This window comes from Anguilla rostrata, chromosome 5 (genome assembly GCF_018555375.3).
Source record: "Anguilla rostrata isolate EN2019 chromosome 5, ASM1855537v3, whole genome shotgun sequence".
Taxonomy (NCBI): domain Eukaryota; kingdom Metazoa; phylum Chordata; class Actinopteri; order Anguilliformes; family Anguillidae; genus Anguilla; species Anguilla rostrata.
In genome coordinates this window covers 57,713,381-57,857,559 of record NC_057937.1, presented here as the reverse complement: position 1 = coordinate 57,857,559, position 144,179 = coordinate 57,713,381, and the positions used below count along the sequence as shown (strand labels likewise).

General features: G+C 45.5%; 1 protein-coding gene and 1 long non-coding RNA gene across 4 annotated transcripts; one reads left to right on the top strand and one right to left on the bottom strand.

The window, feature by feature from the left end:
- Positions 1–38,210: 38,210 nt before the first annotated feature.
- Positions 38,211–97,284, bottom strand: LOC135255760 (teashirt homolog 3-like). Of its 3 annotated transcripts, XM_064337330.1 has the most exons (3): positions 96,939–97,284; positions 95,858–95,939; positions 38,211–42,947 (listed from the first exon to the last, which is right to left on the bottom strand). In XM_064337330.1, the coding sequence occupies exon 3, from the start codon at positions 42,877–42,879 to the stop codon at positions 39,643–39,645; it is 3,237 nt and encodes a 1,078-aa protein (XP_064193400.1). In that variant the 5' UTR covers positions 42,880–42,947; positions 95,858–95,939; positions 96,939–97,284; the 3' UTR covers positions 38,211–39,642. The 3 variants fall into 3 exon arrangements, with proteins under 3 accessions (XP_064193400.1, XP_064193401.1, XP_064193399.1); XM_064337331.1 differs by lacking the exon at positions 95,858–95,939; XM_064337329.1 differs by lacking the exons at positions 95,858–95,939; positions 96,939–97,284 and adding an exon at positions 84,829–86,844.
- Positions 97,285–110,966: 13,682 nt separating this feature from the next.
- Positions 110,967–113,117, top strand: LOC135256137 (uncharacterized). The gene is made up of 2 exons (XR_010330402.1): positions 110,967–112,210; positions 112,426–113,117. It is a non-coding gene; the product is annotated as an uncharacterized LOC135256137 (long non-coding RNA).
- The last annotated feature ends 31,062 nt before the right edge of the window (positions 113,118–144,179 follow it).

Genomic DNA, 144,179 nt, shown 5'->3' with positions numbered 1-144,179 from the left:
TTAGCCCGTTTCCAGGTAACTCTGGGGTCGTAATGGTGGCTACCGTTCCGTTAACCTTCGGACTAAGTGTGGCTATGAGCAACCCAGTCAGGTTACCGGTAACAGTTAGCGGCTAAGTCAGGGGTTTTCTACCATTATCTGATACAGCTGTGGTTCCCTACGCTTGTTTCTGGAGATTTACGCCGTTGTAGGTTTTCAGTCCAACCCCCAAAAAATTAAGCACAACTCATTCAACAACTAGAGATCTCTTTGAGTTGCTAAAAGGTGGAGTCAGGTGTGTTACACTGGGATTGGAATGAAAACCTTCAGGAGCGTAGATCTCCAGGAGCAGGGTTGGAAACCACTGCAATTCAGAGACCCCCCTGAGCCCCAGGCTCAAAGCATCCAGGGGACCCCATCATCAAGTTAAAAAAGGTCCTGTATTTTGGTAAATGGACTGCATTTATATAGCGCTTTTATCCAAAGCGCTTTACAATTGATGCCTCTCATTCGCCAGAGCAGTTAGGGGTTAGGTGTCTTGCTCAAGGACACTTCGACACGCCCAGGGCGGGGTTTGAACCGGCAACTCTCTGACTGCCAGACAATCGGTCTTACCTTCTGAGCTATGTCGCCCCATCGCCCCGTATTTTAAAATATTTCCCAAAATATACTGTATCTATATATACTCATTGACTATAAAGTCTGGCCACGGACCCCCCACAGTAACTTCAGGACATATGCAGACCTCCTGTTGAAAATCCAGGCCTTAATGAACCGAGTTTAACTGTTGAGTTTGCCTTCGTTTCAACATAATGACAGGCACGCCCTGTGGTTCTACAGGAAGTCAGGATGACTGCGGGCAAAAAAAAAATGTGATGTTACTCCATTTTTTTGTTTACCACATGTTTTACCACCTTATCCTCAGCTATAAAGTGATGTGCTTCGGGTGCTGCTAGCGATGTCATTTGGAGCTGAGCCAGTGGACCTAAATACTTTTACCCTACGCAAGCATATGCAGAATGGTATTTCCAGCAGTGGCTCAACCAGGGAAGGGAATAGATAATAAATGTTATATGAAATGTACAGCAAGTCTTTTCACTTTCCAAGGGGAAAAAAAGCATACAGCAGCCGTTAATCATAATAATTTCCTCGTGTTGTCCAGGTGAAATGATGTAAATCTTCAACTGAAGACATCACGGGCTGTGTCCAGTGACCTTCTTAACTATTTAAAAAAATTTGGTGTCACAAGTATGAACTAAATGAAAATTAAAACGATTGTTCGATTTGCACCCACTATATTTCCACCTGTCCTGTCAAACTGACTCTTGTTAGACTCATGGGTAATAAAGCAGGTATAAGATGGAAGTGATGTCACCTTACTCGGAGAGGAGCTCCACCAATCACGGAGCATGTTGTTGAGGATGTGGTAGAACAACACAGTGATTGGTGGATACCTTTTGTCTATGCTTCCAGGGTTCCTGCGGTAATTACCAGATAGTCACCAGAAAGTATCCACCAATCACCACGGGCGTTGTTCAGTTAGTCGTCACTAATGCCCTCCCCAATGATTGGTGGATCCCGCCTTTGTCTAATCCTTATTATATTACTGCGGACGAGCTGTCAGGTACCGTGCATGACACTGATACGGGCATTTAATGTTCGAACGCAAGGGTTACGGGAGGAAAAAATGTAGAATGGGCCAAGAACACTAACACATGCTCGGCGTGACACATACTTGGACGCCGTTCAACCCGCGAATCCGTAGCCTTGTCGGGGTTTTGAGGTTATATAACGACTGCATATGCTTTTCATATAATACACGTGTTAAGCAGTGTAACAGCTCTGGACAGCATTATACAACAATAAAAAATGTAGTTCGGTTTAGTTTAGAAAAATCCCCAGAGGGGAAAGGGAGTTTGAGACGTTATAGTTTCTGTGGAAAGGGGTAATTATTTAAAAATTAACCTTTCTACTCTCAGATGGTTTTACATGCCGTTGTATAAAGCATGGCTCAGTCAACTCTCAGTCCCCACTACGGCAAAACCCTATTCAGACAGCACTCAGAATTCCCCTGAAGATTCCTCTCCGCCCACCTAGCACTCTGCAACGGATTGGCAGTTTCAGAACTTTTGGGGTGAACGAACTGCGGAAAGACCCCGGGGTGGGTGATATCCGGTTGCTATGGAACCAAAAGTCTTCCCCCCCCCCCCCCCTTTGCTCTGAAATGAACTTGTGTTCCCTTAGCCCTAAATGCTGAAATGAGATTAGACGCAGGTTTGCCCTTTGACCTACGCAACAGACAGACGCACAGACGACCGTTTTTTTTTTTGCTCAGTCGTTTTCTTGTTGTCGTCGCCGGTACGAACGGGGGCCCGCTCCTCGCCCGGCGAGCTCGCGCGTCCGCGAAAGGGCCGACGCCCTCGCAGTCTGACGTCGTCCCCTCGCGTCCGAGGAAGCGGTCGCGCTCTTCTCCTCTTCCTCTACGCGCTCCGGGGCCGAGGCGCTCACGTTAGCGCGCCGTAGCCCCGTCGCTACACGCCGCTTCGTTTCAAAGCCTCTCTTTCAACCGGCCAATCAGCAGCAGCCGCAGCCTTGGGGAGCCTGTCTCCATCCGCGCCATAATTAAAAATCTCGCTGATTTATTGACGGGCATCAAACAATAGCCGAGTGTCTGGAGTTATGTGAATCTCATCCTTTCCAAGGCTAATTTTATTTGGAGGCTATAAAGGGGGAGGGGGGGGGGGCTCTCATTTGCCCTAACCCACCCCCCCCTTCCTCTCCCAACATAAAAGAGCCCTCTCAATCAGCTGCCGTGACAACCGGAGAGACGTCAAGCAGAAGCCTCAGCTGACCGTGCCTCCATTTGTTTTACTTGCTTGTGCAACGTGACGAGAAGCTGACAGGCATCCGTAGCTGTCTAACCCCCGACTCCCCCACCCCCCAAACCCCCCCGACCCTCCACCCTCAACCCCCCGATCCCGTCGCTTATCTGGACAGCAGCGAGTTGTGTGTGCGTGAGCCCCGTCGCCCGGCCGGATGGCTGCCCCCCCCCCCCGCCCCCCCGACCCCCCTCGTTGGGGTCCAGATGCTGGCTGCCTGGGGGTTTCTGTCCTCTGCGCAGATCACTCCAGCTCTCTCTCTCTCTCTCTCTCTCTCGTTTATTTACTCCTCCGTAGCCTGGGGAAGTGGCTGATTTATATTGGGGCTCATCTAAAGGCACAGTGATATAAACACACACACACACACACACACACACACACACTCACACATCACACACACCACTCACATCAACACACACACACATCACACCACTCACTCACCACACACACACACACACATGCACACACACACTCACATCACTCACTCACTCACACACACTCCACCACACACATCACACACCACTCACTCACACACCACACACACTCACACACACTCCTACTCACCACACACACATCACACACACACACCACTACACATCCACCACACTCACCATCCCCACACATCACACGCACACACACTCACTCACTCACACACACTCACACACACACTCCTACACAAACACACACACACACACACACCTACACAAACACACACACACATGCACACACACTCACTCACTCACTCACTCACACACACTCACACGCACACACACACTCACACACACACACACGCCTACACAAACACACACACACACACACACACACACACACATATAACACAGGGCTCCATTCCTCACATCAGTAGGGGGATTGCATTCCTTCATGTTTAATGCTGCCTTGATTTATATCTCTCACAAAGGGCCCAACTACTTCAGCTACTCAGATCCACTTTCCAATTCATAATGCAATAGCATGGGCTCACCACCATCCCCACATACCCCCATCCCCCTCCCCAAATTCACTGGGAAAAAGTTTTGAGATTCTGAGAGGACTATATTTACATTTCTGCATTTAACAGATGCTCTTATTTCGCTTATATTCTTTTTTTTTGTTTTTTTTTAATTTTTTTTTTTACATATGATCCATTTATACAGATGGATATTCTGAAGCAATTAATGTTAAGTGCTTTGCTCAGTGGTACAACTTCATTGCTCCATCTGGGGATCAAACCTCACTGCAGGCCCGGTTCCCTACCCACTACGGGACACTCGTCGTTCCACAGAATTGAAAATCTAAAATGCACTTTATCATTACAATTCCTCTGAATGACAGACATTGCAAGATGTTTCTTCTTTTTTTCTGGTGAACAACACACACACACATACAAAAAGAATGCCTCTGCAATCTAACCACTGCATGGGAAATTTTGTGGTCCGAGTTCTGAGGAAAACCCGTCACTGCCTTGGTCCTGTGAACATTCCTGAGGGCCTTTCTGAGCGCGTGCGTCCCTTGCCTTTTTCTTAAAGCCGCCATTATGGCACGCCGCCTTCTCCTTCCCTGGGAAAATCAAATCAGCCCCTGACAGTAATTCATAATGTTCTGAATTCATTTTTGCTTCATTGTCTCCTGGAGTATCCCCCTTCTTCCCTCCGCGCACGGCCTCGGGTTCACTCCGAGGTCAGCTGTGATGATAGCCGCCGTGATTCATGGGTAAAATCTGAGGAGGTAGGAGGAGTGGAGGGGAGTGAAGGAAGGGGGGTGATGGTATTGCACGGTATTACACAGACACTCCATTACTTGGAGCCCCTAAGGGGCCAGGGGATAGTGTCAGAGAGCCTGAACAGGAAGTGGTAATCAAGAAAGCCACAGTGCCTTTAAGCACTTCCTCCGTAATGGCCCGCCCGTGCTGGTGTAGAGGCTGCTCTTGGGCCCGCTCTCCAAGCCAATTACAGCGGCAGGTCTTTTTGGAAATGTCAGTGCATTGATTTTCATATCTATTCATGAGGCATTGATTGTTATGTCTATTTACGAAATTACTGAGAATGCTGGGGCATTGATTTTTTTTTAATGTCTATTCATATGCCGCATTGATTGTTATATCTATTTGCGAGATTATTGAGAACGCTAGCGCATTGATTTTAATGTCTATCTGTATTGCTTTGATTGTTATATCTATTTGAAACACAGCTGTGGCAGTTACAGTGGGAAGCTTTCACAAATGGCAGTGCATTGATTGTTATATCCTTTCATATTGCATCGATCGTTATATCTATTTGTCATTTCTATTTCCAAAATAACCAGTCCAATTGCAGTGGTGGTCTTCTGAAAATGCCAGTGCATTGATTTTTATATCTGTTTGTTACATCTGTCATAGATGGTCATATTGCAAACAGATTACTGTTCAGCTTCTGGTTCTGAAATTTTTTTTATTTTTTAATGTAGCCTTTAAATAACATTTAAATTATATGAAATGGACCTATCATTGTAAATATGGAAGGACAGAGAGGAGAAAATTCAGAGATGTTGACAAAAGTGTACACACACACTCTCTCCCTTGGAACACATTGAACCTTTAGTCTCTTAGCGCATGTAACATTAATAACATAACCAGTGATTGATGCAAAACAAATACCATGACCAATCATTGGTCGTGTTATTGGTTTTACGTGTGTTAGAAGGATTTCAGGCTAAAGGTCTTAGTAAATGAGGCCCTTACTGTTCTAGACAGTGATTGACTGAGTCTCCGCCCAGTCCGCTTGTTTAACAGGCCCCATGCACGCCTCTCATTGGACTATAATTAACCTATCATAGGCCACGTATCACTGTCACTTCACTGAAGACAAGTAAGAAAAACAGTGGTAGGAGCATGCCATCGATGAGTGAATTGCGGACTATTTAGAGTGGAAGAGACTGTATAAGGAGAGACTGTCTGCACATCCTGGAAAGCCTTCCCGTCAAGGCTGTGTCACCACAGATCTGTTTATTTAACGGCTGGGCGTGCTTATCTTTGAACTTTCTGTCTCAGCAAACAGAGGAAGCTTTAAAAGTGAGCTGATTCGCCAATGAATATTCATGAACTATAACTCGATGCCTTCTCTGATAGTCGAGTGTGGATGTTCATAATTTAACAGTGTGTGTGTGCGTGCGAATGCGCGCGTGCGTGTGTGTGTGTGTGTGTGTGCAAGTGCCCGTCACTGTGCTGGGGCATTGGATTTCTATTTAGTTTAGAGGGAAGAGCGCCCCCTACTGACCCAGGAGGTCGCCCATAAAAGGACTGACCAAGCCTTGGCAGCACAAGTTTAGCATGTGAAGACACAGCTGGTCACAATTTGATATAAACACGTGACAACAAATATTTCAGTTCCACATTGGTCAAATGAGATGAAACCCCCCCGTATCACAGTAAACCACAGAGAGAGAGAGGGGATAACTGACAGTTTTTCACAGGTGTATTTAAAACTCCACTTTCAGTCCCTGTCGTTAGACCAGTACTCATTGAGATGGACGTTACGCTGGTTTGATGCTGCAGGTTTTTAAACTAATTTCTGCACGGCCTTGGCCATTATTCTCATTTTCAGTCTGTTCCCTCCAGGGGCTGAGTTTGTGGAAAAATGCATTGTGCCGACTAGAATAGAAACTTTTTTTTTTTTGAAACTGCATTTCAGCTATAACAGATGCAGCTTCTTGGCAGCGGCAATCTAATTCTCACACCTACTTTAAATAACCTTTTTGGATCAGAAAAGAAGGGCGCTATTTCAATCGATGGCCAGTGCAGACCTCAGGCCAGGAGCCCAGTTATGCCTCTCCCACAACTCCCCCTCAGTTTTTCAGCAGTTTTTGGAAAGACAAAAGCTGAATAATGTGCTCATCAGTTGATCTATTTTGCAAAAGCGTAAATTAACTTGCCTTGTTTGACCTCTGTAAAAATGTGATGGGGATAACTCACACTGTGTGTAAAGGCACTGAGTTAATCTGTTTGTCGGAGCTGCTTGTTCTGACAAAAAAAAGAAGAACTTATGGATTGAACGTTTAAGTTCCATAAAGGGAAATTATATCATCTCTGGAGCACAGGCAAGTGTGCTAGTTTTCATTCTTTATTTACAAATATGATGCGAACACCGTTTTGGAGTGCATACCTTAATTTTTTTATAACGTAGGATATTTCACACACATATAAAATACGTACACACACACACACACACACACACACACACACACAAAGTCATTCATCCCACCCTCCCGCCCGCCCAAGCCCTCTAGACTCCAGACATTCCATCCAAAAACAAAGCCTAATTGTTTGTGGGGATGACCTGAAAAGGGAAGTGATGCATTCGCTTGCATCATCACACTCTGGGCGGAGCCACAGGGGACTGAAAGGTCCTGAAAGCTAATAAAACATAAAAAAAAACATTGTGCAGATACGCAGTAAAATGTTCAGTGTTAATTCAAAAAATGTTCAATCAGATAAAATTTGGTTTCACTCTGGAATGTGGGACCAAATGTTATCAGTTAAGAGTTGAATTAACACCGGTATAGTTGAATTAACATTTGACATTTTACTGTGTAGCCACAGCTTTTACACCTTGAAGAACAGTCTTTGTACCCTGAACCTCCCCTGGATTCAACTAACATGCATCTATAACAGGAAATGTAATTTTTCCCTCCCCACACAAGCACCATTTTAAAATTGCATGTTGATGAAAATTATTGGTTGCTGAAATTCCTGAACTGTGTATCTGAAGGGGAAAGTATCATTTGTATAATATATTAAAAGTACATTTAATGTTGAGGATGGAAGTTAATATCAAGGTAATGGTATACTACCCACATAATATCATATTTCAAAAGCATTTGTCATTGCATATAATTACTCTGCAACTCTCGAGTTTAACTACATATTACAGTAATGTTCAATTTTGCAGATTTCTTCAGCATTGCTATTGCTAATAGCTGCTTTTCAACATAAATTGGCATAATTACCCACAAACGCGCAAATGCAGGAGACCCAATTACCTCAATTGTAAAGACAAAGGCTTATATCAGCCCGAATGTAAGGGGGGACACTAAGGGGGGTTTAGAAATGTAAACTGTTGTGAATTCAATCTTGGCCCATTAGCAGCACAGACAGCAAACCTGGGGAGCCAATGGCAGTTGTAGGTGAAGAGCCTTGCCACTCCCCCGTGAGGGGTCAAGTCAAGGTCAGATGGGACTGATAGGGCAGGCCGACGGGGGCGGAGTCAGGCCGGACCCCACAATCCAATTTTGGATTCCGTTGCGAGAAGTTCAATGACAGCCTCACTCCGGGAATAAGAGTGATAGCAGACAGCACAAAGGGGAAAATGTTGCTTGCGGGTCAGTGATCAGATGAATACGTGTCTATGTGCATCAGCTTTGCTTCTGTGCCAAGCACATACAGTGATAGTTATATGGTAGGGAGTGTACAGTAGCAGTAGTAGCTGTAATGGTAGCAGTAGAAGTTGACGTAGTAGAGGTTGTAATAAAAGTAGTAACATTTTTGTGAAATTCAGGATTATTTTAATTTGACAAATTATGAAAAATGTTCCTTATTTTATCCTTTTCATAAAATGACACATACATAGCTCACCAAAAAAATATTTTCAGTTTGCAGAGTTCAAAATCAAGTTGCTGTGTTTGTGGAGTTTTATTTGATGGCAGAGAGAGCAGCATCCTTATGAGAAACAAGAGATAAGGGGAAAGCAAACTGAGAAAAAGATAAACACTAGAAACCCAGCAAACCGAAGTGAGAAGGTGGAGTGCATTCTGGGATTCCCAGGTCATCCAGGAGGCCCCCTGAGCTTGTTCCTGTTGCAGTTCCAAGGCCAGTCATGATATATGAAGGAGAGGAAGTGACACTGATTGCAGTGTTTCTCGCCGGCTCTGCCCATAAACCAGCTACGAATATTAAAGCATTTCTCATCTGCGCTGTGTTATCGGCAGCAGAAATCATCTCTCTGTCTGACTGATACCCAGATACTGCGAGGCTCTCTCGTGGGACCACCGACGGTTTCAACATCCTCCATGGAGTGTCTGCACGCTGTGTGTTTCTGTGTATGTGGTGGGAGTGTGTGTGCGTGTGTGTGTTTGCATGTGTATGTGTGTGAGTGTGTGCGTGTGTGTGTCTGTGTGTGTGTGTGTGTGTGTGTGTGCACACGCGTGTGTGTGCAGGTTCATGCGAATGTGTATGTGCGCGCATGCACGTGAGTGTGTGTGGTTGTGTGTTTGTGTGTGTGTAGTTTGTATTTTCATACTGAACTCTTTGTGGCCAGGGGATGTCGACTGATCAGAATGGATGCATTTGGTATACCCCCACCACCACCCCCCTCAAGCCTCTGCCTGAGGCCACACCCACCTACTCTAACAAACGTTAACATGCTCATTACCAGCTAACATGTCCAAGCCCAAGCATCCTAACTTATCACCCTCAACTTTCAGCTAAATTCTGTTAAAAAAAAATATATATTTTTTTTTAACCCTGGTGAACTTCTTCCATTCATTTTGGCACTTGCTGCTACACTGTGTTGGCTGCTGATACAATCCACAAGTTTTGCATTATTGGAAGATTGCACCAATATTGCATATAATGTAATATTGGGCATACGGTACCTGGCTTAGATATTGTGTACTAATCCCACTGCTGCACATCTAGCCCCAAAATGAAGTACACCTCTCAGGTACATATTTGTAGCCTTTTAAAATTCTGAAAAAAATGTTTTTTTTTTTTTGTTTCTTTCACTGTCCGGAACAAACAGAAAATTGATCTCCATATGAGAAGAATGGCACTAATTGTCTACATGTCTGTTCTCATACAGACAACCTTTTCTTGTCATTTATTATTTTTATTATAATTAATGTGTCAGTTATGCCGTAATTGGTTCTGTGTGAACCAAATGTGTTTCTGAAGAAAAAAATAATATTTATTTAATTTGTACACAAAACGTCTGAGTAAGGCTATTGTCGATCTTGGTCTAGGTCAAAGACTCCATGACACCTAATTGTAACACTGTTTAATTACTATTTAGAAAGTAGTATCAGATTAGCAACAATGAGAAATCGATACAAGTGGCTCAGCTTTTTTTTTTTTTTCTGGGAAAAAAATTGTCTTGGCCATTGGCCTACTTGGGTTCATGTAGCGGTCACCTTGTACCCTGAAAGACTGAGAAAAGACACGAGACAAGCATATGTGTGTGTGTGTGTGTGTGTGTGTGTTTGTATGTTAATGGAGATTTAAAGAGAGATTGAGATAAAGGGAGAGTGAAAGCTAGAGAGAGAGAGAAAGAGAGATTATGGAAGAGGGAGGAGAAACAACCCATCTGATGTCACCCCTTCTCTTTCACTTCCTGTACTCTCAGGGCAAGAAATATAAACACAATGAATTTATAACCTTTAGTGCTCTCTCTTTCTCTCTCTCCCCCCCTCTCTCTCTCTCTCTCACACACACACACACACAGTCTGTGTTTCACTTTTTCAAACTATGCTCTTTAGAAAATGGAAGGCATTTTAAAAGGCAGGGGAGGGGTGCTCACTCTCCATTTCTCTCCCTCTTTCTCTCTCTCTCTCTCTGCCCCCCCCCCCCTCCTCTCTCTCTTTCTCTGAGCACTGCGGGGAGATATATCAAAATAAGAGCAGACCACACAGGCAGCGAGTTCTCTCAGCCTCTCCCGCCATCTGCCGTGTCACATGACCCTCCGCCAACTTGACAGACAGCCTTCCCGCGGGGTCCGGACAAGTTGGACGCGTCAATCAATCAAAACGGAGAAAAAGAAGAACGGTGTAATGGGGAGATGTGTGATGGGAGGAAGGAGGGGGGGAGAGAGAGGGAAATCTGAGCAAACTTAATCACCAAGGGTCATGTTGGCGAGATGGGAACAGATGAAATTACGATGGTTTTGGTTTCCCGGGAACCGATTTCTGTCAAAGCCATCACTCCCGCAATTATAATATGTTAATTATGTATTTAATTAAGTAAATTACTCAGGAGCGGTCGTGATAAAATGACGGCTGCGGAGGCTCGTCTGTGGAAAGCTTACGGTTTAGGTGGTGGCAGATTTTTTACATTTTTTATTTTATTTTTTTTTGGAGGGATTCAAACTGTTCGGTCCAATTTTCTGATTGACTCTGCTCCATTTCGCATGCCAAACACAACTTTCTCCGGGGAAATGCACATGGTGCAGATTTCAGCGATGCACACGTCCACGGTCCACATTGATTTCTAGTAATAGCAATCAGACGATTCATGATCCTTGTTATAAATCTGCTTTTATCCCCTGCAGTGGAGATTAATCCCACGCCAACAAAATATGCGCGAGTTTTCACGGCGCTCTGTGTCACCCTCGGGACATAGCTCAGGAGGTAAGAGTGGTTGTCTGGCAGTCGGAGGGTTGCCGGTTCGATCCCCCGCCCTGGGGTGTGTCGAAGTGTCCCTGAGCAAGACACCTACGCCCTAATTGCTCCCAACGAGCTGATTGGTACCTTGCATGGCAGCCGTTCACCGTTGGTGTGTGTGTGTGTGAGTGTGTGTGTGTGTGTGTGTGTGAATGGGTGAATGAGAGGCATCAATTGTAAAGCGCTTTGGTTAAAAGCGCTATATAAATGCAGTCCATTTACCGTTTACCCTGGGCATGGATCGGACTTGAAAGATCACAAGCAAGAGTCATTACAGGCCAAATTACTTCACTACAGGGATGCAGTGGAACAGAGTTTCAGTTCCAGTTACCAAAAACGGTCTGTTGTCCGTTGTCTCTACATTTTTATCTGTCCAAATATAGGCACAGGCACACATTTCGCCCCCCCCCACCCCCCCGCTAAATGTGTCAGAATGTTCCAAGATGTGCGCAAGTTCCAAAGTGTTCTGCCACACCCTCAGAGCACGATCCAAAGCACACATTTACAGAACTGTGACATTTTCCTCCAACAGCCAATCACGGGTGAGCGTTCCTTAGAACTGTGTGGTGTATTATAATGACTCAATTGTGACTTTATTATTATTATTTTTGCTCTGTGTTTTCACATCATTAGTTTCATAACTGTTGTTGGAGTGAACTGCCCCCCCCCCCGCCCCCCCAGAGATGCACAGCACGGACGATATGGCCTCATAGCCTGGAACCTGTGGTCCTGAAATCACATTATTTTCTGTTTTGTTCCTTTTTTCTTTGGCTCATTTGTGGGGGTGAATTTGTCAGGGTGTGCCTGTGTTTCTGTGAGGCCGCGTTAATGGCTCCCTGTTCCTGTGTCGTTAAGGGATATTAACGCAGAGCCTGCGCACAGTGAGGGGACTCCGTGGTGCTGTCTGCAGGGAGGGTGGGCTTCTGCCCATCTGTGAGCGTTCACGTGCAGCTGGGAGTGTGCATGTGCGGCTGGGAGTGTGCATGTGCAGCTGGGAGTGTGCATGTGCAGCTGTGAGTGTGCATGCAAAGCTGGGAGTTACCCTGTGCAGCTGCGAGCGTCCCTGTGCAGCTGTGAGCGTTCACGTGTGAACTGAAGCGTTCATGTACAGCTGTGAGTGTGCATGTGTGACTGTGAGTGTGCATGTGCAGCTTTGAGAGTCCCCACGCAGCTGCAAGCGACCCGCGAGCATTCACGTGCGGCTTCGGGCATCTATTTCTCAGCCATCACGCTTCCAATGCTCGGACCCCATCTCTGGCTGAGGCTCTCTCTGCTCTCCTACTGTTTGAAAGAAGGGAGGAGACATGAGAGAGAGAGAGAGAGAGAGAGAAAGAGAGAGAAAGCCCCTTCACCCTGCACTTCCATAAGTATTTAGCAAGGGGGGGGGGGTGTAGCCTCGGCCACATTTTGTTTGGGTGAGGAGCTCTAATGGAAAAAGAGTAAACTGAAATATAAACTCTGACTTATAAGGAAATCAATGATAAATATATTTCAACCATTTTTTTTGTAAAATATATATTTCCATATATATTTATACTGCAATGTCATTTCTGATAATTGATATCTTTGTTTTTTGTTTTTTTTTTGGTTCCTTTCTTTGTTAGGGACGATGTGATAGAGGTGACCAGGGTGAGCAGACAGGTAAAGTATTGAGGGGGGGAGGGGGATATTAGCAGAATAAGATGGAAGAGCATCTACAGTGTTCCACGGGGGGGAGGGTGGTTCGGGGGGTGGGAACGGTGCAGAAAATGACTAGGGAAGGTTGGCTGCTTTCAATCAGGCTGTTGGAGGGAAACATTACCTTCTTCATTAGCACTATGATTGGCCTTATTTCATAGCGCAAGCCGAGCACACTATCCATTAAAGAGGAGGCCGTTACTGCGTCTGCTAACGAAACGAAACAGAGAAACGACTGCAAATGGAGTCCTCGATTCGAAGAACCGCCGCTTTCCTCCTCCTGAGAGCAAAAAAAAGAGGATACATAAAAACAGGAGTGTAAAAAAAAAAAAAGATGGTTTAAAATGTTAATGAACACATTACACTTAATGAGCAAAACATTGCCTGCCCCAGCCCCACCTCCCTACCCGCTCTCAAGGAAAAAAAAGAGAAAAGAAAACAGAAAGAAAGAGAAGATTGTCTGTGAGTCCAAATAACCCCGTTTGCTTCTCAGAGCCTCCTGCCGCGACGCCTCGTCTGTCAAACTCAAATCAAGTCTTCCCTCCGACACCCATCAATTGTCTATGGATTTCTTGCCAGAGAAGGAACAAATGGTTGTCTGGAATGGCTGGAGCCTATTGACGCTGATGCTGGGTAATGTTGCCATTTCCCTCCCTTCGATCGGCCTCAATGCGTCCGTGTTGTTTTATCGGGCACGACCTCTCTCTCTCTTTCTCTCTCTCTCTCTCTCTCTTACTCCCCCTCTCTCTCTCTTACTCTTCTTCCTCTCTCTCTCTCTTCCCCCCCTCTCTCTCTCTCTCTTACTCTCCCTCCTCTCTCTCCCTCTCTCTCTCCACACTCTCCCTCTCTCTCTCTCTCTCTCTCTCACCTCTCCCTCTCTCTCTCTCTCTCTCTCTTCCCCCCTCTCTCTCATTTACTCTCTCTCTCTTTATCTTTCTCTCCCACACACGCACGTACACACACACACACACACAATACACTTGTGCACACCCAAAATGATCTTTCTCACTATCTCATGCTCTCCCTCTCTCACTCACACCCACACCCACGTACACTCACACAAAAATACCCTCATGCACACCCAAAATACTCTCTCAGTATCTCTCTCACACATACACACACACGCACGCACACACACACACACACATGCATAAACACACAAAGATATACAGCACTCTCATGCACACCCGTAATTCTCTCTCTCTCTCCCTCTCTCTCTCTCCCTCTCTCTCTCTCTCTCTCTCTGTGTGGTACCCTCGGGGGTCTCCCTGTGACGGGAAGCATTTTGTACAGACACCGGCGCACACTGACGTGGAGCATGAAGTACAGTTACCCCCCCCCCCCCCTTCCAAGCAGAGACAGCTTCCTTTTCACCACACACAGGAAAACATCAGTCGCTTCTCTCATGCAAACATCTGGGGGGGGGGGCTACCAAGCCACACTTCTCACAGTCATGGTTGAGTTTTTTTTTCCAAACGTATGATAGAGTGTGTGTGTATCATGCACGATGCTGTCTGTGTATTATCTAAGGACGTTTGGGTCTACCTGTCAGCCTGCAGTGTTTTCTTGCTTCAGTTAAGAATGGAAAAACATGAGTAGAGTTATCGCGGTAGTCATATTTACAGTCAATCTGTTTAAATAATATGGATTTGGATACTTTCTTTTTCAAATGTTTTACCTTTGAATATTTTTAAGAAATTTGAATTGAACTCATTCTGTTTACTTGACGAACGGCTTCAGATGCAGGCCCGCTCATCCGCCTCCACGCGTTCAATTCGGGGCGGAGCTTAAGCCGAACGAGTGACATAGCATAACTGTCGGTACCGAACGTAAACGGACAGCAGTTTTTATCCACCGTGGATTCTGTCCGCACTTCACAGAGAGACAGCGAGCGGGACAATAGAATCCTCTGGAACTAAAATGGAGAGGCTCTTAGCGAGGAATCTTAAGTTGAGTGGTGGGTGGGCGGGCGGGCGGGCGAAGATCCAGGCGACAGAAACAACTCGTGGAACCGGGACAGGAAAGCAGAAACAAAGAGAATTCAACATTTTCGTAAATTTCGCAAAAAAAATTCTTTTTGGAACTAGAGCGCTGTTTAAATCTTGCCGGTTAATGGTGTTTTTTTTTTGAAGTTCCAAGCATTTTTTTTATTTCACTGGCTTATGGCCGGCATTAAAAGAGAGTTTACTTGCCCAGCTGGGTTAAACAAGCAAGTTAACCGCTTCGCTGCTCTGAATAAACTAAGATCCGTTCGGTTCCGGCTCTGAAGCTTAAACTGCATGTATCACTGAACTGAACTGCAGATAAATCTTGAAGATGATTTGTCTGCAGTTCAGGTTTTTTGTGTATAATGTAATTTAATCCGTTCCTCTATATCCAGGGTCAAGTTCTGATGGGAGGTCAAACTGGAAACTGGTCTAATGTGGAAACATTAACATAATGGTCTGATTCTGTATGAATTTTCAAACTCAATCAGATATTGCAGTTTAATAAGTCGGTCCTTATAAGTCTGTTTCGTGTTCAGATTGCCATTATGCTCAGTAAAATATATACAAAATATTTAAAAGTTTAAAATGACAACTGATGGCTAGCACTTAATTTGTCTTATTCTTATTCACATTCTTATTATTAATTATGTTTTGCAGAAAGCCTGAGGGGACAATCAGAGATGAGCTATTTTTTATCATGTTGGTGTTATGAGCATTCACTAGCAGTCCAGGTTGATTGATATGCAGTAAACAGGTACTGCTTTATTAAATATGAACAGCTTATTGGCACCACAACCCATCCCCCCCCCTCCCCTCCCCCCACACAGGCACACACACACACACAGAAACACATGCACACACCCACACATGCATACAAACACAAATACACACATTTATCAGTTTATTTTGGCATTACCATAAAAAACATAGAAACACCTGTAAAAAAAGGCCCATGATTCTTTTCTTCTGAAGAAAAGAATCATTTGGCTAATGTGAAGAACACAGAGAAATGACACATTTACAGCTACGCTACTTACCTTCACAAGACTTTCTTCTCATATGCTTTTAAAAAAATTCTTATCTTTACTTTTCCTTATCTCTGTAAATTCATCATACAGAAACACTGTAAAAATGATATGATTTACTGAGCTTTGTCTGAAATGCACTGTAGGTTAAAGTGCCATTATAGTCCTTCACAGGGACAGGTGGTCCCCGAGCGCACCAAAGGCACCAATGTCAGTGATTTATTGTTTTTTTTCCTACAAAAGTTTGGCCAGGAAGAGGCAGCCGGAGACAGGCATTCTCAATCACATTTTGGGGGTGGGGGCAGGAATTGGGGGATGGGCGGGGGGGGGTATCAGCCCTGGGGAGGGTTAGACTCTGACACAACAAAAAGGGGTCGAGATGCACCCCCCCGACCTTGGTTTGGAACTCTGGCTCACACTGCAGAGCTTCTTTTGAGCCCGACCGGGTCCGAGCCCGACCCGAATCAAAAGGAACGGGCGCTTGGCACGATACCCTGTTGATTCAGCCATGGGACGTCCTGCCTAAAAACACGCAGCCTCGTGCCCCGTAACCGCCCAGCGGGGAGTAGCCCCGGGCCAGCAGTGGGTGCGGTGGGGTGGTGGGGGGGTTGGGCAGGGGGGGGGGTACATTTCCTTTAGCCAGCCGCCGATCCATCACGCGCTGCTCACCCTATCAGCTCCATCAGCCTGGCGCAGAGCGGAGCAGAGCCCCGGAGCCCCGCCCCCTCGCTACCGCCGCCGTCCCGCCATCACTCATCCGCCTCGCTGAACTCCGCCTGACCTTTGAACGCGTTGGAGAACACCCCGCTCCGCTGCTGCCCCCCCTCAGCGCCCCCCGCCCCCCGCCCCCCGCCAACCTCCCCCCGCAGCGCCCCGCTGAGCTTAAAGCCGCAGCGCTTCCTTTCTCCGGCGCTCTCTTCTTCTGCTCTTTCATCCCCCTTTTCTCCCCCTTTTCCAATAAGCAAACAGATCGGCTGTAGTTCTGCACCCCGGGATTGAGTCCGCCCGCCTGTGTGCAGAGACGCAGAAGAGGGAACGTACTGTGTGGGGAACATACTGTGTGGGGAACATACTGTGTGGGGAACATACTGCGTGGGGAACATACTGTGTGGGGAACATACTGGGTGGGAAACATACTGCGTGGGGAACATACTGCGTGGGGAACATACTGCGTGGGGAACATACTGTGTGGGGAACATACTGGGTGGGAAACATACTGCGTGGGGAACATACTGTGTGGGGAATGTACTGCGTGGGGAACATACTGTGTGGGGAATGTACTGCGTGGGGAACGTACTGTGTGGGGAACGTACTGCGTGGGGAACATACTGTGTGGGGAATGTACTGCGTGGGGAACGTACTGTGTGGGGAACGTACTGCGTGGGGAATGTACTGTGTGGGGAACGTACTGCGTGGGGAACGTACTGCGTGGGGAATGTACTGCGTGGGGAACGTACTGTGTGGGGAGCGTACTGTGTGGGAAACATACTGCGTGGGGAACATACTGTGTGGGGAATGTACTGTGTGGGGAATGTACCGTGTGGGGAACATACTGTGTGGGGAACGTACTGGGTGGGAAACGTACACTGTGGCTGAATGAAGTGCATTGTAAACATGCCGACAGCGGCCTGAAACCACGGAAACACTGAAATACGCAGCTGTTGTGTTGCATCCCTGATATTTAAACATCTGCGCCTGGATTCAATAAACATGTGCCCTTCGCTTCGACTTAAACACAAATGCAAGTGTGAGGTTTTTTTGTTTCCTCACAATAACTGCTTTTTGAGTTCCTTTTGGTAATTGCTGACCTTGCTAAACGGTGTAGAAAGGACTAATAACTTTACTTGGCAAATTCAAAATTAATGACAAATGTTAATTGCATCCGAGCTATTGAAATTTAGTGTCAGGAAAGGTTTGTTTGGTTGGGACAGCAGTGTAGAGTAGTTGTTTGGGACCTTTGTGAAACATTTTATAGCTGAGATCAAATAGCCCTGCACAGTGTTTCTTGCAAGCTCTAGTTATTTAGTACCACATTGAAAGATGCTAACATTTGCTGAGCAAGCCCTCATCAGAGTTTTTCCTCCTAAATTTACGAAAATATGACATACGCACAATAAAATATTTATAAACAATTTCAGAATTGTTACCAGAAGACGCCGGGTTCCAATCCCGCACGGGACAATGCTGTTGTGCCCCAGGGTAAGTAAGACTCAACCCCAATCGCTTCAGCAAATACGCAGGTGTTTAAATAACATGGATAGCATGTCAAACATGAGCTTGCGCAAGTACTTGACTACAGGCGATGCTGATAAGCAAATATGTATAATCTAACGTGATTCTACAAAACCTTTATAGATTAGCCTTGTGCAAGCATAGCCTCTCACAGGGCCTCATTTCCTCATGCAAATTGAGTTTCACCCCCCCGTAAATCCAAAATTCATTCAGACCCCATTTACATTCCCGTATTGATTGATCATTTTAAGGTGCGTTTTTTATCCCTTACCTATTTTAAGAGAACGGCCCCAGGGGCTCTTTAAAAAAGGGTCATGGGATGCAGAAGCTGTTTCGTGTACAATAAACCAACGCAATTAGGGGCACATCGGCCAGTGTAAATTCGGGAGGTTCCCCAGAGTCGGAAAAAAGCAGCGGTCGAAATCACTGATAGATCACTCGCCACGTCGTTGCCATCGTCTCTGGGTTAAACTGGTCTGGAGTTTTTCCCATAGTGCCGAATCGCTGAATCAGGCTGTTCAACACACCACCCAGTTCCTTGAGATCCTCTGCCTTCTATAACACGGCAGAAATAACCTTTGAAAAAAGGGGGATTTTAAGAGCCAGAAGTCGTTTAAAAAAATGCACGCCATTTTTTTTTGATGTTCTCAGAAATATACTGCAGAAGGTTTTCACTGGAGGAGATCTGGATTATTTGGTTTCTCCCACAGAACTCAAATAATGTCCTGCGAGAACCTATTATTCTCTATATCATTTTGGGCTTCATATCACTAATCGCTGATCTGATTTCACCGAATCACTCACCAGATTTCAGCGAATCGTTCATCTTGTCTCACGGATCCATCGATTCCTCTCTCCCTACATAATCACGGTGTGCTTCGTGTCATTGAGGTAATTGCACCTACGTACAGTCAAGTTGGCCACATCCATTATTTATTATTTTAATAAAACCGTGCGGATATTGTCTGTCTGACGCACGCCTCATAACATCCTCCCTGGACACGGCATCGTGAGCTGCAAAATGAACTGGTCCGCAGGGGACGCGATTTTACACGGACGAGTCAGGTGATCAGCGTTCATGTTCTGTCTGTAGCAGACGTGACCCGCGGTTGACACGGTTGTTCTCATTGGCTCGTTGGGCGCGAAGAAAAGAGAGGAAGATGAGAGGAGGGAGGAGGAGTGAGGAGGCACAAAGAGAGAGGGAGGGAGGGAGGGAGGAAAGAGATTTGGACCGAAAGAGAGAGATTGAGAAAGAGGTTGAAAGTGGGGACAGAGAGAGAGGGAGGGTTATGAGAGGAAATGAGAGAGCAGTTTGTTTTGTTTTTTTTTTTTTTTGGGGGGGGGGATGAGAATATCCCGGAGGGAGAATCTTCCCAACTTTAGATGGATGTGTCAGCCTCCTCTGTGATTAGTGAAACGGATAACTCGCCAGCATCTGCGGCAGCTGCAATAAAGAGGGATTTAGTGTCACCCGGAGGAGAAGACTAAGAGAGGCTGTCTGTCCATTAAACACTTTATTACAGTGCCAGGAGTTCTGATGTAACGCGGTTACTCCTGCGCCGGGGATCGGCCGTGTGACTGCCTGTCAGCCCCGACAGACAGCCCTTCAGGCGCCATTCCTTACAGCCGCTCAGCCCCCCCCCCCCCCCCCCACATCTGTTTCCGTCTCTCAGCATCCCTCTTTCACTGCTCCCCCCTGCTCTCTCACTCGCTCTCCCCGCTCTCTCTCCCTCTTTCCCCCTTCTCTTCCCTCTATTTTGCCCTCTCTCACTCTACCCTCTCTCTCTCTCTTCTCTCTCCACTCTCTCTCCCCATTTCTCTCATTCTCCCTCTCTTTCCCTCTATTTTCCCCCTCTCTCACTCTCCCTCTCCCCTCTCTCTCTATTTTCCCCCTCTCTCTCTCCCTCTCTCTCCCTCTCTCTCCCTCTCTTTCCCCCTCTGTCCTCTCTCTCTCTCCCTCTCCCTCTCCTTCTCTCTCAAATTAAATTCAAATTGGCATGACGTATATATATATATATATACATACTGATGTCCACTTAATTGAGCCAGCAACCGTGATGTCAGGGCTGGGAAATCTCAAAGGCACTCAGAGAATAAATTAAGCAATGAGATGGAATCTGTTTCTTTTAATGCGTGAGCTTCTTTGCTGCGATAAGTCAACACATGCCTTTTACACGAACAATGAAAATATGAACAACATGCCAAAAGAAATAAATCCCCAGCCATTGCTAGCACTGTGGTCCCGATAACTTTGTGTACTCAGTCCACTTAGTGAACATTTTTGTGGTGTAAATTCGGTGAAAAGTCAGTCAGACGCCATCTTGGCGTTCAGGTGGAAACCCGGCTACATTTGGTTGAAAAGTTTCCTAACTGACTAATGTGTAGCCAGGCTATATCCAGGTAAAACCTGAGCTACATTGGGATTAGCCTATTCTGTTTATGTCAAAACTCAAGATAGATTTCCACCCCTCTGGCTGTTCACCGGGAGTTCTCTCCACTGAGATTTGGGACATAGTTATTCCATAAACTTCAAGTTACCCAACCCGCTATGTCAATAAAAAGCCAAACACTCTTTTTAGGAGGCTATGCGACTCCTCCCTCTGACTCAGGTGGACTCATCCTATCCCAGACAAAGACGCTGTTTCCTTAGAAACAAAAAAAAAAAAAAAAACCCACCGAAAAAAAAGTCACCTGCAAAATGGCGGCCTGTCAAAATGACAGATTTTCGGGTAGTTTTTTGTTTTTTGTTGTTAAAAAGGATGGGCTGGTGCCAAATGGACCTCGGCTGAAATCAACGGTAGCGGGATTTTCCGGAGCAGGGAGAAGCTTAATTGACAATCAGCGCATTAGAAAGTGCTGCGGAAATGTCACCTCCAATGCCGGCTTACAAGGCGAGCGTGCGGCTTAATCCACTTTGTGTGATGTATACCTCCGTCTTCACAGCACGGGCTTTATCCATTTATTAGACAGGGGATGCACGTACGCGCACACGTGCAGACGCACACACGCGTGTGCACACGCAAATGCACATGCATTTAAAGAAACCGACACAGACACACACATATGCAAATGGACATGCACACGCATACACGGGTCCATGCACAGACACACAACACACACAGACACATGTACATACATGCACACACACACACACACACACACACTCACACCTGTGTGTTAGAATGCCTTTACCTTGTGTGCATACACCAGTGTGTATGTTATGATGCATTCATTGGTGTGTGTGTATATGTGTGTGTGTAAGCTGCAGTCTAAATGTTTCTGCTTCACTGCAGTTTTTGCCTGTTTGCTCCCTTCATCATCGTTCTGTAATTCTGAACATTCTCAGACCAGCTGCACAGAGCAGGGATTTCTCTCTCTCTCTCTCACACACACACACACACACACACACTCACTTACACACACACACACACACACACCACCATCAACAACACCACACATCATTACACACACACTCATTTACACACACACACACACACACACACACACACACTCACTTACACACACACACACACACTGCCTGGCGGCTCCCATCCATTTAAAGGGGGAAGTGGAAGAGAAGGCGCAGAGCTGGCCGTGGTGATTAAACCTCGGGACAGAGATGTTTAATGGGACAATTTCCCTGCAAGCACGCGCTTTCGCCATGACAACTGCATTCCTAATTAAAGCGGCCCGCAGTATTTATTGTCCTTTGCGTGTTTTGTGCGGTGCCCGCTGTGGCAGGAAAACACGACCCACCTGCTCCACATTCGCACTGCTTTCTCCAGCCATTCAACAGCTGAAGAAACACCGAATCTGTTTCCAGGGACTGACCAGAGGATAAAAAAAACATAGGGACTATAAACGATCATCAAGATCATCATTTTCATATGTATTATGCTTATATTTGTTATATATAAAGGATTTCTGTGTATGTGTGTGTGTGTGCGTGTGTTAAAAACATTTATAGTGATACACACATTCATCTTCATGTATACTGTATATCTCATGTCATATGAAATGATTATCATCATATATAAGCTACACATACAAATACAATATACATTATGTAAGTACTGGTCATTTTGATTTTACAGAAAAAACTTTATTTTGCAAAGACAGTGCACAATGTATTATTGCAATGTAAAAATATATATTTTAGAAGTTACAGAGAACAAAAATAACACGACTACAGTTCTGGACAATGTTCATCCAGCTGCCACCAGCGACCGACTGAGCAGCAGCGCCGTCTTTCCCAAAATGGAGGGACGCCGGGATCCCATTGGACGGCACTGTTCTGCAGCTTGGTGGAGCACGCCACACAAAGCCTGCGCCGTTATCCGAGAGGGAGAACGTCCCCGGAACGAGGAGCACCGGTCCCCACGACGCTGCGCGTAATCACCTCTCAGACAGACCTCGGGCACGGGAGACGCACCGAGCTGCCGGGTAAACAATCGAGCCCATCTAATCAGCGTTCGGAGTTTTGCGGTGAGAGATTACGCACATATTTTTCCCCGTTATCTCTTAGCGCCGTTTGTTCAGGAAAAGAGCCCGGTAAGAGCAGGACAGGAGCGGCGGAAACAGATCCGCTGTGCCGCAGTCATTATAAAAGAGAGTTTAAATGAGAGCACGGAGGATAATGTGTTATTCTGGACTGAGGGAGCATCGAAATTCCCTGAAACCCATCCTTAGACCTGCTGAGTACCTGGTACATTTTGTCTTGATTGAACTCATGCACGGAAATATGGAAATCGTTCAAGTAATTTTCAGATGTTCAACCCCAAGTCACTCGCTGTGGTGGTTAAAAATGGCTACAGCACTTTTTTTAAAAAATGTGTGTCCTCCCTACATCTGATTGGCTGAGCAATCCCTTTCAGGCCTTGCCCACGTTATTTCTCTTGGTTGTTAATCCTTAGTTGTGCTATGTGGATAACCAAAAAGAAAATACACATTATAAAGGTACCTCTGGCTCCTGTTCAGGGGCCAACAGACAGATTTAGCAGGTCCGGACCACTAAAGGGACAGTATCTTACTCACCTGATGTCGTCCAGTTGATATTTTGCCGGCTGCGTTGGACGGAGCAGCTAATTATCTTGGAGGCCGTCCGGCTCTGTGGGCTGTCACAAGACTGACATCCCAGCATGCTTTGCTTCCACAGCCCTACCTGCTGCCGTGTCACATGTCTGGTTAGGGCATTTTTAGAAGGGCCAGGACAAAACGCGAGGAACAGCTCCTCACGGGGCAGTCAACTGTCATTTCGGTTATGAAATGGTGCGGGACGGAAATATCCTGGGCACGGTTCGACAGTCAGATACACCTCCTCCTCGTTTTCTTCCTCTTCGCATGTGCGCTGTGCAGAAGGCTTCACAGATGGGTGCTGGTTCGCATCCAATGCACCGGTCCAAAAATGTCCTCCCGGTCCTGAGTTCTAGGTAAATTTAGAACATTTAAATGCAGGCGTGTTATGTGTTTAAAAAAAGGATGCGTGAAGCTGCAGGCGTTTAGCTATTCTCAACACTCAGATGGACTCACACACACGCACAAACACACACACACACACACACGCACACACACACACACACACTGCCACCCACTGCCGATTTGTGCCAAATGACGTGAATGAGCTAAGGGATCGTGCGATTTTAATCTCACCAGGGGCCGATTTTGGCTTCATCGGAAACCCTGATTACAAACTTTCGTCAGAGATATGTGCGGAACACTGCGGAACACTGCGGAGGACGAGGAGGAGGAGGACCCTGTGAGCATCTGGCCAATGAAGGAGCAGCAGACTTTGAGACATGGCAGCAGGCGAGATGCCAGGCTATCCTGGGCATCGTTGCAATGCCAGCACCCCCGGGGGGCGCTCCCAAATCCCAAGGACGGGTGAGCCATTAAGAACGTCCCACCGCTTCTCGTGGCGGGTTTGGGCGCAAACCCCGGAGTTTTGAGATGCGCGGGGCACGGGCGGAACGACAGATCCCGTTAAAAATCCTCTCTGCAAACCCTTCTCTGCATCCAACAGTTTCACACAATATTGTGTTTACATAAGGAGAGGATCTCAGTAAAAATCCTGCTTCAAAAATGTGTAAAGCAAACGTCCTGTCATTGGGCATTTAAAAACATTCCGTTCCCTGGAAGTTAAAATTTTTTTTTTTTTTTACAAGCGTATTATTGCTAGCAGGCTAATCAGAGGCCGCTGATGCTAGCCTCCCGGCCGGGTCTGTAGTGCATCTGGGCCTGGCCTTGGGTGGTTCCAGGTGGCCTTTTTTTTTTTTTTTTTTAAAAAAGCGCACATCTATAAAGGCTGTGCTACGGAGATCAGAGGCGGATTCTTTCACGAGGTCAGCAGTTTCCCTGTGGGAAGAAATGGCTTTAAGGTGCCTCTCGCTGCGCCGTAGCGGCGGGGGCTAATGGATTGATACACAGGTTTTGACATGCTATTTGAGCGTGTAGCTCTCTATAATTGCTCACGTCAGAATGCATTAAATTAACGATATATAGAAGAAGAAGTGCCCGGAAACAACTGCCTTCAGTGAGTCCCTCGCATGTCAGCAGAAACCGCTCGCGATGGTTATCTGGAGAGGCAGCGGCCAGTCAGCTCAGCTTTTTACAATGTTTTTCTGTTTGTACACTTTGTCTGTCTGTCTGTCTGCCTGCTCAGATTTCCCCTCGTCTTCTGTCTCTCTATCCAGTCTCTTTTCCTCTCACCCCCTGCCCAGGCTGCCCTCTGTCTCATACAATTCTGACCCCCCAGCTTTCTCTCTCTCTCCCCTTCCTCTTGTTCTTCCCCTCTTGTCTCTTCCTTGCTATCTCTTGAATTATTTCTCTACTCTCTCTAGTTCTAACACACTCCATCTCAGCCCTCTCTCTCTCTCTCTTTCTCTCTCTGTCTCTCTCTGCCTATCCCTCTCTCTGTCTCTCCCTGCCTCTCTCTCTCTGTGTCTCTCTCTCTCTCACACACACACACACACACACACATTAAGTGGCAGTGTTAATAGGTGCTCCTGTAAATAAATAGCTCCTCTCCTGCAGCGGGCTGGCCTCTAAAGAGACAATGAAGCCCAGTAATGACCTTTACACTGGCTGCAGTCCTGTCTGACTGGGGCTGCCTTCACACAGCAGGCAGAGGCAGTACAGTACCACCTCAGCGCAACACACACACACACACACACACACACAAACACACACGCACACACAGAAACACACACACACACACACACTCATATACACAGACACACACGCACACGCATACACACACACTCGCACACACACACACTCATATACACAGACACACACACGCATAAACACACACTCAGTCGCACACTCTCGCACGCACGCGCACACACACACACACACACACACAGAAACAAACAAACAAACAAGAATACAGATCACATTTCTGGCACGGACACACTGCAAAAACATTAGCGAGCCGGCAGCATTTATTAGTGGGGGATATTATTAGAGGGGGCAGCCTTTCCTACTCTCCTGTGGAATATGCACATTAGTGTGCCAGTCCATTTCTGTGTTCCAGCTCTACAGAAACAATGGGACAACAGAACAGCACAGAGCCCAAATAACCAACACTGTCCTCGGTTTGAACAAGGCCCATGTCCATAATTTACACAGACCAGAATGACATACGCCCTAAATTCCCCGTGTCCATCGGTGGACGTCCCAGACTGGTATTTACGGGGCATTGGCGATATTAATTATTTTGTGGGAGTCCGTTGGAGCGTAGCACAGACATACTAAAATGTCTGGCCTTCAAATGGTTAAGAGCTAACCTTTACTTATGAATTTTATTATTAGTGCATAAAACCCACACATCACATAAAGGCCTTCCAAACCGTATTAAACTGTGAACTGAAATGTGAATTTTCACGAGGGACTGTATAGTTTTACATTCAGAGGCAGGGTCACAGACTCTGCCTATTTAGTGGGAGGATTTGAACGTTCGGCGAAGGTCCCTGAAATGTCAGGTTTTGAGCTTGATATAAAAAAAGTAGTCTTTGCAGAGTGAGGGCAGGCACCTTGGCGACTTTCTCTTTTGTTAACTCAGATTTTGCTGCGCTTTATGCCGCAAAGTAAGAACAACAATACAATTTTGGCACAAGGAGCATCTGAGTTCTGTCAGCAGAACAAGAGGTCTTAATTTAGAAATGAGTTAAAAAGGAATTTAGTTGTTTTTATTCACACGGAGAGTTGTTAATGCATGAAATGGCCAAACAGCTGTATTACTGGATTCAGATGGCCTTGAACTGTCCGCAAACAGGAGTGGCACAGAGGTAGATGCACTCAAGTCAACTCCTGTTTTTATTACTACACATTCTTGTGTTCCAGATGGCTTCAGCCGGTTCATAATCATTTAGGAACCCAGTCTTATTTTAGATTTTCCTATGGTTGGCGGTAATATCACACAATAAGCCCCTTATCCACCTCTCTCCCTCCCACCCCCTCCCACCGACCCATAGACACACACCCCCTCCCACTCTCTAATTCTACTTCCTCTTCCACCCACAGTGCGCTGCAGGAAGTGCACAGACAGATTCAAAGGTTGCGTGTTTATTTTTCTTAGAGAGGGAAGCATCCATTGAAAACAGAAGCTTTATTTGGAGAAAGAACTTGGCAAGAGAACAGAGATGGCACATTTTATTATAGTACAGGCTCGGTATTTAAGCATTATAATAGGACGGAATATAAACATGGATGTTGCATAAAGGATTGGAGAAAAGTAGGACCAGAGACAGCAAAAGAAGGTGCCTATTAGTTCTAAAAATAAATTCTCAAATTTACCCTTTTTAAAAATGTATTAACTAAAACATATATCTCTAAAAATTAAAAACATTTGCTGAATGACTTGCAGCATCCTGTACAATAATGTACAGAAATATTCAAATTCTGCTAAAATTCTACAAGATGTCAAATTCCAGTGATTTCTTGGTGACGATTTGTGTCACCAAGTAATCAAAGAAGAGTGATTTTTATGTTTTCTTTGTCTACTTTTCATGAGGAGATTTGTTGTGAAATATGATTTCTTTGTCCAAGGTAGAGATGGTACATGGTAAACCATAAAGTACTGACCAGAGTGAGTGGCTGGTTCCATAAATATGACCTTGTCCAGTTGCAACACTGATACGAATGCCATGTGTACAAGAGAGTACTTCTTATTCGTTTTTAATGGTATTCTTTAAAAAAATAAAAAGCTTTTTTTAAAAACTGTTGTCAAGACAAATGAGCCTTTCTTCACAAAGGACCATGGATAATTATCTGACTCATCTTCTATTTTAAATAAACTTTACTTGTGTAAATATTTTGCTGAGTGGAAATACTTTAAATTTAAAAAATGGTTTCCGCTACCTCTCTGCTTGGCTACATTATAGCAATGAACTGTGGGTAACGACTCAGTGATAGATTGGTTTCCTGTCCAGGGTGATACACATTAGTTCATTTTTATGCTAAACCTGGATAAATTAAAACCCTATGAGTGCCTGAGAAGTTCACAGAAACTTTAATAAAACAAGTTCAAGGTGTGAGCAAGTGCATGAACGTCTGCTCTTGAAGATAAAGTCACTCCCTTGATCTTAAATAAGAACTTAATTAGTTCCTTTGGCTTCTGTTAATCATATCTCTTCGTGTTCTGTGTGGATAGGCCGAGCCTGTGGTTCAGAGCCCACACCAGGTCCTTCTCTAATTGTAAATGGTAATATTTCAAGAATTAATGCCAGAGAAGTTAAACAATAGATCCACAAACCACTAATCAAATTTATGATCACCACAGACATTCGGTTAATCTCAGGTGTCACTCAAAACTTCAAATACCCAAATTAAATTTGGAAGTTAAAGAACACACCTTCCTATTAAGAAATATGACCAGCGGAGCTGGTTTAATTGGTTGCCAGGAAACCATGGGAACACAGGTATGTCACCTTGTCCTGATGGCCCGTTTCACTCTGGAAATGGCTGCGTACTGGCGCCGTTGCGTCAATATGTAGATGTCTCTCTGCACAGTCTGTTGCCTTCGTATATCAGACGTGACAGTCAAACTCGGAAACGTATCTATTAAAGCACAGGATGCTTTCCCCGGTCTAAAAAACCCCCACAGGTAGAGAAACGCTTACCAATTACCTCAGAAAAGATTTTGGCACTTTTTGTGCAGTAAAAGGTTTATGTTCTCCTGAGGGAAACACAGGCGGGATAATAAAAACGTCATACTGGCAAGAGCTGCAGGTTTTCAAATGAAGACGTATGCCATGGTGACAGAGTGAGGTTTGGGGACATTTTACGATGCCGAAGCGCCTTCCAAAAAGCCGCATAAATTTTGCTTTTTTTTTTTTTTTTTTTTGGGGCACATTTCACAGTACATTGTTCAGGTAACTAGGCTGGCATTTTGGATGGTTCTCTCTCCCGGATGATGATTATCAATATGGGGCAGATAAAGTTTAATGGCCAATTATGTGCATCTGTTCTCCGGGAGTGTTCGTCGAGATTTCGTCAACTTTGGTGACATTTTCCTCACCCAGGCCGTGACAGGATCTCGCCACAGTTAAATGTGCTGCCGGTGGGTTGCCTATGAGAATCTGTGGAATCCTCAGAGAGAAAAAAAATTGTCCCAGTGGCTAAATGTGATTGGTCATTCCAAACCTGCTATCGGAGTTTAATTGACTTCCTGGGCTCATTTGGGCTATAAAAGTGAACATAAAATTATATTCTCGATATAATAAATACAATGCTAGCAGTTATAAAAAGGAAAATGCTGTGTTACTGTAAATCTAAAATACATTAGGGTATTTCCTGTGTAAGCTTATTTTAGACATAAGTGTTCGAATAACTCATTAATGTATTTTTTTATTATTATTATTATTTAACCCAAGGGAGATTATTTTTTGTTATCCGATTATAGTTTTTTTCATTGATAAATTAACTTTACAGAGGCAACTTTATGTAAATATTGATGAGGTTTTTTTTTTACCTTGTCAAGTTTTCTCTTTAATGATGCAGCCTTAGCTATTTGTTTTTATTGACTCAGCTGGGGTTTTGAACAAGGTGTTCAACAGGGATGAGCAAAAGCTATTACACTTTCAAAGCTGTCTATATAACTGTAAATAATGTTATTAGATGATGTATTTGGCGCTGGGCAGTCTATGGGATCTCAGTGTATTTTCATACGTCCTGAAAATAAAAACAGTGCAGAGTTCAGTTGTCTTAAAAAAAAAAAAGAAACACAGCATTGCAGAGGATTCTGGGAGACAGGCGTTAGCTTTCCCACTCAAGCACGATGGCCCTCCCAGTGTCGATGGCAAACCGATTTTTTTTCGAAAGCGTCACCGAGATCCTTATGGGAAGTGAAGTCCTGCGTTGGTCACCGAGATCCTTATGGGAAGTGAAGTCCTGCGTTGGTCACCGAGATCCTTATAGGAAGTGAAGTCCTGCGTTGGTCACCGAGATCCTTATGGGAAGTGAAGTCCTGCGTTGGGTGTAACGGGACTCGGTGACCTGTGTGGACTTCGCATCACCTCCCGCCGACACCGTTCCGGAAAGTTCCGGAGAGCGACGCCCCTGCGTGGCCCACCCCCTGGCCCGCGTCGCCACGCCGGTAACGGTGACAAATATGTGGCGGTGCATCGCGCACACGTGTAGCAAATTCTTAAATGACAAGCATAAAATATGAGTGCAACTGAGGTGTAATTGATTATACTAATTGCACGGCATAATTAGATAAACCTCAATTAAAATTTCACAGTAATTGAAACTAATTACAAATGACACATTTTGAGTAGAAAATGAGCCAGTTTGCTCCATCTTGAACCCCAGAAATTTTTTTCTATTTCTTTTTTTTCCTCTTTTTTTTTTTTTAATCTCCAAAATTGGATAGACCCACAAAACGCTTAATCGGAACTGTTCCCAGAGATATTGCTGCCCGCGTAAGTGCTTTTGTGCAAATTTTTTTTTTCTTTTTTTTTTTTTTTTTCTTTTCAGTTCTTCAGCGTGGATTTATATCTTTGGCTCGGCGAAAGGGTGCAATAATTTATGTCTCGGTGCTTGGAGGGAGAGCACGGTGCATATGCACGGGCTGATGTGCGTGAAATACTGCATCAGCACATATTGGAAATTTATTTCGATAAGGCCGCGTGTAACCTGGGAAACCCGATGCAGGAACGACCCGTGTTTTTATTGCACATAATGTGAGGCGAAGTGCCCCTCCGAGATTGTTAGAGCACTCCTTGACAGGGGATATCAATAAATTAGAATGAGTGCCGCACTCCCACAATGCACTGGGAAGTGATAAAACAACCCCTCCTTGCAGCCGCTTCCTTAAGCTCGGAGTGGAGAGGGCGTATTTTCTTTTTTTTTAAATTATTAATATTATTATTGTTGTTGTTGTTGTTTCACTACTGTCCTGGCTGGGATTTCTTTTCAAACCCATCCGCTCGGAGTCCGGTCCGGTCTCATCGCACGGAATCACACGGGCTCGCTTTTCATTAGCCATTAGCTCGTTAGCTCGCCGTTCGAGCACCCCCACCCGACACCCCCCCCCCCCCCCCCCCCCACCCCCACCCCCCACCAACCCCCCTCGCCCCTTCTCGGACGCCTCGTACAAATTAATTAAATCGACGTCCGAAAACTCCTCTGATACATAAAGCAATTTAAATGATATGCTGCAGCGTGATGACGAGCCCCAATAAAGCTCGGCTTTCTTTTTTTTTTTTTCCGCTGACGAGCGGTTTTGTGAGCGCTGGGGCTGAAGGACCTCCACCCCCCCCCCCCCCCCAGCGGGCCGTAAAGACATTCCTCTGATTCACGGCGCTATTACCCCACTTCGTATAAAACATTTTATTCCACGTTGCGCGCATCCAAAATATGAGAACAGACGGGACATCTGCTTGGCTTATTTTACTTTTTTACTGTGGCGTACTTGTATGTGTTAGCCAGGACTTTTACTCTGCTTTTTTTACTCTTCACATTAGCTTGACTGACACCTAGTTATTGAAATTCTGGCCGTTCTGAACCAATAATACTGTCATCCTTCTCTGTCCGGCGCAGTCTAACGTTTCCTGTTGTACTTGCCTTGTAAGCAACCTTTGAAAAAAATGAAAAACAAGTCATAAAAAGGCAGTTAATTTCCCCCCACAACGATAGTCATTTTTATTCGGCTAATCTGAGTTTTGTTGTTTTTGTCTTTTCTTCCAGCCTGTAATAAACCTCTTCTGGACTGAAGGAGCTGATGATTCCCGGCGAAAAACCTTACAACTCCGAATCGCAAAACTGCAACCGTGTGAATAAGCTTGACTTCGAGTTGAACGTGCGCACAGATTTAATTCCTTTTCCGTTTGCAACACCATTCTTTTCTCAAATGGCCCTTTTTTCTTCTGTCCAGTGACAGATATGACTAACAGCCTAGCGCACAGATGTTTCTCAAAACACGCAACATGGCAAAAAGATGTCCATAAACTCCCCCTGGATCATGTCTGTGATCACTGCACACAGCCAGACGTGGCCTAGTCGTGTGTGTGTGTGTGTGAGTGTGTGTGTGTGTGTGTGTGTGCATGTGTGTGTCCATTGTGTGCTGGGAGCTGGAGCGCAGTTTAACCCTGATAATGAGATTTAAGGAGACAGGTGGTCATTCGCGTGCGGTCCCAGGGGTACGCCGTGTGCGTGTGCGTGTGTGTGTGGCGATGCGAGCTTGCCGCTTTGACACCTGATATCTCCTCCCGAGATGGCCGAGGTTCATCAGCGAGAGGCGAGGGAAAATGTGGAGACGCCCCTCCCAAACCCAAACGCTCAGACTGACGGTTCGGGGCTTCACAAGAGCGGCCTTATTGCTTTTCGTAGGCTGTGCCCAGCTTTCCGTTTTTTTTTTTTTTAGATATTGTTAGGTGTCTAATTTATAAGCCTCTTGAAATGAATTTCCTCACTTGGATGACTCAAGCAAATTTTTGACAGTAACAATCATAATAATGGCCATAACATTAATGATTATGATAAGTGTTATCATAATAATAATAACAATAATAATAATAATTATTATTATTATTATTATTATTATCGTTGTCATTGTAGCAGTTACAGTACCTTGCTCAAGGGTACATTTAGCAAAAGTACTTCTTTAATAGACTACACTGCACTGCTTTTCCATTCCTTGCCTCAGGGCTTTTGTATCCAGCATTAAGCCTTGCTGTGTAAAAGCAACGATTTGGCCAATCTCTCCACTCAAGAGAAGCACATGACCTGATAAATGTGTCGCAGAGGGGCTGTATAGTGACAACGTGACACCTTTACACGTGATACGGATGCTGTCATCCCGAGCCGATGACAATAAAAGATGGACGTCCAGGGACCGGACTTTCTCATTAAAAGAAAAGCACGACACATTTCATTCAGCAGGAAGTGACCTCATTCCATTCACAGAAGTGACCTCATAATGGCGTGTTCTATTAGCGGAGTGGGGAGGGGCCGCTCAGCGAAAGGGTGCCGAGCGGCTTCCCTCTCTTATCACTCTGCTTTTGCTGTGTGACCTTTGAACCCCCCCCCCCCGTGACACACTGGCTCAGACCAGAGAAAAGAGGCGGGAGATTCCTCACGCTGAAGGAGAGGGGCGTCCCGTCTGAACTCGACCCGACCCTTCGTAATTGTAAATGACGGCTCTGACTGCGACGTCCCCCCCGCCCTTCCGCATTACACCGCACATCACAATTTCGTGCGATATTCAAATGATTAAGTGCCCCGTAAATAACCGCAATATCCCGTCCACCGCGCATCGACATGCAAGAGGCAGGACGTATATTCGCGGACGGCCGGCAACAAAACAAGGTTCTTCAACCTTCGATCGATTTCGCGTGGCATAAATTCAGGCGCATAAATTCACGACAAGGTCAATGTCAAGACGTGAACATCGTGGAGGCAAGTTCAAACAACTGCACGACTTGAATTAGATGCCCTCGTTCACTCGCTGAGGTCTCCAGTACGTGGAGGTCACCTTATGCAGTAAGAGCATGGAATGGCATTAAATGAAAAGGTGGTGCAATCGGATTATGTTAAAACTGGCAAATTCAAGACACACTGAAACATATTGGTGTGTGTGTGGATAAATGCTGAAAATATAATGAGGACAGCCTTCCATTTAAACCAACAATGACAACCAAAAATGACAAATCATGAAGGGCAATATATTTGACCTCTGTGGGCACAAACCAGTTGGATAAAAACATGGCACACATTGACATTCAGCACATGATACCCACACAACATTAAGTTCTCGTGTTTATTCATGGCTGAAATGTTTTATTCCCCAAAAAAAATAAAGCTCCACCAATCGAAAATGTTTTTCAAAGAGCACATGTGCTCCAAAGTAGAAAGATTTAGGAGCACACTGATGCATTCCAAATGGTACATGTGCTCCTAAATCATTTGTCCAGTTAGCGCACACAAATTCTCCTAAATGCTCCTAAAATGGGGAACACTGTAGAGCCCTGGTGTGCAGTTTTGCAGTTGCTCGAATTCAGACGCATTTCGAGCTCAGAAAGACGTCGTGATTCTGGACGGCCCTCCATCCACAGCCTCCAGGAGCCTTGGATCGGGGTCAGAGAGGGGAACTGCTGGGGCTGAGCGGTGATGTCATCCACAGGCGAAGTGCACTTCCCCCATTCCTCAAATGTGCCGGTAAAAACAAAATAAAAAAGCATCGTGTCTCATTCCCAGCTGGGACGGGACGGGGCGGGGGGGGGATGAGTGGTGGCGTCAGTGGGGCACTAACGACATCACCTCCCAGGAGAAAACAGCCAGGGGAGATTATTCTAATTCCGTAATGACACCCCAGGGACAGAGAGGCTGGGATCTTTATAGGCTGCTGTGTGAGTGTCCCCCGTAAAGCAGGGAAAGGATTGGCACTGAAAGGTTTTCATGAAGATAAAGACGTCTTGGGAATACTGCTTCTGAGGGGGGACATATTTTGTAGCTGAAACGAACAGACCTGTATTGAGCGCCGACCTGTATAATCTACGTTGAAACGCGTCTCAGACGTTTTCTCTTTTGAGGTGGTAATCACACGTTACATTTTTAAACTTTCAGAACATTTCTCTGTTTGTGCTCAGTGCTGCAGTGTGTGTAATCAGTTGGGTGTGTGAATTGGATGGCTTAGCGAAGTTCTCTTCCTTTGACTTCTGAATTTTGCTCTTCTAAGTCTACATTAAATCCTGCATTCGTTTCAGTTTCTAATCTGAAATGTTTTTTCTTGATTCTGTTTAACCCTTTTGAAGAGTCGGCTGTTTGGAATGTTATTATTTTCAAAATTGCAAGTCATTGTTCTATAATTCTATTCATTTTCCAGTAGTGATTGTTACATCAGCATTAGAATGTCAGTTGAGAACATTCTAATTACATATTTGTGAGCTCACACCTTAAAGAGTTAACTATCATAGTCACTGGAACTGAGCAGTAGATAATAAAATAGAGATGAGACAGTTGTGTCCTCATTTTCCTTTTGTTTTTAAAATAAAAAGCTGAGAGGACCTCCACCAGCGAGGACCTTAGAGTACAGTATTATTCATTTCTAAACAGTGCTGTAATGCAGCATTTTTCCCATTAGATTTAAGGGGAAAAAAATCTTTGGTTGCTGACTGCAAACATGGAGTTATCTCCTGCTTTTGGGAGTCAAAAGAGACATGACATAAAAAAATGTAAACTGGGCACAGCATAAACCAAACAGCATGACACTAAATCCTCAGACTATGTCCTCGTGAAGACAGACAGACACACACACACACACACACACACGTACACATGCAGGGCCGTACCTAGACTTTTGGGGGCCCTAGGCAAAAAAATAATTTGGGAGCCCCTCCAAAACAGATTCTTCTGCTTGAAAACAACGCTGCTGCAGCAACAAAAAAGGTGGGGCCTGATATGGCATGAAACACAACCGCGACACACACCCCACACACATAGACACCACACCACACCACTGCAACATCACACACGACACACACACACACACACACACCACACACGCACATCACACCACCACACACACACACTACAAAACAGTGCCACACCTACACACATACACACACCGTGAACACACACACTACACACACACACACACACACACACCTGGATCTATAGCTGTATGGATCGTGCTTTGTGCATTTTTTTTTTTCTTCATGCATTACCAGATTTAATAACTGTTTGAAAGATGAGTTCAGTTCGCCGCTCAGAGGAAACCGCGAGAAACACTTACCCAGAGCAGATTGCCCTCTAATCTGAGCACAGTATTGATTTCTGCTTCTGAAATCCCTGTTTAAGATTCCCGTCTTGCATGCGCTCCGGAGCCCATCACGGCGCCATAAAAGTAGGGTAAGGTGTGCATTCATCACACATGATTGTAACATACTTTGAGAGCAAAACGCAGCCGAAAGATTTACTGCACCGTTCAACGGGCCCTGGTCTCCTGTCTAATGGGCTGGCGGGGGGGTCATCTGGACACACCATCTATTTAGGCACAAGGCCGAACTGGTTTTTTCTTACCAAAGAATATACAGGCTAACCGTAATTATCCTGCCTGACAACGCTAACGCTAACAGTGTTGAGAAAATAAAGAGGGAACATTCGTGGGACTTGGTGTGAGAGACTTGTGATGAAAATGGTTGAGAGACTACGCTCGTAACCCAGCAGTGGCTGGTGAAATTCCCAGGTGGGAGGCTGCGGTCGTACCCCCTGAGAAAGGGCTCTTAACGTGGACTGCTTCGGTAAAATTGCTTCCAGCTGCGCGAATGGAAACAAGCTAAACGTAAGCTGTGTGAGTAATTCTGGTTAACATCATCTTCTTAGCTAAAACAATGTTATGAAATGTTTCAGCAATCATGTTAATTGCATGATGGCTGCAATCCTTACTCCAAATATATCTTACATTTGAGTCTGTGCGTCGACATAGAGACTAGTATTTCCCTACTAATATTTTAAAGATCCCATATAACCAGATACAACCATACAAACAAAAAAAAAAACTTTACAGGGAATTAGCAACACAAATGTTATGAAAATATTATCGCAACTACTGGCACACAGTTTTGTGTGTGCCAAAGACCACTTAGCCTACTGCACAGGGGAAACTTTGTAATTCAAACTAGTCTTTAGTGCTTTCATTTTAAATACATTGCAGAAACGTGGTGATAAATATACTGTATATATATATATATATATATATATATATATATATATATATATATATATATATATATATAGTATATATACTGTATATGTACTTAATTATTTTCAGATGTATCCAGCGAATGATTCTCTTAATCAAAATGCAGCATTTCAAGCCTGTCTCTGATTACCATGTATGCAATAAGCAGCTGAACTGTCCCTTTCCTGCAGGCTGGTTTTGAACCCTGAAAGAGCACTGCTCGTACTCTTCCTCCCGCCTGGAACTGAAAGGGGGGGAAAAGAAAAACGTCTTTCTCACGCTTCAATTTCACGCGCGTTTTCTTTGCAATTAACGTTTCAGAGGGCCCTGGACGCGGCCGGTGGCAGCTGCGGGGGGGGGGCTCGGGCTCCGACGTCGTCGTCCTTGGCGGTTCCCCCCCCCCATCTCCTTCAATGAGCTTCTCCCACTGGCCCCTGATGGGTACACCGGCGGTGATGACGCACAGCGCATTCAGCGATTTAGGACACCGGGAACACACTGCCGTATTAAAAAACACCACCCTCCTCCTCCCTCCCATCCTGTGAGCGATTATCCTCCTGCAATTTCAGCCATGTTCTCCCACTGAGCCTCTCCAACACTGCCAATGGCCTCCAGCTAGCTACGCATCACTTTGGAAATGTTTTTTTTTTCTTCTTTCTTTCTTTTTTTTCTTTCTTCCTTCCTCTGTGCGAAACAGAATGCCTGTTGCCCATTGTTGTCATGTCGGATGAAGCCAGAACAAGTCGGCCTTTTTTTTTTTTTTTTAAGCACAAAATGGAAGTCGGGTGTAATTAGAGTGCTATGAATACTATCATTTTAGAGTGTGCAATCACTGTCTATCTAGTGTGTGCAGTATAGTGCTGTGAAAAAGTATTTGCCCCCTTCCTGATTTCTTCTATGATTGCATATTTGTCACACTGAATGGTTTCAGATCTTTAGACAAAATGTAATCGTAGACAAAGCAAACCTGAGCAAACAGACAACATATTTTGAAAAATAAAAAGTATTGCAGTTATTTAATTTTATGTTATTAAACACCCATAAAAAGTAGTTGCCCCCTTGAACTTAACTGCTTGCACCACCTTTCGCCGCAATAGCTGCATCCTATAATTTCATATGCGTTTCTCTCATTGCTGTGGAGGAATTTTAGCCCACTCTTCTTTGCAGAACTGCATGCTTTCAATGAGACAAACTGGCAGGTTTTCAAGCATGACCTGCTAGTTTCATGTCCTGTCATAGCACCTCCTTTGGGTCAAGTCAGAACATTAACAAGACCACTCTGAAACTTTTATTTTGTTTCTCTGCAGCCAGTTAGATGTGGACTTGCTTTTGAGAGCTTAAAAAGAGTGAAAGAATACAGGAACTCACCTTTAACAGTCACATGGGGATGGAAGGTATTTGTGGGTGTGACCCCCTGAATCTCACAACCCAAATGTGCAGGGGTGCGCTCGTTGTAAATCTCCTTTCAGGGATATGCTTACCATGGTTACGACTGATCCAGCAAGACGTTACCACGGTATTTTCCTTCCCTGCAGGACCCACCTTGGAAGGACCCACCTTCGAATGTGCCTGACTAAAATAGCCGAATTTACGCTTGTCCCCCAAACTTCCGTGCCTTCAAGCAACACGCGACCCTCTTCAGCTTCTGAGGGTCAGCTTCGACTGGAAACGGCGCTTTCCCAAAAACATCCAAGGGTAGTTTCCGTAGGGCGTTCCGTCGCTGGCAGGCTCCGTCGAGCCCACTCGCCTAGCCGTCGTCACCCTCCGACACCGAAACGCAAATTTCATTTTAATACGCTGGTCATCCGTGGTACATCTGCAATGTAACTGTGAGGCAGACACAAAATCATAGCAAAAAAAAAAAGGTTTTTTTAATGATTCAGTAGAAAAAAAGGTTATATGAAGTCATATAATCGGTGCTTCATTTTCATCAACAGAAGAAAAAAAAAAAACAGAGCAGAGGCCTTTGACAGTGTCTGTGCTGTTTACATGCTGATATTTTACACAGAGATTTTCATACGCTGTCATCTGTCAGTTACTTCCGCAAATTAACTGCCAAAAATTCCGCCAAACTGTCAATCAGTGAGCCGGTAACCATGGTTACCTCACATCCCTAAAAGATAAAAGCTGGAATATGGAATTACAGGAGAGCAATTAAACATAACAAATAAAGAGTTACCAATACAAAAGGCATTCTACATTTATGAAATGACAACCAAGAGCACTTATAAATAAGACATTGTATCATGGAATACCTTATTTTTAAAGTAGCATCTTTTGTACAAATGTTTTCTTACAGTACAGATTTGTACCAGAGGTTTAACCCTTTGAGCACGAACTGGAAACAAAAAATGTATTTTTTTTTTTTGTATTTCTGCAATTTGATTAAATAACATTTATAAAACTTTGTGCAAAACAATTTTATTAATGTCTTCATATATTGTGCACCAATACATAGTAATAGTCTTTTTAAATTAAAAATATAAAAATGATGCATAATTTAGACAGGAACTGCTCATATATATTCATATATTTACACATTTTATTACACAGACCTGAATTCATAAAGGCCCCTGATTTAATAAAAAAAAGATGCTTTCAGATTTTGACTTAGACCTCTTTGCAGGACATAAATCTCGTGAATGACTTTGCAACTGTTGGACATACTGTAACAGCCAGAAGTGTCTCTTTTAGATAAATCCATTTGGCCAATATTTCTCTCATAACATGTCCCCTAAATGTTGGTTTTGAGTCTTGAAGAAGAGTTTGACCGTACTCAGAGGGTTAAATGCCAGATGCCGATCCCAGCATACAGGTCACATTTTGATAAAGAAAAAGTGGACCGCATTTAGTCATAAAAAGCTTAACTAAACAGCCCATAAACGCATGCATCTTCTACGCATCTCGGAGATGCAATGAAACAACAGGAAAGCAATCGACACAAATTCCAAACATACGCCACTTCATTTGAAATGGTGGTGTTTTTTTTTTTTTGTTAACCCTTCATACTTTTAGCAGTAACAACGGCTAATAATGCAGCATCTCCCCTATTCAACACTGTACAATTAGAAAATAAATCTTTGAAAACAATAGCCAAAAACAGACAAAAAAGAAAAGGTTTTGGGCCAGAGTAAGTCTCCTCAAAAGTTAAACTGTGTGCAAAGTCTAAACAGTAGTTTTTACGGCATCTTGTGCAGTTTTTCTTTCATTTTTTTTTTTTTTTAAAAAGCCATCAGCTCGAAGGCTAGAAGCAGTGCAGGTCATGTCCTGGGCCAGCATTACTGCTTCTCCAGCTCACACACGTAGAGGAGGTGGTCCTCTGGAGACTTCCCGTGGGTCTTGCTGAGGTGGAGCTTGACGGCGTGCTTACTTCCAAAAGTCCGGTCGCAGAGCTTGCACTGATAGGGGGTGCCGTTTCCCTCCTCCTCCAGGGAGGGGGAGGGGCTGGGGGAGGGGGAGGGGGACGGGGAGGGGGCAAGGAGCGGCTTGTCCGACAGGCCCCTGGTGTGTCGAGCGGCCCGGCTGCCGAGCTGCTCGGTCGACAGCTTGGCCAGGTCCCGCAGCCTGAAGCCCAGGTGAGACTCCAGGTGCGTGACGTAGGCGGAGGGAGCCCGAACCTGCGAGGCGCAGTCGCTGCAGAAGAACACGGGGCTGCACGAGTCCAGGTTCTTCAGGAACTTGGTCCCGCCAGTCCTCCTCAGCTGGTACTTCACGTTGGCCAGCCAGTGGCTGATGGTCGTCATGGAGAGGCCGGTGAAGCGGGAGGTGTACATCCGCTCCTGGGGGGTGAGGTCGGACATGACGTACTTCCCGTCCGGTCCCTTCCGTAAGCTGGAGGTGAACTGGGCCTGGAGGAGCAGCAGGTGCTGGGGCTTCCAGTTGGACTGCCGGCCCTTCCGTTTCTGGGCTGGGGAGGCCTCTTCGGCCTCCTCGAGGGTCATGCCCTCTAGGTCCGGCTGCTCCGACAAGCTGACGGGCGCGGAGGATTTGGGCATGTGGCCCTCCGTCAGGTTCCTCAGCATGTCCGAGATGTCCGACAAGGCGTTCTCGCGCACGGGCGAGTTTGAGATGAACGGCGTCGCCAAGGACGTCTTTGACATGGTCACGGTGGACGAAGGGGAAAAGGAAATCGAGGACGACGTGCACGTCGGCAGCGGCAGAGCGGAACCGGGAGAACAGCTTTTATCACGCTTGCCTTTGGTCAGGTCTATGGGCTGATCCTCATCGGCCTGGTAGAAACGGCGTCCCGCCTGCTCCTTCTTTTTGGTCTGGACCGGCGGGGTGGCCACGGCGGCCTTCTCGGCCAGGCTGTTGCTCATTTTGAACAGCATGCTCATGGGGTCCATGGTCGGCAACGCCGGCTTGGCAGCTTTGCCCAGGTGGACGTTCATGATGGACTGAAGCGCACTTAAGGGGTTAATGAAGGGCTGCTCGGGCGGGTGGTCGGTGATAATGGCAGTGCTCCCGCAGAGAGCAGAGGAGGGCATTTTTTTCGCGGAGTCCGTCCCGTTCTCAAGCGACTCCTTCGCCAGGCTATTGCCGTTGCAGTTTTTGTGATTGACGCTGTTCGTCTCCGGGGTTTCCGTTCTCCTGTCTTTGGGGGAGTTCCGCCTGGAGGAGCCGCCCGTGTCGCTGCTGCAAGGAGAGGGCGTCGCCCGCCTGTGCGGCGAGGCTTTGGCCCGGTGGTTCTTCATCTTCTCCTCGACCTTGGCCACTTTCTCCGTGACCTTCTTGACGAGCTCCTCCATTGCATGGAAGTTGTTTTGGGGCAGAGGCGAGCCGGTGGGAGGGACAAGCACTTGGCCTTTATTAGGGGACAGAGATTCTCCCGCAAACATGTATTTCAAAGGAGAGCTTTTCTCAGAGGAAGCCAAGGAGAGCTTCACGATGTTCGGGAGCTGGTAGGCGGCGTGGATGCTGGGGTACCCTCCCCAACTAGGACTGCCATTCTGCGCTTTGTTGATGGCCGACGTTACGGTGTTCTCCAGAGATTTGAGGATGTCGAGCCCCCCTTTCGGACTGTCCTTCAGGTCATCCTCAGTCAGGTAGTGGTATTTGGAAACGTTGGCTTTCACGTCGTCCTTGTTCTCCTCCTCTACGACGGGCGCCTTGGCGTCTTTGTCGCCCGCCTCCGCGGAGCAAGACCTCTCTCTCTCCTCCTCCTTGATCTCCACACCGAGCTTGGGGGAGACGCTCGAGGATGACACCGCGGGCGGGGCGGGGAACGCGGTCGCGGCCAGCGGCACGGACTGGAACTTCTCCTCGGCCAGGGCGGACAGGAAGGGCGCGGCCAGGGACTCGGCGAGCTGCTTGCCCCTCTTGGCGGAGGAGCTGGTGACCTTCATGAAGTGGCCCGTCACCATCATGTGCGCGGTCAGCTCCTGCAGGTTGTTGTACGAGCTCCCGCACTCCATGCACTTGAGGATCTGCGACTTCCGCGACTCAAACTGCCAGGCGTAGCTGGTGCCGTTCTGGTGCCCCTGTCGGTTTCTGGAGGTAACGTACTGGTGGGTGGCCTTCTGCAGAATGCCACCGGTGTCCATCAGAGGGGGTTTAGGGGTCCCTGCGGGTGATTCCGGGGAGCTGGGGAGCTCCAGCTCCGCAGGGCTCCTTTTCCGGATGGAGGACATTAATTTGGTAGCCACGGGGCTCATAGGCTCCTTGAGAGGCACTTTCTGGTAATGTTTGGTCTTGATCATGTGGACGCTCAGGTCCTGCAGAGACTCGAAGGAATGCCCGCAGTACATGCACTTCAGGACCCGCTGGGCGTCCTCCTGACCCTCCATCTCCATGAGGGAGCGCTTGCGCGGCTTGGACCACCGCCTGGCGCCCTTTTCGTCCTTCCCGTGGTTGTCGTCCCGGTAGTGGCCGGTCTCGTTCATGTGAACGGTCAGCTCGACCAAGGTGTCGTAGGCGCCGCTGCAGTCCTTGCAGCGGAACCTGCTGGCCCCGGTGAAGACGGAGCCGAACAGCTTGGGTTTCTGCGGCTGAACCTGCGCGGTGCTGAAGAGGCCGGGCTCCGGGGACAGCCGGTTGCTCTGGGAGGCCTGCTGCAGGCTCTTGGCGACGGCGGACTGGTGCCAGTCGTAGCCGCCGCCGCCGCCGCCGCTGCTGCAGCTACTACTGCTGCTGCTGCTACTGCTGCTGCTGCTCTGCTGGGACTTCTCCACCTCCGCCTGGGCCAGGTTCAGGCTGAGGGACGACCAGTAGGAGTTGGTCAGGAAGCTGGTGTAGATGGCCTTCATGCGGTCCAGGCTGTCCGGTCCGGCGGACGGCTCTTCGCCGGCCGCCGTCTTGGTCGGCGGAGTTACCGGGGGCCCTTTGACCGCCTCCTCGTTTTTGACGGAGACGCTCTCGAAGTCGGACATCCGGTCGCTGGACTCGCTGAGGTGCGACTCGCTGTCCATCTCGCGGCTGGAGACCCCGCCCATGGGGGAGTCCCGGAGGCACGCTGGGTCTCTGCCCGGCAAGTCCTCCTCTGAACACCTGTACTTGGCTGGAGGCTCCTCCTCCATCACAATGTCGGTCTCTTCCACGCCTCCGTCCAGCAAGGCAGCATCCTTTAGTTCCTCAGGGACATACGCTGAAAGAAATGAAGAAACAAGCTATTTAGTTTGAATAAAAATATATATGAGATATAGCCTATTTTTTAAATACACCAAAGAGGAGTTTTTTTTGAGTTTACAATCTGTGTACCACACAGGGCCTTGGGAGGAAATCAGGTATCCATTATATGCAAATTCTGCCCGGAACAATTACATTATTATTATTATTATTATTATTATTATTATTATTAATATTATTATTATTAATATTATACAAATATTTTTAAGCTCCCAAGATTTGTTTTTTCTCTCCCTTCCTTATTTATTGTGTAAATTCTATAGCAAGCAAACAAAAGAAGAATCCTCTACAGGTCACACAACGTTCAGATTATTCATTTAAAGGCGCAACTGTTTAAAATGAAAAGTAAATTTGTGAGTAAGGAAGCTCGAAAACGGCATTCACGGCAGTTTGGGTTTTTCAGTTAATGTGTCTTGTGCTTCATCTGCCTCCACTGCATTTCCTAACAGACTCACGGTTTGAATGAAGACCTAGGACAAACACTGCTGTAAATCAAGCCAACACACAAAGCTCTCTGGGTTGACATACATCTCCCTAATTTATAAAACATCAAAGTGCAATTTTCCTCCCATGTTTACACTGTGGCAGCGGCTGACTGGTTCACCAGTGAAAAGTGATTATTTATTGGCAAAAAAAACTAATAATACAATTTACCGTAAATTTACCCAAATTCAATTCAGACAATGAGGAACAAAAAAAAAACAATGAGAAATGATGTTGATGAAAACTGAGGATGAGAAGATAGTCAGGTAGTCGTTCTGATACCACCACTGTGTCCCAAATTCAAGACAAAATGGTTCAAGAAAAAAATTCAAGAAATCAGCTGAATCTGAAACCAAGTCCAAATCTGCATCCGTGATAAGACCCCTCACTAATGGGACCCAAACACATAATCAAAATACTTTCAATTACCCTAATAAGAAGTGAGAGGGCATTACACAGATGGTAATGAAGCTGAATACACCAACAGGAGAGGACTTATCTAATGTACTGTACATTTTATTAAAAGCAAATATATAAAGCTATTGCATTTTTGCATTGTTAAAATCACACACACACACACACACTTAAACACAGATAGAGGCACACACAAGCATTCTCAGACACAAGGGTGCGCACGTACGCGCACACACACACACACACACACAGCCATCTGTTCCAAACCACAGCAGCTGTTAAAAGAACAATGCTCTCACAGAGGAAGTAGTCAGATCCAACCACATCAATGCCAGTGCTACCAAGCTACAGCGCTATCGAGCTACTGCGCTATCGAGCTACAGTCCCCGCCTACAACTGTTCAATCACCACAAACACACACGCTCTGGAAAAGGGGAGGAATCTACGGGATAAGCAGGAAATTTCACATCAGTTCCAACGGCCAGAGATAATGGCACCTGAAACAGGATCCCCACTTCAACCTTTCAAACCTAATTAAACCAGCTCTTGAAAACAAGTGCTGGATTTTTTTTTTAAAGTGATAAGTAGAAAAGTGTTTAGAGGACAAAGTGATATGAAAGCCGTTCAGCATTAAGACCCAGCAAACGCACGGAGGAGCATCAGCGGCCCTGACCTGGCCTCCCACGCCTTCGGTTAGGAGAAACCATGAAGGTGACCTTGCCCCGACCTTGGAGGGGCATGTCGGTCACCCCAGCGGGTGTGCTTTTTCTAAAAATCAGTTTTGGGGATGGGGGGGGTTAAAAAAAAAAAGGTGTGAATCAAACTGACCCAAAAGTCTGGATCCCCTTGGCCGGAGCCCCACAAAGCACGGTGTGGACTGGGATGCAATTTCAAACTGGGAATCAAAATGTCCACTTCCAATCTCTGAGTAAGTCAGAGGGGGGACAAATAAAATAAAAAAATAAATAAATAAATAAATATCCCTTCCACAGAATTCACTGGAATCAGAATCGCATGTGTAATTTCTTCCGAACCAGTTCCTTGATGGCATTAAAACAGCACACTCATTCTGTGCCTGCAACGAGTCCGAACTGCTTCGCTGTAGCCTACATTACAGGCAAAATCTGTGCTTTAAGAAGCAGCCCTCCGGAACATTCTAGAGCCACAGAAGAAAAAAAAAAAAACCCTTTCGATCCCTTTTTATCAAACGGGGAATAACGGCACGACCTGAACCGCTTCACAGCGCTGTTTGGCTTTCTCGGTGCTGCCCGCGGCCCGTAGCCAATACCCACGGCAAACCGCCTTTTCACAGGCAGCAGTTCGGATATCTCTCTTTCGGTTTCACGCATTTGAACAATAGGAAAATAACTGTAATCCTTCCCTGGTTTTTTTCATGCCGTTTTTTTTTTTTTAAATTAATCTTATTTAACCGGGTTCGTCTCGTTGAGATTAAAATCTCTCCTGCGAGAGACCTGGTGTCTTTATAAACAAGACACACCAAACTATAACAATAATATAGATCCTTTGAGCAATATATATTTTTTTTACGACATGGTTATGGATCTTGAAAGGACAGGACTATCCTCAGGTATTCTGAAATCACCAAGGGGTATTACCGATGAGAGGGGGACAGGAGGAAGACACAAAACGCCAGATCCAGTATATTATCAAAATCAATATTTGTAATGTCATGCCCCTTTTTATCGCATTGCACAATTCTGTTCTAATAATCTCCCCCATGTCTGCTGAACATTAACACCCCCCCCCCCACCACCACCTTTCCAATACAGTCAGAGAGGTCCACAGCCATAAACAGAACCACTGATAAATTTTGAAACCAGTTATTCGTTATTCATTTCATATGTAGGTATGCGGACTGGCAATGTAACAGTATTCTTTACACACGCAGTGTAAACTGGCCTTTCACAAAGACCTATCCAGAACCGGGTACGTAACCAAGCCTGAAATCAGATGGTTGCAGGTTCAGTTCCCTGGAGACACGCCATGGTTGTAGAGGGCATTATGAAATTATTTTAAAAAAACACAGCTCTGCAAACAAATAATATTTAATAATGTATGTACTGCGTCTACGACACTGATATCTGATCATGGTTATATTTACATAACGGCATTTAGCAGGCACGTTCACGCACAGTGACTTACATAAATGCACGCATGCTGGCTCAGACAATGGGCAGACGTGATGCCAAATCCTCAGTATCACAACCAACAGCAGGAATGAAAACATGAACCTACAATTAAGTGTGAATGTGCCCGATCATGTTTTTAAACTCAAAAATGCAGAGGGTCAGGGCCTGAGAATATTCACCAGCTCAGGAGGAATAAAATGGTTGGATGTGTTCCCATGGCGATTTTAGAACAGTCATACCTCAAATTCTATTGTCAGTTAAAAAATAAAAATACAAAAACAGCAGCTTACCATTTGCATTAAGGCCTGTTTCTATTAGTAAGTACGTACAGACACGCAACATCATTATAAGACACTATTTTTTAATGTGTGGGTGTGTTTATGACGTGATATATGGCATAGTTTGAGGATTTAGTGTTGTACCGTTTGAGGTTACTTTTGTGTGTGTGTGCACGTGTATGTGTGCCTGTGTGTATGTGTGTATGTATGTGCGCGCGTGTGTGTGTGTACCTATGTGCGCATGTGTGTGTGTGTGTGTGTGTGTGTACCTATTGTGTGTGTGTGTGTGTGTGTGTGCGTATGTATGTGTGTGTGTGTGTGTGTGCGTATGTGCGCGCAGAGAGATTTACACCAGGAACCCAAACCTAATTAAAACCATGAATGCAGTGGGGGAATTGGAAAATGAAGCGATATATCTGCACATATCCCCACAAGCTGGCCCCTGATGATCTCTGTAATGACAGAGTGTGTTCTGATGAGGAAGCAGAACAGGTTTTAAAACACTGGGAATAAAAGAGGCAGCTGCAGGAGAGCGGGCAAAAATGTGCGATTTCCCGCGAATCACCCGCTCACAGCACACGCTCGCGGTAATGTTTTACATCGAGCATGTGAACGGGCGAATATGCCTCAACCGCTCTAATACTGAACACAACCACTCTACGGAACACTGAACACAACCGCTCTAACTAACACCGAACACAACCGCTCTGCCTAACACTGAACACAACCACTCTGCGTAACACTGAACACAACTGCTCTGCGTAACACTGAACACAACCGCTCTGCAGAACACTGAACACAACCGCTCTGCCTAACACTGAACACAACCGCTCTGCCTAACACTGAACACAACCGCTCTGCCTAACACTGAACACAACCGCTCTGCCTAACACTGAACACAACCGCTCTGCCTAACACTGAACACAACCGCTCTGCTAACACTGAACACAACCGCTCTGCCTAACGCTGAACACAACCGCTCTGCCTAACACTGAACACAACCACTCTGCCTGACACTGAACACAACTGCTCTGCCTAACACTGAACACAACCGCTCTGCCTAACACTGAACACAACTGCTCTGCCTAACACTGAACACAACTGCTCTGCCTAACACTGAACACAACTGCTCTGCCTAACACTGAACACAACTGCTCTGCCTAACACTGAACACAACTGCTCTGCCTAACACTGAACACAACTGCTCTGCCTAACACTGAACACAACCGCTCTGCGTAACACTGAACACAACCGCTCTGCCTAACGCTGAACACAAGCCCGCACAGTTAAACAAATCACATAAAACCCCCCATGGGGTGGGGGAGGGGTATGGGGTCAGAAAGACCTGGAAATAACCCCCCAAAAACCCAAACAAAACGCTGTCTTCAGGTATCCCATGACTACAGCGCTCACAACCACAGTGCACGTGCAAATGGGTGTGTGTATCTGCATTTGCATGGGCACAAGCACACACCCATTTGTGCATGTGTGTCTGCTTGTGTATGTGTGTTGGTGAGTGAGTGTGTGTGTGTGTGTGTGTGTGTGTGTGACAGAGCTTGTGTATGTGTGTCAGTGAGTGTGTGTGTGTGTGTGTGTGTGTGTGTGTGTATGTGTGTGTGTGAGAGAGCTTGTGTAGGTGCGGACTGCCAGCACTCCTGAAAGCACAAGCCCTTTAAAGTCAAGAGATCCAAACTGAGATGGAAATGCACTCCAAGCATTCTGAGTGAACACAGGAGGGCGTGACCTTGCAGGTTTGAATCCCTGAGAGTGACACAGCACTCTTGATGTACAGCTAAAGCTGATACATTTTTATCTGTATCCTATTTCAGATGTTAATGCTTATAATATTGTAGAGGGAACTGATTTAATTTACTTATGTTGTGAAATTAAATTAAAATTGAAATTCTTAACAGTGCTTCACATTCACAAAATGCAAAACTTTTCTTCTCCACAATAAAAAAAGACAAATACTTCAGTTTATAATTTACTGAAAAACAAATCGGTGACCGAGAACTAAAGAAGAAAGCAGAGGAGGGCACACACACACACACACACACACACCAACGCGGAACGTTCCAGTGAAAAAACGAACAAAAAGCATCTGTTTCAGGGTAATTACAAGTTATTGTGAAATACACAAACCTTAAAAAAGAAAAGACAATGGCGGGGGGGGGAAAGATTAGGCGCTTTATCTGCACAGGGGTCCCCCGCTGAGCGCCCGCTAACTCGCCCGCTAACTCGCTGACATGTAACAGCCGATGACAGCCCCCATAATGAGAGGAGCTGATTGCTCCTTTTGTACATCCAGCCCTTAATGGCGGAGCTCAGATGACTGCGTTTACAAAAGCGGACATCTTAACACCGCTTCAGAAAGAGAGAAAGAAAGAAAGAAAGAAAGGGAAAAAAATTCTGCTTTAAGAAAAAAAAAAGAATGGGAAGAAGAAGAAGAAGAAAAAAACTGGCAAATGGGTGGTTTGTTAATGGATTCTGCGGGCAGTGCCCACTGAACTTAACAATTTCCTGGATTTACATGCAAAAAAATAAAGACAAACTGCCATGTCCTTGTGAGTCATCCTCGTGTGGAACGGGAGGGAGGGTGGGGGGAAAAAAGTAACCAATCATGGCTCAGAGGGTACATTCAGAGCATAGCTCCTCCCCTCTCGTCTATTGTGATGCAGGTTTTTCTCTTGTACAGAAGTGCAGGTCCTCTTCCTATAGCCTGAATTTCTAATTTCTCATTTTCCCCATCCTCTTGTGTCGGGTCAATTAATTACAAATTTCCTGAGAGGGCAAATTATTAAGGATGTTAGTGCTTGAAAGGGGATCACTGGGTTGCACTGCACACACAAAGATTTAGCAGGAGTGAGTTCTCTTTCTCACACACACACTCACACAATCTCTCACACACACACACAGACACACACGCAGAAACATAAAAAACACACACACCTCTCTCACTCTACAGCTGAAGTCAGACTGGGGTTATTGTAAAAAAACATCACAGCTCCACAAAAGCTCCATAAAAATTTCATCGAAAGGCTCCCCCCTCAGGTTTGCAGACTGACCCGTGTGAAGTTTCTCTAATGGTAATTAACCGCATGCTATCTCTGAGGGACGGACCAATGAAAACAGCTTTCTTTCCCTCTAATCTCCTGTCCAATCGGGCGGGGCAGTCCACCACTGCCGCGACCCCCCCCCCCCCTCTTCCCCCCCCCGGTCCGCGGCGGGTGGGACAGGGGAAGAATGTGAGGGTTCAGCTCCGCTTTCGGCAGGTGTGTCCTGTCTGGGTAAACATGCAGGCGAGGCACAGCCGGGATCCGGGTTGCAGGGGATCTACAGGGCACACCGCTCTGCTTCCTCATTTAACTCTGCTTCTACATGGAGGGAGAGGGGGTAGGAGGGGGTCTGTGCCTGGGTCAAGCCTGGGTCAGGCCTTTGTCAGACCAGGATCAGACATGGGTCAGGTCTGGGTAAAACCAGGGTCAGACCTAGGTCAGGACTTGGTCAGACCTGGGTCACACATGGGTGAGGCCTGGGTTAGACTCAGGTCAGAACTGGGTCAGTCCTTGGTCGGTCCTGGAAGGAGGGGTCAGTACAGGTCTCAGCTTTTTTACTAAGAGGGACTGAGAGAAAGAGAGAGATAGAGAATTACAAGAGAGGAAGATCAGAGGGAGACCGAGGAGGGAAAGGGCAAAGGAACGAGGGATGACAGGGTCTACAGAGCAGAGAGGGAGGAGAGGAGTAGAGAGACAGGAAGGACAGAAGGAGACACAGGGCAGGAGACAGATGCACTACTACCCGCTGAATACCTGGCCAGGGCCCAGTCAGTACTCCGCATTCCACTCCATTCCATCCCCCCCCCCCACCTCCGCTCCTTCCCCTGTGAGTCCCGCCCGTCCCGACTGCCTTAACAGAAACGTTACCGTGGAAATAACAGCCACTCGCGGCGCTAACGCGCGATCGCTAGCTCGGGCCGCCCGTCTGATTTAGGCGGTCAGCGGCGGTGTCAGTCAGACGGGCCCGGAGCGGGGGGGGGGGAGGGGGGGCGCTAATGGCTGAGTGACGGGCCCGGCCTGCTCTTATTTCAGCCGGAGACGCCGCGCGTCGCTTCTGCGTCCGCTCCCCGCCAGTCTCCCCTGATCTCTTTGGACAGGGCCCTGATCAAACCCGCGTCACCTGATCCACCGCGCGCTGCGGCACGGAGAAGCCTCGGGGAGGAGGAGGAGGAGGAGGAGGAGGAGGGTGACCCCGCGAGGAATAAAAACGACATTGTTATTCTGCCGTCCGATCGTGTCAGAGAAACAGTTATGATAACGCAGGGCCTGCCGCGCACCGGAAGGCGAATTAGAAGCACTTACTCCACTGTACACGAAGGCTCTCTCACCCCTCTCTGCCTCTCTCTCCTGCTTTCTCTCTCCCACTCAATCGCTCTCTCTTTCCCCTCTTTCCCGCTCTCTCTCTTTCTCTCCAGCTTCCCCATCTCTTTCTCTCCCTCTGTCTGATTCCCTATCTTTCCTGCTCTCTCTCGCGCTCTCTCTCTCTCTCTCTCTCTTTCTGGTGCATGCTGGGAGTTTTCGTGAGTGAGAGCGTGTGTTTGGCGGGAGTGAGTGTTGCTTGTTTAAAAGCTTTTTACGGCTTTTTTCTTTATTCCAATTTGCGTGTTTTTCACTGTATGATATAGCTAGTTTTTCTGTAGTTAGTGCTGTTAGTTTTGTGTTGGTAGGTGTCGGGTTTTGGTGCGGATGGCGTCCCAAGAGACGCCGTCCGTCTCCCTCCGACATGGAGTACGAATTTTGGCCGATCCAGGTGTCACGGTGGAGGAGGTTCTTCTCGCGGTGGGTGATCTAGTTGGGCATGACAACTTGTCATACGCCTCCAGAATGAATAAAGCAGTGGTTGTATTTTTAAAAGAGGTACGGTTTGTTTCACAATTAATCGAAAACGGTATTTTTATTAATGATTTGTTTGTGCCTGTTTCCCCGCTGGCTATGCCGTCAACCAGGATAACGATATCGGGTGTCCCCCCGTTTATCCCCAATGAGGCGCTGGAGCGAGAGCTTCAGCGTTTTGGAAAAATGGCGAGTGGTTTTAAAAGTATTGGCTTAGGGTGTAAGAACGAGAAACTTAAACATGTCCAGTCTTTAAGGAGACAGGTGTTTATGTTTCTGATTTCCCCTACACAGACACTAGACGTGTCTTTTAGAGTAAAGCACGAAAACGGGTTTTACATGGTTTATGCGAGCTCTGGTAGCATGAAGTGTTTTGAGTGTGGGGATGTAGGTCACAAACGCTCCGCCTGTCCTCACAGACATCGAGCGTCAGAAAACGCGGAGGCCGGTGGTGCTCAGCCGCCGGAGGCTGATGCAGGAGAAGGTACGAGTGGACAGGGAGAAAAGGAAACGCAGCTACCCAAAACATCGCCCTATGATGTAAATGCATTTGAAAAATCAGAGGAGCGGGTTCAGAAGGATCAGGCTAATTTAGATGCGACTGTAACGATTGTAGACTGCCCAGCCCCGAGTGGTGTAGGAAGCGGGGCTATAGTTACGGATTTGCCGGGAGTGGAGGTAGCTGAGCCGCGTCAGGCAGAGCAGGCACAAGGGGCGATGACTGGGTCCGGCTTAGGTAAGCAGGCTAGCGGCGAGGGAGCGGTGGCTGAGCCGCCTGTCACTGAGAACCAGGAAAACGATGAAATGGAGTATGACTCCGATTCAGATGGCGTGTCAGTAACAGACTCACAGCAAAGTGGCGATGCATATACGCTTGAGGAAATCAATATATTCCTTGATGATACCTTTGGAAAATCGGTCAGAGTCGAAGACTACTTTCCTGATAGAGAGAAATTTATTAAGACCGTCTCAGCTTTGCAAAAACTGGTTGGTTTAGATGTTTTAGATGAAAAAAGCGCTATAGATTAAGGAAACATGTCACTGTTTTGAGGAAGGGATTTGAGCCAAAGAAAGGAAAAACTGTGAAAAAGCGGAAAATAACTAAATAAATGAATTAATTATGATGATGTTTCACAGGGTGTTGTTTCTCTTCCATCTGTTTTTTCTATCTGCTTCTCTGTTTCAATCTTTATTTTTTCCATGCATAGTTTAAGGGTTGGGTCTCTAAACATCAATGGAGGTAGGGATAGAAAAAAGAGGGCTTTAGTTTCTGATTTGTGTCAACAGAAAGGATTAGATGTAATTTTCCTACAAGAAACACACAGTGACATAACAAATGAAGTAGAATGGGGTTTATGGTGGAGGGGTCAGCACTTCCTTAGCCATGGGACTAATTTTAGCGCAGGGATAGCCATCCTTTTTTCACCTGGGGTGAGTTTAAAAGTTATATCCACCACTGAGATAGTGAAGGGCAGGGTGCAGATGGTCAGGGCTGAGATCTGCGAAATTATTTTGTTTTATTAATGTCTATGCTCCGAACCAAGGTTCAGAGCGGCTGAAAGTTTTAAGAAATTGAGGGAATCAATACAGCAGTGTGGTCAAGGGAATGTATTGTGATGGGAGGGGATTGGAATTGCACAGTAAATTTCACTTTGGATAGGACAAGTGAGGAACCTCATTTATCATCATCCACTTGTTTATCTCAGCTCATTACTCAATCAGACTTAGTGGATGCATGGAGGGTCAAACATCCACAAGTCAGACAGTATACATGGGTAAAGATATTAAATAGCAGGGTAAGTGCAGCCAGATTAGATAGGGTTTACACATCACAGGTGTTTAGCGCTAGGTTACTAAATAGTTTCATTCACCCGTTGGTTTCACTGATCATCACCTTGTCACAGTGGATTTTCACCTCTCACCTAACAAAAAGGTCAGCTCATATTGGCATTTCAATGTAAAATTACTACAGGATAAATTTTTTTGTGAAAAGTTTGGTTTGTTTTGGGAGGTCTGGAGGAACAGGAAAGGGGAGTTTGTCTCCTTGAGCCAATGGTGGGAGGTGGGAAAGACGCACATCCGTCTCTTCTGTCAGCAGTACACTGCTCATTCTACCAGCAGGGTCAAGTCAGCCATGCAGACTCTGGAGCAAGAGATTAGGGATATTGAGTGCGGCCTTATAACACACAATAACCCTGATGGTGACACATTACAGAGGAAAAGACAGGAACTCAGCATGTTTTTACACGAGAGGGTGAAAGGGGCTATGGTTAGGGCACGTTTTATTGGTATCAAGGACATGGATGCACCTAGCTCCTTTTTCTTCAATCTAGAGAAGTCTGTATCCCAAACAAAGCAGATGGCGTGTCTTCGGCTCCCAGATGGAAGGGTGACCACCAACCCAGCTGAGATGAGGAGGCATGCAGTGGCTTTCTATACTGCCCTCTACGGGGCGGAGGACTCTGATGCAGCATGTGCTGCTGAGCTTCTTCAGGGGCTGCCTCAGCTGGGGATGGCAGAGCGCACCGCTTTGGACACTGACATCAGCCTGGATGAGCTTACTACTGCAGTAGGGCAGTTGACATCCGGTCGCGCTCCAGGCATAGATGGGCTACCTGCAGACTTCTATAAACATTTCTGGAGCTCCTTAGGGACTGATTTACTGGAAGTGCTACAGGAGTGCGCGAAGAGGGGCTCATTACCGACTTCCTGTCGGCGTGCAGCTCTCTCTCTTCTTCCAAAAAAAGGAGACCTGGCCTTACTTAAAAACTGGAGACCTGTGGCCCTCTTATGCACAGATTATAAGCTGCTTTCCAAGGTCCTGGCTAATAGACTGAAAGACTATCTGGAAATACTGGTTCATAAAGACCAGTCATATTGTATCCCAGATAGGTCTATCATGGACAATCTTTTCTTAATGAGAGATTTGTTTGATGTGTGCAAAATGTACAACCTTGATGTCGGTGTTTTATCCCTTGACCAGGAAAAGGCTTTTGATCGTGTCGACCATGTTTTTCTTTTCTCTACTTTGAGGGCTTTTGGTTTTGGGGAGGGCTTTATGGCATGGTTAGGGTTGTTATACAATGGGGCATCATGCATGGTTAAGGTGGGAGGTGGGCTGAGTCGTCCAATTCCTGTTGAGAGAGGGATCAGACAGGGCTGCCCCATCTCTGGACAGTTATACTCTCTCACAATTGAACCACTTTTAAACAGGCTCAGAAATAGGCTCACGGGCTCTCCCTACCGGGGCTACCACAGAGCCCACCATTAGTGGTGTCGGCATATGCCGATGATGTTAACATTTTTATAAAGGAGCAGAGGGATGTGGATGTTTTAGTTGAAAGTTTAGGTTTTTATCAAAAGGCTTCATCTGCAAGGGTAAACTGGGAGAAGAGTGAGGCCCTACAGGTAGGACAGTGGCGGGAGAGGGCAGCTCCCAGTCTGCCAGGGGGTCTCAGGTGGGGAAGGGCAGGAATGAAGGTTTTGGGAATATTTTTAGGGACGGAGGAGTTTCAGTTGCAGAACTGGGAGGGTATCATGGAGAAGGTGTGTGCCAGACTGTCTAGGTGGAAGTGGCTGCTACCCCAGCTGTCATATAGGGGGAGAGTTCTGGTCATCAATAACCTGGTCGCCTCGACCTTATGGCACAGACTGATTGTCTTATCTCCACCAAGGGGCCTAGTTGAGGCGGTGCAGAGGACTATTGTGGACTTCTTCTGGTCCGGCCAGCACTGGATAAGGGCGTCTGCACTGTACCTTCCTGTTGAGGAGGGGGCAGGGCCTTATTGACATCCCCAACAGGATAAGGGCTTTCAGGCTGCAGGCAGCACAGAGGCTGCTTTACAACTTCGGTCTGAGCTGGCAGGATACAGCTCGACTGTTACTGCGGAGGGCTGGTCGACTCGGCTATGACAAGCAGCTGTTCCTGCTCCAGCCTGAGTTGGTGGACCTGACTGGGTTGACGCCTTTCTACCTGTCAGTCCTACAGTCGTGGCAGGTCTTCAAGGTCCACCGGGAATCAGCAATGACACCAGGGATGTGGCTGTTTGAGGAGCCACTGTTCTACACTGCCCTCATAAAAACTCAGACCTTGTCCTCTGCCAGCCTGCGGTCCAGCCTGAGAGAAGCTGGCTGTGTTAAGCTGGGCCATTTGATGAAGACTTCTGTAGACCAACTTGCAGAGAAAACAAACATCAGATCCTCTAGACTGCTGGAGAGGTTGGTGGAAGAGGTCTGTGCATCCCTGCCAGGGCCCCTAAGAGCATTTGCTGAGAACCGTACTCTGTCTGACCAATGGGATGATGAGTGTGAGTATGTATTTCCCCCTTTGACTGTCTATCCTGCTGTTGGGGAGTGGCAAGAAGAGGGGGGGCGCTTGCTGTCTTTTACAACCCCAGAGTTGGGGAGTTTGAGACTCTAAGCAAGAAAGCAGCTTATTACACCTGTGTCAAAGTGTCACACTTACGCTCTTTGGCAGGGATAGAGGCGTCGAGGTGGACTGGGTTTTTGATCCAGACTCTTCCCGAAAGGCTGCTGGCGGTCCTTGTACAAGCCCCCATTGATAAACGGACAGGTGACCTCCAGTGGAGGATTGTGCATGGGGCCATAGCCACAAATAGACATCTGGTGCACCTGGATCCCAGTATAGGGGAGGGTTGTCCTTTTTGTTCGGGGCGGAATCCTTACAACACCTTTTTATTCTGTGTCCCAGACTTAAGGGTTTATTTAGGCAGTTAGAGGGGTGGTTTCAGGGTTTGGGGACAAGATTTTCTTTTCAGTTATTTATTTATGGTCCACGGTATTCGGCGGCTAAAAGGTCTGTGCATGTTCTACTTAATTTTTTATCAGGAGTAGCAAAACTTTCTATATGGAAGACAAGAAAGAACTGCATCCAGGGTCAGGGGTCAGTTGACCCAGTCCTGATGATGAGTGGACTGCTGGCAGCCCGTCTCAGGCTGGAATTTGTATACTATAAACTGACGGATAACATGGATGCTTTCATGCACACTTGGGGTATTGGAGGGGTTTTGTACACTGTTCAGGAGGATTTGCTATTACTTCATTTTTGAAGTATTTTCTGTTGTATGGAATTTTTGTGTTTTGGTTTGTAAATTTTGAAATGTAAATAAGGAATTTTTTTTCTCTCTCTCTTTCTCTTTCTTTTCTGCCTGTGGTTAGTTTTTTGATAGTCTTTCTCTTTATGTTCTTTGTCTATTGTTTTTATTTTTGAAGTATAGCAATTTTCTGTGTTGGAAAATGTCCCAATAAAAGGGGTTTTTAAAAATCAAATCTCTCTCTCTCTCTCTCTCTCTCTCTCTCTCTCTCTCTCTCTCTCTCTCTCTCTCTCTCTCTCTCTCTCTCTCTCTCTCTCTCTCTCTCTCCTCTCTCTCTCTCTCTCTCTCTCTCTCTCTCTCTCTCTCTCTCTCTCCTCTCTCTCTCTCTCTCTCTCTCTCTCTCTCTCTCTCTCTCTCTCTCTCTCTCTCTCTCTCTCTCTCTCTCTCTCTCTCTCTCTCTCTCTCTCTCTCTCTCTCTCTCTCTCTCTCTCTCTCTCTCTCTCTCAGCTCGGTCGCTATCCCCCCGACTGGAAGGGGAAGTAAAGCGCTGAAACAATCTCGCTAACGCCGCGGCGTCCTGCCCACCTGCTTCCAGACGGCCAGCGCGCGCCATTTTTATTTATTTATCTCTTTTTGTTCCGTTTGTTCCCCACTGAGGAGGGAGGTGGGCGGAGCTTGTCAGATCCGTGGCAGCGACGTTCACTTCCGTTCCCCTTTGCGTGTTAATCATTGGACGATGATGTTTCAGATGGGACTGCATACGGCCGCCTGCCTCTGGTGTTGCCTGGGGGTGGGGGGTCACACCTCACACAGACAGAAGAACAGTGGGGTAGAAAGCCGCACAGGGTGGGGGTCAGGGTGGAGCACAGTAACCAGGCCTGCTCACGGTTTGAACTTGGGATAAGGCAGTTGTAGCACTTTGCAATGTCGTACCACAAGTCAGGGAATATCCAGTTGTATAAATGTAGTAAAATGTAAGCTTTGCAAGGAAACCTTTGAGGCCAAGCTTTAAGTGAGTAGTTTACCCTCTATAAGGATGAGATTATTAACTACAATAACAGTGAGTAGTTGACCTCACTGTAAAGGAGAGTATTTACTCTCTGTAAAGAATAGTAGTTTATCTCCTCTAATGGTTAGTTGGGTTACACTCTATAAGGGTGTGTAGTTTACCCTCTACAAGGATGACTCTTCTACGAGTATACAAAAGTGTGTAGTTTATTCTCTATACAGATAAACAGCTAACCATTTATTGGGATTTGTAGTTTACACTGTGGGTGAGCAGACTCAACCTATAGAAGGTGATTAGTTCACCTTCTATACAAAAAACATTTTTACTGTCTATGATTGGTGAGGTTTTACCCTCCACAAAAGACAGCATTTTACCCTGAATTAAAGTGTGTTTACTTTCTCTACGGGAAAGATGTTTACTCCCTACAACGGTCAGTATTTTACTTTATATTGGGAAAAGATGTTTAAAATCTACGAGGTTGAGTATTTTACTTTCCGGAAGGGAAAGATGTTTACCTCAGCAAATACACATCACAAATTACAAGGGCAAGTGCACATAAATATGCTGGAGGTTTCAGGTTGGGCGAGGGGAAGGGTTTTTAAATGAGAGAAAACCCTCGTCTCGCAATCAAGCTGAAAACAGCAAAGCTCCCAGGCAATTTACACCGCAAAACACAAACCATTAACTCCGTGCATTATCTTTTAATTTAATCGGGGCCGATTCATAATCCATCACGCACGGCGTCAACCATATCCAATTATTCTCCGCGCCTTGATTGACAACAGAGGTGATTTATTAAGCTAATAAACGCTGATGCGTGCAGCGTTCGCTCAGCGGCCCTGGCGGTAGGCTTAAAGAGACACCAGCCCTTCTCTCCGCGTCGCTGGCAGCGATGTCACTTCCTGCGTGGAGATGAACACGGGAACGCAGATGGTCCCAAGCAGTCGCGCGACGATTCGCAACGTTTTCCACTTCGGGGGCCCCCCCGTAACTGAACGAAAACGTCGTCTAAAATCCGAAGCCGATTCTCGGAGGGATCGAATTGCTTTCACCCCCGTTGTCCGCGGCCTAGCCCGCGCGCGCGCGCCAGCTCGCTTTGGCGCGGTTTCCGTGACGCTCAGCTCAATCACTCGTTATTAAAAAAAACCCGGAGGCCAGGGGGCTCCAAGTTCAATCACTTATTAGTAACTGCCGCGCGGCGATATCAGGAGCTATTGCATCAGCAAACGAGCCGCGGCGGCTAACGAGGCCTCAGCCCGCAGGACTAAAATGGCCGCTCCGGCTCAGTCTAAACGCCCTCCTGCCGCAGGATGGATGACACAATATTAGCCGAATGTGCACACTAATCACATCGCGTTTCGCGAAGGAGCCGCAATCGCCGGAGCCAAAGACGATCTCCCTTTTCTTCCAATTCCCTCGAGCCGAAACACAACAGAACAAAGACACCGGCCAATAAAATTAAAAAAAAAAAAAAAAAACGGCAACGGAAATGATCTGAGCCTTAATCATTTGTTGTTGACAATTTAAAACCAGAACTAGCCGAGACCATTATGCATAAATGATAATGCAAGAAAGGAATATGAGGGTGCAGTGCACTTTTATTCACTCTCTCTCTCTCTCTCTGCACCTTTGCGAGTGCCAGACTGTTTGTGCGGTTATTCAGTAGTCCTTCAGCGACACTGTGGTAAACGTAGAAGCTGAAATACGGTGGGATTCTAAGTGCACAGATACTCACTACCATGCAGGCAGTGTGATGTCCCAGCATGCAGTTCACCCACAGCGCGTGGTAACCTGGTCAGAGAGTCGCTCTGCATTTCGCTGCACAGGTGGACGGGGCAGGTGCAGCTCTGTGCGGAACCACGACCGGCCCCTACCCCAGGTGAGAACCGAGCCGTGTGATCTCAACGGGCCCGTGAAAATCGACCAGACCAATAAGAGGCTGTGACTGCTTTACTGGATCCCTTATTAGTCCCTGCTTGCCACCTAGTGGAAAAATTAAGATACTGTTCCTAATTATGAGTCGCTCAGTCAGTCAGTCAGTCAGTCAGCCACTCAGTCAGTCAGCTCCTCAATTAGTCAGTGAGACAACCAGTCACTAAGTTAGACAGTCAGTTAGTCAGCCTCTCAAGTCAGTCAGTCAGTCAGTCAGTCAGTATGTGAGGGACACAACAATTTCTGAGGTAGATAAGTCTGGCCCATAGAAGAAGAAACAAAGGCCTTTATTTCCGTTGATGGGGGAATGCTTATCTGAGGGGGTGGGGGGGGGGGGGGGACAGAGAACCCTCAGCATGGCAACGTCTCCCAGCCGCCCACTCCTGACCTTCAAACCATCCAGCACAGCTGGGGAGATAGGCGGGGGAGATGCGGGGCGGGGGAGATGCGGGGGGGTTACGGAACTGAGGGCCTCTCCGTGGGACCGCGCTGTACGTGCTGAAATCAAACGCGCGGATGTAAACAGGATGCGTAATTAAGACACCGCTGTGCCCGACATCACAAATGCTGCGTGACATAACATGAGCGCCAGCTGAGTGGAGCGGGGGGGGAGGTGGGGGCAGGACGGGAGGGGAGCGAGGGGGGGCAGGACGGGAGGGGAGGGGAGGGAGGAAGAGAAGAGAGGAAAGGAGTAGAAAAAGAGAACAGAGAGAGCAGGCAGAGGATAGAGCCTTCTACAAGGAGAGGGCCCAAGTTCCATTACCCAGAATGCACTGGCGACGGTATCTCAACCAAGAAGTCAACCAAGAAGCTATCCGACTGCCATCTTGCAGTCATTTCTGCTCTAACGTACAGTGGTTATAAAACACTAAAAAAATCACTCATTCTACATCATTATTACAGTCAACATCTCAGGACTTTATTTCACTTGAAGCATCATTGGCCTAAATCTTAAATTCTTATGTCCTAGCCAAATTACAGACATGTTGTCTTGAAGAGTCCACTGAAACTTATGTAGCCTATTAGCCAAATTAAAGACATGTTTTCTGGAAGAGTACGCTGAGCCTTATACGCTAGCCAAATTATAGTTTCTTGAAGAGTACGCCAAACTTTACGTATTCACCAAACTGTAGGCATTTCCTTGGAAGGATGTACTGCAGCATTTTATTTTTGCGTCACCACAAGAAATTTTCTACCATCCTTAACATGCGCACATTCTCAAAGAGCGGTTTTTGCATAGTGGTCTATGTTAATTTTGTTTAGCAAAAACAAAACCACATGTAAATTTTAATAATTCACAGAACACAGCTGGGGGATAAGATATGTTGGTTTGAGGGGAAACCATTTTATCATGACATGACAACAATTACAATTAAAACAGGATCCTAAATGTAAACTGCTGCTTTAAAAAAAAAGTGGCCACGAGCATCAAAAAAAACTTCAAAAAACACGTTAGTGTTCAAAAGCACAAAGGCAGGGATTATCTATAAGTGGCCTGGGAGCGGAAAGGACAAAGCAGTGAAGAATTATTCCACATTTAAAGTGATTAAAAGTAACTGCAGGAGGCTTCCGATTGAGAAATCCATGAAGCTGGCCTTCCTCTGACCTGCCCTAAAATATAACAAGGGCCCATTGTTTTTTTTTTGTGAGTTCCTCTACATAAATACGGGCGTGTCAGAAGGTACAGTAAAAACAAAAGTCTTCAGAAGAGCCAGATAGAATGAAGGGTTTGCTTTGACACAATATTGACATTGGCAGTCCTTTACGTTGCACAGAAAAAAGATCAAGTGATTAGGCGAAGGGGTGCAAGGCTGTTTCTTCTTTTCTTTTCTTCTCTTTTTCTGAGGAATGCTGCGAGCGACCATTTCAAAGCGCTCTCGCGAAAAAACAATCAGTTAAAATGGCGGAGGGCAACCGATGCAAATCTCCAAGCGAACCCCTCTGAAAATGGATCCAGAATCCCCGTTCCAGCCAGGGAGGGGTTAACAGGGTTAATTTTCGGGCACGACTCCTGTCCTCATTTCCAATCTCTCGTGCGGCTCGCAAAGCCAATCGGAAACTAAAATTTTTTTTTTTTATAAATGAAAAATAAAAATTTGAAAAAGAGAAGCTTCACACCGGTCGGCCCCAGCATAACAGCAGATAGCTGTATCGCCAACGGCAACCCGATAACGCACCCCATTGAGTCAAACTTCCAATCCGGCGTTGCGATTCTATTTTTGATCGGGGGGGGCAGGCTGCCCCAGGGGTACGGGTTTGGGGGGGGGTGTAACAAACCACAGGTGGGCGTACCGAATCCCACGGTCACCCCGCCTGCGTTTCAGCAGGCCGATATTTAAAATAGGGACACGTTCGTCCCAAAATGCCTCGTCCGGCGAGGGGAGGTCACACATTTCGACAACACGCCCTCTTCTTCCGCAAAATTCGGGGTTAACTTCGACTGCCTGGGCAGACGTGTACAAAAAGGCATCAGGTTACAGAGTTTTCACTCTTCACTGAGCATGATTTATTGCTTAAAAGGATGAGAATCACAGGATTTAGGGAATTAAAGAAAGCGCCAGAATATGAAACCATGCTAAATTGGGCCAGGGTTACATTTTTTTTATCTGCCCACGGTTAATAAAAAAAAAAAAACTTAACTCGATACACCCGACGACAGACAGTCCACACGTTCTGCATCCGTCGACGGGCCGAGCCGAGTCCGCTTCGCTCAGATCAGAAGCGCCGTCTCTCAGAAACCATCCGGCAACAGGAGGAAGCCATCGCGGGTCTCAGGTTTTTTTTTGGTTTTTTTCTCTCGAGGTTTCGCCCGTGGGTTCGAGACGCGAGGCCCGGGGATGAAGTGCCTTAACGAGGTCACGGCGGCTCAGAATGGCGCCGTTACCGCCGCAGACCGTGTCCGCCCGCTGGCGCGGGGCCGTCTCCCGCCGGGGCTCCGCCACCGAAGGTGAGAAAATGGCGTCCGTGTGCCGCGAGGCCACACCGAAGCGCTCGCGCGTGAAACACCGTGCGTTTGGATCCACCGGAGAGCCCCTTAGGTCCCATTCCCCCCCCCGCAGACTTCAGAGGCTCGGAGGGGGGGAGACGGCAATTAACCCCCGCGTGACCAAATCTGTGTGTGTGTGTGCGAGTATGTGGGTGTGTCGGTGTGTGTGTGTGTGTGTGTGTGTGTGCGAGTATGTGGGTGTGTCGGTGCGTGTGTGTGTGTGTGCGAGTATGTGGGTGTGTCGGTGTGTGTGTGTGTGTGTATGTGTGTCTGTGTGTGTGTGTGCGTGAGTATATGTGTGTGTAAGCGCTCTTGAAATCCCAGAAGCAAGTCAATTCACAGTCCAGGCTACTTGCTCAAGAGAATAGCAGAACCCTGTCTGTTCCCTGTTTGACCCAGCATCAGCATGTGCCTGCGCTCTGACCCAGCGGTGTAACTGTGCTAGCAATGACCCAGTCTGTGTAGAATCCCAGACTGACCCACTGTGGCATGTGCCCTGACCAGCGTCTGTGTGAGCATGTGCCTGTGCCCTGACCCAGCGTCTGTGTGAGCATGTGCCTGTGCTCTGACCCAGCGTCTGTGTGAGCATGCGCCTGTGCTCTGACCCAGCGTCTGTGTGAGCATGACTCTGTGCTCTTACACAGACGAGGCCCGTTGCCTAGGTGCAGCACCACCGAGGGCCTTCTCTCAGTTACACCGCCTGACAAACAGAGAGAGAAAAACAGAGCAGCGCCACGGTGGTGATGAACAGCCAGAGGGGTGAGAGAAGAGAGGGAGGAAAGCAAGCTGGTGAGGGGGGGGGAGAGAGAGACGAGAGTGTGAGAGAGAGAGAGAGAGAGGGTCAGGTCTCATTCCACCTAGAGGAAGAGAAAGAGACAAAGAGGCAGAGAGCGAGAGAAAGACAGGCAGAGAAAGGGGGAGAGAAAGGGTGTGAGACAGAGAGAGTGTGAGAGTGAGACAGTGTGTGTGTGTGTGAGAACGAAAGAGAGAGAGAGAGACAGAGTGTGAGAGAGAGAGAGAGTGTGTGTGTGTGAGAGAGAGAGAGAGAGAGAGAGAGAGTTAGAAGCAGAGAGAGAGAGAGGAGGAGCGAGAGAAACAGAGAGAGAGAGAGAGAGAGAGAGCGAGAGAAACAGAGAGAGGGAGAGAGAGAGAGACCCAGGGCTCAGAGCAGGCTGCAGTATGACTGGCTGTTTTCCGGTTCTGAGGTGCATGTTTTAAATCAGCCTCACGCCCACAGCCCCGCTGAGCTGAGCAGTGGGGTGCCCTCACGGACAGGAAAAGCCCTGTTAGAACAGGGTACCGGGGGACCCCCGCAAACCGGCCCCGCCCCGGGCCGAGCCGCCCCCCCCCCCCGTTTCCCAGCACGTCAAAACGAACAAGGAAGAACAATTATTTTTCTATTAAAAATGACCTCACTTTTCCGACACGGAAATTTATCCAGCCCCCCCCCCCCCCCTTCCGTCTTCACGCTGAGAGTCTTTTCTTCCCCTCGGCTCCTTCTACCCCCCCCCACCCCCCCCCCACCCCCCACCCCCCTCCCGCCCCACAGCCCATTTTCACAATCTGTGGACGATAAATAAGGAATAAACTGCGCAGTAAGCAGCGGTCGGATAATCCGGCTCCCCCCCCCGCGCGGTATCGGCGGGACAACGGAGCGCTATCTGCATTGTAGCGCGCGCCGCGCCGCGGCAGACAGACCCTATCTGCGTATATTAATGCGCCGCGGGTTAGCGATGTCAGGGTGGAGCGATGTAGCGCTGCGCGGGGTGGAGAAACGCTCCTCCTCCACCTCCTCCTCCTCCTCTAAGAACGCGGGCAAAGTTTCCGCCGAAACGTCGCGTCATGGCGCTCGCTAACGAACCTCGACCCATTAGTAAATGACTCTTCTGTGTCTGGGGGGGGGCGGGGCGGGCGTTGAGGGGGAGAATGGCAATTCGCAGGATGGTGGGATATTCACAGAAACGCGCTGAGCAACAGTCGTTAAAAGGCACTTAGGGTTTTCGTTTTTTTTTTTTCATTTTGGTTTTTTTAAGCGGCGAAAGTAAACCCGCGAGGAAGGAGTTTGGTGGAACACGCCGAGCATTTTCAAAAGGCAACACGGAGATGAGCAGCTCAAAGATCTGCCTGAACACTTCACAGGGATTCAGTTTCAAACATTTATCGACTTTTTCCATGAACCTCAATAAACAATCTCTGCTTAGAAATACACGGTCGCAGATGACCGAGCTGTCGACTTTCTAGCCTATATATATATATATATATATATATATACATAAAATGGAGAGTAGCCAGGGGCATGCTTTTAGGAAGGACAAAGACAGGACAGAAACGCTGCTTGCCTGTGATGAATTCCTCATCACACAGCTCCTGGAGGCAAACACCACAAACGCTTTTCCCGTCTCTCTGACTCACGGGCAAGCCGGAAAACTGAAGGCCTTCAGATCCAAATTTACCGTCCGGCACGTCACAAGGCACTGGCACTGCCCCGTAGCAACAGCGTGTGCCTGGACGTCTGTGACACCACTCAAAATTGAGTTACACGCACCCCCCCGCGCCACACATGCTTAGTTCTATTTTTTATTTATTAATTTTTATTTTTTTTTTAAGAAACTTTAACGACTCGGACAAGGCCTCTGGAATTCATAAACAGTGAAACTCTTGTTAGAACGTTCTGTTACATCCTTGTCTCTCTCTCTTTCTCTCTGTCTCTCTCTCTCTGTCTCTCTCACACACACACACACACACACACACACACACACACATATGCGCACACACGCACACACAGACACACGCACATACACGCAGAGGCACACACGCACGCACACACACACACACGCGCAGACGCACCACACACATGCAAGCACACACACACACAGACGCACCACACACATGCACACCATACGCACGCACACAAACACCATACGTACACACACACCCTCACACACACACACATGCACACACACGCACACACACATATGCACACACACACACACACACACACTGCACAGCAGCGCATTGTGAGGGCCAGCGGTAGCGAGCGGACACGGTGTCTGGCCACGGCGTTAGCGCAAATGATGGATCGCCTCGGCGGGGGGGGGGGGGGGGTCACCTCACATGACTGCGTTCCAGTGTGCGGCTCCGACCTCACAGCCAACGCTTCCCCAGAAAACCATCGGACAAACGGCACAGGACAAATCGCTCCAGGGCCCGGGCCAACTGACCTGCAAAAACCGGCCTTTCGTTTGTCACAGCAACCGCAGCAGTCGCAAACGTCCGACATTCCTTTGCTTAAATAAAGGAACGAAGAATGCTTTGATTAAAGTTTCATTCCGTGAGCGAAGAGCAAATGTAACCTAAATATTACAGGAATATAAACTATTAGTTAGTTTTAATTATTTAGCAGTTAATATTTATTTTCACAGGCTACATTACACTGAAACATGCAGAGTCACAGTCAGCAGTAGAGTAACCCTTTGAAGAGAAGGCTTTTTGGAATTTATTTTTTTTTCTAAATTCTAAGCCAGTGTTCTAGAACCCACCAGTAGTGACTGTTGCATCAGCATCAGAATGTTCAGTGTCGGGTGTTTAGAACATTCAAATCACATATGTGCGATCTTACGCCTCAATTTAAAAGGTCAAAGGTCACGTTGAAAGCTGGTGCTCGGCAGACCGTGCAGCCCGAAAAAAAAATTTTCCGGCAGAGGAAAATTAAATTTTTTTTCTTCTCTTGAATATCAGATATCGGCTAACGGGGCTGGCACAGCGACCTCAGCTCCGGTCCAAGTGTTACACTGTTTTCCTCTCCCTCCGTGTTTGTTGACACGTTTCAGATGGCGGTGATTCACGCCTCTTTTCTAATTCTGAATACATAAACTATGCGCTTGGCAGCCGCGGCTACGGTCTCGCATTACCGCCGCGGAATGTCCTCAAAATCTAACAGCTAATCTCCCGCGATTGAGAACGCGTCCGCGGCCAGCTGCGTAAGTCCTTCAACGCCGGTTTCCAAAGGGGGGGGGACTTTTTAATTTCCTTCAAATAGTTACTTTCATAAATACAAATCTTCAAGTTTTTTTCCACCGTTTAGTTTTCAAAAAAAAACAAACAAACAAAAAAAAAGGGAGATGACAATGTTAATATTTCATGTGCAGAGCTTCTGCTGCTGCTGCTGCAGTGTGAGCCTGGGGTGAGGATGGGAGATAAGAGGGAGAAAGCTACGCTAACCGGAGGGGGGGGGGAGACGTTTTTTGGCCCCGGGGCGAAGCCGCGGGCGAAGCCTTTTTAAAAAGCGAGTCGGAGCGGGAAGCTACGCCGCCGCCGCCACGCCGCCCGCATTCCCACAATCCCCCTCTGCCTGACGGTGTTATGACTGCGCCGCTCCTCTGCAGCTGCGGAAACAATGTCCTGTTGCTGCTCCGCCCGCCAGATAAAAACCAACGAGAGAAAAAAAAAAAGCCCAGGAAACGTTTTTTTTTTTTTTCTAAACGAAACCGACGAAAGTTCGGAGAGGAGGAGGAACGGTTTTCGGGACTCGTGCCCATCAGTTCACAGCGAGAAAGGGTGCCCTGACAGTCGGGCTTTAACTTTCGACGGTGATAAAGAACGCTGGGGGTGCAGGTGTGGAAGGATGGGCTGCATACTTTCATACAGAAAGACGGCCATTTTGGAATTTTGTTCCAACTCTGGACCAGAGGGGAGTGAAGCAGAAGTCAGCCCGTGGCAGTTGGCAGTAACAGTCCTTCAAATACAAACACTTGCAGAGCATCACAGGCTGCTGTACACAGAGCCACGCCCTCTCCTTCGAACCCCTCACAGACAGACTGACTCGCAACCCACACCCTTTCTTTGATGTCACAGATAGACCTGATAACCGCACATAGACATTCTTTTTTTGACCCCACACACTGACTCTGCCCGCTATTTGACCCAACGCAACACAAGACGACACACTAACCTGACCTTTCTTTGACCTGGCACAGGCCGGCACAAACTCCGCCCCTTCTCTGACCTCACATAAACCTCTGACCTCACAGCCAGTCTTCCCCAGCCCACATGGGGCCTAAACGCAAGCACAGGGCACATTTTGTAGGACTGAGAAACTAGTTAACTTCACGTGCGTACCCTATTCCCACAGCAAATACCAGGACAAAAATATTGTCATATTTTCCACTTCTTTATTTTATTTTATTTTTTTTACACTGTGAGTTCCATGAAAACCCACCCTTTTCCAGACAGGCCGGTGTGCTCTTCTACAGAGAGCAGCTCATACATGTAGACCTGGCCACAGCAAACTGAACCAAAGGCTGCGTCCTTCATTCTCACCGCACTCCCCAGTGTCAGTGCACATACAGTCACAGTCTTATCTGCAGCAAAGCAACGATTTCACAGCACACAGTGTAACATTTGAAGCAGTTGTCTGTGGACCTCTACTTGCTCATGAGACTGCCCGCCCCCCGCCCCCCCGCCGGTGGTCTGGGAGGTGAAAATACACATGAATGAAACTTGCAATATGCAGATAGCTGGTTTCCTGCTGAGCTGATACTGTCAGACATCGCTTAGACAAACAGGTGCACTGATCCCCATTGATGGGAGAATTTTTTTTTTTTTGTTTTGGCAGATGGAAGCATTGTTACGCGGACAGCATTTCAAACAGGTCCATTCTGTTTCCTTTGGATTGTTATTGTCTCTCTCAGGGGTAGGCAACCCTGTTCCTGGAGATCTACCGTCCTTGTAGGTTTCCACTCCAACCCTAACAAAGCACACCTCATTCAACAGCTACAGATCTCCTTGAGCTGCTAATTAGTAGAATCAGGTGTGCCAAATTAGGGTTGAAATGAAAACCTGCAGGATGGTAGACCTCCAGGAAGAGGGTTGGTTACTATGGGTCTACCTGGTCATGCCTAGGATCTCTGCAATGCTTTCAGCAGTCTGCGGGGAAAAAAGGAGTTTGAGAACAGCCTCGCGCACACGGAGCTCAGTGCTGAGCGAGGGACGGGGAACCCCACACCCCCACACCCCCACACCCCCACACCGGCAGCGTCCGACGGGGTGTGAGTCCGCATTTGTGCCACACAAGCCTTTCTGCTTTCCATGACTGGGCCAGCCTGGGGCCGTGCCTCCACTCCCAGGGAACACCCCCTCCCCCCCCCCCCCCCCCCGCCCCCACTCACAGGGGGGACACCCCCTCCAGCTCCAGAGACAGGGGAGGAGGGGGGACGGGGTGCCGAAGGGGGGGGGGGACTGCGAGCGCCGTGTGGATACAAACAAAACACATCCGCTCTATCTCTCTCTTCCTCTCCATCTCCCTACTTCAGCCACCCCATCCCTCTCTTTACAGCTTTCTCTCTAGCGCTGTTTCAAGCATCTCTCTCGCATGATGAAAGCTGCAGTTCTGTTGTTCTGACTGTTCATCAAGGATCGCCACTACTGCAAAACACAGGACTGCCACATGAGAGAGAGCATTTCCAGGTACGTGTTTTTAAAAATACTTTTTAAAAATTAAGCATTTGTGGGGCGACATAGCTCAGGAGGTAAGACCGATTGTCTGGCAGTCGGAGGGTTGCCGGTTCAAACCCCGCCCTGGGCATGTCGAAGTGTCCTTGAGCAAGACACCTAACCCCCAACTGCTAACTGCTCTGGCGAATGAGAGGCATCAATTGTAAAGCGCTTTGGATAAAAGCGCTATATAAATGCAGTCAATTTACCATTTGTGAGGACTCGTTTTGCAGTACCGTACTACAGCACTGAGCTATTTCAGCAGCGTCTTGCAAAACGCCTCTCCTCCGACTCTCGGCTCGACTCTGTGGATGTTTTCTGCGCTGTCATTATATTGGCACAACAAAAGAATTGAGAGAGCTGCCCAGCCTTCCATCCCTCATTATGTGCCATTCCTCGCCCCCCCCCCCCCCCCACTCGTACCCACACTAATCCAGCCCTCCCTCTCTGTACCCCCAAACTGAGAGGGTATGGTAGCACTAAACCAGGCCCCCCTCCACCCCAAAACTGAGAGGGTATGCTAGCACTAATCCAGCCCTCCCTCTCTGTGCCCCCAAACTGAGAGGGTATGGTAGCACTAAACCAGCCCCCCCAACCCCAACCACCCCAAAACTGAGAGGGTATGCTAGCACTAATCCACCCCCCCCTTCTCTGTACCCTGAAACTGGGAGGGTACGCTAGCACTAATACAGCTCTCCCTCTCTGTGCCCCCAAACTCAGACGGTACGGTAGTCCTGTCCCTACCTCCCTACCTGACACCTGGAGCCTGCATAATAGAGCAATCAGCACAGGCTCCTCTCCTCTCCCTCCCTCCCTCCTCTCCTCTCTCCTCTCCCCTCCCTCCCTCCTCTCCTCTCCCTCCCTCCTCCCTCCCTCCCTCCCCCTCCTCCCTCCCCCCTCCCCTCCCCTCCCCTCCCCTCCTCTCTCCTCCCCTCCTCTCATCTCTCCCCTCCTCTCCCCTCCTCTCCTCTCCCCTCTGTGTGAGAGCCGCTGCACACTCACCCCCGTCTCTCTCCTTTCTCTCAGTTTAATTAAGCAGAGCACCGCTCGCCCATCTGCAGGAGCCTGCTGTTCCCTCGCTCCTCCACTTCTTCTGTTTCTCCCCCCTCTCTCTCTCTCTCTCCTCTCTACGTGCTGCAGGTACTGGCTGCGGGGGGGGGGGGGGTGGGGGTAGGGGGTCGTATCTTTTCGGTTATCTCCCCCGGCTTTGATTAATTATTCCGTCTGACAATGGCGCGTCTCTAATGCTCCACACCTGCCGCTCGGTGACTGACAGACCTCCAGTCCGACTCCCAGCCAACAGCTGCCGCTACCATCGCCTAGCAACCGGGAGGTGATGGATGAGTTCCAAAGATGGAAGTCCACAATAAATCACGTCTCCTGCAATAAAACTGCAGGGAAAAAAACAAAAAAAAAAAAAGGAGGGGGGCGGAGGGGGGGGGCAGAGGACAGCACGAAAAAAAACAAAACAGCCTTTTTATTTCCGCGAACACACGGCGGGGCTGCCCCCACCATGACCTTTAACTGTACGCACTCACGGAGCCATTTTGGATTTGTGTGGTGGCAGCAGCAGCGGGAGAAAAGGAGGGAAAAGGAAAGGAAAAGGAGGAGGATTTGGTGTTTCGGTGCCTCTGGGGGCCGCCCCGCGACGAGGTGTGTTGACAAAACCACCCTCCCCCCCCCCGCACCCCCACCCCTTTCTCATGTTCCAAGACTTATCACTCGAGAGCCTCCCTTTCTGTTGAGAAGGTGCAGCTGAACAGGGTGGCTCAGGCAGTGAAATCTGCTGGACAGTCGAGCCCAAAGCAAACTGCCACCTTCTCTGCACAGCAGAGGTGGGCGATCCAGGTCCAGAAAGTGACATTCCTCCCCAGTAGGCCTATTTTGTTCCAATCACCTGGATTTGCCGATTATTCCCACAATTCCTCAGCCATGACGCAGAACTAATTAGCAAAACCGGCTGGCTGAGTTCCTGGGTGGAAAGAAACACAATGGCTGGACTTCTACTTTCTAAACCCCTGGACTTTCCACCTCTGGCTGTACAGACGTGCTCTGGCAGCCATTCACACCTTCTGCTGACCATCTAATAATCATATAAGCACTTTTCCAGGAGGACAATACAGGAGCAAAAGTGTTTTTTTTTTTTTTTCCTTTTTTGCTTTTCCAGAACCACAGTAACAATATGAAAGGAAAATATATGAATTTACATACAGTGACTTCCAAAATTATCCACATCCTAGATAAAAATGAGCAAACAAGCCTAAACCATAACAACAAACAACACCGGTAATGAGAAAAATTGTACGCTCAGAAAAAGGGAATATTATATTCTTTTGAACTAATACAAAACAATAAGAGATTAAAAAAATATATATTAAAAAAAAAAATTCATTTTGTAAGTATTCTATAAGTATTATTCTTATTTCTGAAGAAGATGGACGTCAAACTTTTTGGCACCCCTGTTTCGAGCACTTTGGGCACAACCCTTCACAAGGGTAAAACCACAGAGAGTTTTTCTGCGGTGATTTATAAATTTGGGGGACTAGGTGGGGGTCTTTGACCGTTCCTCCACGCAGAACACTTTCAGGACCCTTCAGATCCTCTGGGCCGCGCTCATCCCACCTGAAGCCATTAGCCTGTTTGTTTGGAGAAGGCTCCGGCCCCGTCGCGGTCTGAGGAAGGTCTCCGCTGCAGATAGAGGCTGCTCGGGACGCTCTGGCGTGCCTGGGAAAGTTGACGCTCGCACGTCAAAGCGAGCGAGTGATTTATGGAAAACGAGAGAAGGTCGGTTCCCGTCTCTCCGTAACGAGCGCCAGCTGTTAGCCCTCGGTTAGCGCGTTGGGCCCTCCCCACACACCACACGCGCAGAGTCTGTGTGTGGGATTGCATAACCGCACACACACGCACACCCGGGGTAAAGAAGGGCCACGGCCACGTACGGGATCACCGGGGGGGGGGGGAGCGGGCGAGACATCCCGCAAAAGCCCTTCAGCCGACCGCCGGAACACTCTGAACGTTCTCCGGCTCTTCAGCCGACCAATCGAGCGCTCCGATCGCGCCGCTAACACGGCGGTGGGAGAGACGATCGGCGGGATCGGCGAGACCCGGCGCTGACGCCTGCGAGCGCCAGGAGAGCGAGGGGGGTTATGGGGGGGGGGGGGGGGGAGCGATCCGTCAGACACGCGCGGGATCCCGGCTGGCCTCTCAGGCCCTGTCCTCCCGCTCCCGCTCTCGTCTCACAGGCTCACGCACGGCGGCGTTGGGCTCGATGATGAACGGCTCCACGGGCCTCTCATCCCTCATCAATCTCCACCGGGGGGGGCGGGTTTAAGGGAACATCCATCTCGGGGAACGAAACGCTCCGGTTCCGTGTAGCTCAGGAGGAGCGGGGTTCCGTTTACACCACCTCCAGCGGGCTGTCACTCACCGTGACTGACACCTGTCAATCTGGGGCGCTGGAGGACTGACACACGCCCGCACACGCACACGAGGCCACACGCATACAAATACACACACACTGCCCACACATACACACACACACACATGCACACATGCGCACACACACATGCCCACACATGCCCACACATGCACACATGGGCACACACACACTCATACACATGAACAGACAATGCATACACACACACACACACACACACACAGATTAAAGTTCACTCTAGCTCACACACACCATCTCACAAGCACATTCTGTTCTCCCTCACACACACACATACATACATTGACCTTACAACAGAGATATTAATAACAACTTCTATAACACTTTTCAATCCTACACACAGGATGTCCCTGCTGAACACACACACACACACACACACACACACACACACACACACACACACGCACATACTGGCCTTTTCATAAGGGGACTGTTAAAGCAAACTTCACCAGAGACACTTCTTTATAAGACAGCAGCAGCTTTCCCACTCCGCTGCAGTAACTGCGCATCTGTGCAGCAGTAACTGCGCAGCTCTGCTTCTGTAACTGCGCAGCCCTGCTTCCCTAACTGCGCATCTGTGCAGCAGTAACTGCGCAGCTCTGCTTCTGTAACTGCACAGCTCTGCTTCCCTAACTGCGCATCTGTGCAGCAGTAACTGCGCAGCTCTGCTTCTGTAACTGCGCAGCTCTGCTTCCCTAACTGCGCAGCTCTGCTTCTGTAACTGTGCAGCCCTGCTTCCCTAACTGCGCATCTGTGCAGCAGTAACTGCGCAGCTCTGCTTCCCTATCTGCGCATCTGTGCAGCAGTAACTGCGCAGCTCTGCTTCTGTAACTGCGCAGCCCTGCTTCCCTAACTGCGCAGCTCTGCTTCTGTAACTGCACAGCTCTGCTTCCTTAACTGCGCATCTGTGCAGCAGTAACTGCGCAGCTCTGCTTCTGTAACTGCACAGCTCTGCTTCCCTAACTGCGCATCTGTGCAGCAGTAACTGCGCAGCTCTGCTTCTGTAACTGCGCAGCCCTGCTTCCCTAACTGCGCAGCTCTGCTTCTGTAACTGCGCAGCTCTGCTTCTGTAACTGCGCAGCCCTGCTTCCCTAACTGCGCATCTGTGCAGCAGTAACTGCGCAACTCTGCTTCTGTAACTGCGCAGCTCTGCTTCCCTATCTGCACATCTGTGCAGCAGTAACTGCGCAGCTCCATCGTTTAGGGAGAGGATCTGCGGATTAGGGCCGCAAAACTACTCGTCTGTTTCCAAGCCAAGGGGTTCGAGATCGCCGAGCGACAGGACAGAAATCTGACCAAGCCGGCCAATCACAGGGAAGGGAAGAGCGCGGCGACAGCGCAGGGGGGGGGTCTGCTGAGCGTGACGGGGCCACAAGTGGCTTTTATTTTTAACCCAGCGAAAAATCAGCCCTCGCTGGGGAAGGCACGCAGGAGAAGACAGCCCCCTGTTGAAAACTCTCACTCTCTCTCTCTCTCCCTCCCTCCCTCCCCTCTCCCCCCTCTCCCCCTCCCCCCCCCCTCCCCCGCGCCTGCGAAGGCCGGTTTGATAAATGACACGCATCAGTCCTGTGAGGGGAAGGGCGGGCCGCTGATATACGACTCTGCTGAAAAGGAAATCCACTGTTTGGCAACGGGTTCAGATTCAGGACTCCCAAGAATGAAATCTGCCCCTCTTCCCAGCAAAAGCCCTCCCCCTCCCCTCCCCCCCCCCCCTCTGCCCCCTCTGCCCCCCTCCCAACATCCAGAACAAAAAAAAATGAAAAAAGAAAGGTGCGAGAAAGAAACTGCAATGAAAGGAAACAAAAAACTAAAGAAACAAAAAAATAAAACACAACAACGCTTTGGCTCGCTGTGGCAGAAGCGGAGCCAAATTCTCTTTCTTCTTCTGCAACACGAACGTTCAGGCAACTTTACTCATTTGTTAAGAAGACAAGCTTTTCCAGGACAAACTGCAAATCTTTTTGTTAGTACCCCCCCCACCCCTTCCATTTATGCATTTATACCAGTAGATGTTCACTGAAGCCATTCAGGTTGAGCGCCTTGCTCAAAGCTCCCAACAGGAACTAAAGCCTGCAACCTCCTGGGTGCTTCTGGTCCGTTTCCCACAGCACCGCACCGCACACTCACTGCTGCCCCCGGCAACGGCTTCACTAGAGTTTCACACGTCCGCTCAAGGGGGCTTCACGTGTGGCCGAAATCCTACCAGCCAAAAGTACACACAGGCCAGGCCTCCTCCTCTACTCTCCTCTCCTCTCTTTTCTATCCTCTCTTCTTTCCTTTCCTCTCTTCCCCTTCCCTTTCCTCTCCTCTTTCCTCTCTTCTTTCTGGTTCTACTCCTCTCCTCTCTTCACTCCTCTCTTCTGTCCTTCCCTCTCCTCTCTTCCCTTTTCCTCTCCTCTCTTCTCCTTCCCTCTCCTCTCTTCCCCTCTCCTCTCTTCTCCCCTCCTCTCTTCTTTCCTCTCCTCCCCTCCCCTCCGACTCTCTGCCCACGGACTGACATCTGCAGACTACATTTAAAAAGAAGAATGTGTCAGTTGTGCGTGATCTCCCCCCCTCCCCCCTCTGTTCCACAAGCCCGCTGCTGACTCCACCTCCCAACAGAGGCGGGACTTCTGAGGCCTAACCCAATGGCAAGGGAGAGATGGCTGTCAATCACGGCCAGGGGAAGCTGTGGGAGTTCACCAGAGACATTGCTCTGCTCTGACAGGGCCTCCCTGGTGAAACATTAATTAGTGACAGACCCAGATGTGCAGTCTGCCTTTCCCCTCACACCTTCCTGTTCCCATCGACAACGACACACCCTGTACAGCCAGCTCACACACCACTTACACACAGCCTATACACTCAGCTCACACACACACACCCTGTACAGCCAGCTCACACACCACTCACACACAACCTACACACTCAGCTCACACACACACACCCTGTACAGCCAGCTCACACACCACTCACACACAAACACAACCTACACACTGAGCTCACACACAAACAGAACCTACACACTGAGCTCACACACAAACACAACCTACACACTGAGCTCACACACAGCTCACACACAAACACAACCCAACTGACAGACCGCTCACACAAAAACACAATCCACACACCCAACTGACACACCATTCAGACACAAACACAACCTACCCACCGAACTGACACTTGGCTCACCCACTAATACACCATATACACCCAGCTCACACACCGCTCACACACACAAACATACACACTGAGCTCACACTGGTCACGTGCACACACACACACACACACACACACACACACAATGTACGAACGCTAAACTGCAAAGGGACCACCAACCTCCCTCATTTCCTGACTTCCTCTCTTCCACTCATTTTGGGAAAATAAAGAAAGAAAAACACAGGGGGACAGCATCTGAGGCTGATCAAGCACCAGCACACAGAACAGAGAGAGAGAAAAAGACAAAGTCCTGGCAGCAACGGATACAAAAACAGGAGGCAGATAGGACTAAAAGAGAAAGAGAGAGAGTGAGTGTGTGTGCGTGGGTGCATGCTCATGTGTGTGTGTGAGAAAGAGAGAGAGAGAGAGAGTCAGAGAGAGAGAGAGAGAGAGAGAGAGAGAGAGAGAGAGAGAGAGAGAGAGAGAGAGAGAGAGAGAGAGAGAGAATGGGCAAGTGTGTATGTGAGAGTGAGATGGAGATAGAGTATGTGTGAGAGATTAAGAGAGTCAGAAAGAGAGAGAGAGAAAGAGAGTGTCTGTGTGAGAGAGAGAGATAGAGAGAGAGTCTGAGAGAGAAAGAGAGAGAGAGAGAGAGATGGACAGAGGGGGGAAGAAAGTGAAAAGTCTGCCCGGGTGCCAGTGTTGGACCTGATTCCAGGAGTGGGAGGGGCCACAGGAGTGTCATCATGGCTGCCACTGTAACCTGTCTCCATCTCGCCATCTCAGATGAGGGTTACTGACAGCTGCCAAACCAGGCCAGCCTGGCAGCATCGGCCCTGAGTCCACAGTAAGAGGACCCGAATTACGTCCCGTCCCCCCCCCCAGCCGCGCCCCCCCCCCAGGTTCCTGAAGTTGACAGCAGCGCACTGAGGGATTGGCCCGGAGGGCTGCATTTCAACATGAGCCCAGCAGCCCAGCAGCCCAGCAGCCCAGCAGACAAACTGCACTGACGCACAACCGACTCAGAAAGAAGAGAGGGGGAAAAGGAAACGAGGGGAAAGAGAGAGAGTGAGAGAGAGAGAGAGAGAGAGAGAGAGAGAGAGAGAGAGACAGAAGGAGTGGGAGAAGAATCAGGAGAAACAGGTGATGGGACGGATGGAAACAGGGAAACAGAGAGAGAGAGAGAGAGAGACGGAGGACACAGAGAGGGGAGGATGCATATTGTTTTTATTTTCTGTGTAAATCCAGTGGCAAATCCAGAGCGGGTTCACAGGGTTCACTCGGACCTCCCAGGGAACCCTGGTGAATCCCCCCTACCCCCCCACCCCCCCAATAAAACCCAGGATCTGCCAAGACATCTCTCTACATGTGCTGCTGGGAAACACCATCAATTTCCTGTTTCAAAAAAACTCTGTCCCTAAGCCCTCAAGTGTGGACCAACTGAAACAGCACCCCCCCTCCCACAGCACCCCCTCCCCCCCCCGCTCCCCAGACACCCAGTTTAAACCGAGTACCGCCACAAAAAAAACGAGACCACCCCACGGCGGACCGGTCCGCCGACAGCTGTGTCGCTGCCCCCCCCCGTGACTCATCGCCGCTCCGAAATAAACAAGGAAAGTCGCCGCGTATCGAATGACACCGCCGCTCGCTAGGCTAATCGCCAGGGAAACGCCACTTAAACCCCATCGATTATGTCATCGGGGACCCTCCCCCTGGAGACGCGCACAGGAAGGGGCCCGCGGACCGGCGGGACTTCGGCTAGCCCCGCCCCCTGTGACGCACGGGACGAGCACTTCACCTCCCGCCCCAAAACGCCTTCAAGAGCAGTAGCAGGGCCTGCCGCAGCTGTGCAGCTGCACTCGAGTACAACGGACGTGTAGACCAGGGGTTTTCAATCCAGGAACTCCCCCCAACCCTGGATCAGAGGCATCCAGGAGACCCCCCCCCATCATAAGTTCAAAAGGGTTATACATTTTTAGAAAGGCTTATATTACACATAAACCAATTCACAAAACTTCACAGCCGTGAATCGCTTCGCAAAACTTCACAACCGTAAATCGCTAGACAAAAGTTCACAACCGTAAATTGCTAGACAAAAGTTCACAACTGTAAACCGCTTCACAAAACTTCACAACTGTAACCCGCTAGACAAAACTTCACAACCGTAACCTGCTAGACAAAACTTCACAACCGTAACCTGCTAGACAAAAGTTCACAACTGTAACCCGCTAGACAAAACTTCACAACCTTAAACCGCTCCACAACACAAAAAAGTGAAAAAGAGTTTTGCCAAATCTTCAAGAGAAAAACTGTCGCCCATCAAAAACCATTCTTTGTCAACGTAAGTTTCTGAGGGGAGTCTAGAGATCATTCAGAGGGAAATTAGTTGTTCATTCTTTTTGGCCCCTTTAGGAGGATAAACAGCTAAAACAGCAATAGCTTCTCTGAATAGCTGGCAAATTAATTAAAACAAATGACATTAGTGTCCAAGCACCTCTGTGACACCACACACATAGGCCTGCTGATGCAATCTCCAAGTTTATAACATTAGAGAGAGGGAGGAGAGAGAGAGAGAAAAAGTGAGAGTGAGAGAGAGAGAGAGAGAGGGAGAGAGGGAGAGGGGGGGAGAGGGAGAGGGGAAGAGAGTGAGAGAGCTGAGAGTGAGTGAGAGAAAGAGAGAGGGGAGAGTGTGTGTGTGAGAGAGAGACGGGGAGGAGAGAAAGAGGAGAGAGGAGGGAGAGAGTGAGAGAGAGAGACAGAATATGATGGAAAGAAGGGAAGAGGAGGCTGCTTTGTGAGCAGGTTGGAAGACTAACTGCTGATGCATCAGTTATTGACTCCTGGGCTGCCCGCATCGCTCAAGGCCGAGCGGTGGAGAGAATGACAGGCTCAGCCGCCTGTAATAAGGCCCCGGCCCGGGAGACCTGCGCAGCCCTAACTGACAGCTGTCAGGCTAACCTGAGCCAACAACTTTTCTGTTTATCCACCCCGGGGCCCGCAACGCTCGCCGGCTCTTCAGGCTGCCTGTTTTCCTTTTCCTTTCTTTCTGTCTCTTTATTTTTTTGTTTTGTTTTGTTTTTTTACCTAACCCCTTCCATCCACATTCGCTCTCTTTTCTTTCTCTTTCTTTCTTTCGTTTCTCGTTCTCTCTCTCTCCCTCCTGGTCCGTCTCTGCTCTTAAACCCCCCCCCCCCCCCCACTTCATTGTAGCGCAGTCGTCGCGGTAAAAAGAAGGAAGATGGCCGTGGCTAATCGTCTGGTCAGCTGGGGCTGAGGGGAAGAGGGGAGGAGCCGGGAATGTGGAAAGTTTGCGGGGGGGGGCGGTAATCCGGAGCGGGGCCCAGTTGTTGAGGGTGGGGTGTGGGTGGGGGGGGGGGGGGGTGTACGTCTGGGGGAGACCAGGCTGGAGGGGGGGGGGGCTGGCTGGCGGGTAGGGTGGAAAAGGAAGGAGTGATGGATATTGACCACAGCGCCAGAAAGCATGATGGGTGAACACGAAGCACTCAGACACAAGACGGCTGTACTGCAGAACCGGGGAGTTCATAATGAGAGGATAAATAACGGCGCCCGCAGGGGCCTTAGCGGCGAGCGCTAACTTCAGCTACGCTAAGGGCTGCTTCACACCGCAAAAAACCCGTAAAAAAAAACGGGCCCGCGTCGGTGTCGTGTGACACATGCAAAGCCTGCAGACCGCGTCCGAATAGATGTCGCGTACCTCCCCGGGAATTACCTGGCAACCACGCTGGCGTAGTTTGGCAACCGCTGCCTGCAAACGCCACGCAGACGATGATTGGTCGACTGGTGACGTGAGGTGGTGTAACGGACACTCGCATGACGTTGGTTAACTTCCTCTTGAGAATTTTAAACGACAAACATGGAGTGGTTTGATTAGAGGCTAGGCGAAGAGGTTCGATGGTAACAGCATACTTTGTCAATAGATAAATATAAAAGATTATTTATACCAGAAACCTAATTACGTGGCCTGCACAACCTGTGCAACGCGTAGTACGACTACAAATGCTCTGCCCGTTCGTGAGTTCCACACACAACACAAATCACGCTAACTACCCAGACTAGCCCGTTAAAGCCAGTATAACCTCTCATTTTCTTGCTTACCCCTTGTTTTTGCAGTAACACGACCACCCAGAACAAGTGCAACTGATCCCAAAAAAATGTCTGTAATGTTTCAGCAACATCGCAGCATTGCTACACTGCCTCCTACAAGCTGAAATGGTACAGGTCGCAGGCCGTAAGCGTTTACACTTTCCAAGAGCGCTCGCCTTCAGGCTAACAGCTACGGCACTGAGCTGCTCCATTAGCTCCCGTCCAGCTGGGACTATCCGGGGTGACGTAACTCGCCTTGTGGAACTTCGTCATCCAGCTCTTCAAAAACAAAACGAAAATAAAACGACTCCAAAAGAATTTTTTTTACTATGGAAAGCGCTCTGTCCAGAGACAGAAACGGTTTGATGTGCTAGTCCAAGCCACCTCCTCTCCTGAGCTGGTCAAAGCCAACTCCCCCCCCAGCCCAACCGCCCACAAGGTTCCTGCTACTGGGGGTTTCCAGGTTGGAAGCTAATTCAGGCAACCCCCAACAACCCCCCTCCTCCCCGCCCCCCACCAGGTTGCTGCTACTGGGGGTTTCCAGGTTGGAAGCTAATTTAGCCCCCCCCCTCCTCCCCCCTTTACACCATACAGGTGTCATTCCCTCTCGTTCATGATTACCTGGCTAGCAGAGAGAGCCGCTGTCACCCGCAGCAGCGAAACCTGGTTAATGCACAACCAAAAGACGGGCTCCGGGTGGTGTAATGCGGAGCTCATTACATCAAGCTAGCTGCAAAGCCTTGCTCAGCTGGGACGCGGCAGCGCAGAACTGTCAGCTCCAGTCATTAAGGCTGTCTGGGACACGTCAGGCTCGCCGCTAATTAGCTGAACACTGATGAAGCCGGCAAAACAACTCCTCTTTTCATATGGCTGAGAAGACCTTTCAGGAGAGAGGGAGGGGAGGGGAGGATGAGTGAGAGAGAAAGAGAGAGAGAGAGAGAGGGAGGGAGAGAGAGAGAGAGAGAGGAGAGGGAGGGAGGGAGAGAGAGAGAGGGAGAGAGGGGAGGGGAGAATGAGTGAGTGAGAGAGAGGGAGAGGGAGGGAGAGGAGGGGAGGATGAGTGAGAGAGAGAGAGGGAGCGAGAGAGAGAGAGAGAGAGAAAGAGAGAGGGAGAGGGAGAGAGAGGGGAGGGGAGGATGAGTGAGAGAGAGAGAGGAGGGGAGGATGAGTGAGAGAGAGAGAGAGAGAGGGGAGGGGAGAATGAGTGAGAGAGAGAGAGAGAGAATGAGGGAATGAGAGAGGGAGGAGGAAGAGGGGGAAGGTGGCAGAGTGAGAGAGGGAGGGAGATTCTTTTTTTTCTTTTATTCTTTTTTTTAGTTCCCAAATTCTCAAGGTTGCAGAGGGACTGCGTTTCCCTCCCCCCGAAGTTCCCAATCAAAGCCCGGTCTTCCTGACATCTCTCCTCGCTCCCGCTCCATCACTCCAAAGCCATCAATTTGTCGTCGGCCTTTGTGTTCCTGCGAGCAGTCGCGACCCTTATAACTTGCAGCTGTAGGGGCCGGCTAAGGGGGGGTGGGAGGGGGGGGGGGCAGAGGCGTAGGCGGGAGGGTGGATTTGGGGGGGGGGGTGTAATAAAAAAGAAATACAGGAGGCTGCTGTTCGTCTTAATAATAAAATAAAATCCCAGCTCTCTCCCTTGTCCTCGTCCAGCCATCAGTTGAACAAATGCTTTATTTTTATACTCTCCTCCAATAAGAAGCCTTTTGGTCATTCTTCACGCCCCCCCCCCCCCCCCCCCCCCCCCCTTCCCCTACTCCCATCATCCCATCCACCCCGAGAGAGTGTCCATTAGGCAAAAGCATTTTGATAAAGTAAAGCTTGGGTGAACGTATGGGGAAAAAAAAAAAGAAAAGAATGGAAGCACTCAGTCTGCCAACTTCTGATTGACCATTAAAGCTATTGATGAATGCGACTGTCAGACTGGAGACAATTAAATCAAATATGAGACAAAGTTGTTTTGACGGCTCGTTTTGATGGAGTGAACTGTTCTTCCGGGCCCCCGATTAGACCGCTGGATTTCTTCACGCACGCATGCACGCCTGCGCAAAGCGCACACACACACACGCACACACACACACACACACACACGGGCACACACACACACACAGTATACACATACTCCCCCTTATGATTAGCACAGAAGGTGGTCATTTCTGTGGAAGTAAGCACGTCACGGCCACACAGCCATTATTAAATGATTAAGCTCAGTTCATAGAAGCAGATTTTCGTTTTTTTTTTTTTTTTCTTAGCCGGATGTACTTAATTTCACGTTCACCCGGTACACAACGAAAACAACAAAAAAAAGTCAGAGGGGTGCGCAAGAAAGAGCTCAAACTGCCGGAGCGGCAGACAGCAGGGTGACGTGGGAAAAACCGTCCCGCTCCGAGCTGCCGGTCCGATGCTGTGTGGTCTGTCCTCAGCCCCCGTTGATAATATTTAGCCTACAAGCTTTTTGCAGTTCACAGCCTTCTGTGATCCCACACAGCAAAATGTCCAGTGTTAATTCAACTCTAAACAGTGTTAATTCAACTCTTAACAGTGTTAATTCAACTCTTAACAGATAATGTTTGGTCCCAACACTGGACATTTTACTGCACATTATTTCCCTCAACCCCAACTTTTTATTATTACTTTGTGTGATTGTGTCAAAACATGAAACGTAATTGTTCACAAACGAACATTTAGGCATTTAATGAACACTCTTGTCTAGACTAGTTTACACAAGGCCAGATGTAAAGGTTTCAGAAAAGAACAGATCGTGCCACATCACCGGTGGCAGAACAGAGAGCAACAGCCAGTCCACACAGAAACCAGCAGCACACTGCACACGCCACAGTAGGGTCAAACAAAACGAGATCACATAAAATACTCAGGAGCTCATTAATAAATCGACACATTTATAGATTAACACCTAGGCAGAGTCAAGCAACATCCATGAAAATCACCAGGTCTAAATAGTCAACTAAAAGTTTTTTTTTTTTTTTTTTAATATTTAATTTGTGACCCGGGTTTCTTTGAGGTCTAACCCTCTTCTGAATCCAGTTCACACAGACTGAGCATTTTTTTCCCAGAAGCACTCTGAAGTTAGCCCTGTGCCAGAGCTGGTATCGGTCTGGCGAACTCAGTTCAGCTTCCAGGTGATTTTTACATTATCTGGTTCTGCGGCGCTGATCTTCTTCTTTAGCTAAGCATCCCAAGTTTATTTTATTTATTTTTTGGCCCACTTACAAGTGAGCTGCGGGCGGAACCTGCGAGTGGCAACAACCGTCTCTCTTCCGTTTTCACAGCAGCTAGAAACCGTGAGAAGGTAAACACGGAGGAGGGCAAGGAGGCAAGCTACCTACTGCTGATTGAACAAAACAAACAAGCAGAAGTTTTGGACGCGGTTCTGTGGAACTGCTAAAAAACCTCAGTCCCAGAAAAAACAAAGTACCCGGCAGTCATCTTGACAGGGTACGATGCCAGCAACTCAAGAGTGACATCATCCGAAACAGGTCTGGAGTGCACTCGACGTCCGCAGCGTTCTGCATCGCCGTGAAAGTTCGGTTAACGAACGAGCAGTTTGCTCTTAAAAAAAAAAAAAATAGATTCCAGCTGTTTGCCAAGAGGTTGCCCTCTTCACAGTTGTGAGCTAACGGAATGTGTTCTCGGCCATCTTGGTGGTGGCCACTACTCACAGAGAAGGTCATTATGTGCTAGCGCTGGGCTCAGAAAACTTAACAAGAGATAGGCCTACACTGGAATGTGTTCAGAAGTGCTTCACAAATCCCACCAAGCCGCAACAGCATATCAGTCATTTTATACACACAGCCTACAGCTGTATTGTATTTCAAATGATACAGCAACCAACATATTTATTTTGTCGCTAGGTCACAATGCCACTCATATTACTCAGTAATAACTGGTTCCATTAATCTTGAAGCAGCATACTTAATACAAAGCACACGCTCTTCCAACTGGATCTCTGCTTGAGCACAGTTTCCATTTTAATATGATCCGTGCAACTTCTTGTGCATTACATGCAACCCCCGGGCAATGCAACGGAAATGCAAGTGCACTGCACCAAGTCAGCCAGCTCCACCGCAAGTTCCACAATGGAATGAAATGTAATTCACTCAAATGCACACACATACAGACCTTATCTGACCTCACTTATCCAGAGAAAACCTAAACCCCAAGGACGGTATTTTCACATTTAAATATTCTCTAAAATGTATTTTAGTCTAATATAGTCTAATATCTAATATCGTTATATCTATACATAAATATCATTGTAAACCCAACACTCAGCATAAAAGCTTTTTATAGGTTTTACTCCAATCTGTTACAAAACATCCTCTTAAAAAATGTGGAATTTCCGGGTAGAAAAAGTAGTTAAGACTTAACTAGTAGTGCAGTATTAACCTTATAGCGGTATATGGTTAGAATTAATATAGCCATTAACCACTTTGCTATAAAAACGGTTAAAGCACTGAGTTCTCTGTATTTTAATGCAGTCCTTGGCAATGGCAGAGTAAAAAAAACACACACAAAAGATGCAATTAAGGTTATTTTAATGAGTAGTTGTCAGACCAGACATGACATCACGGGGCCCGGGGTTGCCATGGGGAGAGTTTTATTGATGTTTATCGGGAATGAATAGATCAAAGGCACGCCAGATGACAGGCGATCAATCAGCCGTCAAATCAAAGATGGCAAGTGTCCATGAAAGCCTCTTCTAGTCCACGTACTCCCATTGTCGGCTGGGAATTAATCTCTAAGTCTTTCTCGACACAGAGAGTGAACCCAGGCGCAAAGCAAAAGTTGACATTTTGTGATCAAATGTTGGAGCACAAAAGCCCCAAAACCGAGAAGGCGGGCATCAAAGAGTTTCCTAGCAGTCAGCTGACACAGGAGACCGTTTTTCTTCGCTACTATATAGATCTCGAGTTAATATGTGAGTCTAAATAAGAGGAGAAGGCCGGAGTAGAGGAAGGGGGAGGGTTTTAGGAGCTTAGTTGACTAAAAAGAAAATGATTATCGAAGTCAAAGTTGACTTTCCAAAGTCGTATATATGTAACTATGCGTCCGTATTGTTCTGTGATTGTTCTGAAAGCAGCAAAGCGTTCTGTCGTGTTCATAAAACTTCTAGTAAATGGGAACTTAGGAATTAAATAGCCTGAAAGAAATGCGTTGTAATCATTACTCAGCCAGGAATCCATTATATATAAAACGGGCCCATAAAATTATACACTGTCGCTAACTATTAATAGCCTAGCACATCACTAGCTAAGGAAAGCATAAAGCGTAGCCGTCAGTTAGGATCACTTCCACCTGAGCGCGAAACATATCGACCTGTGAACAGAAATACGCATGTAGACAGCAGGTCCAGCTTATCTTTGGGGTAACAAACATTGCGGCAACAGCGAATCAAAATCAAAAAAAAAAGAGAAAAGTAAACGGAAAATCTCCTCGTACCTGCCGAGCGCCGGGGCGCTTGCTGTTTCCTCCTTGGCATGTTCGTTTTGGGATCTCCGAAGAGTTGCTTCGAGCCTCAGAAATTCCGAGCTGCTATGCTCCCCTTTGACTGCGGCGCTTTCATACACGACACCTGGGGCTCTTCGAGGAGGCAGACATAGATCGGCAGTTTTCAAACAAAAAAGTCCAACTGACGAAAAAGGCAGATCTGACTCGGGAGCGAATTTCTCGCTCCGTCTCGACGAGGATATCACAGTGGACCAGTAGTACGGCGGAAAACCCCTCCTAAACGCGATCCACACTCCGCGCTGGGAGCTGCAACAGGCAAGCTTAGAGGAAAACGAGACGATCGCGTCACTCAAAGTCTGCAAACGGGAAAACATCAAGCGCTGTCACATTAACTCCTTGCAGCTCGAACGGTTAGAAAACAGCGTCATGTGGGCACATTGCGTGTTCCTTCCTGCCGCAACGTATCATCGCTAAATCTGAGCTGGGCGATGTGTATGCCAATGATTGCTCTTGTGTGATGGCGATGCACCGAACTGTCTATAATCGAGTTGTAATTAATATTGTGGTAATATATCCATGTTTGGGACACAACAAGAACAGGATATTAGGGCAGCTTCACCTTAGCCGATAATATCATTTCACGAAAAAAGGACGGAGATGCATAAAACAGTAGAGCAGATTCCCCTTTCTTAATCGATATACTATTAACAGAATTAACTACCTATGCGGAATCACTTCCTCGAATTAACAACACGGATTGTTTAAAAAATAAACCAACAGGGCATGATTTGCATGTTGCTGTGAGCTATTACAATATAGTATGGCTCCGAACAATTTCCAGCTGGAAACGAAAACGCGAATATTTAATTCCGTTCCAGAGAACAGGCTGGGTAAAATTTGAGCTGATGGGCGCAACTGTCCCTCAAACGCCCAGCAGCTATTTTCTCTAAATGCGTTACACAATCCGTGGTTGGAATCGATGAGATATGTGCTTGATTGGATGTCCCTTGTTGTGATAATGAACATCGGAATAAGGGGATGGACTCTTGCTGCGCTTTAGCCGTCCTGTGAACATGATTCAAGAGCTGCACAGCCAAACATATTCTTGGCTGGTAAACCACTTTCTTCCTCCTTTCATTGTGTGGTTGATAGTGGGTATGTTGAGCACCAACACCAAATCAACGGCGACTTCCCCGCAGCAAGGTGCTTTCGTTTCTACGCTTCAAAAGAGCCAAGCGCAGAATTCCGTAATAATGTTTTTTTTTCCAATCTAGAAGGAAAATGATTGCTCTCTCACTTTTTTACGGCAAGATAAACATTCTCCAAATACCCCATGCTTGAAGACACGGCACCTTTCCACAAACAGACAAATATTTGCGGTTTGCAATGCTACTCCTTCCTTTTCTTTTGCCCCTTTCCTTATCAAGTTACTGGGAAAACATAAATGGCCTACTTTCAAATGAAAAGATGGACAAGTTGTCCCTGTTTTTATTTTTATTTTTTTAGAGCGTCCTTAGCGATGGAGTGACCGCAGTCATCAGTTATTTTCTGCTGGAAATGCAACCTTGAACGCAGAAAATACGAATAATTTCTCGCAAACGAGGAAATGGTAAGTTGTCAGATTCCCCTTCTGATGACAGATGTGTTCAATTCCATGCCGTTGCGATGTCGGTGGTCTCTTTATCACGTATCCGTCGGCCAAAGAAGGACAGAAATCCTGGATAAGGGAAGGGGGCCGTTCGAAGAGAACAGAATAGCCTGTCCGACGTACGTGCCAAGCTTGCGTGGGGACGAGAGAACTCGGGATTCGATTCTAGCCCAGTCTCGCTGCGCGTGCTGCGGATCTAACTGCAGCGCACGCCGTAAGATCCGCCCTTAACATCTGTCTGTCTCATCATTGGCGAATCCATCAGTGTCGCACTCGCTGCATATTGCATGATACCACAGAGATAAAAAAGCTAGCGGCCATACAAACCGCTAAAATTCCGTTGATCTGTAGGATTTCAAGCGTTAAATGCATTTGAGTTTTTTCGTCTAATAGAAATTATAAAACTGGAATAGACATTTGATGCAATTTCACAGGCCACACACACACACACACACACACACATATATATATATACACACACACACACACACACACATACATAGTGACCATAGTGACCATTCCTTCGGGTAGGCTACTTTGTTTTGAGTAGGCTACAGGGCTGACAGCATTGCACTCCGTGTTCTTGAGGCAGAGCAGCGTTTCGCAAATTTACCCATGTTTCAATGGGAATTTTTTTAGATTATTGTAAGCTTCGCAATGTCCTCGCTTTGCGTTTACCTGACACACTTGCTTTCTAAAAAAGGCAAAAGTGAACCTGTATATACGACTCACTTGTGAACAAAATTGCGTATAACGCCACCCAGAATGTGACAGCACAAAATAGGATATTTTAATTGTAGAAGGCCAGCTTGATTAACTATTTTTTTCCTCATAAGGAGCACTTGAAAGGCATTCTTTGGAAGTAGCCCATTAAATGATTATTTTAAACCCCGCTAACAATGTTTATAGGTGGCCGCTGGTCGCGTTTAACTGGAGCGCGTGGTGTAGTTAGCAGCCTAGCTTTGTTTTAGACACCGCGTTTATGAAAGCGTCCGATGCACATAAATCATGGGGAAGGACTAACTTTTCTTCATCCATTATCCGTGTAATATTACATTACATTACAGGCATTTAGCAGACGCTCTTATCCAGAGCGACTTACACAACTTTTTAAACAGGGTAGCATATGAAAAAATCCTGGTCAGAAACATTAGGCGATTGTCTTAGTCTTTCCACACACACACACATAACATAACCCACATACACATGTACATACACACGCGCGCGTGTGTGTGTGTGTAAATGACCCTGATGTGAACAAGTCTGAAAATATTCTAGCGAAAATTATGCACTGGACTTCAGGTGTATAGGTGTGTAAACACGTAGATCATTATAGCCTACACATTTGTTTAGGGGGAATTGCCTGGGTAAAACACGTAATATGGAAAGATTGTGCAAAACCAAGACAACAAAAGAACATTGAACTGCTCACTGAATCCGCGAGAGTAGGTGTGTGAAAAAGTGGAATTCTCCATCAATTTCACACTTTTCGAGTGTACAGGGACAATGTCGTCAACGGTTTCGCTGTACCTTTGCAGTAATATAGTTTTTTATGTACATTTTCTAAGAATCATTTATATTTGTTCAGTTTTCCCATGTTTAATAGTAATTACAAACTTAGCTGATGTGCATTTAAGGGATACATTTTCCCATGTAAGTGTTTCTTAGATTTATTTTATTTTATTTATCGTTATCATTTATTGGTTTATTTTGGGAAATGACCCGATGCAACTGACTATTTACTGATAACAGTGGTAGCTGTAGATTAATTCTTACGCATTTAAAAAAAAAAAAAAAAAAACCTGCTCAGGTAATTAATGTCACGGTTGCAAACCCGTGTTCATTCATTGGAGCAAACTGACATCATACAGCAGACGCAAGATTGAGACATCAACATCCAGAAGAGTGCTAGAACGAGGGGAGAAATCAGTATATGTTTAATTTCACTGCAGTGGCATGCTGATTGCATGCCATTGTGTGAGACAAAGTAAAAACGGTCAAATGCACGCCGACCATGAAACTTCCACTATTGTGTAACGATGCCTTTGCATCTGGACATTCCGGGAGGTTAGATTCCGCAACTTGCCATTATGATGTTGTTAGTTTAATCCGTTTTTCTGCTTATTCACCAAAATTGTACAATGGCTTTTTAAACTCTTAGTACATAATTCTTCACTGTTATCATTTCCCTAGATCATATGCATAGCAGTAATTAATTAAGGTTCCACAACTCCATGGCCCTCTCCTTTATGGGCAATTGCAAAAAAACAATAATTCCAAATTATGGCACACAGACAGATAATAATAATAATAATAATACATGTTGAATATAAATACTGCGTCATAAATGACACGTCATTCATTTTCCAGTCTGTCCACCAACTTGACTTCAGTTTTTGGCTCTAGAACCTACTCGGCCTTGTGTCTTATTACAAGAATATTGCAGTGGAATAATGTGTTAGCTAACATCGCATTAGCTGTGTGGCATGAATAGTCATTTCACTCGCATTAAGGCAGTATTCTCCCTCCCCCACTTATTTTAGTGTAATTTTAATTACTACACTTTATGGCTTATGTTTTATTCATGCTTTCATACCTGACTGTCTATACGTATTAATGATTAATATATCCAACGTGTTTAGTAAATTACGATTGGTGTAAAATATAATACGAAAGTTCTCTGCCACAAAAGTTTATAAAATGATTTTAGGGCTATTGTTTCTTTTATGTCTTTTTTCTAAATACCACGGTGGAACACAGCGTACAGCAAATTAGCCTAACCCTATGCCTATTTTGCTCGCGCAACCAACGTCATGGGATGTTTACGATATATAAAGTCAAATACAAGACAAAATCAAGACTAAATAATTTCACCGAAGAAGAGCTTTAGTAAGTGGCACTTCCTTTTGGTTCATGCAAGGGTGTGGAAGCCGCTTTGGGCAGCGCTGGATTTCATCCTGACAACGACTGTTTAATCACAGTCGACAACAGGTGCATAGTCTACGTATGACGTTACATTTACCGGTCCTCAGAAATCGGTAATTAGTATAATCTATTAATTGCTGCAATTTATGTAGTCACACATCAGGAGAGAAAAAACGTAGAGAATTCTAAATAAAAAATACGTACAGCTCGTTGCTGATTTTTCTTTCTTTCTTTCTTTTCTTTTTGTTTTCTTTACAACATGTCCCAAATTTAAACAGCAAATTACAGGGCAGTGAACGACACACGCCTATCATCTTTAGGCAAAAATAGAATTGCGAAGAACTTTTATTTACTCGCGTCGTTCTGCTTTGTATTTCTGTTAACGTATCTGCAAAGTAACACATGATTACTATGTGACGTACCGCTTTACCCTAAAGTACACTGTCCGCTGAGAACACTATTTTACAAAGAAAATGAATGATGTGTTAGAAAGGATATTCTCAATTGGCAATCACCAAACATCCAATTTAACTCAATCACTCTTGTTAATATGTAGTATAAGAACTATGTTTGTATCGTCAGCAGGCTATCAAAATAAAAATAAAATAAAATAAACTTAATAGCCCTTTACAAATCAGTCCATTAAATTGTAGGTCCATTTCATTTGAATAAATTTATTTGGAGAGAAAGTAATCTAGGAATGTCAATTTAATTTTTAAACCAAATCAGCCTTGCTGCAACAAACCCATTCCCCCATTTTTTACACTCCGTAAAATACGGTCAAGATCAAAGGGGACCTTGATGGACATACAGTACTAACACCTCCCGCGTGGGCACCACAGGTTGCGGGAAACCTGATGCGCTCATGTGTGTTCCTGTAATTCAGAAAAATCTTATGTAATAGTAGCTCTCTCTCTTTCTCGGACAAATAACTATTTTTACATAAAGAGAGAGAGAGAGAGAGAGAGAGAGAGAGATGATATTTCATGTTCTTTACTAAGGTTTGCCTTTTCTGTTATCAGTGGCAGTGTGAGAATTAATGTTAAAAAAAAAACTAATGCATATCTGCTTAATTCACACGATGAAAATAGACCACTCATGCTGCATTTATGCAGACAGTGCGTTCAATGAGGCACTGGGAGCACGGTTAAGCGGGAGAGCGAACGGTAGATCCATTCCTTCTAAGAGAAAATGAGATCGTTGTAAAATAATAACCACCATCGTATTTACAACAGTGTTGCTTTTCCAGTTTTCCTGAGTTTAATTATTCGTTCAACTGAAAGTTTCCACAGATGCTCAACCAAGGCTCAGCGTACAGCCTACTATTGCCTTCATTGTACTGTTATTAACGAATCACAGCACTAGGTTAAAGCATCCCCAGCCTAGTCAATCTGCATAACGATTTCGTTTAACTTCGCAACGAATGGCGCGAGTATTCATCATGTAGCCTAACTTTGAATATGCGTTGGAATATTTCATATATTAGTTTCGTCTCTGCGAAACATGCTCACAGAAAAATTAATTCTGTTTTAACTGCAGACTGTATGTTTTATCTTTATATAGGGATAAAATTACCGGCAGATACTGCTAAACTATAGGCCTATAAAATATCACTGCCAATACAATCCAGACCAGACAGGTGATTTGTTAAATAAACTATTTCAGTCGTAATACGAGACCACCAGCAACCGCACGTATCATTCATAATAGTTAATTATCACTGATTGTTAAGAGAAATTGGATCATTTTCTGACAATAAACACATAAATCATCAATCCTAAGAATAAAAAAGAAAAATGAAATGAAAAACACATAGCTGTCAAAGTTTTTTTTTCTGAGCAGTCGAAATGCATGAAGAACGCCTGTTGCAAAAGGCAGTTTGGCAACTAACAGCCTTGTTATTGGTGTTTCAACACATACCCTACCGGTTTGTGGTATCGCCGTTGAGTTACAGGTATTCAGTTTCCATAAAGCATGCGTTCATTAAGTATATATGTCAGTCGCAACGGTTGCGATCACATCTCGTACACCTAAAGGTTAACTGAATAACTTACGCTACTGTGACCCTTTCTCCCCGGGGAATCTTCAAATTGACTATAGTGTCTTGTGTTGAGGTCTGGCGCACTGCGCGAGGCCCGTGTGGGTAAAAAAAAAAAACAATCATACAATCTCTTCCGAGGTGCCAAACCTATTTTTTTTTCCAGCTTTGGGTGGGAGATACACTTGCAAGGATGTAATGCTTGTGTCATATATATGTGTGTTTATACTGCAAATGTCAAGTTTAAAGTTGGCCTGCATATAGCTAGGTAAACTGAGCAAAATCGAAAGTACAGGAATAGTTATATGCTCATGAGTATGTACACATGTGCGTGCACACACAAACACACTCAACCACAAGCACACATACACACACACACACATACAACAAGCACGCACAAACACACAGTGTCAGTAAGGGTTCACTCGTAGCTGAAAACAGCATCCTGTGCTGTTTTACTGACCTACTCACGGACAGCCCAAACAGGCAATACAGATTTCAGTGAGGACACATTGGAGAGCAATTCAAGGAGACACGTCCAGGAGACATCATTTTTGGTGGAGCAGAGAGAGGGGGCTGTTTCTTTGGAGTGTGTGTGCGTGTGTGTGTGTGTGTGGGGGGGGGGGGTGTCTCTAAGGCTAGTGAGTTTCTTGTAACCTCATGCTGGGAGCCACTGAAACCTACAGTTTCATATGCTATGCACCGCAACCCTTCTTTAGAAAAAAAAAAATATAACTGCAGGATAACGAGGGTGGACCTCTGAGGAGCTCCACGAACCCCTGAGATCCGACTCACGAACCTAGGGTTCGACAACAGGTTAAGAACACTGTAAGAGAAAATGGAAAGCCCTGATCAACCTAAATATCATGCTGGAGACCATCTTAAAATTAAGGTCATTTTAAAAGCAATGGGACAGAAGATTAAAAAAAAAAAAACCTTCAGGTTTCAAGAGCGATTGAAAAATCCACAAGGCCTCTCTCTAGTTTCATTACGGACATGAGAACATAGAACCGAAAGTGATGACAGAACAGCCATCAGGCCAACTTGGCATCGTAATTAATTAGTATTTAGACATGTACGAAGAAATAAGATAAACGTGTTAGTCGTTTCCAGGCATATCTCATAGCATTTCTATGTTAATAGGGCCATCAGAACTCTTTCAGAACACTGGCAAGATTGGCATTGTACACAGTACAGAAGTAAGGACTTTCTCAGGCTCTAAGCAAGAAGGACAGTTCTACGTAACCGGTTATTGTGACCAAAAGACTTCTGTTTTAGGAGATGTGGTAGGCTTTTTTTTTTTTTTTTTTTTTAAATCAAGTATTCCCTAACTGCATATGTGGCAGTCAATGAGCCTGAATAATTCTGCATGACTCAATCGCCAACAAGAAGCATGTGTGTGTGTGTGTGTGTGTGTGTGTGTGTGTGTGTCAGTCAATCCCAAACAGTGGAACGCGGTGGGTGCGTGATTGAGGAGAGAAGGTACTTTTTTTGGGGGGGGGGGGGGGGCTGTCCTGATTCATGTCGGTGTCCGGTAAACAGGAACGGTTTCGGTACGGGGGAACTTCCCCCGGCAGCGTCTTGTAACGGTAATGCCGACGCTAACGAGCAACATCTGTCACGGTGGTTTCCGCTCCGAAGCCGTGATTCATGTTTCGGCTCCAGAGAAACTGGAGCGAATGTTTACCTCAATGAGAAACAGACAGACAGGAAGGGGGCGGCCATTTTTCAGGAAAAAATAATAATACTTAAAAAAAAATAACATTCCTGGTCACTTCCATAAATATAAACTGTTGATCAAGACACACCTATGAGTACTTTGGTGAATATCAGTGATAGCTGGAACTTCAAACCTGAAACAACTCACGTAAATGTTTCATCTTCTGAATGAACTTATGAGTGCACCTTTCACTTCTGAAATGTTGCTTAAATGAATGTGATTCTGTATTTTTTAAAATTGAGGTTAAAATGTTTTGCAGAGTCTTAGGGTGTTAAAGCATTCAAATAAATGTTTTATTACGGTTTAAATATTTATTGTGCAAGATATGGCGCCCATTAACTGAAGGAAAGACGCAATCACAGTGGGTTCATTTACTTCTCAGGGTTTTTTTTCACTACCCAGTAAACATGCCTGACACATGACTGAATGTTTCTTAGGGCCTATTGTGTTAATCAAAACAGCCTGAGACGCATCACAATAGCCCATGTGTTCGGCGCTCGATGATGTCACTTCAGACTTGAATTGGCAGGGGTTTGACGCATGTGGCTAATTCATTACCAGCTTCCTCACACCAACATGGAACTGATTTAACTTCAGATTCACGTCCAGTCTCGAAGTCCAGGCTTCTTAATCAACCCTCCCAAATACCGGTCAGTGCATCTCTGACACAACAATTTATTTGTTCGCTTAGCAGACAAGCTGTATTCAGACTTAATCTGTCAATATAGCTTATTTTGTTTTATACGTTGTCTGTTTATTTTGCTGGACATTACCTGAGGAGGTTGAAGTCAAATACTATGACCCCTTACAGGGCCTTCAAGGACCCCAAGGGGTCTGCAGACCTCCTGTTGAACAGACACCGAGGAAGACACTTCAACAAGCAGGCATCAGACTGTCCAGCAGGGGTCACTAGAGGGTGATGAGACATGTACCCCAGCTGACTAAAGCCTTCCTAGCCCTGGGCAACACTACCAATTAGTACACTACCGATCTAAAGACTGTGGGGCCCATCCATGCATTAGAGCAGTGCCTTAACAGGATGAGCCACCGAGCAATCCTCAGAGACCTTGTTCCTCACCCAACAATTTGTATCAAAAATACGATCATGTCAAAAAAATGTTCTCAAATTTCTCTTTCAGTCTTTAAAAATGTGTTATTTAAATTTAAAACTCCAAGCTAAAATGGATAGAATTTCATCTAGTGTTCAACACTTTGGGTCATTCCTTAATGGCAGAAATGAGAAAGGGAATATTGAGACGCTACCATGACAACTAGGCTATGTTACTTTTTCAACAAGATTTTCAGCTTCCAATGGGTAACACTGAGAGTTCAGCCAGTGTTACTGGTGTAGCTAAATGTGTTCTGAGGACCAAAAGTAAAGTCTCCAAGTATGTTCTTCATTTACTTTTTATCAACTAAATTTTTTTTCCCTTACCCTTACTGTCCGTATGTGACCGTGAATCATGAGTTTGTTTCCATGAATTTGAACTGTATGGCAGCTGCTTCCAATAACTCTGCATGTGACAAGTTTACAGGACAGGGAATCAAACACGTGTCCTGACGGAGTTTGAAAGTGATGACCCTGTGTGTTTTCACTGCGCTTAATTTGCTGTGCAGATTGTGAGGTGACATCATTTGCAAAAAAGCAGTTTGCCCTCTGCCTTCGGTTGTTTTCATCGGCCGCTGAGCTGTGCGACTCCATGTAAAATAAACTGCACCGGCATTAGTCATCATGTTTTTTTATTTTATTATTTTTATTATTACTAATCACCATAACCCTGACCTATTAGTCAAACCCTTTTGAGAGTCAATGACGCAGATTCCATCCCTCAACACAGACATCGCATTACGCTGGCTTTCAGACCAGAGCTCAGCCTGCAGGAGCTGCTTACTCTTCACAACTGACGTTAGAAAGAAGAGTCAGAATCTGTGTGTGTGTGTGTGTGAGACGAGGGGGGGGGGGAGAGCTTACAAATGTACGCAAGGCTTCATAAGTGAAGCTCACTGAACCTAAGACATGTTGCCGTGCTGTAAAACCGGGGGGGGGGTCGGGCCTAACAGAGCGCATCAAGCTCTGAAATTGGGTGTCATGTTACTGCTGTAAGTGACAACACCTCGGGCCACGGGCGAAATTTCAGAGTCACAAGGCCAACGCCCACCAGTCGCCAGCTACATTTCCATTAGCGCCGCTACAGGACGTCAGGCGGCCGCTGTAACTCGCGCTGACGCGGAGGAGGCCGTAGGATGCGGACGCCATTTTGTTCCCTGTACCTAAACCACAAGTGGAGTTTAAATGGACGGCTTGTTTGAGATAAATTAAAAATGTTTTTTTTTTTTTTTTTTTTTGCAGTGACACACTGTGTTCCGGGTACCCTAGGCAGACCAAGTTTTTGAGTGGTGCACCCAAAAATGAAAGTTTCTCCTCCTCCCCGGTCCCCAATCCACAGCAAGCCACAACACCCCCACCCTCCAACTCAAAATTTTTTCAGATATCTGGTACTCAAGATTGGAACTGTGCCGTTGCTACTGCAGACCCTAGAAAAGGATGTGCGTGAAGTGAGTAAATGAGGTTCAGGTTAAGGTTACTTTATTTGTACCCGTAGGTAGATTTGGTTTGCAGTAGAGTCTCTGACTGTTTGTGACTAGAAGAGAGCTCCAGACTCTTTTTCAGACTGTAGGTTACACTCACCTTCCTCATCAAATGGAAAGTCCCAATCTGTCTGCCTGTTTGCCTTACAGCAACGTTCCTCTGACCTCCTGCATCTTCACTCCTGGAGTGACACACCAGCAAGCCAAATGACGTATTTTTTTTATGTTAATTTTAGGTCTTAGAAAGTTTTCCAAGCAAATCTTTGAAATGCCTTCTTGCAGACAAGAAAAGGTGTGATCTGGGCCTATTTACAATGTAGCTGAAAAGCTGTGGCTTGTGGGTGGTGTTAAAAAAAATAAATACATAAAAATGTTGATACCGCATTGTTATTCACAGCAAACTTAGGCTATATTTTAAAAAGTTGCAATAATGAGTGATGCTATCTGGGACCCATTCCATGAACTGAACGGTAAAACAGAGTATGCTAACTAATAGCAGGGGGGCAGTGTGGAGCAGAATCCTCACACTCCCACTCGGACGTTCTGTACACCATCAAGAACACACAATCACAAACGTCTAAAAATACAAATATGTTTGTATACAAATAGTTGATTTGGGCTGTTGAGGTGGCTCATCCTTCTAAAGCTCTGGGTTCAGATTAGCGGATGCAAAACATCTAAAAATGGCAACGTCTGTGTCAACTTGCAGTGGCAAAATGGCCCTCTTGATCAGGCCTGGATTAAGACTACGTGGGCTACGATAGCTGATAGCACGGAAAAGTTTACCTTCTAGGTTTAAGTTACAGATAAAAACGTAGCCAGATGCGTGTAGGCTACGACAGAGGAGCAGCAGCCTAACGTGTTACCGAAAGTGAAAGCACAATCAATACATCTTGATCAATGGCCATATGTGAGCCTGCTGCTACTCAACAAACAGCTCACACATAAAGAACACATCAATTATAGTTTGCAGACAGTCGCAACTCAACAATATAATGAATCCACAGCGAGTCAAATCCAAACGAAAATGGCCGGCAGTAATACGCGCAGGTCTACACTGCAAAACCACAACCCCATAGGCCCAATGTAGTCTGATAGGCCCAACGATGGAAATAATAACATGTTGCATTACCATTCCATGTAGGCCAGGGCTTTAATGAAACAAGAGACGGGCAACCTACCGATTTAGAAGCTCTTCTTTCTTGCTTTTCGAGGTGAGAAGTGCGTCATGATATCACTGAAATGAAATCCAGGGTGCTTAACAAGTCACTTTCTAAGAACATGCGAGTGCGATTGTTCAGCCTTTCTTGTAACGCGGTGATCTAGTTTTGTTCTTTATCGGTGGGTTTAGAAAATTTACGCTCCCCCAGATGCGTTAGTCACGGGTTAAACTGATTCTCGAGGCAATGTCAACATTCTGTAAAACGTGGTGTAACGTTCCTTTTCCTTACGAGCTGTGAAACTCAAGTTACCTTGCGCCTTGTTGCAGCTCGTTTGACTGATGGCTACCTAGCTAGCATGAGCTAAGTAAATTTGACATGTGCAGGGAAGTGTGTGCACTCTGCTAGCTAGTTTTTTAAAAAAGAACTTGTGATTGCAGGAGCTGAAATGTATTTTCAAAAAACCACATTGTTACATAGATCATCTTGCTAGATCGACATTGAGATAGCTAAGCTGTTTGGTGCAAATATGTGCAATATTGTTTTATTAAATTTAGCAAGTATCCACTAAGTGGATATGCTATGCTATGTTCCCTGTGATTTTCCTACGACAGTAGCCTATAGCTGTTGTTTTGAAGCAAATGGAGTAGATGACTAGCTTGCTGTGCACATGATATAAAACACTGCGAAACTATTTTGACCCATTTCATCAAGATGGGATGGCAGCGGTTGTCTTCCAGATATTAGTCGGAGTCCGATCCTCTTGTGTTACCGGGGAAACGGCACCTTTAACAATAATGGTCTTATTTAAATTTTAATTCATTACCATGGTACGAACGAGATATGCAGGTAATGCACAGAGCACTTTGCGTCAGGTGGTTATTTGCCTCTGCGTTGTGCATATAAATACCTGGGTGGCTGGAAATACGAAAGTGTGGCATTTTGGTCAAACAAAAAACGAATCTGTGCTTGCTGATGTGGACGTGGCTGTGGCACGCACGCACATCATATTTTAACGGCGACACCCCGCTACTACGGAATACCAAAAAGACAAAGAAAAAAAAAGCCAGCAAAAGAAACAGTGGTAATGTACGCGATGTCATGTCGCTGGTGTAATTTTATTAATAACGCTTTCATTTTCATTTTGGGACCAGTCTGTGCACCCTGCTGTGCCTGTGGGCAGTAGCCCCTGTAGCCCATTGGAAAAAGACGGGCCCTGCTCTTGATACAATTGAACATTTAGAACTGGAATTAAAGAATAAATCAGGGGCACACAGTAAGATGTCTGGGGTTAATTTAACACTCAGCAGATAAAATTTGGTTCCACATTCCAGCGTGGGACCAGATGATATCTGCTAAGAGTTAAATGAACACCGTTAGAGTTTAATTAACACTGGACATTGTACTGTGTAAAGTTTAGATACTAGATTTATTTTGTGCGCATGCATTCTCTCCTGTTATTGGAGTGGAGGTGCGGGAGGGGCGGGTTCAAGCCCGCTAAACACACGCTTCTCTCTCATGACTGCGGCGCATTAACTATTGCGACGCTGTTGTCAGCGTTCGCTAAACTAAGCGCTGCTCGGAGCCCATCGCGTGGCACGGAGTGGAGACGACAGTTGGCAGATCCGCGCAAACGCGCAGTTCTGTTCCAATGCGCTCGAGCACGCCCGAGGCGACTTCGCGGCAGAATAAATTCCGCATGCAGCGGAGCGGGAGATTTTATCCGAGCTGACAGTCTTTTACAGAGGTCTGCATGTTATCTGTCCTTCTGTGTTATTCTCATCACATATTCTGCTTTGGATTAGCTAATGTGCACAGGAATCTGTTTGATTCCACCCTTTGAATGAGCATTTCTGTTTTTTTTTTCTGGTTATAAAAAAAGCAAAATGAAATGCATTCTATTTATTTATTTATTTATTTATTTGCTGTTTTTGATCATTGTGCAATTGTGAATAATGACTCAGCATGCTGAATATAGCAGTAAAGCACTGCCCTGTTCATGTATGTTCCTTTTGCTGTGATGTAAAGAGCATATGATTTGCTATACCTGATTGGGGTAAATCTTTACTTTTGAAATGCTTTGTCTCAGTGGATTGATGTGTGGGTGTGGGTGTGGGTGTGTGTATAACTGTTATGGACACAGATGTGTGTGTGTTCCTGTGTGCAAACGTGTATATCTGTGTGGGTATGAATGTTATGGACACAGTTGTGTGTGTGAGTACGTGCGTGTGTTTGTGTATGTGTGTTCATGCGTGCGTGCGTGTGTATGTGCATATGGACACGGTTGTGTGTGTGTGAGTATGTCGGTTAGAGGGCCTCTATTTTTAAAAAGGGAAGTGTAGGGGTCAGAGGTCATGCACACACACTGAGGGTCAGTGAGCAAGCAGGGCTGCAGAACAAAGAGCTCAAGCAGAGATGAGACAGAGCGGGGGCTCGGGGGAGCACGTTAGCGTACGGTCCCCGCCCCTTTCTCTGACCCCACCCCCCCTGCCTCCCACATCTGTCTGAAGCCCCCCCCAAAAAAAAAAATTTCTCCTCGGCTTGTTGACACTGTACAGGAGGCCCTGCGATCCAGGATATTAGGTCCTCACTGCCTCATTCTATCCATGCAGCATGTGACTGCTTTTTCAATGCGCCTTCTTCACATCCCCAGCCCCCCCACCCCCTGTTCCCTACGAACACAACAAAGAGTGCGATCTTCCTCTAAAACATGGTTGTGGTGTAAAGGTCTTATGCCTCCCAGTCGCTCACTCATTCTCTTTATTTATCCCTCTCTCACTTCTCTTCTCATGGCAGTGGTACTTCAGATATCACAGAGCTTTGTTTTTTTTTTTTAAAGAGAAACAACTACATTTCAAACACATTTGATCCGTTATTTTATCATATAATTTATGCGAATGCATCTTAGTACAGCTGTCATTTCTGCCTACTTCGTGCAATCCGACAAATTCATGCAGCTGGCTGATTTATAAACCACCCAAGCATACAGTGTAGTATGATGGCAATGCCACATCTGGGACCTGAACCTGCAGCTCCTGAGTTTTGTCCCAGTAGTCACAGCACTGTGTTAAACCAACATTCAGCACTCAGCCACTGCCGCGTTCAACTGTTCTTGGCTCCTGATCTAAATGGCGTTCCCCGTCACACAAGTTTAGACAGCTATTTGAGGTATGGGGTACTCCACGCAGGCCAGAAAGGATTTACTGGCTGAGTACTGAGGTCATTGGATAATATTTACTGTGTTCGCTCTCGCACAAACTGTTCTCTCTCAGCACTGTCTGTCTCCTGTTAATGTTTTGCTGAAAGTATGCGTGTCTGCGTACGTGTGTGTGTGGGTGGGTGTATAAGTGTGTGTGCGTGTGTGTGCGTATGTGTGTGTGTATGTGTGCGCATGTGTTTGCGTGTGTGTGCATGTGTGCGTATGTGTGTGTATGTGTGTGTATACATTTGTGTGTGTGTGCATGTGTGTGTGTGCATTTGTGTTTGTGTGTGTGTATGTGTGCGTGCGTTTGTGTGTGTATGTCTGCGTGCGTTTGTGCATGTGTATGTGTGTTCATGTGTTTATGTGTGTGTATGTGTAGCATTTATGTGTGTGTGCGTGCGTTTGTGTATGTATGTCTGCATGCGTTTGTGCGTGTGTATGTGTGTTCATGTGTTTGTGTGTGTGTATGTGTAGCGTTTATGTGTGTGTGTGTGTGCGTGTGTGTATGAGTAAGACAGACAGAAAGGTGGCATTTGTGGCAAGGTATTAATTACATTTCACACGTCCTAATTTTGCGTATTTGAAGGTAGCCGTCTCACAGTTGTTTTGATTAACATGTCACGTTATGGAGACTGTCAGAAACACTATACACTAAACCGGCTAATACCTACCACATAGGATTGCATATCACGAGTTGTGTTTACACAAAGTCTATTTAAATTTAGTAATAAAATATCCATAGCAGGCAGAGCACATGTTCTCTGCTTTTGCATGTTTGTGGTGGACATTATGAAGTATGACTTTTTAAAATAATAAATAAAACCCATGTCGTTCTAGTCTTTCCATACAGAGAGGTGATGAAAGGGGTGTGTGTGTGTGTGTGTGTGTGTGTGTGTGGGTGGAAACGCTGATTTTTTTTTGTTAAACCAATCCTGTGTGCTGAACTTGCCTGTTAGTAGTGCACGTACTTACGCATGTTATACAACCGATGTCTATGGTTTTCAGCCTAAAAAAAGGTTTTTGGTTATTTTTGTTACGGATTTAAGTGTCAAGCGGTCAATGAGGTCTGCAGAAAGTAGGGGGGATTGTTTATGGTGTCTTTTTCTTTTTTTGGGGGGAGGGGCGAAATTGTGTTATTTTTTACTGGTACATGCAATGAAAGCAAATTTTCATTGTGCAATCATTGCTTTGCCCTTGTTCACTGTTTATTTTTAAAATTTCCCATGTAATTTTTCTTAAGTCATTTCTCAGACGTGTTGTATAAAGCAGATCATTTCCGTGGAAATGTGAACACATTTGATAGATATGTAGGTTTGCAGTTGCATAATCAAACAAAATGTGCGTTTCAGTCTGTCTTTATTTGTGGTGTCTATACACAGGGATGTGATATATCAATCAGACATGGACGCATTCACCACACACACCCACATACCCACACACACACACACACACGCACTACCATGCCCCCCCCCCCTCACACACTCTAGAGAATGAAAACCAATCATTGGGCTCGAGCCCAAAAACACAAGTTAAGACCAGTCGGCGGACGTTGCTTCACACATCGTTGGCGGGGAAAAATGTAAAACAAAGGTTTTTTTAGCCCGGGACATTAACATGACTCATAACTCTGGACCCGACGAGGGAGGGTGGCCAGATTAAAGGCCTGATTGGCAGTTTCTTCACACAAAACTCCCCCCCCCCCTGCCCAAAACCCTCCAAATAGAAGCGGATAATTCTTACTTTGTCACCGGCGCAGTGGTTAGCCATGTCTGAAGCAGCCCCTTATAAACAGGCTAATGGTGACTTATGTTGTTTTTGGTGAGCTGGCTGCAGGTATGAGCTTCTCCGGGGAGAGGGTGACAGGTGGTATTAGTCTGTAACAGAAAATAAGGCCAGTTGCTTTAACGGTTCTGGTGCAATGGGATTCATAATCAGGTGGCCTGCTGTTTCTGATACACGTATGAAAATAAACCACTTTATTTTTGAGCATAAATGAATGTTGATTTTTTGTCAGTTTTTCTGACTTTATTATTTTTTTCTCAGCACAGTAGTTCCATTTAAATAAACAGATCGATTCCAGCATTTGGGCCGTGAATAAATAAGACGGAAAGAGCAGGCTTCTCGTTCTAATTGCTCACAGATGCGAAAGTTGGAATGTGTTAAATGTTTGCAAAGAGTGAAGCTGAGTGTGGTTCGAGGAACTACATTTCCATTGCCAAATCAAGAGCTACTTTTCTTTTTCAATCCGCTTTAATCTATACAGCAAAGCCATACCCAAGTCCCACTTCCCACTAGACACAGGAAATATGAAAGTTGAAACCCCTTTTTCTGAGAGACAGGTGAAATAGATAGTTGTAAAACATCATCCAGGCAATTATAATTTAGAACAATAACAACAGCCTGTTTTACATCTCAGAATGGTGGTTTAGATAGTGGGACTGAATGGGGACGCTATTCCGGGATCCCATTGGTTGGGAAGGCGTTTGTGAGAGCGTTGGTGTAATGAGCCACGCCCCTTTCTGTTGCTGTCTCCGTGGAGAGATTTCAGATCCCAGTGCAGTGGATGGTGGCTCTCGAGCAAACAGCCAGAGTGTTCTTTCATCACTTAGGACGAGTGACCTCCTGCACACACGCACGCACGCACGCACACACACACACACGCACACATACATATGCAAAGTTCTTGCTTTTCTTTCTCTCTCTCACACACTCTCTCTCTCTCTCTCTCTCTCTCACACACTGTCTCCCTCTCCCTCTCTCTCTCTCTCACATACTGTCTCCCTGTCTCTCTCTCTCTCTCACACACACACTGTCTCCCTCTCTCTCTCTCTCTCTCTCTCTCTCTCACACACAGACTGTCTCCCTCTCTCTCTCTCTCTCTCTCTCTCTCTCACACACACACACACGCAGTCCCTGCTCAGATAAGACCACGCCGCCCGTTAAAGAGGGTGAGCGGTACGGTACGAAACAGCCGGAGTCTGCCGCAGTCCCGGCAGCCTGCAGCCAAAAGGGGCTTCACCCGCCAGCAGAGAAACACCGCCCCTTTAAACCCGAAACACCGCCCCTTTAAACCCGAAACACCGCCCCTTTAAACCCGAAAACACCGCCCCTTTAAACCCAAAACACCGCCCCTTTAAACCCAGAACACCGCCCCTTTAAACCCAGAACACCGCCCCTTTAAACCCAGAACACCGCCCCTTTAAACCCAAAACACCGCCCCTGTAAACCCAGAACACCGCCCCTTTAAACCCAGAACACCGCCCCTTTAAACCCAAAACACCGCCCCTTTAAACCCGAAACACCGCCCCTTTAAACCCAGAACACCGCCCCTTTAAACCCAGAACACCGCCCCTTTAAACCCAAAACACCGCCCCTTTAAACCCAGAACACCGCCCCTTTAAACCCAGAACACCGCCCCTTTAAACCCAGAACACCGCCCTTTAAACCCAAAACCCGCCCTGTAAACCCAGAACACCGCCCTTTAAACCCAGAACACCGCCCCTTTAAACCCAAAACACCGCCCCTTTAAACCCGAAAACACCGCCCCTTTAAACCCAGAACACCGCCCCTTTAAACCCAGAACACCGCCCCTTTAAACCCAAAACACCACCCCTTTAAACCCAGAACACCGCCCCTTTAAACCCAGAACACCGCCCCTTTAAACCCAAAACACCGCCCCTTTAAACCTAAAACACTGCCCCTTTAAACCCGAAAACACCGCCCCTTTAAACCCAAAACACCGCCCCTTTAAACCCAAAACACCGCCCCTTTAAACCCAGAACACCGCCCCTTTAAACCCAAAACACCGCCCCTTTAAACCCACAGACAGCATTATCACCCCCACCCCCCCTCACCAACGCCCACCCCGCAATGACCGAACCGCCGGGCGTGTGCGGGAACCCCGATGCTATCCCTTCCGTCAGAGGGGAAGCCGCGAGGCCAGCGCCAGCCAGTCAGCGAAACAGACGGAGTCTGACGATCGTTTCCACCGTTATCTAATCAATAATCAATAATCATCTCTATCCCGCAGCACTGCGGGGCAACGACACCCCCCCCCCCCCATTTTCCATGGACCCGCGGAGGCCGACGCGAGCGGCGTCGTCAGGCACGGCTGTTTTACTGTGAAGGAACACACCCCGTGTCGTTCAAGGTCACGCTGTGAGCAGGTCGGAATGTCCGGTTTTTAAAAAAAATAACAGCGCCGTCAGAGGCCGAGACGCGAAGCGTACTTTCACCTCCGTTTAAATGGAGAGATAAGACGTGGATGAAATATACCAGCCCTTATTATTAAAGCCTGTTTCGTTCTTTTAATATTATGATAAATAGATGGACGCAATCGGGTGTATAATGAACAAACCCTTTCGATGAGCTGGAATATTTGAGTGTTTCACTCCTGTATATGAAAATAAATGTGCATTATGTTTCATTATGTTTCACAGTGTTGCATTGCATTAAATCAGTTTAACAGAAACTTATCAAGAGCGACTAAACAATGTCTGTTTTTCAGTGCCTTGAACTTTGCATAACCTGCCAGTTTGGCTTATACAATAAAGCCATGTATGGAAGCGTTCACCTACATTTGGTACATTGATTTTCTAAATACTTCTTTCTGTGATTATCTGTTTCTGTCCTGGGCATGTCCCATTCAAATGGGTTCTGTCCCATTCAAACAGGTGGTGTCCTGCCCAAATGGTTTGTGAGTACATGCATCAAATTGACCAGGGCATGTTGCTCAGTGTCACGGCTGAGGAGGGTGGGACGCAATTGCGGACCGAGGGGATCTAAAAGTTAACCCTGAGGGATAACCACCAAATCGCTGAGCGATAGAAAGGGAAGGGGAAATACCAAATAATAAAGAGCGAAGTAATCGCTCTCTCCACTCACTGAAACTTCTGTCAGCGGGCTCAGAAAACTAAAAGAAATGAAACACCGCCGCAGCGTAGCTGCCCAAAAAGAAAACCCCCACTAGAAAAACAGAGTGGGGTCACTTACAAAAGAAAAAGGATATTCGCAGCCCGGCGGGTAGAAAACAAAAAGAAAACTAAAGAGACGAGGGCAAAATGTCCTCCACAGCGCAGAGAGATAAACAACTCGAGAAGAAACTAAACAGTGATCAAATCTGGCAGATAGGATCAACACGGTAACTTCTGCCGATTCTCACACCCCTACACACTAAGAGTCTGACAAACAATGAGTCTGCGCTGAACCCCAGAAATCAGGGGCTACATATAGGCCTCCTACACCTGACCCTCATCAGGGACAATTAGCTCAGACAAATGCCTGTGAGGTGCCATCACCTCACCATAGTACTCACACACCTGCCCCTCGTCAGGGTCAATTAACCCGCAGAAATCAGAGAGAGAGGTGCCACCACCTCACACTCAGGGAGAGAAAGAGCGGAGGTCACTCAGGAGATAAATGAAAATCCGACATACAAAATGTCATCTTAACACTTTGAAGAGTATTTTTTTTTCCTGTGTCTGTGTTCTACAAGTCCATTGCTTTCAATTGCCAGAAGTGATTGTTACATCAGCATAAGAATGTTCAGCTAAGAACCTTTCAAATCACATACTTGCGATCTCAGACCCTAAAGGGTTAAAAAATAAAGAGTCTTTACTCTGCATTATCCTCTCACTCTTACCGGGGTTTTATAAAGTCTGTGTTCGTGCCCTGGTCCCCCAGCCACTATCAGACCTGACCTGGCAGTAAGCAGGGAGTCACTTTCTTAGTGCTGCCATTTTGTAAGATGGTGACACCATCCCTGCTCTGTCAGAACCATGTAGGTCTTTACAACCAGACATTTTAAACCACTTTAAAATGACTCCTCTCTTTTATCACCTTTATTCTTTCTGATTTGAGGGAGTCTGATTAGATTAATTTCAGCCGCTGAAAATTTATGTTTGTAGGTATGTTGGAGAGTAAGGTGTGTGTGTGTGTGTGTGTGTGGGTGTTAGTGTGAGTGCATAACTGCACTCAGCAAGACCAAGCCATTCTTTCCTCTCAGCTTGGAAAAAAATGTACTTGGTGTGTGTAACCGAAAAACACCGCAATGGAAAAAAAGGGGAACATGCGCCCCCTGAAAACAGAAATGGCACACAAGAATTTATTCGTGATGAATAAAATGGATTGAAGGAAAAATAAAATAGCATTTTTGGGTATGCACTCACGTGCCTGTCTATAAGTGTATTGTATGTAAATCTGTGTGTTCATGCATTTATCAGGAGTTTCCAACCTTTCCTGATCCAGGGACCCCCCCCACCCCCCCCACCCAGGCTGAAAAGGACCCCCCACAGGCCTGCAGACTGACTGTTGAAAACCCAAATATTTATGAATGGGTATATGGGGGAACACATACGTGTAGAACATGTGTGAAATCATGCAGACATCGGTTCTCGTAATACCACCCCCCCCCCCCCCCGCCCCGCCCCCCCCCCGCGCCCCCCACCCCTCTGTTTCCATGATTTATGACGTGCTGTGACTCAAATATTCAGACCCCGTGACACACAACCCGGATTAGGAATCTGGCAGAGTGGAACCGTAGTAAAACTCTGCAAGCTGACGGCTCCGGTATCCCACAATGCACAGCGCAAGTCCGGGCCCCTCTTCCGCCAGTTTCTTCCTGGCGTGCGGTAGCCGCTAAGCCGCAGTGTCCTGGCGTGACCACGAAGCAAACTGTGTCTCACCGTCGTGGTGGACGAGAAGGACGTTTCATTTCATACACACTTGGACCTGTCACGCCTCGTAATTATTCACAAGTACCGTCTGTTTCTATCGACTCTGGAAAAGGGAAAGAAAAAAACTCAAGGATGTGCACTCAAATTCAAGAAGTGTCCGCCTAATTGCACTCGGGAGTACACTGTTAATACCTGAGAGCCAAAAGTCCATGAATAAAACCAATTATTCACTTTCATTTTTATGATGGATATCAGCTATGTTTTTTTAATGCATTTGCGGCTTCATGAGCTAAACGAAGGTTTCGGTGAAGGCCATAAAAAGAACACTGGAGCCATCCACTTGAGTTATGGCCAATCAAGGAGAAGAAGCGGGTTATAAGAAGTGGCTATGTTAATTCCAGACATTTACTAATCCACTATTAATCGTCCTTCAGAAACTCGCTGCTATGCAAAAGCCTGTGATAGCTGTGAAGCCATTGATGGGAAATGATGCGATAGACATTCCTGAGAAGTCCACAGGATTCAAGATGTTTGTTATTTCATTTAAAACAGATAAAGAAAATCATAGAAATTCAGCAAATTCATTGTTGAACAAAATTATAATATTTTCCCATTTTTCCTGAAGAAAAGCATCGAGAACATAAGAACGCATTATGACAAGAATAGGCCATTCAGGTCATCTTGGCTCACCATTTACACCATCAAGCATACTCAGGAACTGGAGAGGGTAGGAGGGGCCAGGGGGTGAAGTCTAGGAAGAAGCAGGAAACGGCCTCTATTGTACATGCTGAATGCAGAAAGGTTTGTTGCCAATTGAATTCAATGTAGAAAACCAAGGTGATTTTACAACGAAGAGAACACCTCATTTGTCACTTTTTTGTGATCATGAATTTCATAATGTGTAAAAGTTGGTGAAACAATGGTTGTTTTGGTCCAGAAGTCTTGTGAAAGTATTTATTAGAATTCACATTTTATTACATATTGCATATTTTTGCAATCTGCATTTCCTATGAAATGTAACTATCCTTAATTCAGTTTCAAACTACCCTGAGGGAAGCTTTTTTTTTCCTTCAGAAGTCTCATATTCCCCATTCACTTCAATGGGAGCTCCATGTTCAACAAGCACAGTACAGGCTTACTTCCAGGGCCTTCGCAAGCTCAGGTTAGCTAAAGGTGTGCTTTCATGTCTGGTTAAATATGCACGTCTATGATTTACATGTAAACTGGTGAGTAACCAGCACTGCGTGAACCCTGGACTTTAACACCCTGGGGGCTTCAGCCTCTACTACATGCCCCCGCCAGCTGTTTCATTATCTGTCCTGTCATCCAGTACAATCGTCGGGGTGTGGGGGGGGGGGCAGGGAGTTTTACTACCATTCTATGACACAATTAACACCACGCACCCCCGCCTCACTATAGAAACCCGTAAATGGTCCTATTTGATGGTCCCAGAGCTGACCCATCATTCTGATCATGGGACGGACATTCCGTTTCCAGTGAGACAATCAGCACTGATTGATCAGCTGAGTTCCAGTGCGTATTTGTTGGAGGATCTGAGTTGTTCTATTTCTGGGCTCTGCAACTCTTGTTCTGTTTCTGAGCAGAATTCATTCTAAGATCCTGGAGGGGGAAAAGAATTCAGGCTTCGCCCTTGAGATAAGACTACAAGACCAGCACTATCAGAGTCCTTGTGAAGAAGGCTGGGAATTTTCTTGGCAAAAAAGGAGAAACCTTCTTCACTCCAATACCCCTGATGGATGATTCTGTGTAAGCCCGAGGCCAAGAAATTGGGTTTCAGTGTAAGCAATTCCAGAGAGTATCTATGACAAGTTTTACCAATAAGAAACATCTGATGACAAGGACTTGCATTATGAAGGACTCGTATAGTATTTTGTCATGAAGACAGAGGTCTTTGTTTTTAACATTCTACTGCTGCTAAATAGATATTCCATAACAGAAAATGTCTTTTAAGTATCTGGGGTTTTTTTTTCAAAGAAACCATGCGGGTTCTTTTGGGGATTCCACCATCATATTAGTCTTCATAGTTCAGGCAGATCGTAACTTCTGTTGTGAGCGATTACTTATTTTTAATATCTGTAGTGTGTTTTGCATTTTGAAATGCATTTACATTACCTTCATTTACCAGAGGCTTTTTTAACCAGAGCGACTTACGAAGCAAAGTACGTACAGTAAGTGCATTCGATTGGCTTACAAGAGCCGCAGTAGCTACAGGAAAGGCTATTTAACACTCTTAGGATCAGAATCACTGCAACGAGAGCATCTGGAATCAACTGTTGGCGTAATCAAGTCTATTGTCAATCACAGCCAATATATTTTATGCATTAATAACAAGTAAATGGATAGAATAGTGAGTTATCGTTACGTGTGGTGTAACGTTTGTGGAAGTGGGCTCGGAGCTCCAAGGTTGTGGGCTCCACACCCAGGTGAGGTAGTGCTACGTGCGCCCTTGAGCGAGGTACAGCACTTAACCCGAAAACAGAATACATTAAAATGTTCAGCTGCACAAATGGAGCGCGTGTTAGGGAATGTGAACTGCGTAATTCGCTCTGGACAAGAGCATCTACTGAATGTAAATGAGGATGGTCTTTCAAAGGAGGCAGTGAAATATCAATAACTGCAAACAAATTAAAAGCAGATACCTTTTATGTTTTTCTTTCTTTTTTTTGGGGGGGGGGAGGGAGGGCAAAGAGGGTTACCTGTCTGGAAGAGGGTTGACTGCAGGTGGAACATGTGTCAACAGTCTGGCCGCGTCATGTGAATGGGTGCTGTGCACGTGCTTAAATACGCCAATGCCTCGCAAAACGCACGGCCAGCCCCGCCCCGGCCAGCCCCGCCCCGGCCAGCCCCGCCCCAGCCAGACCGCCTCAGCCAGACCCACCCCAGCCTGACCGCCTCAGCCAGACCCGCCCCGGTCAGCCCCGCCCCGGCCAGCCCCGCCCCGGCCAGACTGCCGTAGTGAAAAGAGTGTTTCAAAGGGACCTGGGTCCGATTCCAACATCTTGATTCAATATCCTGAATTAATTATTTTAACGGGAACGGATATACACGGCAGCAGAAATTTAAAACACATGGGGGGGGGGGGAAGAGGCCGGTCCGCTGCTCTCACTCTGTTTCTTACGGGCTGTCAGGTGCCGGGAATTCTGGGGATTCGGGGACCTCTGTGGAGGGCGTGTGGGGTGAGGTGGCAGCGATGGGTAAGGCAGGTAACACTCACAATGTATTTGGTTAGTTTTTTTTTCAGTTTTTTTAAAAGCATTGGATAAAAAAGTGATGCATATTGTGCGTGCTGGCCATCTACAGATCACTGAGAAACAGTTGATATTTTGTTACTTAGAGAAAAAAAAATCTGATACCAAACACCTGTTCACTGTTGTTCGCTGGTATATTATTAAATTACCTGTTGGGCAATTGGAAACAATCTTATGCTGTTCTTCGTTCTTCCTTGGCTTGTTGTTGTCACCCCTGAGATTAGGAAACACATAGCCCTGCACTGCCTAATCTGAGGATGAAGCAGCCCCCTCCCATAACCCCCTCACCCAAACCACCCCCCCCCCCCCCCCAAAGCCCTCCCAAAAGCATACCTTGACTGGCATGAAATCACTGCACCATTCCTCATCCCGCATGTAATTCACATCAAAATTACCATGAAAGAAATGAAGACAGCTTGAACCATCAATCAAAAAAAAAAGAAAAAAAAAACGAGAAAGAAAGAGAAAGTTCTGATTAAAAGGACACGGCCCTCTCTCTCTCTCTCCTCTCTTTTTTTTCTTATTTTAATCTATCTGAAAATAAAGGGGCATTAAATTTTCATAGCTCCCAGAAACCGTGGCAAGCACTCATCCCTCTCGCTTTCCCCTTTCATGCTCGCAGTGGGAGACTGCTCTCCTGGCAGCGTTACATATGATACTTTCCTTTTCGCGGTGCCACCGAGCCTTCAAATAAGCACCCGCTCTATGATCTTTCAATAATAATAAAAAAAAAAGTATCAGATTTTTCTTAATGACACGCGCCACGCTAAGACCGGCACTTTCGCATCGCCGAAAGTGCAAATCACCTGCTGTTAGAGACCCTGTTTCCCACCCTGCACCCCCCCCTCCCGCAGCCCCCTCCCCCCGCCCACAAAAAAAAGAAAGAAAGAAAAAAGATGCAATTAAGAAGAGAGATTCTCCTGAACTGTTCCAGGAAGGGCATTTATTATTTCGCACTTAAGTTTAGCGGTGCCATTAAAAGTTAGCCGGCAGTTAATCAGATGGACGAATGCACCATTAACTTCTGAATTTATTTTCCTAAAGCCGCATTAAATATGGTAAACTATTCCAACGATGCGGGTGCATAAAGGATGGAATTACCCAGTGGAAAACGAAAACAACAAAAAAAGAATGTTTAAAAAACAAACATCTGACCCCCCAGTTAAACGCATTTCCATAAAAAACGATAGAAATAAAAATGAAAATGTGCACTACTTTATAGACGGGGTGGGATCATCATGTTACTGAACATGTGCTGTTATTCCCCTGTCTTCAACTGTCTTCCATTCTAAATTATGACGTTGGCCTAGATGTTAAAAACCCACCACTTATTGTTATATTAATTATACTATAATTATCTTACTGTAGCACAACCTCCGCCGAAAGAATTATCTAATTACCGATTGAATAACTCAAGGTAGTTAGTTATGCGTTATTTTAAACAGCAGAGGCATTCACTATATATATTTTAAAGCTTTTTGGCAGTGAGGGATAGAGTTCTGATATAGCCAGACAGAACTGCAATGTATCTTTCCGAGAAGGGAGAAAGATATCAGTCACCGAGGCAACAGGGAGTTTGGGGGGAGGAGTTTTGTCAGGTGTACAGAGGTACTTCCATCACTCATTAGACACGCCTCCCCCTGCAAAATTAATCAGTTGAGAAAACACGGCGGTGCGCCACGTCATTAGTTTTCCAATCCAGCGAATCAGGCGCCAAGCAACCATTTCACCACATCCCCCCTCATCCCAGAACAATTATAAAGGTAATTCTGAGATATTAATAGAAATTTAGGGATGATTATTTAGCCAGCTGGAATAAATCACATCTGGACGCCATTCGGTGGCTTTTGCACTGCTTCAATGACAAATCAAAGACAGTTTCACTTGTAGTGTTCAAATATTATTATTTAGTTATCAAATTAATTAATTGAAGTGAGTCAGGCTTCAAAGAAACTGCAAACTGTAAATGACTGCTCCATAGCAGGTATATCGCCTCTCTCCAAATGTAAATTTGAGCCTATTGATTTTTCCAGTTTGATTAAAATTTGGGAACTGTCACCTAATCTGTTTCAGCCCCCTGCAGGACAAAACTGGTACAGATGCAGAAGTTATTACCCCTGACAGTACCTCACATTTAAATATCACAATGTGCGTATGAATGAAAAAATCTACTTAGAATTTTCTATAGAAATTAAGCACGAGTGGTTAAATATAATTGTCATATGGTTTTATGTATACATACATACATATATTCACACAACACAGAAACACAGGCAGACATGAATCCAACTTTTTTTTCCAGAGACTTCCTCTCCATCTTCTGTTTAGACCTTGATAAGAGGCGCATTGATTAATCCTTTCAGGGAGAACCGTCCAGGATCTTTCGAAAGCATCGGCTGGGGAATCGATTTCAGAGTTCAAAGCAGCACAGAGCCCTCCTGAAATACCCACTGCATACAGGATGTGGAGGGAGGGAGCTTCCAGTGGGCCCAACGCTGAACTTTCAGAGAAATACCCGTCTACAGAAATCCAAAGACAAAGACAATTAGCCACATAATTTTATCAGCTGATCTTAATGTGCATGGACAACTTCTCTAAATATTTGTTTGTGTGCGTGCGTGTGTGTATGTGTGTGTGCATGAGAGTGTGTGTGTGTGTGTGTGTTTGTGAATGTGTGTGTCTGTGTCTGCAGGTGTGTGTGTGTGCGTGTGTGTCTGAGTTTGTGTGCGTGCTTGTGCGTGCCTGTGCGTGTGTGTGCATGCATGTGTACACGTGTGTGTGAGTGTGTGTGTGCAAAATGCGAAGAAGCATCAATAACATTGACTCAGTCTTGCATTCTATAATGCCACTTCTCCTAGTTTTAAAGTACGTATTGCTCAGAGCTGTGGTAAATTACCTAAACACCTTTGAATTTGGTTTTGTCAGGATATAGTTACTGTAATAATGTCGGTCCACAATAACTGAGCAGTCAACAGAGAAACTTTGCTGTTGAAGATCTATTGCCTCACACCAGTTCCAATGAAAACAAGTTAATAAAATTTAGCCCACTTTGAAATACTGTTCATTGTCGCCTCACCTGTTTCAATGTTTCCCTCTATTTTCTTTTTTAATTCATTTAAATTCTGAAAGGCCAACAAGTTCACACAAACAAGACCGTACGAAAGCCTGCAATATATTGTAATATTAAAATTGTACCAAATTAGATTCCAATTTTTAATTTAAAGAATGAAATCCCTAAAGGCGGAAATAAAAATGCACACAGAAATGACAAAGACAAATGGAAAAACTGAGACGAAACTGAAGAGCTCACACCACTATAACTACAAACACACACACACTAAAAACACAAAGATACGCAGACACATGCGCGCACGCACGCACACACACAGACACACTCATACACACACCCACACACACACACATACACATAGACACACTCATACACACACACACACACACACACACACGCACACACATACACATAGACACATACGCGCACATACACGCACACACACACACACATTGACACATATGCATGCACACACATACACACTCCTGCATACACACACACACCCACCCACCCCCACACACACACACACACACACACACACACACTCAAACAGACTTTGTGAGCTGGAGGCTTTGGGTTTAAGACTATGGCCTGCTGCATCCTCTCTCCATAGAGCTAGCATGTTCTCCCCCCTATTTCTGTTGGGTTTCCTCCAGACACTCCAGTTTTCCTCCCACAGTCCAAACGCACGCAGGCTCCAGCACTCACTCACAAAAGAGAGAGTCATTCTCGACGTGACTACTCCAGGTAAATGAAACATTCAAATTTACAAAGAGCAGACGCTGCAGTGGCATTACAACTTCCTACGATTACCCTCTTGCACTAGAATTATAAGCAAAGAAATGTCTGGTCTTATGACGCTGACCATAATAGATTTATAAATTAGCTGTATTACTACTCAGTCATTGTGAGGACCCCATTTAACGTCATTCGAGGACCTGTAATTGGAAAGCTCTGTTTTTAACATGTGATCACAGGGTATCTGTTCCCGGTCCCGCTCGTCTGTGATGTACCTCAGGGAAGGCATGCTATTGGTCTGGAGCCACATCTGGAGACAACAGGAGACAGATGACACGCAGGGAGATGGCATCGCTTTGACTGATGCAGTGTGCTTTTGGACATCTTTAACTCATAAAGAGGAAACAGATACATCTATCTGAGAGTGAGCAACACTGTCGGTATAAACAACATGATGATATGATTTTCCCCCCCTCCTCTGACATCATAATGGATGAGACCACATATAAATAGGCTTTTTGTTTTTTGTAGTGGGAAGTTTTAAAGTAAGGTAAAGGCAAATAAAAGTCTTCAGGGCAGAAAACATAAGATTCCTGGCCCAGAGAGTGACAGAGATGGCTGCCAACCAATAAATAATAGATTTTTACTGAGACAGCTGGATAACTGCACCAAGTAAATCCCAGAATTGACTTTTAGTCCGTGTTCCCGATTTAGGACACTTCCGGGTTTTACTTAGTACAGTTATCCAGCTAACTCATACAGGCCCCAGGATCAAAGGCATTACCCAGAGTGCAGTGCTCACGTAAAAACGGTCAGTGGCTTCAGGACTTTACTAGAGGAAAAACTGTCATGGAATAACCTAAATTTGCTCCCAGCTCTGTGGTGATATTTCATAATGTTGTTGACGTAACTGGTATAACATTAGGAGTAAACGTGCTAATGAAACCATAAATCATATTCCATAGCTGCTCTTTAGTTTATCCGCAGAAATGTACTGTAATATTAATGCCATTAATAACAACATTGTTGATCTACTAGTGTAACGTAATGTTCATAATAATAGTAATTGCGACAGGATTGTTCATTGGTGGGTCCGGCTCTCTGTCTCACTCAGTTGGGGGTCCACGGTTGCTAAGTTACGCACGTTCCCGCTCGCGGTGTCTCTTTCCGAAGGGCGACGCCAGAAGCAGACAGCGGACAGCATCTCAGAGAGCAGGCACAGAATGGAGAAGCGAAAGAGAGAGAGACAGAGAGAGAGAGAGAGAGAGAAAGAGAGGGAGAGAGGGAGGAGGGGAGAGGAGAGAGAGGTGGAAGGAGGAAGGGAGGAGAGCCGATACAGGAAGGAAGGGCCCGCGTTTGTTTTCCTCCTTCGTCCTTATCGGAGTCCGAGGTCCTCTCGCTCCCCCCCTCTCTGCTTCGCTGGGCTAATTGAGTATCTAAACAGACTAATTAATCACAGGCATCGGGTGAGGCGAGCGGGGCTGGAGAGGGGATGTTCATCAGACACCCCTAATTTGTTTTTTTTATTTTTTTATTTATTTATTTATTTTTATTTTTTTTGTAAATCCCTGCAGTCGTTTGTATGCTGAATGCGCGCATTTCTCCCATGAAATCTCTTTTCCATGACCAAGGTTAACTGTACACAGCTTCATCCACTATTTATGATTTCGCATAGAGGATACATTTTTCCATACCGCCCCCCCCCCCCATCACCCCCACCCTCCCCCCACCACCTCCACCACCACCTCTCTTCCAGAGTCAGAGATTCTGTGCGCATTCATCAAAAATAATGGCTAAAATGATGCCTCCAACAACCCTCGCAGCCACTGAGGTTTCAGGAGAATAACAAACCAGCTGTATTAATCAAAACCCCCCCGATTAATTGTTGCAGATTTGTCATTCGTAAATTTCCCTTTTCGATTTAATAGCGCTTGCTGCACACTAATGATATCCCCTATGAGTTTGGATTTATGAAGGCTTTGGGAAACACTGGTGTCATAGCGTGGGGGGGTGGGGGGGGGGGGGCAGGGACACTGACTAGGCCTCCACCTCGTCCTCCCCACCAACCTTACCCCATCGACAGAACATTGAGGCCGGACTGCCACCCGTCCTCCCCCCCCCCCCCCCCCAAAAAATTAACCCTCCCTCTGCTTACGGTCGGGTGCGTGCACCCCTTGTTGCTGCACCCCTCTTCTGCACCCGTGAGGCGAAGTGCCAGAGGAAACCATTAACGCTGACCCCTTCACTGTTCCCATCTAATTACCTGTCTCTGTTCATTCCGTCCTCCTCTGAAGAAGAGGGGGGGGCGGGTGGGGGGGGGGGAAACGTGTTTAATAATGACCGGCATTAAAAAACGCTCTTAAGAATTTATATGCTGCACTTAATTCATCAGACACTTCTTTCCAATCCTCCATCTCCGGATTTACATCCAAGGAAGCCCCCCCCCATCCCCCCCACCACCCCCCGCAGGCTTGGCTTGTCAGGGGCGTCATTAAATCGTACGTATTTGGTAACAAATCTGAAGGAGCAACAGTCACGGGACGAGCGAGCGTGAGCAATGAGGTAACTCCTTCTGGGCTGAGTTTGTTGTTGCCATGGACACAAAGAAAACGGAAAAGCACGCAACTCTCCATAAGAGGACGTGGTAATTAATATTTTCAAAATGGTATTTTTTTTATTCGAAATCTTTCTCTATCGCTATCACTGTTTACTCCGTAACAGTGTCTTATGACACACTTTACAAGCTTTGATATTTTGAAAAGTTGACAGTTGATGTTTTAAAGCACCGGCGTTTACTAGCAGTCAGGGTTTCGAGCCCCCGGTCCCAGATGTGTTTGATGTGTTTATCAAGACCGGAATTGATCAGCCTTAAAAAAAAAATAGCAACGACCGTTCGTTTGTTTAAGGAACGCCAATTAGAATTTTCGAAATGGAAGTGACGCGCCCCTGCCAACACCCCTGCCTCTTCCTCTCAGGCAGCGGAGCAGATGGCTGTCAGATCTGGATCGGGCCATCGTTAGCACCTCAGACGGGCCTAATTAAGGAAGCCGGCTGGATTGAGCCCCTCGGGGGGGGAGAATCGCAGACTTCCTGTTTTCACTTTGAGTCGCGTTTTGACGCAGGAAGCTGAGGAAATGAGCGATCCTGCCCGTCAGTCTTATTATCGCACCGCAGTCAATGATGCTAATAATCTGGATCGGACCGTATCTGTGTACAACATAAATACATTTTACACGCACGCACATTTTAATTCTTTATTTAGGTCCACGTTTATAAAATACATCATAAGGGCCCAAATGTATTTCAGTTGCTGTCTGATGTCCTTCAGTTGAGTAGCAGAAAGCACACCAGTGGGGATAAAGCAAAAAAAAAATGCAGGTTAGACATTTGCATCTCAGTTGCACCGACAGGAAACATTATGGGTACAAGAAATATCTTCTCCCCCCATATACCGCGACTACCACGCACACACACACACACACACATACACAAACATGCACACTTGCTTTAGATGCATTGTCAATCGCCATTAGACACTTATAATTACAGTGTTTGCGTGTATGTATAGTTGTATACATACATGTGTGTATGTGTACATACTGTATACTGTATTTACTGCACATATGATGGATCTGTCTTAATTCCCAATGGAGGAAAAAGTCATCCCTCCATCAGAGGACAGCAAAGGGGTGTGGTCGCGAAGAGTCAACTGATTGGTGCTCGTATACCTGGGGCAGCCACCTGGTAAGCAGGCTGTCCCATCAATGCCAAGGTAACACAAAAGCAGTACATTTATGATTTAATGTTTTTTCATTGACCTTGACGGTATAAAATAATTTCTCAAACACCAATCCTCTGCCTGGTCATTATGGAGATTTTGTGAGTACTGTGTGACATTCATTAAGTCCAAAAACTCAACACCCCCTGTTGAAAGCTGTGCTTTACTCCAGACTTCACCTGCTGCGCAGGTGGATGGAATCTTATCCCTAGCTGAACGGTGTGTCGTTTCTTTAAAATGATCAGGTTTCTGTATTAAGACGCCCAATTATATTTACTTATTCCTCTTGATTGTAGACCATGATTAGTTAATCAGTTAAATCGGGTGTCATAGTGCGGGACTAAGACCCCTAGTTAGGCAGAGTCTGTGAGTCCCAAGCCCTGAGCTGATGCAGATACCCTGTATATTCCTCATATTGAGCTATTTTTCTTTTCTCTCTCTCTCTCTCCCTCATCCCTTTCTACTTTCTATCTTTTTTTTTTTTTGAAGCTCAGAGACGGAGGACGTGTCTTCATTAGGCGCGCTGACATTCGCGGACGGCGGCGGTAAATCCTGACGGCGGAAAAAGGGCCCCGTAACCTTTCGGCGTGTGAAAATGTCCCCGGAAAATTACAATCGGCACCGTCTTAATTAGCACCAGCGATCTCTCTCTCTTTTTTTACGAAAACCGCGGGCATGTTTTTTTTAAAAAAGAGGAAGGAGTAGAGGAAATGAGGCGAGTTCTCAAAAAAAAAAAAAAAAAAAACGGATTGAACCACAGTGAAAAGTAAATATGATTGGGAAAAGGAGATCTTGGTTTCACTGTGCTTTCTCTGTTTATTGCAGGGGGGGGGGGTGATTTTGTTTCAGTTGGAACTACTGAAGTGCTTTTTTTTGAAAATTGGCACTGCTGCTAAGTGATAAAATGAAAATGTCAAAGTAAGCATCATCAGTCATGTGACACCTAGCGTTCCCATTTTGCGTCATCCATCCATTATGATGTGTGTGCCCTGTGATAGATTGGCGGCCTGTCCAGGGTGTGTTCCTGCCTCTCGCCCAATGCATGCTGGGATAGGTTCTAACACCACCTGCGACCCTGACCAGAATAACTGGGTATAGGTGATGGATGGATGGACGGACGATCCTAGCTACCATTTTAAGATCTGAATGCATGTATTTCCAGCTGTAGGATGTGCCCATGTTTCATGTGGCTACGTAGCTCTGATCAATAGACATTACCAGAAGGACAGTGTTGATTGAGAAGAAGAAAAAAAAACTGAATAGAGGCTGAATAGACATCTGACTCAGTGCTGACAGAAATGTCTGAAAATTTTCAAACCGGTTATTAATAGTTGATGAGAAAGCCATGGGGAGCTTCCAAGAAATGAGCATGAATCTCTCCCTGAAGGGCTGCCCTCTTCACATTTCTGACCCGCGGAAAATAAAAGGTTGAAAAATTAGATTGTCTTTCCATTGGGGTTTTGCAGCGATGCACCACATCGTCCAATATTCCCACTAAACGTCCTGGTATGCGCCAGATAACCGCTAACAATGAAATCAGTCAAAATACTCATCAGAGGATGTGTGTTGAATACAATACAATCCTAGGTGTATGTGACATAGAAACCCTGAAATGTAACTATTTCTGTTGTTGTTTTTATGCTCAGTGGCCAACAATAGAGGATTGTGGTTGTACTGGGCAGCTCCCAGGTGTGAATGTGTATGTGTGCAGCAGGGCATTCCTGCAAAAGAGCATCCGTGCTCAGTGAACCTACCCTGGGTAAATAAAGGTTAAATTAAAAAAATTAAAAATTAAAAAAATTTTCTGTGTACATATCTGAAACTCTGCTCTTATAAATAAATCAGATGAAAATAGGAGTCTTTTCACTTGTGAAAATCACAATGTCACATGTGAATTTAACATTTTCACCCGTAAATTAAAATATTGACGTACAATTATTGACCGATAGATAAATAATGAAATAAAAAATGAATAACCAAAATACCTAAGTTGCAAATTACAAGTAATTGTTTTATTTACATAGTTTGATATATCAATCAATATTAAAAATAAGCTGGTGAATGGGTTAACAATTCGTAATCTTAGAGTCATTCAGTGACAATAATTTAAATGAAATGCATTTTTCAAAATAATAGGTCCATACTTGTTTTCAATGACATTTGACTTAAACGCACTGGGAACTAGTGGATAATAAATTAAAAAAAAACATATTGAACATGTTGAAATATATCCCAAATTTAGGTTATAACCTGCATGTGGAACTAAGAGAAAATAATAAGTGTTATTTTATTTTATTTTATTTTATTTTATTTTATTTTATTTTATTTTATTTTATTGCTTTTTGGCAAGTTCAACTGAGAAATAGTTGTTTGTTTGCTGGTGATTAATTATGTATTCGCAGATCCGGCAGAAAGGAAATGTATTAAGCGGGTGCCCCCGCGGGGAAGCACCAAAACAAACACGCTTCCCCCGCCGGGTCGCGCTGCTCTTGACAGAGTTAAGGCACCTGACAGGAATTTTTTTTTCCCGCTACCACAGATTAATCCTCAGCCTGCAGATCTCTGGCCTCATTTGACTGAAACGCCCGGGATGGGCCCCCCCTCGCCCCCCCCCCAACAAGTGAGATGAATCCTGAGCAAATGGAAATCAATCTGGGGTCGGTTTGTTTTCCCCAAACGGCACATAACGCCAGGAACGCTGGGCGATCTCTAGCGTAGCGACGCAGGTTTAATGGAGGTTGAGAGTTATGCCGAACGCAGGCCGGGCTTACCGCATACCGCCGTCGTGAATTTTATGATTCGTCCAGCGAATCGCCAAAAAAAGGTAAAGAAGTGTTTTTTTTTTACAAGTGCTCCCATGGTGCTAGTACCTGAATAATTTCCATGAAACATGGTAACCTTTTTTGAGATAAACAGTCTATATGCAGCTGTGGGTTGGGGTAAGGGTTAGGGTTAGGGTTGGCCTGTGGGTGTGGCATTTTTGGATTCCAAACGAAAGAAGCTCACACTGCAAACAACATAAAACAAACAAATTCTCCTAAATGAAGATCCATCCGTCCATCCATTATGTATACCCACTTATCCTGGGCAGTGCTGCTGGGGGTGCCGGAGCCCATACGAGGGTGCATTGGGCGAGAGGCAGGAATATATCCTGGACAGGCCACCAATCTATCACAGCGAAGACTATATAAGGAAGTTAATTCATTTACGAATCATTATCATTTTCTTTATAATACAGCAAGACCCGGTTCCGTCTTTACTGAATAATGACAATACTGGAGACTCTTTTCTTCTGAATTTACATTACTTTCAGATCTATTTTGTCCTGAAGAAAATGCATTAAGATTTTGTTCACATCTAATATTTTGAATTGGCAAAAAGTAAAAAAAAAAAAAAAAAAGAATGAAGAAAAACAGAAATCAGGGACTAAATATGCTGTCCATCTCCCTCTCCCCTTCGAAAGTGGGATGGAGCCCCCCCCCCCTTAATGATACTCTCCATCCTTGGAGATCCTCTTTCATTTGGAAGTTTTGGGAAAGGCCATGCGAGATCCTTCGCGCACAGACCTACGATCAATCCTGAGAACCTATGTGGGGGGCTAAGGCCCGATCGCTATCGGGAAAACCAGCCAATGGCGTGGAGACGCTCCCCGGTATTGATCACAGGGCGCTAGCACTGCCTCCGCTAGCGCTGCTATCAAAACGGCCGAGAAAGTGCTCAGATTACACGTCAGGCGAGTATCTTCATTATGACGAATTTCTTAAATGGCGCCTCATCCAGGCTGAGGGGGGTGGGGGGGGCGGCAGGGGTGGGAGGGAATAAGTCATGTTTCTATTTTTAATGTAGAATCAATTCCAGGCTATGAGGAGCTCAAATACACGGATCTCCTTGTTCAGAACTTGGCGGGTCTTGCATTCTAGGGACCATGAATGACAATCAGGCCTCAAACTAGATGTGTGAAGCACGGGGCAACAGTTGCTTTGTTTTTTTAATTTTGAAGAATTTTACCTCATATGTAATGTTCCTGTACCTACCTACCAAAAAAGCAAAATGTCAAACTCACTTATTTCCACAATAAAGTTAGACTTTACACAGCCACACACTGACTTTTAACAGTCAGGCACAGTTTGTTTTGTTTTTCTACTTTCTGACACAAAACCGCCACTTTTTAAGTTGGTCATGTTATCAACCTGGACTGCTGTCCTCTGTGCCAATCAGCAAATTGATCAGAGTGAAGCCAGCGGGTGGTTCCATTACATGTAAGCTACACTACCGTCTTGCCATTCCAAACTAGCCGTTTCTGTTTGTCACTGAGGAACAAATGTTTCTGAAACTCCAGAGCACAAATATCCTTCATATTAAACACAGATTGCTTGCATCCTGAAAATCCTAAAGCCATTTCATATTTCTTTTATTTCTACATTGAAATGGTTTAGAATGACTGAGACAAAGGTTGGAAAAGAGAATGTACTATAATGATCCATTATGGTTGTTTACCGATGTTATTATCCATGTGATCATTTTGCGTTGCATTGTACGAAGTCGCTGTTTAATTCCACTGACTTTAATTACTCGTATTATGAGCCCGCTCTGGGTGCGTAACCTCCGAACGGCTTTGTGCATGTGTAATTACCAAGAGCTGGCTTTATTGGTTGTTCATTTTCCTTCGTGTCAAACACTGCTCGGCTGTACGTGTCAGTTTCATTACTGTCTCCGTCAGGTGAGAAAATAATCGCTCGGAGAAACAGCGCGCTACAGCTGCTCGGGAATGAAAACGGCAACATCGGAAAACGTGTGTTTACTGTTACTGCTTTGAAAGGCAAGCTGGGGTTTTAATTAACAAACAGGAAAGTCACCATATGATGCGCCGGAATCCAGCCCTGGACTGCATATAAAGTCCTGCAGATTACATTGTCATGAATTTCCTGACAGAGAAGGATGTTCCCTATAAAAGACGGAACCTACTGAAAATATGTTGAAATGAAATATATTATTTTGCAACAATATAAATTATGGACAAATATTAAGAAATATTTATTATATTTACTGTCATGTACAAATATATATATATATATATATAACTGCATGACTTGGACAGACCTGTCATACAGTTTACAACAGTGTATACTATATATGCCTCCTTTAACCCTTTGAAGAGTAGTTTTTCTTTTCCTTTTTTTTGGAATGTGTCTTTTTTTATTTATTCCAAGCCAGTGTTCCAGAACTCCATCGCTTTCAGTTACCAGCAGTGATTGTGACATCAGCAACAGAACGCTCAGCAAAGAGAACGTCCTAATCGCATATTTGTGATCTCACTCCTTGAAGGGTCAGATGCTCATCTTCAGCGCTCCTCCTCTCTCTCTCTCAGACTCTCTCTCTCTCTCTCTCTCTCGCTCAGACTCTCTCTCTCTCTCTCTCTCTCGGCCCCCCCGGAGTCGGGACGTTCGAGCGCTCCTCCAGGAGACAGGCTCCACACGGCACCATAAATCTACTTTCGTTTTATCGACAAATGAAATATTCAGGGGGGGCCTGCGCGGGACGGCTTGCCACAGCAGTGCCATTGTAATCACCGCGGGTGACATTAATTTACTCAGCCGTGGTGTCAGAAGAGGATGAAGGGCATTAAAAGAGAGATATTAGCATTCAAACGGATTTACAGGGAGTGGCCCTGCTTAATGATGGCCATCAATACTTGTTTAGACAGCTGGAACGCCAGCAAGAAGACTACTAAGGGTTTTTTATATTATATATATATATATATATATATATATATATATTATTTATATTGTAGTTCAGCACAGATGTTCTGAAACCTTAGGGGAAGCAGATGTGTGCTCACATTTTTATGTTTGTGTGGAACTGCAATTTTTTAAGCATGATTAAAGCCGGGCTCATAACTTGCAGTTAATTAATAATAATCTGAAATGACCCTCTAATCACCTCAGAATGTAATTAAATGACAAAGGAATTTTTTTTTTAAAAATTTATAAACACAAGTTAATTTGGTGATTTTCAGAGCACAACAAACTCGGCGAAGAAGAAAAAAAATGGAAGTCAAGTCAAATTTCGGGGTAAATATTGATCGAATCCAGGCCTACGAGTTACTTTATTCTTTATTCTTTTTTCCTCCTCTCTGAAGAGAATTGGATAATAATGAGGACAGGGGAGGGAACGAGGGATGAAGAATGAAAGAGTGGAACTGCGGCAAATTCACAGGGAACACAGCTTTTAAACTTTAAGAATAAATATCCCTGTCATTTTCAGATAAAGGCCTGGACAGAATCAACATTGATCTTTAATCTCTGATCTTCAAAATGGTTAGATTTAAATTCATTACACAGTGAGGCAAGTTCACAAAATCACTAAAATAAAACATTCATGTTAACCAAAAATAAAAAGAAAATGCACATATGTATTTAAAAGCAAGAAGATCTTGGGTTTGAACCCCAACCATGGCCTTTCTGTGTGGAGTTTATGTGTTCTCTCCGTGTCCATGTGGGTCTCCTCCGGGTACCACAGTTCCCCCCCCATCCAAAGACATGCAGGTAAGCTAATTGGATTTTCTGTGAGGAAATTCAGAGGACTTCCATTACGGCAAACTTTTTGTTGATTAAACAGCTCTTTCAAACACGCTCGGCAATGAGCGAGAGTGTGAAATAGTGGCAGTTTGAAACTCATTTTAGGTGCAGCTGTATCGGAGCTAATGAAAAAAGCACAATTAGCAGTGATTCTGCCATTGTCCTCACGAACAAAGTCCTTGATTTGTATTGCCTCAAATAAAACACACAGGTGCATAAAGGGAAATTATGCAAAACGTCCACACAGCAAAATTCATCAGCGCTAAATCAACTCTAGCAGTTTATTTGAGTCTAAATGGAACACACACTCTCTATTCAAGTTTAAATGACTCTATTAGATTGGATTTAACACTGAATATTTTGCTGTGTATGTAAGTTTCACTAGAGTTGTCCTCTTAGCAAATAAATACTGTGTCGAATTATAATCATTTGAATAAAAAAACAGAAATGAGCAGAGGATCCGTTGGTTTTTATACGCAATTATATGATATTGTAACCTAGAGCAGTATTTTTGCGGGCAATTTAAATAATATTAAACATTTAAGAAACAGAAAATTACTCATGAATAGAGCTCCTGGGTTGTCAGTCCTCCATTAGCTGCCCCCCCCCCCACCCCCCGCCTGCCCCCCCTCCCTTCCCATGACCACCCCCACATTACTAACTCTTACATCAAATTATGATGGATGACAAGGCTGCTCTATTCATACAAATCAATGACTGTGGTGCTCCGTATCGCTAGCCTGGGAGAGGCAGGAAACGGTCAGCGTGATAAATCATGTGATGATCTTCTGTCCGCCATCTGCCAAGAGAAGAAATGCATTGTGGGAAGGATGGATTTTTTTTTTTTTTTTTTTTTTTGGTTTTTAGAAATCCAACTGTACATATTCTGCTGTGTTTTAAAATTCACCCCCGCAGGCCAAAGGGGGAGTATAATCAGCCCAGCTGGGACAGTCCTGACAAACTGCTAAGGACCTCATGACCACAGGCTGGACACATTTTTTCATCATGTTTTGCTCATCAATTTGGAGCAAAAAAATTTATTTTTATTTATATATTTATTTACTATTTTTCCTTCATATTCCTGCTATTTTTACTCACTCCATTGATAATTATGTTTGGCCTCAGGCTTTTTAGACTTACTTAAGTGCCTGATGACTTACAGCAAGGCTGTAAAGTCTACAAGAACTTTCTTACTGGTTAAAAAATAAAAGCCTTAATCAGGAATTGAGCTTCAGATGGAGTTGTCAGGCTTGAGTGGTACATAATCCAGGGAGCTTTTCATCCACACTCTATACAGATATTTCAGCCCATGATAGCAAAGGGACAGAGTCTCTTAGACTGCAGCGCTGTTGAGCAGTACAGGGACTGATAGCATTATGAAAGGGCTCATTCAAAATAATGAGAGCCGGCCTGCAAAGGATTCTGGGAAGTTATGTGACCCTGGGTGATATTTTGGTTCTGTATTCCACTCAACAGGACAGCCTTTCAGTTCTATGCAGAACCATTTAATATGAGTATTAATTAATCATTCATTCTTAATGGAACATATTTCCTGTCTGCAATGCATTTGTGGTACCAATGCAATGCTGCACAGCAGTGAGTTTTGTCATTAAATGTGAGTATCACATTAAAGTGAGCGATAGCAGGTGTCCTAATATTTTACATTAACTTTAGCGACCAATTAACTCATGTGCATAGGAATTAAAAAACATTAGCACTAGTGTTCATTTATTGCTGAGTGAATCAGGACAGAGAACTTTGTGGTTCTGGAAGTTTACAGCAAAATATATTTTTCCCAATTACTTTTTATTTGTATTCAGAGACATAAAAGGGTGACCCAATAATTGCACTTCAGTTCAATCGTTTGCATATCCTTAAAGAACGGTTAAAATAAGCCTTTGTTTATTTTTGTTGAAATGCATAATCATATCAGTAAAAGAACGTGATAACCAACTGATGAGGCTGTCTCTTGAGGCACTGTGCATTTGATCTGGAAAAATGATCTGCATTTGATCTGATGAAATAATGAATAAAGATAGTATAAAATATACCCTAATTATATGATCTATTTATAAATGAAAGAAATAGTGAATTTTTATCTTTGAGGTTCGTTTAGAATTTTGTGGTTTTGTTTATGGGTTGGTTGCTGCTGGTTAGCTTCTAGGGTGTGCTTTATGGGTGGATTATCACTATTAAAACCTTATAAACGCGACAGGATACCTGTATGGCTGGATAAACATTCATTGAAAAATTATCTGTCTGGTGCAAAGCAAAGGCATGCTCACACACACACACACACATAGACACACACACGCGCACACACACACATCAGTGATCCCAAATCCTACACCCACCTCTCTAAAAATGTCCCACTTCACACAGACAGGTCCACAGTCCACCCCACATCCACAACCTTGCTGTCATTTTTGATCTCACCCTTTCTTTTGAAGCCAACATTAATCTAACTAAAACAGCCATTTTTCTCACCTTAAAAACATGGCCCGCCTACGTCCATCGCTCCCTGTCTCAGCTGCCGAAACCCTCACTCGTGCCTTTATCACCTCAATACCCGACGGTATTGCGGTGGCATCCTTTATGACACTTCCTCCAAAACTCTAAAAAAAAAAGGATAGTAATATGTCCAGAACGCAGTTGCTCGTTTTCTCACCCACTCTCTGGTCAAGAGACCACATCACTCCTGTCCGTCAAAACCTCCACACCGGTTCCCCATTCAGCAAGGAATTCTGCTCTAATTACTCCTCATCACCCATAAAGACCTCAATAATCTGGCCCCTTGATTTTGTACTTTTTTATACTTGCCTATTTAACTTTTGTCATAAGGCATCATTGAGCACTTGGAAAAGCGCTATATAAATACATTTTATTATCATTTATTATTATTACGTAGACAGGGTACAAATAATACAACTCCATAGACATTTATATAAACAATACCCTGGGGGGGGGGGGGGGGCACTGTGGTTAGATCTCTGTAAAACAGCTGTTTAGCTCTCCACTTTGTCCTTGAAAGCGCTGACTGTTTAAGATCACGCTGGGTTCAGACACGCCCACCCAGCCCAGACACAGTCACACAAACGCTCCCCAGAGCAGGGCGGGGCCCGCCCACGCCCGCGCATGCCCGCCCACGCCCGCGCACGCCGAATCTTAACGCGCTCCTTCATCACATTCCTCCCGAATAAGGAGGAGCCCTCTCTGGTTATCAGCGGCTGCCCCCCGGCGTGTCACAGTGACCTCACTACGGTTTGAGGAAGATCTCACCTCAAAGCTTCACTTTCCCCGTTTAAGAGATTTCCCCTTATCGGGAATTGTCCACTGAGTCCTAGAGTCCACACACGCACTCATACATACACACACACACACACACACACACACACACATGTTCGTATTGCAATACTTGTGAGGACTTCCCACTGACTTATATTCATTCCGTAACCTCTAACCCTAACCCTAACCCTAACCCCAACCACTAACCTTAACCCTAACCTTAATCTAATTGTAACCCTAACCCTAAGTCCTAACCCTAAAACAGCCTCTTGAGCTTGTGGGGACCAGCAAAAGGTCCCCACCTTGAGTAATTCTCCTCATCTTTCTATCCTTGTGGGGACATTTGGTTCTCACAAAGAAAGTAATACATGCCCACACATACCCATGCACTCACAAACACACACATTCACATACTCACACACACACACACACAAACACACACACACACACGCATACTCATGCACACACACAGACACACACAAGCACACACATACACACTCACACACACACACAAACACACACACACACACACATACCCATGCACTCACAAACACACACATTCACATACTCACACACACACACAAACACACACACGTATAGTGGTTAACAGGAAAGCAGGAGAATAGTGACACAGAAGTGCGGTGTGCACGTGAGAGAGGGTGCTGACCGAAGGCCATTAGCTTTGGTACGCGCCCCTGACGAACCTGCAGCCGTTCCACAGGACAAACAGGAAGGAGAAAATGAGCAGCTGTCACGACGTGATGTTTTAATTTCCTGACAGCCTCAGCGAAGAAAGCAATTAAGCCATTTAAGGCCATGGGGGGGGTGGGGGGGGGGTGTGCAGTAGCGGCTAATTAGCCTCCTTCAAGAATAAAGGAATAAATTGAGAAATGGGGCAAGCAGGTAGGCAGTCAGAGGAGCTTAATAAAAGTGTCATACCTCTCCCTGTCTCTCTCTCTCTCTCTCTCTTTTTCTCTCGCTCCATCCCTTCCTCACAATGGATGTAATTCACACAGCGCAAGGACCTTTGTACCTGAAAACCGAACCATAACCTAAGTGCTTTTTTCCACAAAATAAACACTTTCTTGGCTGTTAATGTGTGTGTGCATGTGTGTTTAAGGCTTTTTTCAAATCACCCTTCTGAAATCAAGGATGTCACCTCAGTTTGATCTTATTAGGAAAAAGAAGTAATTCAAAGCACAAAGTTTGAGTTTGTTCAATGCAGATGAGAATACCATAAATACCAATATTCACATACCATGTTCAGAAATGCACAAATAAATGTGTTGTAAGCAAATATTTTGTCTTCCTGATGTTGACTAATGCAATTGGGAAGATGCTCAGAAGATGAGATTCAAGGAAGAAGTGTTCATTAGTTAGAAATGAAAAAAGGCAATTTGTCATCCAATGAAAGTGTTCTTTAATGTATTTCTTTGTACATAGTCTGTGCACATTCCTAATATATACAAAGCTCATTTATTCTCCCAGCAGCCCCATGTCTGGCCCCGCGGCCGTCGTGTAGGGGAAGGTCTGGGCGGGTAAAACACGCAGGAGAGTCAGAGTTTGACGGACAGGGCCTCTTCCCAGCATGCCCCTGGGGTCGGGAGCGCAGTGTTCTCTGCGGACGTCACTGTCATAATCGGCGATGGCGAGCGAACATGACCCCCGTTGCCTTGCGATGACACGCTGGAGAGGTCAGGGCCGATCGCTTAACGTACCTCATTCCTCTACGCTTCTGCGGTTCATTCTCCCTGCTCTCGCCCCGCCCCCAAGGAACCCTTCATCTTTTCAACGATATCTCCAGAGACTGAGGAGAGAGCTTACTGTTCGACATGCAGAAGTACCGACGGCACAGCTTGTAAATCCATATACTTTTTTTTTTTTTGTTGTAATGGAGAGCAGAGACTGAAGCCTCCCGTCATGTTGCTTTGCGTTTCTCAGACAGGTAGGAAGCAGAGAGGGCGGCACGTGGAGAAAGGATCGCAGCTCGAGTGCCGTGTTGGGGATTGAACCCAAGTCCACATGGGGGGGGGGGCTCGGCTGGTTTCACAGACTGCACCACTTGTCTCACCGTAAGCCCAAAAGTTTTCTGTGCGGAACAGCATCCAATCACATTTAGAGAAAAAAAACAAAAACGTGAATACACCAAGAACAAACAAAAGCCAGGGAGAGTTATAATGGTTTTGATTTCAGCACCTCCAACACCACTGAGGGTTTGTACCATATGAAAAAGAGAGAAAAGAAATATTTGTATAAAAAAGAGTACAGATGCAAAAAACAAAAGCGTGTGCCTCCATGTTTGTAAATGCAGCCTCATCATTGCTTCATGCATCACCTTGACGACATGTTGATGGTTACCGTGGTATTCAGGGGAGGGGCCTGGCCTCCCCCCCCACAGAAGCTCCATTAAGGGCAAACTCTTCTTCATTTCATTGCTGATATTTCTTAAGGAGCATGACACACAGAATCTTTTGTACATAAAACCTGCATGTCGACAGACGGGAGACAGATTCTGTGAATTTCTGAAGCATGCAACAGCTTATGATTGTCTTATGATGTCTGCAGTTTGATGTCATTTTCAACAATGATGTTCAGCTATGGGCAGCAGTGTAGCATAGTGGCTAGGGTGCTGGGTTTGCAATGGCTAGGCAACAGTTGGTTTGTGGAAGGTACTTATCCAGCTGTATAAATGGATTGTATGTAAAAAAAAAAAAAAAGATTGTAACTCTGAATAACAGCATCTGGTAAATGAGTAATATGCTTTTCACTGCTGTACTCTGCACACTTTTTACAGATATCTTAAAGCGTATAATTTATTCTGCCATCACTTGCTTCATATTAATCTAATAAATCCAAATGTCCTTGAGCCCATTGCAAAGGCAAATTATGCTGGGTTTTTCTTTCTTTTTTTTTCATGCGATACACCTGGATTCAATCAGAATCATTGGCTCTGGGCTTTAAATAAAGTCAGCCTCGGTACAAATGCCATTTTTCAGCGATGCTGAAGATACTGCTGAACTCCCCGAACTCTCGTGTGAATGAGAGCGGGAGCACTTCTGTTCAGCGACGTTCGTGCAAAAATAATCAGACTCGCTTCAACTTCAGGCACAATAAGAATTTTACCCATATTCAATTTTAAAATGATTCTTTGTCCTTATTGTAGGATGAACACACAGGCATATACATCATTTGTCATGCGGTATTGCTCAAGGTAAAAATTATTGAAATATATATTTTTTTTCTCTGTAGTGTCAGGTTCAAGCTAGCTGAAATGACAATATCCCAAACACACAAAAACCATGCAATAGCAATCAGGTCAAATGAAACAGCGGACAAAAGCTTCGTTAACACATTTTATCTACGATACGTACCATATGGTGCATGCGTAGTATATATACACAGTAAAATCGCTAGTGTTAAATCAACTCTATCTGTGTTAGATCAACTGTGATTGAGTCCAATATGGACTGTATTAGACTTCAAAGTTCTCTTTTAGAGCACATTTTTACACTAAAGGATTTGCAGTCCACCAGCGCTTTTGCAAAACCACAGAATGAACCTTTTCATGCTTGAGGTTTTGCAGCGATTTTATGAATCCGCATGATTTCATAAAAGTCCCATTATGTTTGAATTTACTGATGTTATGGCCTGTGCTACAAATATCATCCAATAGGTCTAAAATGTCGCTACCGGCAAAAAGCCATAAAACATGACACCGCAATGTATTGTTCTCGGGGCATATGTCCAGACTGACTACATGCGCTTTTATTGCCGTTCCTTGGGGCAAAGCCCTTCGCATATCAATACATTATCATGTGGTTGTTTGTCATTTTCACGTCACGGTAACACACTGCAAGGGGATTGAATTGCACGCTTTCGTACAAATTCCTTCCCTCACTCCTGCATGCAAAAGGAGGCCTTTTTTTCCCCCAAACCCAATACATTCGTGAGAGGACAGATGTGCTCCATTAATGCACATTTCACCGGGTATTCTGAGCTGGACCATGTTGAGACTGCGCTGCAGTACATCACGGATACTGTGGATGCTTTGTTTTCGATGCTTTCATTTGGACGGCACGCCATCGCACAAAACACATGGGGTATTACAAAAGAACGATTTGAGTATAAACAGGGACGTGCTGTCCAAGTGCCGTCAAAAAATCTGCACGTGAAATTAGTCCTGTTTGAAATTTGAGTGACATCTGTTTCAGTTTGTGTTCCGTTGTTGCCTCACTATAAGGAAAAACATCTTCAGATAAAATTGGAAAACTCCCACTTGCACGCTATCTCTTTCTCTCTTGCTCTATCTATCTAACTATCTATCTATCTCTCTTTCTCTCTCTCACACACACACACTCACGCCAGTTTATGTTTAACTGTCAGTACCTTTGAAAAGGAGCTGGCCCATGAATCTATTGACAATACATTATTTTTAGCACCTTATTTTTAAACACATAGGCAATTTTAACACAGTATAAATCAATTGCTAAAAGAATGAAAATAAATTGCAGTAGAATACATGTAGTGGGGTCCACAATAGATTTTTTATTCTCCTGTGTTTGTGTTTGCCATAAATTTCACCCTTTAGAAAAATGAACAGCACCTCCCAGTGCAGCATCACGTTGGAAATGTTATTCCATATTGCATTTTACTACACGTTCCTGATAGTTACTTCAATATTTATTTTTTGCTCCATTATTATTGCACCTAAATCTAAATGCTGGGATAACGTTGTATCTCAGAAGCAATATAATGAAATTCGAAGAATATATTATGATGTTGTTGGCCCCTAATTGTTTACTTTGCACTGACTGCAGAATAGTCCAATTCCACGTCCTAATATAGTTTACAAGCAGGGGAGCTCACTAGAAAGAAAGAGAGAATAGTGCATAGCACATTCAGGGCATGGTCAACACTTTTCCAACGTGAAGAAATTAACATACTGTTCCATTGCTATTTGAATGCATTTTTGAATATGCTTTGGTGACACCCATGTTCACTAATTTGAATTTGATAGAAAGAAGAGTGAGAAGGAAAACATTTACTTATTTTTGAGAAAGTGAGATGGTAGAGAGGTTTTTCTGTCCCTTTGGCAAAATGACTTGTTTTATTAAAAGGCTGTTAAGATCTTCCAGCTTGCAAAAAGAGGATTGCCTCATGCTTATTATGACTGCTGTGCAAAAAAAAAAAAAAAACATGCAGTCAGTCAGGCCATTATGAGTCTTTTCCAATGCAGGCTAATTAATCTTGAGATAGGAACAAAGGAAAACAACTTGATTGTATTCAAGAAGCTTATTAAAAGTACTAAAATACCATTTTTTAAAAAGAAAGGAAAATAGTCTGTGAAATAGTCAGTGGTATCATTTAAAAAAACATTTTTAAATAAAAAACCTGGATACACATAATTCAAAGTTATGTTGTGTGTGTTAGGGAGTTCATAATAAAAAACAGTAATGAAAAAAAAGACGTGACCATAACGATATCAGTGCTGCTTATTGACAAGGTAAATTATATCGAAGGTAAAGTCCAAACGTTGATTGAATCGAGGCCTGTCTGTCAATCTATCAAAAGGCTGAAGATTGAATAGAAGTGTAAACAAACAAATGCAAAGTACTTTTTATTTTATTTATTTATTTTCTTTACAATTGTCCTATAAATTTGGAGAATGAAAGAAAACAGCACCAAGGTTAATATTCTGTTATTTTTCTCTCTCTCTCTCTCTCTCTTTCAAGGTTTCAAGAAGCCTACGGCAATAAGACTATTTAACAACCATTTTCTCTTTGGTCTTCCGTTGTGTTTTCATCCAGATGCACTCGCCTCAAACACAATCTCTGCTCATTCGTAACAACCGCAAGCCTGCTCCACCAGTTGTAACCAAAGAAGAATCATTTCAAGATATTCCCAGTGCAGCACTTGTGAATATTAATTAAAACAAAATGAATAATTAATTTTTGCCTTTGGCGCTGCAAGACATACTAGTTTTAATTAGGACATTGTCCTGTTAAGGAATTTAAAAATAATTTATACCCATGGTCTCTGCCTGGTCTGGTGCTCTCTTTTTCCACTGATAACAGAGATGGCTCATGACAAGTTTTTCTTCTCAACTCCTCTGTGGGGGGGGGGGTATGAAGTGGCATTCAGTGTACCATAAGAGCACATGAAAAGTCTAAGGGCCAATCAAAAAGCACCAGCAGGCTTCCACTGATTGGAATTTTGGAAATATCTTTAATCATCGAACCAGAGCATTCAGCGTCTTTGTCAAAACTCTGCAAATACAGACGGCAAAAGCTGTTTAGAGCAGAGTCACCTGCTCGTAATCCAGTTAGCTGACTTCAGGTAAACTGCAGCAGACCTGTGGACGAGCAATGGGAGAGAATGACAGTGAAATAAAATTAAAATTTCCTTTCTTTCTGAGTACATGTAAAAATGTACAGTTTCTATGTCCATGCATATATTACGTGTATATTTTGGCCTACATATGCATTTATTTATTTATTTATTTATTTATCCATCCATCCATTATATATACCCGCTTATTCCTGGGCAGGGTCACAGGGGGTGCTGGAGGCGAACCCAGTGTGCATTGGGCAAGAATCTCGAAACTGCAGTCACATTATTTATGAGAGACACGGTTTGATAGGGGAAGCTTTACTTAAAGAACAGGATGTTCATATGAACACATTGTACAGCAACCGGCTGAACCATGTCTGAAATCTGGCTCCCACTAGCTGGAGCAAATCCAAACCCTTTGGTTGCCCAGATATGAAGATTGTGTACAGGAAGTGTACAGGAACAGGAAGTTGTATATAATTCAAATAATGGTAATTCGGTGGGTGTGGGTCGGATTAAAATGACCTTCTATTTTACGGGGTAACTCATTTCTGTTGTTTTTGTAACCCTTTCTAAACGTACAGTATCATATTTTAGCCTCTCCGGCTGACATGGAGTACGTACACATGAAGGAATACGAAAAAGCTTTCATTCAGAATATATAATGTATAAAAGTGAAAAAGAAGGATACGCGCACCAGAGAGCTACACACCGTGACAAGAAACCGGTTTTACAGTCACCTGGGTTTCCATAGATGGACATCCCCCTGGGTCAGCCAAGGGGTCAAAGTTCAGATGGAGTGATGAAGACAGATGAAGAGAGAGAGGGATGATGTAGGAGTTTTGTATTGGACATCTTGCGCATATCTTGACTCTTTGACTCGAAGGTTAGAGGAACGCACCCATTAAGCCAGTGGAAGTTACCCCAGTTCATGCATCACCACCTCTTTCCCAGTGCCAAAAATCCAGCCATAATCACCAGATATTTGTGTTCAGCTTGTCATATTAAAATGTCCTCTTTTGGAGACAATCTAGGCTATTAAAAAGAACAGGTTGCATATTTGTATCTCTGAAACCAATGCAAGTATCCACATGTTCCGACAACGAAAACCTATGAATTTAGCATGTTTGATAGTTGCATACAGGACGTATGACACATTGGCTGCCACTATTACAGTACAGGCATTTAGCAGACACTCTTATCCAGAGCAAGTTACACAACTTTTTACAACTTTTACATATACATTTACATTGCATTCAGTTATACAGCTAGATATATACTGAAGCAATGCAGGTTAAGTACCTTGCTCAAGTTGGCACAATAGATTCTAGCGGGAGCGACGGAGAATCCTCAAACATAGAACAAATTATTTTACAGGAGCAGCATCAGGTAAAACTACGGTAGCCATGTCGACCACTAACAGGCAAAGCAGCATTACACAAAATGGATGACTGGAACAATCAGAATTTTTTTTTTCCACACATCCTCCATAGCAATGTAATTACCAGTGACAAATTAGACATGTAGTGTCATAATGCCTCCCCAGAAATACACACTCTTGTGCGTGTATATATATATATTCATACGCAGAGTGATTCTGTATCAGAAGCAGACTGCAGTCTGCCAACACCACCCTTCAATCCCACCGCACAAACGTACACATTTTCAGATTTATTCACGCGGTAATGAATAGCGGTGATAAGTGCCTGCATTCGACCACAAAGGAGCAGGTGGTATTTTCGCCATCTTGTTTTCATTTCCTGAATAAATTTGCGAACGTGAAACATTTGTAAATCCCGGAGGTAATACGGGTGATCATAGAATTTAAGAGAAAATATTTACAAAATGAGGGAAGTCGTCTGAAAGGGTGCTGTTGTCTCCCATGGCTGTTGAAACGCTGAGGAAGCACTTTGATGGATCGCCCCCTAACTTGTAATAATGTAAAAATTCGAAACTACAATGTACTCTATCAGAGTTCATTCAAAACTGAACATTTTACGGCAGTTTTTTTGTTTTGTTTTGTTTTTCATTAAAACTCCATTTAAATCAAAGCGCAAACCATACATGACAAAACACGTTGCTTATACGGATTGAATTTTCCCCGCATATATTTCATTTGTAAAAGCCTCCTCTTTTTTTTTGGACTCATCTCAGAATTAACCAGAGACTAATGGGAACGAGGGAGCATTTTAAGCCGTGAAGACGACGGGTAATGATTCTGGAATAAGATCTCGTTCGGGCTAGCGGGTAGATGGAGAGCGAGGGAATTTGAAGGATGAACGCGAAAGTGGCCCTGACCTCCATCTCTGCCGGGCTGTCACACAGCGCCTGGCGATGATGAATGGTAATAATGCTCGGAGAAACAAGTTAATTGTGTTCAGACAGAGTGCGCCTCTGAACAAGTACAAGATAAACACGGCTCTCGCTAACACAATAAGTGACATCACATTTTAATATGCCGCGCGCCTTCTCGATGCATCACTGACACAGTACACAATATTGGTTCTCCCAAGTGAAATTTACACACCCTTTTATAAAACATTTTCGGCAGCAACGAGAACAAAAATAAAATCCGGAATTTTAACTTTGTTTAATGTAAAAAGTGAGTGTGTTTTGAAAACCTCACAGAAAAATATCCAGAGTTAATTCAACTCTAAGAGTCCAACAGGGACCATATTTACTCCGTAAGTTGATTTAACATGGAACACTTAACTGTGCATCATTAATACGGCATAACATCTGTATTCATTGGCAAACAAGATGCTTTATGAAACATGACAAAACCTGTCAAATCACATTCAAATTTGACATAACAAATGCAAACCGACAAAAAATGTCTACAAACAGGCTTACAAATGATTTCTAAAGATGTTATTACATGGTAATATAGGCATCATACATGCTTCCCGAAGACCTTAAGAATATGTACGTATGTATATTTTGCATATTGACCAAAATATGCATTTTTTTCCTCCAAAAAAATTAATATTGTTCAGTGCACATACTTCTAAAAGTTACAGCTGCAAACACTGTTGCTGAAAAAACAACAGGTGAGAGGTGAGTTTATGCTTGGAAATGATAGCTTATGATAGCTTAGTCATGCCCCCCCCCCACCCCCCCACCCCCCCAAGGAAATGTTGGATCCACCTCTGCACAAATTGCAGTAAAGCAATTCTTGGGTCGAATCAAATCCATCAAGTCCTTTTAAGAACTGATGCCTCCCTCGAGGAGAAGGCACTTGTGGATTTAATTAAAGCTTTTTGCATTTTGAAAAGGGATTAATAAAGTGGCCATAACAGAAGCTATTTCAAATCGAGTTCCGTCAGCAAAACAAGACCATTAATCCCAAAGAGTTCAAGTAAACATAGACTAAATAAATGCACAGTTGCTAAACAGATAAGCACTGATAGCTTATAAGTGTGGAAGTTGTTTTATACTCAGAAGTCATTAATGCATGTAATGGCGTAGCAGGTTCCGTAGTGGAAGCAAACTCTGGGCTGGTATTGGTTAAGCCCTCTTCATCCTCAGTGCTCATTGGTTGTTCATCTGGGCCCGAGGAGACCAGATCAGTGGCATCCCTGACACTTCACCAAAAAACCATCCTCTTCAGAAAACTTGGAACGCATAACAGAATGCTGAAACAGAGCACACATGACAGATGACAGGTTATCTGCAGTTACTCTGTCTTGAACCATGGCTTCCTTCTTATTTTAAAAGCAGGACGGTGCTAACAATAGCTTTGGAAGCACATTTTTTAAAGAGAAAAAAAAATAGAAAATAGATGTTGATCGTTTGATCATTTGATTTCCAGTTAATGTTTTGCTTGGCAATAGCACGGCTGTCATGTGTAATTTCTCCCGTGGTGACTGACGTTTTCATAATCTCTACTGAGTCTGGCCTTGCCTTTCCTCCTGCTAATAGACCCATCTTGTGTCTGTCAGTCAGATATAGACGTTGATGCAGGACCATAAATTTGAAGAAAGCCGTTTTAGGCAGGTAAAGATGGGGGGGGGGGGGAGGGGAGAGAGAGATAAAGAGAGGGGGGAAAGGATTCCCCCCTCACCTGCGACCCCTCACTAAAAAAAAAACTCAGACTCAATTTGCATCAAAGTGAGTCGAAAGACCTTGGGATTAAAGAAATAAACTGGATTCTGTCAGATCTAAAACCCCTGCTAACAATTTAATGCCGTGCTCAAATCTTGTCCAATATGATTTCATATTACATCACGGTGCGTCGAGCTGACAGCCCCCCCCCCCCGTCAAAGCAGAAGGAGAATCCCCAAGCGGATTCGCCGACGTCCTCGCGAATCGAAAGCCGGCTTCATTCCTCTCTGTGATCCCAAGGCTGGGAATCCTGTCCGGACGTATGCGTTCTGTGGGAAACTGAGGAGCTTTCTCAGGAAAGGCATTCTGGGTAAAAAAAGAAAAGAAAAAAAAAGATATGCCAACCTGGGCACCGATGCAGATGCTGACAGATGTTAGGGAGTGGTTATCGAGCGTATAGTGACCTGACAGCGGTAATAAATTGTCTGCAGTCAGTAGACAGCCTTCAGACGGCATATTTGAAGGCTTGTTTTTTTATGATTTATTGAATAAAACATCATGTCTCCCAGACGCATGATAAAGTGGCTGAATTTTGTCGTGCGTTCCCCCGACAGCTGTCAGTCATCATGTGGCATTGGCCCTGTTGATGCCAGCTGTCAGCTGACTGGACTGCGGAAGGCTTGCTGATAAACGCTGGCCTCTCTCTCTCACTCTTTGTCCTGGGTTTTTGTGCACAGAAGAACAGATGCGTCGTGGGGGCCTCTGGCATTGGACCCCCCCCCCATCGCAAGCGCATTCCTGGCTGTGTGATGCTATAGGCTAATGACCTAAAGGCACACACTGGATACACACTGATGACCTCATAATACTGACTGTGAGTGTGGGAAGAAGCTGTGTGTCTGGCAATTCTATCCAGCAGAAACCCATGATGCAACGGGTCTTGTAATTAAGATCCGACACTCTAACCCAGTCCCTCTCCAGTGAGCCCCTCCCCCCATCCTGCCCCCATCGAATTTCATATTCATCCATATCACAATGTGCATGTTCTTTTTTAAGTGATGCTGAGTGTTTTGTTTGGCTCTCTTTTCTCGCATCCTGTACATTTCTCCATGCAGTCGAGACCCTGTGTTAGAGAGAGAGAGAGAGAGAGTGTGGATGTTGAGCATGTAAATTCTCAACATCCCCTTTGTCATTAAAAAAAAATAAAGTTACATTAACATTAGGTGATGTCCTTATCCAAAGACACTTACTGAATTTACATTTTTTTAGTTATATGCAATCCATCCATTACTGAGGCAATTCAGGCTAAGGACCTTGCTGAAGGGTATAACAGTCATGGTCCAGCTGGGAATGCTGCGTCGCCTCTAAACACCCTGGGTTTGGGGTGAGACAGGGAGACGTGTCACCTGCTAATACTTTCACATGAATTAATCGCTAGACTAGCCAGTATTCTTGTGAGCCTTGATGTTAGACTACACGAGACTAGGTAGTCCAGCAGTGTGTCTCTCCCAAAGTTTAAATGGAACCAATGTGTGAAACATTTATGAGTGTCAATGCTTTTAAAAAAAAAAGTTTTACATGGTAAATGGACTGCATTTATATAGCGCTTTTATCCAAAGCACTTTACAATTGATGCCTCTCATTCGCCAGAGCAGTTAGGGGTTAGGGCTTAGGTGTCTTGCTCAAGGACACTTCGACATGCCCAGGGCGGGGTTTGAACCGGCAACCCTCCGACTGCCAGACAATCGGTCTTACCTCCTGAGCTATGTCGCCCCCGCATACATCCTATCCCACATCCTGGGAGAAGTATAAGAGAGTGTGTCAAGGCAAACTGAGAGAGCTAGCTGTGACCCTAGCACATTGCAAGTCCTAACTGGGCCTTCCTGTGTATGGGTGAAAGGTTTATATTGCAGGAGGGAAACTGCCCATTTTACCCCTGACCGAGGTGTGTTATCCCCAGAGGACCAAATTAACACCAGACCCAGCTGAAAACCAGTTACGGTATTAATGAGGTTTAAAACCTTATCAGCGCTGTTGGTGAACCTTTAATGTCATCGTAAGCTATTATGTAATATAGAAAGTGGTGTAGGCCTATGGTCTCATTCTCTAAATAATTTGCATGCACAATCCCTTAAATAGAGATAAGATGCCTGAATGGTAATTAGAGAGAACTGAAGGAAAGTCATCATGGACATTCTTATCTTATGGATCCCAATGTATGAATTCCAGGAATCGTGAATTGCAAATGAATTTGTTAACCTTTGCGTCATTGTTCAGCAGGAAAAAGCCAGGCAAAGCGCTTCCTGTCGAGCTTTTTTCCTTGTTCTGGGATTTAAAATCAGGCACCGCAACGCATTCAGACAGGTGCTAGTTGTGTTATTAACGTGCTAACATGCTAACGTGCTAGCACATGCGTGGAAACAAAAACGTAACGGAAGAGCTTCACCACAACACGGGCAATCGGTAACTGTTACGTTCAGAGTAAGGACCCACACGCAGACCAGGGAAATCCAAGAAAACGTTGTCTTTATTCCGTGCGAAGTTCGAAGCCAGGTGATCAGAGAGAGTGCGGTACAGAATCGAGTTTCCAAAAGAAAAGTAAAAAGACAGGCAAAAAGTCAAAAACCAGGAGATCAGAAATAGCGAAGGTACAAAGGGGCAGGCAAAAGAGAAGTCAAAGAAAAGCGAAGGTCGAACCAGATCAAACAAAACCAAAAGGGGCAGGCAAACTCGAAGTCGGGCAAAGGGGTGTCGCAAGAATCTCAATAAACAAAGGCTTACAAATAATCGGCACAATGAATATGATCAACGTTCTGACAGGGACATGGTGGAAAAGACTGACATTTATACACTGGGGAAGGTAACAATCAAGGAGGGGTTACGTGAGTGAGGGCGGAGTAACAAACAACATCCAGGTGAAGAACATTAGGATAACTAATTAAATGACAGGGGACTGACAAAACGCGGACTGGAATCACATAGACAACAATGATAACAGACGGCCTGGGTTTAGCAGGTAAAACACGTGCAGAGAGAGAGAGGTGCAGTTAGAGCAAGAGACAGGTGCAGGCAATTGCAGAACTCAGCGTTAGAGCAGGCTAGAAAGAAAAGGGGCGGAGCTACAGCGCAGCATGGAAAAGGGGAGACTGGTTAATGTATTAGTATAGTGATCTAAACTATCAAAAACCCAAAACTAGTGTGTGTTAGTCCATTAGTAATATTCACATGTTAGTATATTAGCGAGGTTAGTACTTTACAATCTATAAATTAGTAGGGATTAGTAGAAATTAGTAAAACTAGAAATCAGCAGGAAGAAAGTAAAGCGAGACTGGAAAGAAGGGGGAAACCACGAAAACCCGGAACCACCCGAATAGTGAAATCACACAAGTACAGGGGAGTGAAGCAGCTCAGAGAACACAGACACAGAGACAGTACTGGGGAGACAAGTGACCGGGAAATACAGACTACAACAGGTAACAAGGTGTCAAGCTTCAAAGGGCTGCCGGAAAGCCGCTCAAGAAGACGGAATAATCCCACAGATAGGGAACTTGTGTCTGACTGCGAGCAAGCGAGCTGCTAATTGTTCAACTTCTCCTTTGAAATACCAGTTATTCTCACATCTAACGCACTTCGTGCACACATCTTTTCTCTTTCATCCTCTCTTTTAGGGCACAGTCATCTTTTCTTATCTTTTCTTTTTTTCCCGGTTGTTTTTGAACTTCTGTGGTAGTGGGATCGTTTTATAGGCCTTAGCGAAGTAAACCGATTTGACTACACGTCCCCTAGATGTTTAGCCGGCAGTGAGAGAAAAAAGCGTCTTATTAAGAAGAGATCAATTACCGTTACAAAGAGTTTTCTGCCTCCTCTGGCTGTGAGCGGAGAGAGGGATGACAGTTGCCGTGGGCGATGTGAACGTATTGTTTAAAGAGCCACATGTTTTTTTTTTTTTGTTTTTTTTTTGGCGAGCGGCCCCCCGGGGTGTGTGGGGTTCTACTGCTGCACCCCGTCGCGTTCACGTTCCCGTTCCCCTTCGCTCACGGGAAGAGAAGAGACCCTCGTCAAGGTCTCCTTCAGCTCCGCTGGTTTAAGAAAAGACTCGGAATCGACCCGGAAGAATCCGATGCGGTGGGGTTGGGTGGGGGATGGGGGTCGGGGGGGGGGGGGGAATACAGTCGAGCATCTTTGAAAGACAAAGATGCTCTACTTTGTATAATAATAATAATAATAATAACACTCATACCGGGTGTTCAAAGCTCACAAGCATGCACGTGCACATGCAGACACACACACGCACACGCACACACACACACACAGTACTTTGACTCCCTGTATTCACTGCATATTTAACCTTGGAGATTAGACAGGAAGTGACAAATGTTCCGGGTCGTATAACAGCAGGAGTGTAGACATGCTTGAAGCACCGAGGCCTCATTTCACCAAAATGAGCAGCACAGAAGAACTCAATCTGGCAACACACTATCGTGGCAGCACTGAACGCAAGAATAAAACTACATTGAATTTCATACCATGCTGCTCCATCTTATAGTGCATTTCTCTCTAGAGAAATATTGGCACACTCATCCTCCAATATTGCATCCCTTTAAAAACACGAACCTGACTGTGCACATTATTAAAATAATAAAAAATTAGATTATTTTAAATATTTAAAATAATAATAATAATATCATCATCATTATAATAATCAACATAATTTGTCAAGTACTTTTCAGCGACAAGTTCATAGTGCCACAATAAACATCATAAAACAATAAGCCAAATAAAAGTACATTTTAAAAAATCAAATGGAAGCGAAGTCTCAGCTTAAATGGTAAAAATGTAAATGTAAAAATTAGTACAATAAACTTTGCACTTTATTTGTTTATTTTGGCATTTGCAAGCGGTAAACCAACAACATCACTTGGATTTTTTTGCCCCCCAATGAAGATAGCGTTGACCCTTGCGGTATATTGCCTTGTTGTCAATGTTCATAAAAACATATTAAAGGAGTGATTTCAACCTCTTTGACAGTGATGACGCGGCAGCGCTGCTTTACAGTGCTTTGAGTCCACTTTGAGTTTACATCTGCTTGCAAAGGTAACATTTGGTTTTAAGTGTGGATCAGGACCAGCGTCCTTTTTTATTTTATTACAAAACCGTGTCTGACAAATTCATCACCCAGATGTGCACGTAAATGTCTTAGTGGCATTTAGCCAGAAGGCCAATGCCGAATTGGTCCTTTATAGGACATAAATAATTGAAATCAAATTCAAGGTTATTAAAATAGCCGTTCCATGAGATAAGAGCAGGCAGGAGGAGGTGGGTTTGGGGTGGGGGGTAGGGGGGACACACTGAATATGAGCTTTGTTACTGTCTGTATTTTGGGTCCCAACCCATAGTTTAAGAAACACTGATTTAGAGGGATGTCCCCTGTTTGCCCAGTACCGCCGTCTTCCACACCTGCTAACCTTCAGTCATCAGGTAGAGGTTGAGTAATGGCGTGTACGGAGGGTCTACTGGCTCGCAATTCACAGGTTGCTATAAACAGCGTAGAGACTATTCAGTCAAAGCTGAAAAAAATCTGAATTAAAAATGTGAGTTTACTAATACGGGAAAAACATCACAACGCACTTTGATTGACACAACCAAAAAAATAAAAACATGGAAATTATAAGAGAGAGTTGTAGAGATGTAAAGAAATTTCAAAATATACAAATGTGTTCATAAGAATGGAGATGTCATGACTCACTGCTCATCAACTGAAGGGGAGAAGGCAGGTTTAATTTAGCCGTGGTTTAAAAATGGACATCGCAGTCAGATCTGTGAGCGTTTAATTAGGCCTTTGTGGTGCATATATTTTCACCTCCTAGACCACCAGCGCACTGTTAATGCAAGACTTCATTCTTCACCTGTCAAAGAAAAGCAGCAAGGAGGAAACGCGACATTTGTCATACCTGTCACAGGTATGCTGTGTGTGTGTGTACGTGTGTGTGTGTGTGTGTTTGTGTGTGCGCGCATATGCATGAGTGTGTGACCATTTATAAATCTGACAATTCTATGGCATATTAATTCAGACACAGAAAAACTGAAAATAGGCCAAAAACAAGGATTATTTTGAGGGGAGGATTATTTAGAGTGAGGCATCAGGAGGTGGGGCAGCTCGATCTTTTCGATTGTTTGACCTGCAAGAAGTGGGATGTCCATCCCCATCCTGTTCTCTGCAGAGCCTTGTGGAGTGCTATCTCTCTCTCTCTCTCTCTCCCTCCCTGTCTTTTTCTCCCTCTCCCTCTCTCTGTC

Coding starts and splice junctions, on each gene's coding strand:
- LOC135255760 (XM_064337329.1), bottom strand. CDS start 84,868: ATGCCAAGGAGGAAACAGCAAGCGCCCCGGCGCTCGGCAG. Junction 42,948..84,828: donor AGCGCCCCGGCGCTCGGCAG/GTACGAGGAGAT, acceptor CATTTCTTTCAG/CGTATGTCCCTGAGGAACTA.